Raw genomic sequence first — 144,179 nt, 5'->3', positions numbered from 1 at the left:
ATGTACGGCGCGAGGACGCGCCTTCCGGGAGGGGGGCATTCTGTCACGATCACCATCTGTTCCTGTTCACTCCGGACTCCATTTCCCATAATCCTCCCTGTCAATCACATGCACTCACTCCACCTATCACCTGTTGCCACATACAGCCATGCACACTCCACACTGATCATCGCACCCAGCTGATACTCATTACCAGGACTATAAAGGACTCACACACACACCACCTCGGGGCTAAGTCTTGATTACCCCGTGTGTCATTTCTAAGCGTTATTCCTTGTCTGCCTGTCCTGTGTTACCGTTCCTGCCTGTTGTCTGTTTCACGATCCTGTGCTGCCTACCTCTGACCCTTGCTTTGTTTACCGACCTGTGAATGTTATCTGCCCGTTCTGACTTCTGCCTGTACCTGGATTACGATTCTGTCTACCCTCTGCTGTTCCTGTTTGCCCCTGGTTTACCCTGCTTGTACGACGACGCTTATCTTTAATAAACGCTGCATTTGGATCCCCTGCCTGAGTCTCCCAGTCGTTACAATAATAGATGTATGAATTTCTGATGCTCAGGAGAACAGCAAATTCTAACCCAGGGGTTGTCAGCTATGGTCTTTAAGGTCCACTTTACTGCAGAGTTTAGCTCCAATTCTATTCAGCTGAGAACTCCTGGTTTAGAATTTGCTGTTCTCACCCTGAACTATTATAATTTTATTTTTGGTATTATAACCACTGCTCTAAATCATCAGCAATTTCATCTGCAACCTGAAGGCTTGGATATTAACCTTGTCCACTAGATGGAGCTATAAGATAAGGTATCATTTTAGACTTATATTATTAATTTGTTTTCTATCCCTTTGAATAGAAATAAATGCATTTATTTATCTAAATAATTTGTGTAACTTGTGTATTGACAGTATATTTCATTTACATGTAAGTTTGTGAAATGTGAAACAGTAATAGCCTATTTGATGATGGAAAAATATATATTTTAATATGATTAATTTTAAATCATATAAATGATGAGATGTGTTAACTTACCTGCATTTTTCCATATTTTTGTATTTTTTCATTATTTATAATTATTTATTATTAATTTAGTAAAGTTTTATTTAACAGGCGGTGATTTCAATAAATATTAGTAGTAGCAAGTAGGCTATTGCTTTGAAAATAACAAAATCAAGTCCATCACTTGGAGAAAATGCATTCCTCCCTTCACTCTAAAGAAAAATGGTTTTAAACGGTACCAAATTATGGTTCTTCAGCTTGTAGCAATAGCAGAACCCGTTTTTGTGCTAAATAGATCCAAGGATCCATAAAGAAATAAACTTCTAATTTTTTATCCTTTGGAAGTGCTATAAAGGACCCTGGTGTTGTATATAATTGTGTTTAATAATAGTTTTTTTTTCTTCAATACGATCAGTATAGTATTATCTTTAAATTATAAAACTGTTTTGATGGTTGAGCTCCAGAAAACCATTAATGAGGTGGCTATGACAGTTACAGCTTTGAAAAACAAAAAAGCAGGAATAAAGTAATGCATATTAAGGGGTTATTCATGAGAGCGATGCGGTTCTAAATAGAACTGTTACTATTATCATATTTTTGAGGGAAAGTGTTCCATAAGTCTACTTTTAATTTTTATTTTCCAGAGAAGAAAGAAAAAGAAATACGTGTTTGGGACAACATAAACATCTATATCCCTTTAACCCATGTTCAGTTCAACAGTTGAGTTTGTGGCAGAACCATTTGCGTTCTTGCATTATTTTATTAACCACTACATAGCTATTTTAGTTATGAAAAAATATTATATAAACGTTAAGCCAAAACGAATTCAGAAACCTGCGTTATAACCTACCTCTCTAATTTGGCACAAATCCAAATGTCGATTTGGAGGCTAAACTATATTTATTATTTAAACGCTTTTACACAGACTACTTAAAATTAGCAGTATAACCGTTTATATGTTTGGTTGAATGTATGTTATTTTGACAGTTAACAATTGCGATGTCAAGTTACTAAAACTGATATGTTTTGTGTCCGCGTGATGAGGCGCCGACGCGTTCACTTGAATTTTCTTATAAAAGCGGAAACATCTTAAAATAATCAGACATTTATGGTGTAATAACTTGAGAGAGACACATGCAACACCATTCGAATCTGTGAAGGTTTTAATAGGCGTATTAGTTTTGTACACTCACAAATAAAAAGAAAACTTTGCTCGTAAAATAAACAAAGAATTTTCTGCCGTCTCGGTTTCCCTTCTGTGAACTTCTCAAATGAACCTAAACTCATATAGTCTAGTCTATTGTCGCATTCTTCCCCCTTTCATTTTGTTAATAGGCTATGTTAAGTTATGCGCATAGACATTGGCTATTTATTCCTTTTATATAATTTAATCTTTTTTTCCGTTCACAGAAGCGCTGCAGATGCGTGATTAATGCATCCTCATGTTCTGTTGTTTATTTTGCTATTTGTTCAAGTAGGCTAAAACTAAACCCCTGGGACTTTTTATTCACAGACATTTATCAATTCTAATTTCGTTTAATTAATTTAATTTAATCTTGTCGGTTAATGAAAAGATGATCGCGTCAGTTGAAAGTCAGGGGGAAATAAACAGAAACGATATTGACAAGGCAACAATATTTTTCGTTCAGTTTAAGTTTTTCAACTAATATTTATATTTTCTTATATTTCATGTTTATTTCGATTAGCATAAATGTTTTAATAGTTTTTGTTATTAATTAACTATAATAACCCTGCAAAACCGAACTACATAACAGTAAATTTTCCCGCTGTATAAGCCACGAATATTTACAAAGATTCACGAATTATTTAATTCCGTCTGGGACACAATCTCAGGCCGGGAGTCTCATGCTCATCGAGGCCAATAAACCTAAAGCTATTGCTGAAAACAAAATTTACATTACTTTTAAGAATAATGTTGGAAAAGTGATAATGTGCCTCTTTTGCCCACTTTCATTTATCAGTCCCCCTTTGCAATATTAATAATTACAAAACATATATAAATATGTCAAAATAAATTATAAATTATGTAAAAATATAAATAAATAAATTATTTAGCAGATGATTAACAAAACAATCATTACTGACAGCCCTAGTTAAAACATTTAAAAATTAACCTGCATTGTTATGAAATTTGTGATTAGAATATTTTCCTATATTTTGCTATAGGCCTATTTGATTTCTTGAAAATAATAGGCTATTAAAATGACTTAATCTTCTGAAAACAATATCGCATATCAGGGGCGTAGGAGCGATTTTGAACCTGGGGGGGACAGTAAATGCCGGGGGGGGGGGGGGGGGGGGGGTGAATCCCCTGGATTTATATACATATATATATATATATATATATATAAGCACTTAAATGCTAATTTCTAATGACTTTTGGGAACGGATTGCAGTGTTTCCCACAGGATTTTGTGAGACCGTGGTGGGTGGACATCGGTTCCTCTAGGGGGGTCCAGCACAACTGTCCAGCACAATTGTGCTGCGGAGGAAAATTTTGTACATTTTAAATTTAAATGCATAAATCTGGTGTATTCTGAGAGCAAAATTACATTCTAGATCAATAAAGAAATTTGTTCTCTTGTAAACATTTTTGTGCTCTAAAAGTAATTTATTTATTGGTGATGGTAGGGCACATTAGTCACGTACACAACATATAGTAGGCTAAATGATAGTTCATAAGTGGTCAAACATGTAGAGTACACATTTAAACCATTAAAATATGTAGCAAAAGAGGTTACCTTTGTTGAATTAATTTATTAGTGGGAGCCTGTATCTTTGATTTATTAACCAATCCAGAATGCACTAAACACAATATCTCATTATAGAGAAAAATAACAAATGAATAAAAATATATTCATAAGCTGACCAATAAATAAATAAGTAAACTAGGCGAGTATATAATTCAGCAGCAAAAAAATATTCTAGCCTAAAAACTTTGCACAGTAGTTTTATAAATCCAAATGTTAATAAAAAGTTTAAAATTACTATTTGTATTATGAAATTAGATTTATATGTAAATAATTATATGTATTTATATTAATGTAACATTAAAAGACGCTTATTTTAAATGTATTGTGCAGCTTTTTAATGGGGCAACAAGCTATAGATAAGACAGAACAAAATAGGCTATTAATAATCTTTCAGTGTGCAAAACCATGATAATATGAAACGCTTCAAAACAACAGCAAAAAACCGCTAATGCACATCCCGGATGCAGAATGATGCGCTTGAAGCAATATCGAGTCAGAGCGCGCAGTTGTGCTGCGCATTGAAAAGTTCACGGTACAAAGAGAATCCCTCAGGGACGTGGGAACTATATTGTGAGGGGGGGCGGGATTCCTCTCTTGACGTCTGTGGGCGTTGCGCACAGCTCAGTGTGACCCAGGCGGCGCCAGGATTCCAGTTTTGGATGGGCCAGACCAATTTTGGGTGGGCCTTAAATTAAAAATTTTAAATTAAAAAAAAAAAAACGTTATCCAATCACTGCTTAACCTAATAAAAAAATACTGACTAATATAGCCTACTGTTATATTATCTGTGCATATATAATATAGATTTTAATAGCTTGATGCTCTTTAAATATTTTGTTGCATTGTTAAAAGTTTTCGGTGCATAGGACAGACCAATCCGCGATCGCTCTCCATGGTTCTTCTGACCAAAGAAGAGCGTTTTGGAATCTCCATTACGCATGAAATGCATCATACCTGGGCTGCGTTTCCCGATAACATTGTCTCTTAGCGCGCTACAAAGACTCTTAAGGTATAACTTAACTAAAGGTATACTACCACTAAAGGTATATCATTGCTAGGCGTCTTCAGGGCTATCATCCACTCGCGAGTGATAGGTGCTGAAAGGCAGAGGCGCTGGCGCCCTCCTAGCAACGGCGCTGTTTTTGGTAAAACATGATTTTGACGACTTCATTAAGTTTTGTTTTATAGAAAACTCTTTTTAAAAGATATTCGTTTTGTATAAATTGTATCTTAATTTTGATCAATGTTTTATCAATCAATTGCCCGTATTTAATAAATAAGAAGCAAATATATAGCAGACAATGTAATAACCTTAGTGTAATTGACAGAATTACTAAAAAATATTTTGCTACCTAAAAGTTAAAGATTTTTTTTTTGTCACGCATGCATGCATGTCTATTTCCCTCATATTAAATATAAATGCATGTGGACTGATATTTTTCCAGTGTCTGGACTCCTTAATGGAGCATATAAATAGACGTTTCAATATATTGGTATTAAATGCATTTTCTGAGAATTTATATTTCAAGTTTTTACTGCAAATGTCGAAATGCGCGCTCTTTGGTCCATCAGTGCTTGAGTCACTGATCACATTAGAATAAAATATCTCATAATAAAATACAAAATTGACTGATTTATGAATGTATGCATAGTTCTCATCAGTCGGAAATACAGATAAACGCTTTCATTTGTTGTATTTTTGATCCTGAAAGAAAACAGAACAACAAAAGAGCGAATCATAGGCCTACATGGAGTCTGTACGTGTTAAGCCTCGTTTACACTGCACGCGTGTGCGGCGCGTTACGGCTGCGCCGCGGTGCGTTTGAGAAGCGTCCCAGAAGGGGCTCGCCGCGCCACTTCGCTAAAGATAGGCGCCTCGCCAATTTTTGACGGACGCCGCGTCAAAGACGCGCAGCTCAAATACAAAATAAAGTCAAAATAATCACCCTGAGTAAACTCCTGGTCATATTTCGCATCACTACGATGCCAGAAACTGACAACAAGAGATTCGAAGTTGAAAACTTGAAATTTCTTTGTTTTTGCTGTACATAACTAGAATTTTAAGTGTGTTAACTTCATCTGTATGGCTACAGCAAAATAAAGTATGGCATAGCAATAAACACAATAAAACCGGACAAAATATAACAATTTAGCCATTAAAAACACGAAGAAATCAATGAAAAAACATCAGACATGCAAATCTCGTGGTCTCGGGAATCCAGCCGCTTCGCTTCTGAAATGCTTCTGGTGTGAGTTGACACCGCTCAGAAGACGGAACAAAACCTTGCCGAAGCCGTAATGCAACGCACACGCGTGCAGTGTAAAGCCTGTTTCACACATAATCCGTCTGCAGTGCGTGTGCGCTCCGTATGCAGTGCGTATGTGTTGCTGAAGCAGGAAGCGGCCATTGTGCTTTCACACAGCACACGTTTGCAGTGCGTATTATATTCATTACGCTTATATATTGACAGTTGCTGGAGTAGTTTAGTACACGTAAACATGACACAAAGATTTGAAAACTTACTGTCGACACAAACAGCCGACGAAACTGCTTCCCATGCCTTTTCCTTCGCATTCAAATCTTTGTACAATACATTCTGCGGGTCATACAGAATTTTATGTTTTTCCACCTCAACGATGAGACGAGTGTCATCCGTGTCACCTTGTTTTTGAATAGGTCCGCCTGTCACGTCATTGCCTGCTGGGATGCGAGTTTCCCTCCAACGGGGAAAAACATATCTGATCGCATTATGCAAGTAAACACTGTTCATTTTTTTAAAAAAAATAAAATAATTGTTTTGAAATGATACAACTGAACTGTGAAATTGAAATGTTTCCTTTTGGCATGAATATAACTTGTTGCTGGCATGGCGTTAAATCATAAAAAAAAAAAAAATTCTTTATGTAATGTACTAAATGTACAAAGTAGTTTAAATGTGCATAATTTCTTTTTTTCTCTCTTTTTTTTTTTACAGTTTCAGGTCAATCCATGTTCATTTTGCCCACACACATTTTGTGCACTTGCAGTACAGCAAAAATAGACTCGGTACGTAAACGATCGCTGCACTGCTGCAGACGCACCGCTCCTGGAACGCAATGACGGACCGCAACCGCGTGCAATGTGAACACGCTAATCCGTTAACATGGGTGCGTAAAAAAATACGCAACGCATACGCACTGCAGACGGATTATGTGTAAAACAGGCGTAAACGAGGCTTTATGCTTCTTACGCGGACTTTTGGGACTCAGTTTTGAACTGGTGTCAAGGCGCAATGAATGAAACGCACAAATAGTAATTAAATAGAACCCCTGAAATGAACGAGGGCGAGCTGTTTTATTTTCACAACATTTTGGAACATGAAAATTCATACCGGTAATATCAAGCCACTGAACGAAAAAAACAGCTGGCTGACCCATAGAGAGGTGGGGAAAAGGGGTGGGTGTGGGGGGGTGGGGGTCGGGCTGAGAGGGGGGGCGGCCGCCCCAACGTCTATGGAATCCCTGTGTACATCTGACTGTATCTAACAGTTTATTAATCATATGTTTCTTTCATTTTTAAATTCCAGTTATTGTGCGTGTGACACGAATTCATAGTCCTTGTGTTGTGCGATCTAACAGACATCCTGTAGCCAGTATGATGACATCGTTCAGAAACAGCAATAAACTCCAGCAAGATAAAGTCATTTTATGCAAATCCACAGCTCTTTATCTTCATATCAAGTATTATAATGGGAATATATCATATTGGAGAGTTTTACCGTGCTGACTGTCGTTACCGAACGCGACGCGCTGTTTAAATGCTGAATGATTGACAGCTGTAGCGGAGGGAAGACGAGTTTCTGACCGTGAACTTATCGATACATTTCTTCTGTCCCTCACATGAAGCTATGGAATGGCTTCAGACGACTTTGAATATAGTGCTAGTCTACTTATTTTGCTCTATGTCTCCCACTTTTGCCATATAAAAGAGCGCAATTTACGGTGCTTGTGTGTGTGTGTGTAACCATAGCGACAAAACGACCAACTTTCGGAACCTGCACTTAAGCCTATAATTTCGTTTTTAAAAATTTAATTATGCATTTAAAAGTTGCAGAATGGATTAATTTGGAGACTCTGAAATCGGCAGAGATAGGCAGGCAATGCAAAACAAAATCTGACATTGGGAAATAGTGAGGGGGACAAAACTTAGATTTTGAAATGTGGGGGGGACGTGCTCCTACGCCCCTGTCGCATATAGTCAGATATTGTGAGCTGATCTATTCACACATTGTATAGTCAGCTGTATTAATTAAAAATCTTACCACTATCAAAAGTAAAAGCTCAGAATGACATCCCAGAATATTATGTTGCATAGATTAAAATTTATAAATTTTACGTGCTTGAATTTGAAGTTGGTAGGCCTAATAATCGTGAACATAACATAAAATTGCGAGTTTGGTGGTGTATAATTTGGTACAGTCATTAATCTCAAAGAGAAAGTGAATGATTTTTTTTTAATTATTAGGTTTTTTAACAGCAGGCTACAGAGAACTTTGTATGCAATACACCATTTGTATCGAGGATATATCCAGTGTCATCAGAACAGGAAAGTAAAAGAAAAAAGTTATTGATAAAGAAAATACGAAAACATAGGAAAAACACGAGGGTAAGATATTAATTTATTGTGGTGGCGACGTGCTCCTTCTCCGGCGTTGGTCTCACGAGTCTGTGTTGCGACGTGCTCCTTCTCCGGCGTTGGTCTCACGCTTCTGTGTTGTATGGAACGCGAACGGGTATAAGGTGTCGTTTTGCTATTTACCTTGATAACTAAGCAATCAGTCGTGTCGATCGTCGCGTACCTTCCGTGAGCAGAAGCCGTGACCAATGACGCGTGATAAGGCCAAAAGGGCCAAATACACGTGAATTTTAACACGTCAACAACACGTTAAATACGTGTATTTCACGCGTATTTAACGCGTATTTTATGGAACGCGTTAAATACGCGTGAAAAATCAACGCGTTAAATACGTGTATTTGACGTGTACTTCACGCGTGAAGTACGCGTTAAATACGCGTGAAATACGCGTTAAAAATCAGTTTGAACGGGTCATTGTCATTGGCTGCTGAGAACTTGGGTCAAACCATTTCTGTGAGCTTAAGGGGGTGTACCATTCATTTACTAAGATGCCACCATTTAACATGCTAGATCAGCTTATTCTGCCTTTTTATTTGGTTATTTTTGTATAATCTTTAGAAATAATATATTTAAATTGCAGTTTAATGAAAAAATAATTTAATTTTCCCACTTATGCCTTTTTTTCTTTTTACAACGTCCTTACCTTTACTGACAATAAAATGCAGCATTGTAAGCTCACTAAATGTGAGTATGCTCTCATATGACCTGCAAAGTTTTTTTCTCAGGTGTGTGTTGGGGTGGGGACACATAGGCTAACTGAAGTGTGTGACTAGAGATGATAGACCTGCTGCACAGTTTTGTTCTAAAGAAATAGTGCAGGTTAGTAATATAATTTTAAACTGATAATAATGTAGATGCTCTCTCTGTGTTTGTGTCAGAACATGGGTGCGGAGCGCAAGCTCATACCCTTTGTGACATACTGGATCGAAAATATGTGAAATAAGTTATTTCTAGTCGACTAGTACTAGTTCATTTAAGCCATTAGTGACTAATCACATTTAAATTCATTTAATTTCTTAAATACTGGAGAGAATAAACCATAATAATGAGCGTTTACGCAATATCTATATAGCACTCAAGGGCACGCATAAACCTTGCATTAAGAACTGGCAAAAGTAATGATTATGACTGGCAAAAAACAGCAAGGAGACATTTTAATTGTTTAATAATAAAACAAAAATTGACATTGCTGACTCTCATCATCTCCGCAGAGATGCACATTTCATTCGGATAGGCCTACATAATCAGAGAGTAGCCTATTTCTTTTCGCTTTGAATTATTTCGTTTAAAAAAAGACATATATTAAAAGGCTATATTCTGTTCTAATTCAATTCGGTAAATTAATATTTGATTAAAAAATTATTGAATTTTAGTAAATAATTTTTTTTGGTGCATCGATGTTGCGCTGTAGATTAGTTAAAGCTTGCTCGCACAGGCAATTCAGCCGATTTAATTTGATTTTCCGACATATGAAATGCATATCTATCTGCAGTGCGGCCTTTCTGCAGTTATTTACATAAATATAGCCTATATATTAAGGTTAAGATCCAGAACAAAAATGAAACTGGCACGAATCTTTTGCTATGTGTTTGATAACGCACATGCAAGTACCCAGAATCTACAACGATCTATTATGCCACATTAAAGAGCGCCAAAACGGTATTTATTGCTTGAATTTCTTAATGAAATGGACAGAATTTTAAATCTGAGTCTTTGTTCTATATCAAAAGCAACACAAAGCTTTAAGCCTTTTGCAATTTATTGAGTGGGAGGTGTCAACTGAAAAAGGCATATAGCCTGGGAATCGATATTGGTCTTATGAATGTGACCAAAACAGCAAGGAGACATTTTAATTGTTTATTAATAAAGTAATGTTTTCTGAATCGGTGTCGGCTGCAAAGATGAAGTTGACATTGACTCTCCTCGTCTCCACATGGACACGCTTAGAGAGAGAATGAGCATTCCATTCGGTTTATTCTACATAAACAGAGAAGCCTATTTCTTTTCGTTTTCAATTATTTCGTTTTCGTTAAAGTAGATATTTCATGCTTTCTATAGAGAAATTCCCCATGTATGTGAGGCAAGCAGCCTATACGCTGAGTTTCGGTTCATTTATGTAAGTGTTCCAGTTCACGCGCCAGTGATCGCGCTGGCACGTCATGATTATATTTTCTACTATATTTGCTTCTTACTTATTACATCCAGGCAATTGGTTGATGAAACATTGATTAAAATTAAGATACAATTTTTACAAAACGAAATTCACTTTAAAGAAAGGCTTTCTACAAAACAAAACTTAAGTGAATTTCGTTTTGTAAAAATTGTATCTTAACTTTAATCAATGTTTCATCAACCAATTGCCTGGATGTAATAAGTAAGAAGCAAATATAGTAGAAAATATAATCATGACGTGCCAGCGCGATCACTGGCGCGTGAACTGGAACACTTACATAAATGAACCGAAACTCAGCGTATAGGCTGCTTGCCTCACAGACATGAGAAATATACAGAAAGCGTGAAATGTCTACTTTTAAACGAAATAATTCAATAGGCTACTCTCTGATTATGTAGGCCTAATCGAATGAAATGTGCATCTCTGCGGAGATGAGGAGAGTCAGCAATGTCAATATCTTTGCAGCCGACACTGATTCAGAAAACATTAGTTTATTAATAAACAATTAAAATGTCTCCTTGCTGTTTTTTTTTTTTTTTTTTTTGCCACTTTTATAATCATTACTTTTGCCGGTTCTTAATGCAAGGTTTATGCTTAATGCAAGGTTATATCTATATAGTAGGCTACCCAAGACTCCACAGATATGGTTTATTCTCTCCAGTATTTAAGAAATTATATGAATTTAAATGTGATTAGTCACTAATGGCTTAAATGAACTACTACTAGTCGACTAGAAATAATTTATTTCACATAGTTTTGATACAGTATGTCACAAAGGTTTGAGCTTGCGCTCCGCACCCATGTTCTGACACAAACACAAGAGAGCATCTACATTATTATCAGTTTAAAATTATATTTGTGTATGACTAAACTGTACTATTTCTTTAGAACAAAACTTTGCAGCAGGTCTATCGACTCAAGTCATATACCAATCTTCTTCAGTGTCCCACCCCAACACACACCAGAGAAAAAACTTTGCAGGTCATATGAGAGCATACTTGCATTCAGTAAGCTTATAATGCTGCATTTTATTGTCAGTAAAAGTAAGGGCGTTGTAAAATAAATAAAATAATAATAAAATAAAAAATGCATAAGTGGAAAAATTAAATCTATTTTTTCATTAAACAACAGTTTAAATATATTACATTATACAAAATGACCAAATAAAAGAGCAGAATAAGCTGATCTAGCATGTTAAATGGTGGCATCTTAGTAAATGAATGGTACACCCCCTTAAGCTCACAGAAATGGTTTGACCCAAGATCTCAGCAGCCAATGACAATGACCCGTTCAAACAGATTTTTAACGCGTATTTAACGGGTATTTAACGTGTATTTCACGCGTGAAGTACACGTCAAATACACGTATTTAAGGTGTTGATTTTTCACGCGTATTTCACGCGTTAAATACGTGTATTTAACGTGTATTTTACGTGTGAAATACACGTCAAATACACGTATTTAACGCGTTGATTTTTCACGCGTATTTAACGAGAGTGTAGCTCCACCCTTTTGGTACGGTACGGTACTTTTGGTACGGTACTGTTGTGCTTGGTACCCCAACGAAAGGGGCACTGGATTTAGAAGCTCCAGTGGCACCGTGAACCTAACTCTGTCTCTTCCACATCAGATAGGGGGACCCCCGAGCTTAGTGATTCAGACAGTTAGGGATTAAGTTATTAGTTAATTACAAAATAAAAAGAAATATTAAATAGATATAGGGTTTCTTGTTTGCCTGGGATGCATCTGGAACGATTCCGAGAAAAGTAAAAATTATTATGACCCTAATTGACTTGTACCAGTATATGTGACTTGGTGGTTTTGGAGAATACTTTGTGGTTTCATCACGTAGAAGTACAGCTTTTGTTTTGACCAATAACCGCCTCAAACCTATTGCTGCTAACTCTTTTTGTGTGGGTTTCAACTGTGACCAACAATGGCTGACAAAGTAAATAATTTGATCAGCCCTGATACAAATAATGAGATAAAAGAGAGCACTCGCTGTAAACAGCTTTGCTCTGAGGCTCTCACTTCAAAGAAATATGCAGAGCTAATCAAAATGGTTAGTCAGGGCTTTGATTCTGATTGGAATGTTGTTCAACAACTTGACTGGCTACAGACCAAGAAAGAGCCAGAAAGATTCAAATTTCTAGCTGTTTGTTCTTATTCTTGGATTTGCAAAATGGGAGGTGTACCTTTAACTTCTGAAAAGAAGATCCCAGTAACTGAGGGATGGTACAGTTTGGTTGCCCAATGTGATAAAATAACAGAAATCACAGGAATTGATGTAGGGTGTGATCTGAGTGGTTTGAGTAAAGGGCTTGAGATAGTGTGTGTAAAAGCAGATAAAAACATGAAGTGTGAATCACTGTCCACCTTATCTGCCCCCTCCGCTCCCTTTCTCTCTTCTCAGGCTGTTCAAGTCACGGCCGCCTTAGGCAGTGTCACACAGACTGAGAACCAGACTGAGAGCCCTTATGCAGAGGCGCGCAGATTGCTAGAGGTCATTGACCACAGTACCCCTCCCCCTTATGTTGCCCCTACAGAGCTTCCTACCATGCAAGCAAAGCCCACGTCAGCACCTGGGGTCAGAAATCTTGAACTGGCACCCATGGAAGAGAGCAGGGTCTCCCCAAAAGGGACGGCCTCGGCTGCCCCAGTCAGACACACCTCCGTCTATGAGAGGGACATGGAGATGGGGGCTGGGGCAGAGCTGGGAGAAAGGACTAGGCTCTCAGCGTCTGAGAAAAACAATTTGCTTGCAGGTTTGGAATCTTTTAAGTTGTTTAACCCAAACAAAAATGTGTGGGATAAAATTAAGGCCATGGCTAGACAGCAAAATTTGGGAATAGTTGATGTCCGGTCTCTGGTAGAAAGTTTAGTACCTACGAGCAAATTGCGTGATGTTCAGAAAATCCGCATTGATCCAGCAGTCCCATACGAATGGCGAGAATATTGCATAGCTTATGCAGACTATAAAGATGAAGTGAAAAACCTTTTGGGTCGGGGCTCATTTCCCTGGACCAGTGTGACTCAAGTAAAACAAAAACCTGGCGAAAACCCCTTAGAATATGTTGAGCGTTTCCGCACTGCATATGACAATTACTGTGCTGCAAATAACAATTGTGAAGATTATGACTCTGCCATTGTGATCGAATCAGCTACAAGCGGGCTGAGCAAACAATACAGAGACCTGCTTATGAGCAGCTCTGTGGATTTTCCCAATTGGGAGAGTTTGCTCCGCTGGTGCTCAGTAAGCTGGAGTCGATTGCAAATGTCAGAGGATTCCAATGCTGGTAAAGTATCTACTGCTGCAGTTGAAGTCGAAACAAAGCCACAAAACACTGTAACATGTTTTAATTGTGGGAATCCTGGTCATTTCTCCCGTGAGTGTAATGGCCCACTTGCTAAGTGTAAAAATTGTGACAGGAATGGCCACCTGACAAGATTCTGTCGTGGTAATAAACAAAAAGGTCAGGGAAGGAAGGGAAATAAGGGTGATAAAAAGGAACCTTCCAAGACTTCCACTCTGTCTGAGGCTGAAATTGAGAAACTGAGAAAGCTGTTAGGTGACGATTAGGGGTCAGCGGCCTCCAGTTCTTGTGATAACACTGATACTCGCCCTTTCGTTCACGCATTGTTAGGAGGCCGGCAATGCATAGCTTTGATCGATACAGGGGCAACTGTGTCAATCACAAATATTGATCTCGAAACAACTTCTGAATCTTTGTATATAGAGGGTTTAAATGGTAAAACTGTGTATCATAAATCTGTTCCTGTTCCTCTTACTATTGCTAATTCTGAGAATGTGTACTGGACTGAATTTTGGGCTGGGAAAAACACTGTGGGTACGATAATTGGTGTTGACATTTTGAGAGAGCTAGAAGCTGATGTTTTGCTTTCAAAAGATAAGCTCGTGCTTGGCTGCAATGAAACAATTCGCTTATCTCAATCTGGTCCCCACCATGAGAAAGGGTGTGCTGTGGCTGAGACAGTCAGTATAACTGAAACTCGTCCCGAGTGGAAGTTTGTGATTTCTAAATTTCCTGAAGTTTGGGAAAAAGACAAATTTGATTGTGGTCTTGCTCAGGTCCAGCCACTCAGCATACCGGGTCCCATGCATGAAGCCAAGCGTCAATATCCTCTGAAAAATGATGCTCGAATTGGAGCTGAAAATGTTGTAAAAGAATTGCATAAACGGGGGATTGTCATTCCTTGCTCCTCCCCCACCAACTCCCCCATGTGGCCTGTCAGTAAGCCAGATGGCAGTTGGCGCTTAACTATTGACTATACCGCTTTGAATGCTGTCTCTGTGAAAATGCACCCCCTGGTGGCTAACCCAGCAACTATCTTACATGAGATAGGATCTGAACATTGTTATTTCACTGCTTTGGACATTTCTAACGGTTTTTGGACTTGCCCCTTAGCAGAAGAAGACCAAGCTAAATTTGCTTTCAGCTGCGGTGGTCGTCAGTGGACCTGGAGTCGCTTGCCACAAGGATTCTGCAACTCACCGACACTGTTTCATCAGGTACTGGCATCATTCGTTGACCCTATACGAAAGACTGTTGAAACTGATGGCTCTGTTATCTTGCAATATGTGGATGACATTTTGATTGCTAGTCCCACAAAGTTCAAACATTTGACTGCTGTACAGACTGTTTTGAAGGCCCTCAAAAACGGGGGTTTCAAGGTGAACCTGAAGAAAGCTCAGCTAGCACGACCTGAAGTAACCTATTTGGGTCAGATTGTCGGGGTTCATGGTCGAAGCATTACCCCTGACCGAATTAAAGCCATCATTGAACTTCCAAAACCAAACACTGTCACTGGTTTGAGGCAAGTAATGGGGTTACTAAATTACTGCCGCCATTATGTTTCTGAATACACTGAACTGTCTAAACCACTTACAGAGGCTTTGAAGGGAGGAAAACCTGGGCCTGAGCTGATCGACTGGATGGAAGAGATGGAGGATGCATTTGTGAGTATCAAAGAGACTCTTGCTTCCTCTCCAGCACTGAGACATGCTGATCCAAGCAGACCGTTTCATCTATGGACCTGGGTGGGAAACAAGGCCTACTCAGCTGCCCTGGGTCAGAGGGTCCCAGGAAGAAACTCCTATGGGATGGTAGGATATTATTCTGCCCCGATTCCTGTTTCCATGGCAGGACAGCATCCCTGTTTGCTGACATGTGACTGTGCCGAGTGGGCAGTGAAAACCACAGAGGACGTTGTCGCTCATCCAAAGGTTGTATTACACACCAGACATCAAATTCTGAAACTGTTGACAAACACTCGCTTAGGCTCTATTTCTAATCAACGACGAGCTAAGTGGGAAACCACCCTCCTGAGTAAGAATGTGGAAATAAAAATTGACTGTGAAACTGCTATCAACCCTGCCTCTCTGTTACCAGATGAAGGGACTGCACACAACTGTGTCCAACTGCTTGAAGAGGACAGCCAGAGCCCCCTCCACTCTGAACCACTCCCTAATGCCATGAACTTGTTCGTAGATGGGTCCAACTTCCATGAACACGGAGAACGCTTCACAGGCTGGGCGGTCGTAAATGAACATGGTGAAACTGTTGATTGTGGTTCTCTTTCAGGAGGGGGGGCTCAGGTGGCAGAACTGGTTGCTTTGACACGTGCACTGCAGTATGGCAAGGGAAAAAGAGTCAATGTGTACACTGACAGCCGTTACGCTTATGGCACTGTCCATGACTTCGGACCTGTGTGTAAACGACGGGGATTTCTAACCACTGCCGGTCTTCCAATTTCTCATCAGCAGCAGGTAATAGATCTTATGGCAGCATGTGATCTTCCCACAGAAGGGGCTGTTATCAAAGTCACGGGACACGCCAAGGACAGCTCTCCAGAATTAAAGGGAAATCAAGCCGCTGATGCAGCTGCCCGAGAGGCTGCAAAACTAACTGAAAAATGTGTGAGTGTAATGGCTCTTTCTCCTCAGGAGGAGGAGCATTCCAGAGACATTTTCGAACTGTACGCTGAAGATGATGCGGAAGAGAAAGAACAATGGGTTAAGTTAGGTGCACAAAAGAGTTCAGATGGACTTTGGAAATTTAATGAGCGTTATGTTTGTCCTTCTTCTGCTCGTACTGAATTAATGTCTTTGTATCATGGCTTGGCACATGCGGGTCCTGAAAAATTACATGCAATGATTTCAAAAACATGGTGGTGGCCAAAGATGAGAGCTGCTTGCACTGATTTTTGCAAGAGATGTTTAGTATGTCTAAAAGTAAACTCATCCTCAAAGCTAAAAATTCCTTTAGGACATGCACCACGCCCACAGGGTCCGTGGACACACCTACAAATTGATTTCATAGGTCCACTGCCTCCTAGTGGAGGATACACTTACATTCTAATGATTGTTGATCTATTTTCTAGATGGGTGGAGGCTGCACAAAAACTGCACAGCAGATGCAACAGCCAAAGTTTTGTTGAATGAAGTTTTTCCAAGATGGGCTTTGCCAGTTCAAATCGATTCTGATCAGGGCACACACTTCACAGGAAAGGTCATGAAAAATGCTATGAAGTTAATGGGGATAAAACAACATTTTCATATAGCTTTTCAGCCTCAGTCGAGTGGTTCTGTAGAACGCTAAAAACTTCACTGAGAAAGAGATTGTTGGAGTGGGGGAAGGGATGGCATGCTGCCATCCCAGCAATTCTGTTAAGCATGAGAGCCAGCCCAAACAAAACCACACAGATCAGTCCCTTTGAGATAATGACAGGTCGCTATATGCGTTTGCCGTGGGATGCTCCCTTGCAACATGAGGGACCATCTGGGCCATTGAAAGATGCTCTGCAAAATTATCTGAAAGCTTTGGATGATAGTTTACGTGACACACGAGTCAGTGTCAGTATCAGGCAAGCAGATAAAGATAACACTGAGCAGAAAAACATGCCTGTCCTGCCTGAAATAGGGGACAGTGTTATGCTACAGAGAGAAATCGTCTCTCCTCTAGGTCCAAAATTTGATGGGCCTTATCAAGTACTGTTAACAACTAATACTTCTGTTCTTCTGGATAGAGGTGTCCTAGGTACCGTCTGGAGGCATTGGTCACAGGTGAAACCACTTGAAAAGGGTCAAAACCAAACTGATAGCTCGTAACAACCATAATACCTCATGAGCCTTGAATGAGAAGAGTATTTAGATTTTATACTCACTGAAACAGAGTAACTGATGTGTTTTTACTAATTTAATTCTGGAACCAGTGTTTTATTATTATTACAGATGTCTGGACCAGAAGACATATTGAAGCTGCTAATTCTTCAAGAAGAAGTGCGAAAAGAGAAACGACTGAAAATGAGACGGGCTTTTGTACGACTGATAATCCCGCTCTCTTTGGTAATGTTAATCTTGATCGCATTATCGTTCTTGTTGTGGATTCAAATTTCTCTCTGGACAGGTCGATTTCATGCTTTTTCGACCAATTGGGACTGCGAAATAATTGACAACCGTCCATCATGGGTTCAATATCCATGTCTAAATTCAACTGAGGGACTAAATTTAATTCCTAGTATGTATCAGAACATTAATGACCGATGTTATCGTTTGGACGGCAACGAAACAGTGACCTTTTGGCTCGGTCACTCCCCAAATTATCCAGAGAACACCCTCATCATGCAAAACGGCCGATGGATAAACGATAGCGGGCTAGATGTTTTTGACAGCAACTTTAGCTCACTGAGTTGGATTCCTATTACGATAGCCAATGAGAATCAAAGTGTTTGTCAGTCCAGACTAGACAGAGTTCACAGGTACGTGATACACCAGACATTTGCTAAGGGTAGATCTGAACGAGCAAAACAAGCCACTGATAAGTCTGAAGACTCCCACGTAATTATGGGAGGGAAAGCCGTTCGACTGCCATTATATCCCAGTGCACCTGACTCCCGCCATATTATGTCATATTACCTTCCTAAGGCTAGGGATCAGTTTAGCTTTAACAAGGTGGTTAGGACGATCGCCCAGAGTTATATGTACTCCAATGTTGTGTTTAGAGAAGATCCGAATTCTGACTGGTTAAATGATAAATTTCTGATGAGGTGGGGAGTTTTGACCCCAACTAAGGTTCATTTGGTCCGATGGGACGCCGATCGATCTTACGGAGCAGTTTGTGACAGGTTAGGTCGGATGGACAAGACAGATAAGAAGAACTTTGACCTAAATGGTAGTAATAATAATTTACCTCTTGTGAATGCTCTCTCCCTCGCATGGCCTAGATATACCAGTTTTGATGACCCGTGGAAAGAGACGGTACATGTGGAGCGCTGTCTGGGTAAGGAGATCCAGCAGTGGTTTATTCAAACCTTTCCACCAGAGCAGACTACTAAATGTAAGAATGTCGCTGCCAGCCTCACAGGTGTCAAGAATTTGCCTATTCCATGGGTAATTTGTAATGCTTCATTTGTTAAGCCAGATTACACTTGGGCCAGTATGATGGATGTTTTGTATCAGTATGATTTTGCTATTGCCATGGCTAATAAATCGATAATTAGGATAGAACAATTACATGATCACCTCGAACGTAAATGTAGTAGTCCCACCTCTATGGTCTACAATGTCACTGCCTGGATGCATATTAACATGCTCCATTTGTTCTTAGAAATAGCAACTAGTAGAGTGACTATCTCCCGGGTACCTGTGACTATTGATGATTTGATATGGAGACACTTTCAACCTTTTCAGGTGTTTATGTGGCCACAGGTGTCTGAAGTGGCATTAGGAGATGAATGGTTTGATCGAGAGAAACAATTTCGTCAATTCTTGAGGCCTATTCCGTCAGTTGAGGAGATAAGAGAGATCCATTCAAAACCCGATACAGGTAACTGTGCTAACCATAAGTTGGTGCATCCAATGGGACCTTCATGGTACCCCGCAAAGAAATGCAAACATGGTAATTGTGCCGAACTTGCTTTATGCTTTGCTGAAATGAAGCACAAGACTGAGTATTATCCGGAATTGAAAGCTAAACAAGTCAGGGAAAAATACATTGATTCGTTCTTTAAGCAAATGAAAATGACTGATGCATTTGCAGGTTATGAATATTTGAATTCGGTGTGGTTGAGATCCAATGGGTCTCCATTTGTCACAGAACCGGACGAGCCTTTCGAGTCTTGCCGTAGCTTTTATGGTAGCTTTCAGTATAGCTTCAGCATTTACTGATGTTACAGAAACGGTTGGAGAGTTTGTAGAAGAAGCCTGGGAGGAATTTGTGCCGGTGTCGGAAGATATGGCCCTGGGTATTGCGAAGTATATACTCTATGCCTTTGGGGCATGTATGGGATTGGTGGTGCTGTGTTTGTGTATATGGTTGTGTGTCCGTTTCTGTTTTCTCATACATTTTCAGGTCTGCCTGCCGAACAGTTAACCCTGCGGAGGAGGAGGCTAAATTGCTGAAGCTGACCAACCACTTGAACAACCAGCTGGCAAAAGAAATGATCAACGCCCTGTTGTGAGTGGAAGGTGGGAGAGCCCCTGCCATGGGGACCGGAATTTTTAGTTTCCGGCTTGTCCATGATGGGGTGAAGAGACAAGTGTGACCCGTCAGGGAAGCATGCGTCACCGACTCCGCCTTCCGTAGTAACCTCACTGAATAGACCGGACGTGGCGGTATTGGACCCCACACTTTGGTCTAAAACGGGGGAGTGAAGGGAGATAATCAAAATTCCCATGCCTCTTCACTATATATCCATATATCCTTTTTTGAATGATTGACATGAGTGATTATAATAAGAGTGATAATCAATAATCAATATGTTACCTCTTTTATTATTAAACTGATTTGAGTGATTTGTTTTATATACATCCATACACTGTAAAAAGTGCTACACCCACAAAGTAGGTTTTATATACTTTAAATAGTTGTAATCTAGTTTATTTTATTTGTTTTATACTAAAAAGTATCAATATACTTCCTCTTTACTTAAAATACATCAGTTTTTATATAACAATATATTTTAAATAAAATTATTGCAATTTATTTGAGTAGTTATTTTTATGTGGTTGTTGTGTACAAGAAATGTTATAAAAGTGAGTTGACATACACAATTTATTAGAGCAGCTGTCGATGTGGCAGGTGTGTGTTCATCAAACTTAAATGTTTTAAATTTTATAAGTTGGCATTATCCCTTTTTCACTGGCGGGACTCACAGGCAGATGCAGCATCTTCCTCGGCACTTCAACTGTTTGTTTGCTACAGCGGATCTGAATTTCAGGGACTGATAACACGGTAAGTTGAGCAAATTTAGCCGAATGATTGTTGATGTAAAGTCACGCGAAATTGCTTACTCCACTAGGAAGCTGAGGTTAGGCTTGCAAATTGTACTGTATAACTAGCTATCCTGCACACACGGCATGTTAAGATGGCTGCACAGTGCTAAACAATGCGGTCTTGTAGGCAACGATCGGCAGACAACGGCAGTTGAGACTGTTGTTAATATGAAATTAAATAAGTGCTGTAGTCATGCATACTATGTGTTTTAAGTCTACTTTGGCTAACGCTAACTAACGATTAAAAGTGATATTATTTGTAAAATCAATGCCAAAGTAGCCTTAAAACACATATTAGGCACGACTACAGCACTTATTTAATTTCATATTAACAACACGGTCTCCGGTGGGGGATGCCGCTGTCGTGGGGTGTCGTGGGGTTATCATCAGCAGCAGATAGTCGTATGATTTTAGAGATTTTTTTTAATGCTGCATAGTAAATTAATAACAGATTTTTGGTTGAAAAAAAAAAACCTAAAATATTTATATCCTATTACTTAAATAAGTTACATTTACCTTATTCTTATTCTTATTCTTAACCTTATTCTAACATGCATTTTCCTGGTCTTTAGATACCAAAGCACTTTTGTTACCTTGGGTCTTCAAGCTTCACATCCAGGTAAGAAAAACTTCAGAATAAATACAATTACAGCTATAACTATTCCCAGTTAAGTAAAACATAGAAAAAATTGCAAACGTGTGAGCTCCATACAATTACATCTATGATCATCTCCTTCTCCCCACAAAAAAACCAGTAAAAATCACCAAATAGAGCAGTTTCTTATTATCAGTCAGTCTTTCTCTGAGGCAGTTTGCTTGCTAAACAATGCCAGACTGAATGTAAAAATAATATGATGTTTTGTCATCTTTTTAAGGCAACATCATCAAAGTGGAGGCAGCTGTAAAATTTCGAGTCATCCTGGACCATGAAATAAAGAAACTTTGTCTTCTTGGAATGCCACATACAGTTAAAGAGTTTGAAGAAGTGATAAAAGAAACATTTGGGATCTCAGTGGACCAGGATTTTGATGACTTTGTTACTTTAAGTTCAACTGATGACCTGAAGGATAGGGACACACTTAAGGTAGTGTATTTTCCACCTGTCATATAGTTTACAAATGTTGACATTCCTGAGCTTATGGTTGTGAATTTTGATCAGATTTTACTTTTTGACAGGAACCATTTGCCTGTGGAGAAAAGGAGAAAGGTGGTCCTGAGATGCCTGATTGAGTACATGGGGGAGAGACAGGGAGACCTCATCCACCACGTATGTATTGGGCTTAAAGCTACTTGTCTATTTTTCTGTATGTATGTATTAATATTGAGATGATATGGGGTTATTACATTTGCTCTTGGAAGATATTTAAACTCTGTAGCTTAATAAACAGTAATGTGATGACCAATCAGGCAAGGACAATTGCATTGTTTTATTGATATGCATCCTTTGAACCAGAAAAAGACAACATTCATGCTACAGTAGATCATGATAGTTTAGTACCCACACTCTATGGCATTGTCATGGTAGACTTCACTCTGGTCACATGCTCTAGCCACAGTGTCCACCACCTTTAGCAACAAAAGTACAATTTTGACTTTGTGTCTTATCTGTCTTCTATCTGTCTGCTATATTCATCTCATTACCTGTTTGTCTGACCAAAGTCTTGACTCTTTTTTTGTCTCCACTAATAGAGTCATGATGAAACAGAGGTGCGCACGGAGCTCGGCAGTTGCCCACTGAAAATTTACATGTGCCATCAGCCCGATACGATTGGGATCATCATTGAAGGACAGCCCGTGGTCAGAGGTGTGCCAAACCTGTTGAAAGCATGCTGCCTCTTGTTTGGACTTAACTATGCCCTCGACCTCACGTTTCCCTCAAAACTGGTGAACACTTTTGAGATACTGTATATCAGAGGCTCTTTTTGGGATTGGACCCCTGCATCCTAAGCCATCATCCAAGTACGCAAATCTCCTCACCAAGTTGTTTTAGATGATTTATCAATGGCGTATGGCATTGTTTTCCATAATGTGATACAATATGATGTTATGGCTCACATTTACCTTTATCTAAACATTGCAGATTGAGCAGATTTTGATATTTCACCTTACTGTTCAGAACAGGTTGAAAATACACTTGTACAGTGTTTATTTATATATATATATATATATATATATATATATATATATATTATTGTGTACATGTACGGCCACATTTATTGGCTGTTTTGTAGTCACTGTTAAGAGTAACACTGGTTGACATTGAATAAATGTTATTGCCTTCAATCTATCTTCCCATCTTTTTCTTCTTCAGTTGAATTTGTAATTGTTATTGTTTTTTAAATTTTGTTGTTATTAAATTTAATCACTGAAGTGCTTAGAATATAGACATTTAGATTTCTTTTCTGAGGTTATAGCCAGGACTCAATTAAAATGTTTTTTTTTTTTTTTTCACATATAATTAGGTTAATTTTACTGAGAAAATAAAGTTCATAAAACCTAATTAAAATGAGTACAGGTAACTTGTAGCAACCCATAAATAAGTTACCTGTACCAATAAAAGTAGGTTTATCTAACGGAGTATTACTAGTATTATTAGTTAACTCAACTTGATTTTGTTGCGTTTGTATTAAGTAATGTTACAGTGTTTATTATACTTAAAAAAGGCTGCAAGTTGACTCAACTTAAAACATCCAATGCAGCCACTTGCCTCACTTTTTATAAGTTAGATCTAGGTATTACTTTTTACAGTGTAGAATGATTATGTGGCTGTTGAAATGTTCTTTTCAGAAGTTCTGCTGATGTCTGTGTCTTTGTCTGTCCATTTGGAGACACTCTCACCATATGTCCAGCCATAGATCCATGTTTCTCTAACACCCTGGACAGCTAGGTCACAGAGGTCAACTCAGTAGCTGGACTACGTGACTTTTTCTCATTTTACAGTGTTATCCTGTCTCTATGTCCTTCTCTAAAGAATAAAGATGAATATTATACGTAATTCTCTACAGAACTGGAACATGTTATCTTATGTTTTGAGAAACCTTCCTGTTTACAGTTGGAGCCTGGGCTGGTTTCAACCTTGGAGAAGATGTGAAGCTGTGTATCTGCGTATGTGTGCTAATAATCTGTGCAGGTCCGGACAATTGGCAGTTCAAGCTGGAGACAGAGAGACGCCATCTCACGACCCTAAAGGGACATCCAGTCCCTAAATCTAGGGGTCCCTCGTCAGATTCTTGACGCCTGGAGATACGCTTCTGACCATCTGTGGAAAACTTCTAATCTTGTCTATCTTCTCTTAACCAATCAGAATCCTTTTTACCTTAGTAATGACGTAGTTAGTAGTCTCTGTTAGAGTATAATTGGTGTGAAAATGTGAATGTATGCAGAGCGGCCTACGAACTCCTTGTGAGACCTGAAGCTGACTTCTGCTGATGAAACTACAAACTATTTTTCAGTAAAATTTCTTCGATTGATTGCATCTCTAACTCCTGGTCTTTCATTCAACATATCTGGTCAAGGGTCCTAAAACTGTTAGTTCCCCAACAATAGGTTCCATTTATAATTAAGAAAAGTGTCATGCATCCACACTCATTTTAAGTAGCATTTCATTTCTTTTCCTTAGTTATGGGGACTTTTATTTTGTACTTTGGGTGGTAGCAGGTTGCGATGAAATTTAGGCTAAATAAACACACGTATATTATAATTTTGAAAGATCAGACTGTTTGGAAATTCACACATAAACATAAAAACATGATAACTGATGCAAAAACTTGAGAAAATGAGATCCAGGCAGTCCAGCAATGATGTCAGAGATTAAATTTGAATAAGGAATAACAAATTTATTCATTAGAAATTATAAAGACAAACAAATTCATTAAGTAATTATAGTTAATAATAAAATTTAGAGTATTGTAAAATCCAGAATATTGTATCTAATAGACTAAAAATATACAGAAAGGAGGAATAAAATTTAAACATTTGCAGAATGAGAAGAGAAGAAGCAGAAGAGCAAAGGAGAAAGCTAAACTATCAACGACTCAGTCCATTTTATACCATAAGCATAGGGAAATTTACATCCCACTAAAACTATTATTATTATCCAATGAACAAAAACTCCAAATCTGGTGACTCTCCAGAGTATGTGTGTTTGTGTTCAGTTGTGTTTGTTGCTGATGCAGTGAAGTCAGAGTCGGTGACTGAGGGAGAATCAGTCTCTCTGAACTCTAGTTTCACTCAAATACACACACATGAAGAGATCGAGTGGAGGTTTGATGACATTCTCATAGCTAAAGTAAAGAGAAACAAAGAGAGCAAGTTTTATGATGAAAGTGCTGGAGGGAGATTCAGAGTCAGACTGAAACTGGATCATCAGACTGGATCTCTGACCATCATCAACAGCAGAACCACAGACTCTGGACTTTATACACTGTAAACCCAGATTTTGATTCAACTCAAAGAGATTGAGTACATATTACTTAAATGTGTCTAATTTATTGACATTACTTGTTAATTCTGATTAAAATCAAATTTTTCTTGTCCTTTCTTATTGTAATTGAGTCCAATCAGTAGTGTCTACTCAAACAAACTGAGTTTGTATTACTTAAAGAGTTACTTCAGGATTTAGCATTAAGCTTTGTATTAGTAGAATACCACTAGTATTTTCGAATTACCGTGCTTTCCCCCTTCATATCAGCCCGAGATGAGAGATTTATGCATTTTTATTCTGTAAAAAAGCCTCCGATGACGCAAAAATCGTCATTTTGCGTCATCGGAGGCTTTTTTGGCCAGAGGCTTAAAACTACAGCCAGTAATAGCAGGTAGTTCCGCATTTTTTCACCACGCCCATACATATGCGCTTTTGAGGTTACTCACGGACATATACTCAGCAAAAAAAGAAACGTCCCTTTTTCAGGACTGTGCATTTCAACAATAATGTTGTAAAAATCCAAATAACTTTACAGATCTTCATTGTAAAGGGTTTAAACAATGTTTTCCATGCATGTTCAATTAACCATAATCAATTAATTAACATGCACCTGTGGAATGGTCGTTAAGACCTTAACAGCTTACAAAAAGTAGGCATTTCAGGTCACAGTTCTAAAAACGCAGGACACTAAAGAGACTTGTCTACCGACTGTGAAAAACACCCAAAGAAAGATGCCCAGGGTCCCTGCTCATCTGCGTGAACGTGCATTAGGCATGCTGCAGGGAGGCATGAGGACTGCTGATGTGGCTAGGGCAATAAATTGCCATGTCCGCACTGTGAGACGCCTGAGACAGCGCTACAGGGAGACAGGAAGGACAGCTGATCATCCTCGCAGTGGAAGACCACGTGTTGAGCACGTCTGGGACCTGTTGGATCGCAGGGTGAGGGCTAGGGCCATTCCCCCCAGAAATGTCCAGGAACTTGCAGGTGCCTTGGTGGAAGAGTGGGGTAACATCTCACAGCAAGAACTGACAAATCTGGTCCAGTCCATGAGGAGGAGATGCACTGCAGTACTTCAAGCAGCTGGTGGCCACACCAGATACTGACTGGTACTTTTGATTTTGAGCCTCCCTTCATTCAGGGACACATTGTCAAACATTTTTAGTTTATGTCTTATGGTGTTGACTCTTTTAGTGTTCATACAAATATTTACACATTAAGTTTTACTGAAAGTAAAAACAGTTGAAAGTCAGAGGACGTTTCTTTTTTTGCTGAGTATAGATCAAAGATTTTATCAAAAGTGGGTGTCAATTATATTTTTAAGCTTACAGTAATTAACATTATTTTGTTATAGTCTGCACTACATCAGTGGTTCATCTCGCAAATTTATCGGTCTCTGCAGTCATCTCAACCAATACAGCAACAGGCTTTTGTGGTAACGTTAGCATAAGTAGACTAACTTAGTTTTACAGAACAGTGGCTTTACTTTGATAACAGTCAACTGGTATGCAACTTATATGTAATTGTCTATCTAACGTTACTTTGCGAAGTTTGCAGTTTCACTGCTACCTACAACACTACATATAGGCTACTGTGTTATCAGTCTAGTATCAGCGAGTCTTACCTCTAGGCGAATACGCTTAGTACCAGATGCCCAGGCTGTTCGTCCTCTGGGAAAGTGAATATCGATGGTATCGCGGTGTCCTTCAGAATGGTTCTCTTCATTGCAAGGATATTTGGTTCGTAGTCCTCGTGCTTGAAATCTAGACTACATATTCTGCTGTTTTTTAGGTTTTCTATAACGGTGTCATCTCCAAACTTCGGGTGTTTGATGGCCCGCAGCCACTGTTTACATTCTCCAAATCTTTAACTTAATCGGAAAATGATGGAAACTTACTTGTCCTTTCCTGGTTTTGGGTGTACATCCAGGTACAAAGCAATTTAGCACCATTTCGCTGTAAATGTATGAACTAACTCACGATTTATAGAATTAATATGTAACAAAGCAAGCCTAGTTGTTTGAATTTTCCTGGTAATGCCGCCTGTAACCGATAGGCGTGGTTTGGGCGTGGCCTCGCAAGGGCAGCAAAACAAGTGCATTCTGGGAGTTGTTGTCTTTCATCCACATTAGTCAAAAATACATTTTCTGCCTTTTCTCAGTCTAGAAAGCTCCAAATTCAAAAATAATTTCACATTTCTACTACATAAATGACCAATTTTAAATACACATTCATCTTTCCAGGGGTGAAGTACCCCTTTAACCCTTTCGCACGTAAGTTTCAAATATTTTGTCTGACCCCCAGCGTGAGTTTTTTAAGGCGACCGTTATTTAGAACGTATCACTTTATGGTTTCCATGGTGACGCGTCATTGGTTGTTATGTGACACACAGCAGCACTGTATGAATGATGATCTGCTTTCATTTAATTTTTCCTTTTTTATTCAAAATATTCACAAATTTGTTAACTATAGCATGAAATATCTAATATTCCGATTGCCAAATATGTGCAAGTGGATGTGTTTTGCTGTTTAAACACCTTTATAACGATCGCGTTAGTTGCCATATGAGCGATGGGCGCCGCCATGTTAGTTTGCACCGCGCAGAGAATCGGATCTGTTGGATTTACAAGCCGTGAATTTATCCACTTCTCCCGAAATACATGAAAGTAAGTGTGCCGGTGAACTGGGGAAGAATAGAGTAAGCTTTTAAGTTACTTTCACAATGTATATCTGATATGAATTAAACGTGTTGTCAAGTTATAATGGAAAGGGTTGTTATTTCCGCTTCTATAGACATCATTGTGTATTTTACAAACTCTAAATATATTGTTTTGTTAGTACTCATGTGCATTTAAATGTCTGAAACCTGAAATGAACATTATTTGGTTGAAAACACTGCATATATGTGATATGAAAAACGCTGCGCGCGTCCGTCTCTGGTTTAGCGCCAGTTAAAGCGCGCACGCACATTTGAATTTGGCAGTTGATCACGTAATGCGCTGAACGTTCTAATCACACCGGTGTGATCGTACACTCCTGGGGCCAGCCAAGACTGATCACACCGGTGTGATCGTACGTGTTAAAGGGTTAAACATGTTTCATTTCTTTACATTAATTATGAATTCTGAGTAAACTGTACCTTTTAATGGCCTATCTTATTGTAATTATGTGTTTGAGCTAAAACAACTTAATATCATCAAGTTTTGCCTGTCCAACGGTAAGTTTAGAGGGTCAAAAACAAAATACGAAATCGCGAATTTTTTTCCAGATGGAGTCACTAAGTTCGTGATTTCACTCTTAGCCCGGATTTTATATTTACTTGTTTTTAACCCAGCATTTTTTAGAGTGTACTTAAAAATTGTAAGGCAACGAGTTACTTCATTTTTTTAAAGTAGATTCTACTTATCCGGGTGTTAGGTTTTTGCTCCTAATTTGTGCCTCATCCCAGACCTCTTATTTGGCAATTGAATGAGCAATCACTCAGCGCTGAGGGAGAATATAGTCTCATTTTATTGATAAGAAAAGAGAGAATATATAGAAAGAGTACAAGGGGTGTAGTATAGTTTCAGCCAATGAGAAAGAGAATACATCATATAGATCATGATATAGGAATGTGATACATATAGAAAAACAAGTCTAAATATGGTCATCTACTGGTCAGGTACCCATAAGGTCCCTTAGCATCCCAAGGACCTTCTCCTATTCTTGGTAATACAGAAAAGCAGGGACCATTCCCTGTTTCACATTCACTCCTAGTAGAGCCTTATATGGAAATGGTTCTGGTACATAGAAAACCATATGTTAAGACATAGTATACAACTTTGACAGAGGAAAAAAAAAAGGAGCCTCAGTCCACATACTTTCAATGCTGAGACCAACATAAAATCTATCACCGGGTTTACAGTGTACAGTCTCCAGAGACACAACGATCAACACGATCAATCTCTCTGTCTATGGTGAATTACTATCCTGGGTAGCGTTTCCCAAAAGCATCGTAAGCTTAAGTTGATCGCAGCTCCATTGAAACCAATGGAGCTACGATCAACTTAGGCTTACGATGCTTTTGGGAAACGCTACCCTGTTTGATGATTTGGGTGTTTCTTTATGTTCAGTTTTGGTTATAGACTTTAAGAAAATAAGCATATTTATAATGTGTCACGGAATGCACAAAGACGAGATGGTAAGATCCATATGCTGTCATGACTTCGGTCTGATTTGCCCAGTTTTGTTGTCTTGTCCTGTGTCTGCGTGCCCTGTTGTCTTCATGCTGATCTGTTTTGACAGCTCTCCATGTGCTCTGCTGTCAGTGTGGCGTTTTTCCCCTCCCACTCGTTAGCCTTATCTTCAATTGTGTTCTCTGTCACACCTGTTGCCACTTATCCCTCATTAGCTTTCCCCTATATTAGATCCTCTTGTGCTCAGTCTTTTGTCAGACCGTTGTTGTATGTTTGAGCCTACGTTTCGCTCTTGACCTTCTCTTGTTTGTCTAGTCTTGCTGTATCGTGTATCTAGACTCCAAGTGCTGCTTTGTTTTATTTCTTTTGTTTTGATCAGTTGTTTCTCATTCTGCCAGACATTTTTGTTCTTCTCCCTGCCCTGACTATCTTTGTGTCAGTTGAGACTTGGATGTATCGCTCCAGCCCCTCTCTGCAATCTCAACACTCTCTCCTGGAGAATTGGTGAGATTTCGACGCTGCGTCACTGTCAACGCTCTGGGCAGAGTGACTTCCACGCTGCGTCACAAGCGACGCTAGGACCTTGTTTTGGACATTCCCTCTCTTTTGTTTGTTTCCTTTTTCCCCTCGCGCTCAGTGTGAGCAAAAATAAACTTTTCTGTTACCTGCAACTGAATCCGTGTTATTGCCTGACATATGCAGCTTTAATGGGGTAATCCAAAAACGTAATCCAAACAGGCAAGGGTCAAAATCCAAAGAAAAGTCCATACAAAACAAAGAAAAGCACAAACAGAAGCCCAATCAACAATCCCATCAGAAACCAGACCAGACATCTGAACATCACTCAACTCTGTCACACATGTACGACAGCGCTGATATATTTGCTGAACTGATCTCTGAAGTTATATAGTTCAGATATAGTGTTTGCTGAAGGTTAGATTGACAGATTCATTCACTTTAACCCTTTATTGTATGTACTCTGTACTAAGGCGAATCCTCGTTGATCATTGGACTGATCTCTGCTGCTGGATCTCTGTTGATCGTAGCTGTAGTCGGGATCTTCTGGATCTGCAGGAAAACACACCAAGAGGGCAAGTATTCCCTACTGCCCATATATCTGTACAAATACAAGTTTTTAAAGGAACAGTATGTAAATTTCACTGCTAGAAGTCATGACTGTATGAGATGATATGAATGTTTTCTGATGAACACAGAAGAAGATATTTTGAAAAATGTGGGAAACCAAACAGTTGGCGGTAGCTTCTGATTCCCATAGTATAGGAAAAATACTGTAGAAGTCAATGAATGTTTGGTTACTCACAATCTTTAAAATATCTTCTACTGTGTTCATCAGAAGAAGGAAATTCATACAAGTTTGGAGCAACTTGAGGGTGAATAAATGATGACAGAATTTTTTTAATAAACTATGCCTTTACTATGCTTTTAAAGCAACAATAATTTTCAAATTGTCATTTTTGTTGAAGCAGTTCAGAGCGGTGAAGAAATCACATACGCTGATCCGACGTTCTACAAACGAAAAGCACAGAAATGGGTATGAACTTTAATTCTGTGTATGTGTGTGTATTATTTGAGCTAAAGTCTGATCTGATCTGGATGTGTATTTGTGTGTATAAGTTAAATAAATGATACATGTTCAGTAATGTTCTTGATAACTACATCTGTGGTGTGTTTTCTTACAGAGAGCTCAAGAGGAGGAAGATGTGGTGTACGCAGGAGTCGTCATGTGACACTGATAAAAATGTGCTTCTGTTTAAGGGCTGCCAGCTTTCTAAATCACAATGATCCAACAATGGGAAAGGAGGTGGATTACTATAGAAGAGTGGTTATATTATTATGTGTGAATAATATGATATATGCATATTTTATGTCACAGGAATCACACACAATTGATGTGATCTAGTTTACAGAATTTAGAAGTTAACCTGAAAATCTAACCCTCACACAAGTGTGGTGAAATCATTCAAAAAATGGAAATTAATGGTTTTATTCCAGGGATTCTGAGCAGTGCTTTTGTTGTGTGTATGTTTGTAGATTGTTCTGTTATAGTAATGTGTACAGACAGTTTTGTATTTCTCTGCTGGAGCCTGATTGAACCTGATTGAGCTTTACCTGCTCAGTGAACATGTTCTTTCATATCTCTCTCTCTCTGATGTTTTAAAGTGTAAAATGTTTATATGCTGTCATTTATTTCACATTCATATTTTATTGCTTTGACACTTATACCTCTTTACTCCTGTTTTGTAGTGTATTGCTCCTTTTGCTCTATATTTTGTAGTAAATACAAAATAAATAAATAAATACATAAACAATAATATGAATAATTTCCACAGATATCCTTTCTATTTCATTATGTACTATATTTCAAAACGACATCATTTGTCTGGTCACATTCACACAACTGTTTTTAACACCTTTATAATGCCATTGCAAAAATGGCATTCAAAAATACAATTTTTCCTGATGCAAGCAGAATCAGCAGGAAAAAACATAACATTGAGATGTTGATAAAAAGAATGAGTTTAATCAATCATTAAATACAAAAATTGAGTAAAAATGAAAACGAATGACAGATCACATCATATCACATCATTTCCTACATGACTCAAGCTGATTGGCCTCTAAACTATGCAAATTTGTGTCCATTTGTCTACAGGCGGTTCTTTCACACCAAACATCAAACAAATGTGTTGGACTGAAGGACAAGCAAGTTCATCCCTGTGCAATAGAGGGCACTACATGCACATGCACTGCACTTTCAGTCATTGTGTAAGCTACTGCGGTAAAGTTGGTTTCATATTCACACATTCGGACTTTTGCCCTCAATAACTTCCTTACGGCGTGTGCAAAAAGGTTCGTATGAGATTATTATTATCACCTCTGTGTATAACTTTCATCTACTATGTTTTCTTTTAGAGTTGATGTCCTTCAAAAGCGGAAAAAACATTGCTCTCTATGGGTGGTGATGACGTCAGCGATCTCCAAGGGACAGTCTACAAATTACATGTTTTATCGAATTCATGATGATAAATTTGCATGGCATGATGATATTACAGGATTCGAAACTGAATATCGATGAAAAATAAAAAAGACAAAAACACATGTCCTTCTCCATCATTGCTGAGTCAAAGAAAAAATAGATAGATAGATCTCACACATATTTATGGCACATCCTGCCCTCTTTGTTGGATCATGCTATTTCAGGCTTTCTGAAAAAAAAATATTATCTCACATGCTGCGTCTGGACTACCTGGTGAATCCACATCTCTCTCTTCATTATGAGTCTGTGCTCAAGTGATAAAAACTCCCCTCTCATAATTATTTCTAAAAATAAAATGAAATAAAATACAAATACATACTATTGAACATCTTTTTTTAATATTTAAGCTAATTAACAGCATACACACTATAAGGATGCCATACCAGTTAAATCGTTAAGTCCGTGTACCCGACCTTTAAAAATAGCAAAATAATGTTATTATTGTTCTAAATATAACATAACAATAAATATAAATATAACAATAAATTATTTAAGTTCAATTAAATTGTACGATAATTTACATGAAATTACTTAATCCACCAGTAGGTGGCGGCAAATCTTAATATGTGAATTGAATTTATCATTTTTTCCTAAACGGTCGCTGTCCACACCCATGGTGCTCAAGGTTTCACTTAGCGCCAGTGTATTGAAATAACAGTTAAAGTGTTTTTTTCCCCTCAGAATCCATTTAGTGTTCAACAGTTTTCTATACATTTCTCAAAAACAAATTTAAACCCCTTTTCCCAATATTTCAAAACTGCAATACCTCACAATTTCAGTAGGTATCTTTTTGTCCATGCACATATGGGCCCAAAATGACTTAATCATTATTAAGTATCCTATTAAGTAGCTACATACTACACTTCAAGGTTTTACTATGCTTATATTTGTTCTACACAGTCAACATATCTATTTGTTGATTGTGTAATTCTGCAGCATACAACGCGCAAAAGATCGCCACGGTCGCTGTCCAAGTGTATGACTTCAGTAAAGTTGGCTGCATATTCACAGATTCGAATTTCCCAAGTCAATAACTCCTGAGCTAAACGCTGTTACCACACAAATAACACCTCTTTTCTATCGTAGTAATGTAGAGAGGCAGCTACAACCCATTTTTCCTCAAAATCAGCTTTCCTCCGCGGTGGACAAAATACATTGATCTCTATGTGCGGACGACTGAGAGACATATTCCAAGGGACCGTCTGCAAAGTGCAAAACCCGAAAAGCGAATACTACAAAAACAGTCAATAACTTCACTGTAATACACTGTACTGTCACCAAATTCAGCTCACACATCACTGATGTCCTGATAGTTATACTCAGGGCTGGAAATGGCTGAGATTCACTGGGGGGACTCTATATGGGAATGATTTTTTTTTTTTTTTTTTACTTTCAATGACTTTTCAGATATATTTAAATATAAAATATTATACAATTATATAATATGCTAACATTAAACAGGTCTATTTCATGTTTCCTCCAAACAATATTTTCTTAATTATCAAGCAAGCACATTGAAAGGTCAATGAACAATGTTTATGAATTGTGTGTGGCACAAACATGTTAATTCAACAGAATCTTTGCTTGGAGAAAATAACCTGTTTGATTTTGGCCAAATTAAAGATACATTGTCTAGGAATTTGCATATGTGGTGCAGACTGAATTGAACAGGTCACAAACATTTTAAATGCATTTGTCCTCAGGTTAAAAACTGAATGTTTTGGATGGCTACCGCTCAGTTTATTATACTCTGAAAATCAACAATTACACATTTAAAAGGGAATCCAGTTTTAATGCAAAAGGAAGCTGATGTGCATTCTAAAAAGCAAAATAATTTGGATAATAATGTAAATATAATAATATTCACTCATCCCTTTTCTTAAACAATGGTTAAAAAGGTTGAAATGTGATGTTTATCATTTTATAAAACTTTTTCAGGATGTTACCATAGTCATGGAGTTAAAAAAAAAAAAAAAAAAAAAAAAAACATTGCTACCTGAACATGCAGTTTTATTCTAATATTCGCTGAAGTAATTTCAACTGCTGATTTTTACTCAATAAGCTGCAAGATTCTGGAAATTCATTTTTAACAATCATTTGTCGCCACCTACTGGTGTAACGATGTAATTGATGCAATCTTTATTTGAAGTATCAAGTCACTTTCAAAGGGTAATTTACTCTATTTTGTTCACTTCCAATTGGGATGGGGACTGGTTGTCTTCCTTGGTTGCAAGGAGTTTGGGTTTGCTCCCTCGTGAGGTTTATTTATTTGTTTGTTGCTTTATTTTTGAAAAATGGTCCACACATGCAAAGTTGGTTGATAACACAACTGCAATAAAGTAACAGCCTATAGTTAACAATTACTTGTTTACAAAGTACCATGGGAAGTCAAACTATCTACTTAAAATGTTCTTATACCAAACTTGTTGATTCTTGGAATACAGCCAGGTTTTTCCTAATGGGCATATCTGTCATATTAGCAGAACACATTTTTACACATGAGGAAAACTAAAGTTTAGTCAATAATTCAAGAATATCCATGATTCTAACTTGTACTTGGCCTTATGAAAAAATAGTTCTTGTAATTGTTACAATAAGGATATAATTACAGCTAGACCATTGATGGCTCCTCATTGCATGCTTAGGGCAATGTTAACTTTTTTCTCTTTTTTTTTTAAATCTATTGCCTTAATAGATTATATATTTTAAATTCTTCAAGCAAGTTAGTTAAAATGTACCACAATAAATACAATAGAACGTGATAAATTCTAGTAAAGGTGGTCATGAGAAGTTTAAAAAGCTTGCAAGATCATCATCATGTTTTCCCCTCTTTTCATCAGTCTTTTTACTGGCTGTTTTTAGATCATGATGACTTTCTCCATAAAGTTTTACTACATTCTGAATAGAATTCAAATGAAACCCATTTGAATTCTATTGAGAACGTTCTATTTTATCATAGGAACGGCTCGCGCAAATCTTATCACACTTTTGGAGCGCGCCTGCGGTGATTCGCGTGCGGTGCACCACTCATGCTTATAAAAGCTCCGAACGCTTGATATATACAATTAATTAACAGCCTGATTCTATGTTTCTATGTGCGGGCCGTTGCTTCCAGAAAACTTTCATCAACATCTAAACAAAAGTTGCTGGAGGAAAGTTATGGTAAGTTTTGTCCACAACACTGATCACTCACTCAGGCAGCCATGCATGCATGCATAAATAAACAAACAAACAAACAAACAAACAAACAAACAAACACACAAAGGGTTCATCAATGCCGCATTCACTGGAAATTAATGAATGATAAGACTATCGAAACACTCTTTTAAATTCAGTCAATAAATCATTAACTAATTTGCCGATAAGTTTTCAAATGAATCTTACAATTCACCATGTCTGTTAAATCGCAATATATCATATCACATAAGCGTTTGAGCGAACTTGAGTTTTAACAGACTTGTGAATTGTACCACTCTTAAGGGGAAAATGATACAAGGAGAAACAGCAAATTTCGATCTAAAGTATCCAGATAGAAATCTGTTGTCCATTCTCAAAGGGAAAGTTCCCAAGCAACATTGCCTGACAACATTGCTCAAAAAGTTGTCCCGTGTATCATCACCCTTACAATTCATTCATGTTAATTTAATGACATAAACTGCAGATTATATACATAAATAATATACATAAAAAAAGTAAGATACACCTTGTGAAAAGCGCTATGCAAATACATTTTACTTGACTTACATACGCTATGATATCCACTTGTTACTCAATGCCCTGTGCATAGCACGCTGTTGCGAAACACGTGCTAGCTAACTAACCCATGTGTTCAGTGATAACACCAATCACACAAGTACTGTGCTTTGTGTGACAGGTTTTGCACTAAATACCTGAAAGATAAATTGGTAAATAGTCACACAAACGCAAAGCTTGGCAAAGGCAAACTCAAAAGAAGGCATTGGTTGATGCGTGCGAAAATTGATGTGTGCTTCACACTGGACGCGCAAGTAGAGCTGAGAGGAAATAAGCTACAGTATAGCTTTCCGACGGATTCTAAAATATGACTTTGCTACATGCACTTGTCTCAATGCACGTCTCACAACGTCTTATTTTTTAATTATTATTATTCTGCTATTAATTCCATTCGATTTAAGGCGCAGACAATGCGTAAACGTGACAGAGACGTTACGTAAATCACGTGTGGCAGTAAAGTGTCATTAAGCGTCATTCACATTTAACAGCATTTCAGATGTTGGATTTGAAGGCTGCATACGTCATCAACGATGTCTTATTTAAGAACATAAGCATAACAATTGACTGTTATTCCTCGTGGGGTGTAAAATACTGTAATTTCTTTCTTTCTTTTTTTTTTTGCAATCTAACGGTTAATTTTATTAAATGCGACTGCCTCGATGACGTATGCCTTCAAATGCAACCTCTGGAGGACTCAGCCTTTAAAATGAGACGCAGCTATTTTTTTTCGGCTGTCAGCAACTGCACGATTTACCTTCAAATTCCTCTCAATGAACGTGACATTATCTTATACCGTGATGTCTGCAGATTGTTGGGGTTGTTACTGTGTTTTATCTTATTAGCTAGGCTACTTAAATAGGCATATATGGCTAAAGCACTTTGGTAGGCCTACAGTAGTCGCCAACTCGATCGCGTCAACTGGTATAAGAATGTTTCTATGGATCTTGTACATAGATTGGAAAAAAATAGCAATCAATTGATTCATTAATAGTAATATTTATTTTTAAAATTAAAAATTATTACCGAGAAAGTGGTTTAATAAAGGGGCATTTGATCTTTTGAAAAACAAAATTTTAGTAGGCCTACATTTTATAGTTCCAGTATCTTTATATGGGACAATAGCCTGCCCTAACGAAAACCAAATCTTTATAATTTTTACTGTACCAGTGTTTTTTTAATGAACCATTAAATGTGGCATTATGACAATGCACACTGAGCCCATTTCCCAGCGCGATTTCTTAACCGTCACAACGTTAAATTCCTTAAAATGGACATTGGCCTAAATTCTTGAAATATGACGCATTGCCCTAACGAAAGCCACATTTTAAGCACTTTTTTTTTTTTTACTGTATCAGCCTTTTTTTTAACTTGGCAAAAAGAACAATGCACAGTCATTCATGTCGCGGTTTCCCGGCCGACTAAAGATTGCTTTAAAGCGGACATTATACTGTGATTTATACTGCCCTATACATTTCAGCAAATAGATTATTAATTCATGCACATCCAGACTCTCATTTTCTTTATAATTTTGAGCAAATAAATCTGTTTTAATTCATGCTCATTCATAATCAAGCTTTTTTCATAGGAAGTGAAGCTCAAATGAAATAGTTTATAGTATACACAAACCGGTTGTAACCCGTGCGCAAGCCATAAGTTTCTTTGTGTGCACGAGAAACTGTGTATATTTTTTTACGTTTGCAAATGGCACGTTAGGGGGCTCCGTACGAAATCTGTAAAAGCAATAAATAAATAAATACGTAAATGAATGTATTGATAAATACATTCACAAAATTATACTTAAAAATAAATAAATGTGTAATATATATATATATATATATATATATATATATATATATATTATTATTATAAAACATTGTACACTAATCTACACTATTTTAATGTATAGGCCAACTAGACGTGTTGGTATCCATTAAAGAAAACGTATTTAGTTCCATATTCATGTTTAAATAGGCTTATTATAATGTTGCTTTTTTTAAAATGTAATCTATTTGATTATGAAAAGTGAACTGCTTGAGTAAGATAGAATGCATTATATCAGGAGACATGGAGTGGGTCAGTCAGGTTGACCACCTGCTTGAAATTGGCCTCCCACCCAAAGCATGCTGCTTTGGTTTGTGCTTTTGGTTTTTAAAACATGAAAAGAACATTTATAGGTCATTCTTAGATCACCCAGCCATTCTTTTACTATCTAGAAAACCAAAGCAGAACAAACGATTTTTTTTACGGCACAAACCAGCACAAACGGAGCACAAACGATTGAGACTATTTTGCCGATATTTTGCGTTGGGTGGGTGGCCAATTTCACGAAGTTATTTTACCTACTTCATCAAGTTTTGTTGTATAAACCATTTCCTTACAGATAATTTTGTTTTGTAAAAATTGTATCTCAATTTTAATCAATGTTTCATCAACCAATTGTCTGGATTTAATAAATAAGAAGCAAATATAGCAGACAACTATGATGGAGGCGCCGGCGCGATCACTTGAAAGTGAATTTGCACGTTCTCTCTAGGCGCATCCACTGCAGAGATGAGAGTCAGAACCAGCAATTAATATTAGAAGATGGTTGTTATAACAAAAATCTGGGTAACACTTTACAATAAGGGTACATGATTAATGATGTACTAATATCTGAATTAATAGTTTATTAATCATGAACTAATTAATGGACCAATAAGGAATTAATGATGGACTAACCTTAGCTACGCCTGGAATCATGAGGATTCATGTGTTAACTACAGCCACCTTAACTACACGTTAACACACGTTTGTTAGTTAACATGTTAATTAACAACGAATGATCAGCTTCATCAAGTTGACTCTTTAAGAAGAAAGAAGAACAGCAGACATCGCTCAGAACTGTATCAACTTGATCAGCACTAATCTTGCACTGTTTTATTGCATTTCACACATACACCACGCTTCAGTATTACTCCTGACTTGTACACGTGACTGGTGCAGACAATTTTTAAGCATTTCAAAATGTACTTTTCACTATCCCTGGTTAACAACTTACCAGAAATGTTGTTCTTGACGACAGCTCTGATTATATTTATTTCCAGGAAGAATGTTGTTTCGTAAATGTGGAGTGTATTAAGGTGATGTGCTTCAGTTGGATTATTGCATTTCATTATCATTTACTGTACATCGTTCCCACATCATGGATAACTTCGTGAAAATTAATTCGGTTACAAATAAACCAAAATTCATTTTGTTTCAAGTGATTTTCCTTTATGTTACTCTGTTTCATCCAACCTCAAAGAATACATACCTCCATTCACTTATTTAAATAGCCTGGAAACTATACTGCATGTGCAACTGATCACTTAATTTATGACTTATGTTGAGATGCCTCGACAAATCATGAACTCATGCTAGTTAATGACTAGTTAATAATGAGTTAACCATCATGTGCCCCTTCAAGTAAAGTCACGACATAAAGATGCCTCAACAAATCATGAACTCATGCTAGTTAATGACTAGTTAATAATGAGTTAACCATCATGTGCCCCTTCAAGTAAAGTCATGACATAAAGATGTCTCAACAAATCATGAACTCATGCTAGTTAATGACTAGTTAATAATGAGTTAACCATCATGTGCACTTCAAGTAAAGTCATGACATAAAGATGCCTCAACAAATCATGAACTCATGCTAGTTAATGACTAGTTAATAATGAGTTAACCATCATGTGCACTTCAAGTAAAGTCGTGACATAAAGATGCCTCAACAAATCATGAACTCATGCTAGTTAATGACTAGTTAATAATGAGTTAACCATCATGTGCACTTCAAGTAAAGTCATGACATAAAGATGCCTCAACAAATCATGAACTCATGCTAGTTAATGACTAGTTAATAATGAGTTAACCATCATGTGCCCCTTCAAGTAAAGTCATGACATAAAGATGCCTCAACAAATCATGAACTCATGCTAGTTAATGACTAGTTAATAATGAGTTAACCATCATGTGCCCCTTCAAGTAAAGTCATGACATAAAGATGCCTCAACAAATCATGAACTCATGCTAGTTAATGACTAGTTAATAATGAGTTAACCATCATGTGCACTTCAAGTAAAGTCATGACATAAAGATGCCTCAACAAATCATGAACTCATGCTAGTTAATGACTAGTTAATAATGAGTTAACCATCATGTGCCCCTTCAAGTAAAGTCATGACATAAAGATGCCTCAACAAATCATGAACTCATGCTAGTTAATGACCAGTTAATAATGAGTTAACCATCATGTGCCCCTTCAAGTAAAGTCATGACATAAAGATGCCTCAACAAATCATGAACTCATGCTAGTTAATGACCAGTTAATAATGAGTTAACCATCATGTGCCCCTTCAAGTAAAGTCGTGACATAAAGATGCCTCAACAAATCATGAACTCATGCTAGTTAATGACCAGTTAATAATGAGTTAACCATCATGTGCCCCTTCAAGTAAAGTCATGACATAAAGATGCCTCAACAAATCATGAACTCATGCTAGTTAATGACCAGTTAATAATGAGTTAACCATCATGTGCCCCTTCAAGTAAAGTCGTGACATAAAGATGCCTCAACAAATCATGAACTCATGCTAGTTAATGACCAGTTAATAATGAGTTAACCATCATGTGCCCCTTCAAGTAAAGTCATGACATAAAGATGCCTCAACAAATCATGAACTCACGTTAGTTAATGACTAGTTAATGAGTTTGATGTTACAGATTATAAAGAAGTTTCCCCTTAAGTATTAAAGACTAAAGTTTGGAATCTTATTTAGCCTAGTACAACTACTAAAGATGAGTTAAAATGTTAAACAGAAGTACAAATCAACCATTATATAAGTACTAGATTTATTAAAGAAAAAACAAGCACTGTAAAAGTAGCACAAGAGTAAAGCACAACAAATAAAAATCAAATAAATTAAAATAAAACCTGAAAATAAACATTTCCAAATATCAATGCCCTTATAAAATTTACTATTAACCTAAAACAAATGCCTACATAAACACTGTTGTTCAATTTGCAGTGAACCCATGTAACATATGCATAAAAATGTGCAAACACACGTTTTATAATAAAAATTTATATATGAACATTATAACATTGTCAGGATTAAATGATTTAAACAAATTCCTAACACAAGAACAACCCCCTAACAACTATAATGTGTGCTTATCGTTCATTTTTTATTTATGTCAAGCAGGTCATTTGCCTCTTTCATTTGTTTAATCACATCCTCATTGGCCTTTTCTTTACAAAGACAAAGACAGCTTTCGGCAAATTTCAGGATGCTATCTCCCTTTTTAAACATCTGCCTTAGCTTGCGGAATGATTCTGGATTAGCTGCTGCTAACTCTGCAATTGGAGCCTGGATGACTATTGTGTTCCTGTCAACGTTTAGTCTGTTGTAGGCCTCTGCCTTACTCAGGCCCTGTTTTACAAGGTTTAATACCTTGTAGTACCTCTTCAGCGATTCTTCTGGGGTATGCACTGAAAAAATAAAATAAACAAACTTTTATAAGATGGGTGACTATGAAATTACTTATCCTAAGCAAAGGAAAAATTGTATAAAGTATCATTATTAAAATGACATACCTCTTTTGGAATAGTCAGAAGTCAATTTCTTTGATTTCTTATGTCTTTTCGCTCTGTGTTTCTCCTTAACCTTTCTTTTTTTGTGTTTTGGGGGCTCAGAATCAGAGGACTCGGAAGTTGAAAAATTTGAAGATTCAGAAGTACTGCTCTTTCTTGTAGTTGCAGTCTGTGTAGGTACCCCTTCTGAGGGACCCTTCTGAATTAAAGCTGTGACAGACAATAATAAATTAACTGAGAACAAAGTAAACTTAAACAAAATATGGATAAAACTGCAAATGTTCCAAACTGTACAAGCACAAAATTATGGACAAATATAATTCAACAGCACTGAAAGTGATTGCATACATTGGGCTCTCCCAGACTAATTTTTTTTTTAGTTGACAATAAACTGATTAAACTGATGATTATACAGTCTATAGAGGACCAGGAAGTTCTCGGATTACATCCAAAATATCTTAATTTGTGTCTAAAGATGAACAGAGGTCTTACGGGTTTAGAACGACATAAGGGTCATTAATGACAGAATTTTCATTTTTGGGTGAACTAACCCTTTAAGTTGCTTCATGTAGGGTACAATGTGACTGGCTGGAGGGTAACTTACCATCTTCAAGTCTTGCACGAAGATAATTTCTCTCCTCTGTCAGAGAGTTAACCTTATCCTCCAGGTGAAGGATTTTCTGTTTTTGAACTTCTATTGTTTGCTTTGCATTTTGGAATTGTATTTGTATGGTGGGTGCAACTTCTAAAAGTAAAGAAAATGACAAGAATTTTTAAACATTCATAAAAATGTTGGCATAAAAGAATAAATAAATACTTTTATGAAAGAGTTATTGTACATTGTAAAATTGCACAATAAAAATAAAAACTATTAAAAGTGCTCTGAGCACTTCTGCAAGCAGCGTTTTTTTTTTCTGTTAAGACACTATGAGTAAAGTGAGTAAAGACACAATGTGTAACATTTTTGCAATAAAATATCCAAAAACCACTTGCATAGTATTATATATTTTGTACAGCTGTGTACTTGTGTTATTTCAAACATTCTCAAAGATTTGTAAATATTCTGGGTTTAAGAAATGACTCATCCCTGGCCATAGTTGCCCAGCAATGATGCCATTTCTGCATGAATATGCTACACATACTTAACTAGACTGAGTGAAGGACTGAGCACGTGCATAGTTTCATGCTCAGTTATTGCATCATCAAACTTTGCCTCTGTTATTGTTTTGAAAATGTGATCTCTAGCGAAAAAAAATTCATATTGTGCCTTTAAAATGTACATAACAATGTTCTGTGAAAATATAAATAATCATTTAATCATATAATATAACAAAGTATTAATAGAATTGTTATTACTAAAACACCTTTCAAATTTTTGGAAAGATTAGTTATTTATGATTTTGAAAAATGTCTTCTGTTCACCAGGGCTGCATTTATCTGATCAAAAAAATTAAAACAATAATTTTGTGAAAAATTACAATAAAAAAAGTTCTCTATTTTAATGTATTATTCAAAGTACATGTAACGCAAGGTCATTTGCAATTTTAACTGACAAAAAGCTGTATAAAGTATCACTTTTTTATGCGGCTCATCCAAATCTAAAATTATTATAGTATTTTGAAACATGATGTGCATTGACCAGAGTAGCCTACTTGCACACTTGCTGTGCAGTGTGCATACCTGTTCTTGCATTTTCCTGAACAGCAGACACAGGGACTGTAAATGTAAAGAAAGGGCTGGTAAGTTCACATTCTAATGTGATAACAGTAATACTATAAAGTACTATTAGAATTTTATACAATTTTGTTTTTTTAATTGTACATAATACAATTTATTGGTGTAATTAAAAAGCAGAATTTTACTTCACTTGGAAAAAAAAATACTCCAGTGCCACATGATCTTTAAGGAATCATTACAATTTGATTTGATACGCAAGAGACATTTAAGATTATTATCAATGTTAAAAGTAATCGTGCTGCTTTACATTTTCTGTGGACAAACTGGAATTTATGTTTTACTTTTCAGGATTCTTTAATAAATAGAAAGTTCAGTGAGCATTTATTTGTATTTATTAAATATTTTCACTACATTAATTAAAGCATTTATCAAATTACCATTTTGAAATAATCTAAATGTCTTCACTCTGTACTTTTTTTTTTTTTACAATTAAAATCATTTCAAACATTTGTGGCAAGATTTGAAAAAGAGAGATCTATTATTGTGTTCACTAAAATGTTAAGGAGCAAAAACTGTTTTTAACAATGATAATAGTAAAAAGTAAACACTAAACAGTATATTTCTTGAGCAGTGTGAAAATGAAACTCTTTTTAAACAACAACAGATTTATGAACTATTTTAATGACTAATGTTGCATTCTTAAATGCAAAAGAACTCAAATGCAGTTAGAATTTACAGTTAATCAAAATGCATAACTGTTACAGCTGACATGTAATGTGTCAGACTATGACCTACTGTACGTTTATGTAATTATATCAGAAATGTTGCAGATTCTATGTTAGAACTATCTCAAATTCATTCAAAATCGTTAATCCGATATCCAGATGAATCCAAAAGAATGGCATCTCTGCACTTACAAAAAACTGTATATAGTATAACTTGTGTGTGCCTCATCTAAAATAAAAGCCTATGAAAGGTTAATAAAAACTATTAAAGATTTGATACATTATAAACATAAAAAGATGTGCATTTATAAGCCTACTTTGTCTGCACACTTGCTGTGCAGTCTGCATACTGGATCCTGCATTTTCCTGAACAGCAGACACAGGGACTGTAAATGTAAAGAAAAGGCTGGTTAGTTCACATTCTAATGAGTCCAGTACTCAAGTTCAAGTCTTAACTCAATGAAGCGGTCATGGTGGTTAAAACTACACCGTTGATTAACAATTTTATTTATATTAGGCGTTACATATTTAATATAAGACCTCAGTGGGTATTTCCCAAAATATATCAATGGCTTCAACTAACGTTACTTGAATATTTTGCTTACATTTGAACGTAATTGGTATGTTACCAATTCAAAGACAGATTTTTCTAGTTTACTCTAACGTAATGTAACACTTTAGTCACTCGTTATCATTATCATTTTAAACACTTACCATCTGTAGCTGCACCATACTTTGGATTTATCTTAATTGGCCTCCCACGTCTAGTCGCCATTGTGCTCTCCTTGTCACGTTTGCGTTCGATTTTGGGCGCAACAACCACTTCTTCTTCTTCGTCATCTGCCATTGGAGCGATTTTCAAAATACAAGTATGTCCACCTTTAATACTAACATGCAATTCTGATGGGTCTTGCACTTCTTTGGAGTTGTCCCAGCATGTAAAGACTTCAAACGAAGGTACCACTCCAAAAGTTTTAATTTTATTCAAAATGTTTATTATGTTATGGCTATGCTTCATGTTAACACCGAGCACTGAAATATTGGTCAATTTACTGGGACGGTCAGGTGATGAACGAAGAGACTCGAAAAACCAAAGACTCGAACGGTCCAAACTAATCAATTCTTTTTCTTGCTCGGAATGTTCAAACTGCATTGGTTAAGCTTATTGGTCCATCATGTCATCAACGAACGACTCGAAAATGATTGGAAACAGGCGAATTAATTACAGACAGTGCAGAATCTATTGAATGTTATGCATATGCGCGACTCAACGAGTCACTCCCAGAGACGACGCGTTCTTGCCGATTCACATCAAAGATTTGTTCAAAAATAACGAATTGTTAAGGAAGGAACGACCCTTCACTATGGCGGGATTAATGACTAAATTGTTGCTAATGGCGGTTCAAAAGCCCTCAAAAAAGGGAAAGCTCAAAGTAATAAAATGGCTTCAAAAGAAAAAGCTACTCACAAGCAGAGTACTTTGTTCAAGATGTGGCCAAAAGATGAAACTGACCAGGAACAGTAAAATTTCTGATGGATATAACTGGTGAGTCGCGGTAGGAAACCGCATATCTTCTTCTTCTATTGGAATTAGCCTACACTTACTTTGCCTTGTTACAGAACAAGTTAGGAGTAGGTTTCATGACTGTTCAAAATGTTGCAAAGATATGACCATGAACAGTGGCCTATTTAGCCAAATTGTGTGAATCATACGTACAGTTGAAGTCAAAAGTTTACATACACCTTGGAGAAACTGCAAAATGTTAATTATTTTACCAAAATGAGTGGGATATTTTTTGTTTAGTAAAAGACATATGCATATAGTCCATAAGAGAAAACAATACGTTAGTTCAATTTACAAAAAAAATAGACCCTGTTCAAAAGTTTGCATACTCTGCTGTTACCTGAATGATCCACAGCTGTTTTTTGTTTGTTTGTTTAGTGATAATTGTTCATGAGTCAGTTCACTTGCTAAAATCAGTGATAGAACCTTCAAAATATGTTTAAAAAAGGTGAATGAAGAACACCTTATATTACAAATTTGACAAGCAGAGCATATACCTCTCCATAACATTAATTAGTATTTTCTTTTGAATCACAGGGTGTGCAGATCTAAAAATCATCGTGGAGTTAAAAGCAGCCGATCTGTAAGGACAGGATCTTTATTTGAAAAATCAAAAATAAGCTTGCCATCATGGTTAACATTTATTTACAGGTAAGCCATTCCCTTGTCTACCTTTACCTTAAATGTCTCTGAAATTTAGCATGAGAGTGTAGAATGTATAGAGTATATTAATTGTATACAGTACGAGGTGAGAAGTAAATAGACATTAAAAACACCTATCAGGACCAATGTATAAAAATCATGGCATTTACTTGTTGCAGAACAAGATCTCAAAACTTGCACATTTATAACCCTACATGCACATCATGCTAGAACTCATTTTCTGTCAAACAGGTTTTATTGTAGTAGTACTATCCCTGCAAGGAAAAAGTTTGACTAACTTGATGTTTTTGCTACAGTATAACCATTCATTACTAATAGCACAAGCACTGTGCCAATTATAATAATAATATATCTACTACTGTATACCAGCCAGTCATCACAATTTGAAGTCTATTTGGTGTCATTTTATATCTTAGTTTAGAACACATGGGCTGTTTTGTGCTGTAATGGTTTGATATTTTTTTGTAAATTATTGATGTTTCATTGCACAGGTTCTCTCAAGGATTGCACCTGAGACAGATAGACATGATGCAGGACAGGATTGCTAGAAGTTCTAAAACTCTCTCCAGAATGGCTAAGGTCCTGAGAAAGATCTGTACCAAGGCTATGAAAGAGTACCAAAAAAGAAGAAGGCAGCAGATGGGAGGTCAACAAGAATTTGTTGTTATTGATGAAAGCAATTTCCGTCATAAACGAAAGGTAAGTTTTATTGAGTTTAGTGCTGTGGTTTGCAACAGAGATGAAGCAGCTGTGATGCACTCAATGTGAATTAAGGTCTAGTCAGCTTTATACAGTTAAGCTTTAGAATGATAGAAGGTAAATAATGCTATCATGACTTTTCTTCGTCCTAGTAAGCAATAATGAATAAAATTGTACAAAAGTACAATTTTAAATTATTATTTATGATTATTACTAAAGTCATTTATATAAGGAAAAGAACCGAAGAAAAGCAACATTGCTATGTGATTGCTGTGTAACCTTATTACAATAATTATTGTATAATTATTAGCTATTTGTATACAGAACATAATTGTAATTTTGCCTGACATTATCACCTTTTTTTCTTCTCAGTATATATTTCTTTCTTTTTTTTTTTTTCTTTCTTTTTTTTGCAGTATGGACGGGGTAGGGCATCTACCACATGGAGGCGAAGGAAGTGGGTTTTTGGAATGCTGGGTGTGAAACATAATCTGCGAAGGCCAATATTGCGTCTTGTCACTCGAAGATCAAGAAATCATCTAATTCCAATTATTGTCAAACATGTGCGTCCAGGTACAATCCTGATCTCAGATGAGTGGAGAGCTTACAGAGGTGTGCTGGCAAATATGGGCTACAGACATTTTACAGTCAATCACAGTCACTGGTTTGTAGACCCAAACACTGGAGCCCATTCACAGCATCTAGAACGAGCATGGCTGTCTTATAAAACAAGGGTGTGGAGACTAAGAGGAAACAGGACAGAGAAAATGTTAAAAGAACATCTCGCTCTCATTGAATGGACCAACTGGCTTGGTGAAAGGCACAGAAGAGGTGTCCTTGGACGGTTATTCAGAGACATTTACCATCAATTTCCAGTCTAACAAATCCTATCTTCTTGTTACATGTGTGTTTAATGCTCAATGGCTGACTTCTTCTAAAACATTTGTATACATTACAAAATATATTCTAATAAAGATTATTTAGTTATTTTTATTATTATTAAGATTATTATTATTATTAGTAGTAGTGTATCAGTTAAATAAGGAAGTGAGTATTTGGACACAGGGAATTTTGAATGACAATGAAATGTGGCGAATTGATAATTGTTCTTACTTACAAATCAGAAAACCAATGTGACAAGTTGTGACAAGATCATTATTAACTAGTCATTAACTAATGTAAGTTCATGATTTGTTGAGGCATCTTTATGTCATGACTTTACTTGAAGGGGCACATGATGGTTAACTCATTGTTAACTAGTCATTAACTAGCATGAGTTCATGATTTGTTGAGGCATCTTTATGTCATGACTTTACTTGAAGGGGCACATGATGGTTAACTCATTGTTAACTAGTCATTAACTAGCATGAGTTCATGATTTGTTGAGACATCTTTATGTCATGACTTTACTTGAAGGGGCACATGATGGTTAACTCATTGTTAACTAGTCATTAACTAGCATGAGTTCATGATTTGTTGAGGCATCTTTATGTCATGACTTTACTTGAAGGGGCACATGATGGTTAACTCATTATTAACTAGTCATTAACTAGCATGAGTTCATGATTTGTTGAGGCATCTTTATGTCATGACTTTACTTGAAGGGGCACATGATGGTTAACTCATTATTAACTAGTCATTAACTAGCATGAGTTCATGATTTGTTGAGACATCTTTATGTCATGACTTTACTTGAAGGGGCACATGATGGTTAACTCATTATTAACTAGTCATTAACTAGCATGAGTTCATGATTTGTTGAGGCATCTTTATGTCATGACTTTACTTGAAGTGCACATGATGGTTAACTCATTATTAACTAGTCATTAACTAGCATGAGTTCATGATTTGTTGAGACATCTTTATGTCATGACTTTACTTGAAGGGGCACATGATGGTTAACTCATTATTAACTAGTCATTAACTAGCATGAGTTCATGATTTGTCGAGGCATCTCAACATAAGTCATAAATTAAGTGATCAGTTGCACATGCAGTATAGTTTCCAGGCTATTTAAATAAGTGAATGGAGGTATGTATTCTTTGAGGTTGGATGAAACAGAGTAACATAAAGGAAAATCACTTGAAACAAAATGAATTTAGGTAAAGTATTTGTAACCGAATTAATTTTCACGAAGTTATCCATGATGTGGGAACGATGTACAGTAAATGATAATGAAATGCAATAATCCAACTGAAGCACATCACCTTAATACACTCCACATTTACGAAACAACATTCTTCCTGGAAATAAATATAATCAGAGCTGTCGTCAAGAACAACATTTCTGGTAAGTTGTTAACCAGGGATAGTGAAAAGTACATTTTGAAATGCTTAAAAATTGTCTGCACCAGTCACGTGTACAAGTCAGGAGTAATACTGAAGCGTGGTGTATGTGTGAAATGCAATAAAACAGTGCAAGATTAGTGCTGATCAAGTTGATACAGTTCTGAGCGATGTCTGCTGTTCTTCTTTCTTCTTAAAGAGTCAACTTGATGAAGCTGATCATTCGTTGTTAATTAACATGTTAACTAACAAACGTGTGTTAACGTGTAGTTAAGGTGGCTGTAGTTAACACATGAATCCTCATGATTCCAGGCGTAGCTAAGGTTAGTCCATCATTAATTCCTTATTGGTCCATTAATTAGTTCATGATTAATAAACTATTAATTCAGATATTAGTACATCATTAATCATGTACCCTTATTGTAAAGTGTTACCAAAATCTGTTAGCTGGGGACAAGTATCTTCCATTGTGTCACGTGTTTTTATTTATTCTGGGCAGCATACTGCTGCTATATCACCATTCACTCATGTCCCGCACATTTGCATATAGCTTGGTTTAAGCATTTTTGAGGAAAATGGTGACTGCAGAATTCTCTGCTGAAAAAAAAAAAACATCAATTAACAATGAATTTATTTTTTTAATTTAATTAAAAAATGTAATAAAAATATTTTGTAATAGCCTATTATAAATGTCTTCACGGTCACTTCTTTCAATTTTCATATAATCCTTGCTGGAAAAAGTCCAGACCTTAACCTCAGTCAAAGTGTTAGGGATGTTCTGGACAAAATTTTACACCTCTTAATAGAAATAACATCACAACATTTATTTCCATCAAGAGGTGCATACATTTTTGGTCAAGATCTTGAATTGCAAGAGTCATATACAAACACTCACCCTCACTACCAGTCAAAAGTTTAGAAACATGACTATTTTTAATGTTTGAACGAAGTCTCTTATGCCCATTAAGGCTGCATTTATTTCATAATAAATAGAGAAAAACAATAATAATGTGAGAAATTTACAATTTAAAATGGTTTTCAATTTTAATATACTTAAAAATATTATTTATTTCTGTGATGCAAAGTTGAATTTTCAGCATCATTACAGTCTTCAGTGTCACATGATCCTTCAGAAATCATTCTAATATCATGATTTATTATCAATGTTGGAAACGGTTTTGTTGCTTAATATTTAATATAATAATATAAATATAATATTATATAATATTTTTAACACATCCGTGCTGAAAAAAATTAATTTCTTTTCAAAAAAAAGAGAAAATTAAATAAAATAAGAGGGATCATACAAAATGCATGCTATTTTTTGTTTAGTACTGTCCTGAGTAAGATATTTTACATAAGATGTTTGCATTTAGTTCACAAGACAAAACAATAGCTGAATTTATTAAAATAACCCTGTTCAAAAGTTTGGGAACCATTGATTCTCAATACTGTGTGTGGTTACCTGATAATCTATGGCTGTTTTTGTTTTGTGATGGTTGTTCATGAGTCTCTTGTTTGTTCTGAGCAGTTAAACTGAGCTCTGATCTTCAGAAAAATCCTCCAGCTCCTGCAGATTCTTCAGTTTTCCAGCAACTTCTGCATATTTGAACTGTATTTTCTGTATATTTGTATTGTGTATCACAAAACATAAAAAACAATCATAGATCATCCAGGTAACCACACACAGTATTGAGAATCAGTGGTTCACATACTTTTTAATGGGGTTATTTTTAATAAATTCAGCTATTGTTTTGTCTTGTGAACTAAATGCTAACATCTTTTATGTAAAATAACTTACTCAGTACTAAACAAAAAATAACATGCATTTTGTATGATCCCTCTTATTTTGTTAAAATTATTCACATTTTCACACATTCTGCAATTGGTTCACACACTTTTTCTTGCCACTGTATATACAAGTAATTAAGAGTCATAAAAATTGTAAAAAAAGCCATATAATTAAATATTATGGGATATTTTTGACACATAATCCATATTCTGCATGCAAGATTGCACAGCCTTGCTTATTTACACTAAACAGATAGACAGGAGGCACTTTTATTAATAAAAATGCGAATAAAAATAAGTTAATAAATAAAGGGACCATCTCTAGTTAATGAAAATGTTCAGTAATGATTACACTTTTCAGAAATATAGCTGAAAATAAGACAATTATTTACTTACAGCAATATTATGCTTAATCTGTTTACATTTAATGGATGACAACTGTAAGTCATACACAAAGCATGCACTTATTATTGAATTTTCTTTTATACAGGGAGTTCTTTGCATGAGGACAACATGGAGAAAAAGGTGGATTCACAAGACCTGGGACCACTCAGTGGAACAGAAACTGAGGAACCAGAGTATGGCTTGGAGGGCATGGAACCACTCAGTGGAAAAGAAACTGAAGAACCAGAGCATGGCTTGGAGGGCATGGAACCACTCAGTGGAAAAGAAACTGAAGAACCAGAGCATGGCTTGGAGGGCATGGAACCACTCAGTGAAAAAGAAACTGAAGAACCAGAGCATGGCTTGGAGGGCATGGAACCACTCAGTGGAAAAGAAACTGAAGAACCAGAGCATGGCTTGGAGGGCATGGAACCACTCAGTGGAAAAGAAACTGAAGAACCAGAGCATGGCTTGGAGGGCATGGAACCACTCAGTGAAAAAGAAACTGAAGAACCAGAGCATGGCTTGGAGGGCATGGAACCACTCAGTGGAAAAGAAACTGAAGAACCAGAGCATGGCTTGGAGGGCATGGAACCACTCAGTGGAAAAGAAACTGAAGAACCAGAGCATGGCTTGGAGGGCATGGAACCACTCAGTGGAACAGAAATTGAAGAACCAGAGCATGGCTTGGAGGGCATGGAACCACTCAGTGGAACAGAAACTGAGGAACCAGAGCATGGCTTGGAGGGCATGGAACGAATCAGTGGAACAGAGGATAACTCCCAGGAGACAAGTAAATGGAGAAAAACACAAAATGTTTGTCAAGCATTTATAATCACTTTGGACCGGAAACAATGGAATAAAATATGTCCATTGCCTGGTTCCACAAAACTGAGAAAGCCATGGAGTGATTATTTATATGAAGGCTTCAAGAAAAAAAATCCTTGCTGTACGCTTTCATTTAAATATCAGCATGTTAAGCCTTTGCTTAGCAGAAAAAAGAATGCCCCATTCTTACACATTGTGGCTGTCTGCACGTTTAATACGTGCTCTGCTAAATACACCTTTTAGCTAAAAAACGAACCAGCCAAATCTCTGAATAAGGTTAAAATCTGGGTCACCCAGAAAGGTAAAATCCTACACAAAATGGGTGAAAAAAGGTTTAGGCCAGCAACTCACTTGAAACGAGGAAAAATTGCACAGTCACTGACCCATGGCCCCAGTGAGTTTTTTTTATGAAAATCTTGTATCAACACCCACAGAAGAGATACTGGCTGGAAATATGAGCAGCTGCCTTAACAGAAATGTGCTGAAGGTAATAAGCTCAGAGGTTAGAAAAAAACAGAAGTTCCACAGTGACATGCTTACTGATGTACACCTTACTCAGACAATATTAAGAGAGTGTGACACATCCTACTTTAAAATGCCAGGATACATTCAGCATTTCAGCATGGATCCTTTTGGGGTCCATTTGTATACAGAAATGGGCATCAGTATTCTTGTGGAACATCTGAGACAAAAGTGTCCTGTGACCCTCTACCTTGATGCCACTGGGGGATTGGTTTCAAAAATTCCAAATCAAGACAAAAAAGTGCTGTACTACTCCCTTACACTTCCAGGAGGGGGTCGGGATGCACCACCCCTCCCAGTATCTGAAATGCTTTCGAATGAACATTCAGTTCCCCCCATTACGTTTTGGTTAATGCAGTTTGCACTTCATGTTTCAAGATACACACAAGTGCACATCTCGCAGGTGGAAACGGACTATAGCTGGGCACTGATCCACAGTGTCTTCCTTGCATTTAACAAGGAAAATGTCAACTTATATCTTGACAGAGCGTACAATATTTGTCAGGGGAAAACTTTTCCAGAGGATTTGAAACCATTCACCATTTTGCATATGTGCTCTGCCCATGTTTTGAAAGCAGTCCGTCAGGCAATACGCAAGCACACAGAAGACAAGGGCCTCGTAGAATTTACAACATTCTGCTTTGCCAGACTCCAAAATGCAAGCACCATGCCTGAAGCTACCCATATCTTCAGACCCCTTTGTACCATCCTGACAACTCCAAAATACACAAGAAGTGTTGAGGAAAGTGTTGTTCTTTTGGAGTCAATTATCAAAAAATCCAACAAACCCTCTGATGAAAATGAACTGGAGGAAAGCAAGTGGGACGTAGAAGAAAAAAACAAGTAAAAACAATCATGGGCAGTTCACGTTTCACTTCTTATTTTCAGAAGGTGTTGGAAGAGGCTAGGGAGCAGGACACTCATGACATTTCGGAAGATAATCCCTACTTCTGTCCAGGGATCCTCAACTTCCTTTTTGACAATTATATTGGAATTTTTCCAATGTGGAGTGGCTTGCTTCTGGGTGATCTGAAAAGACATGCCTCCAGCGTGACAAGCCAAGTGACCGACAAGACAAGGGACACCAATTGCCATGTAGAGAAATGGTTTGGCATCGTCAAGCACTCCATTATGGCTAAAAGGAAAAAAATGACACCGGGTACATTCATCAGGATAATGCACACATCCTTGCAGGCCAGGTACAAAGAGCATGTAATCCAGCACACACTTTCCCAAGGTTTACTGCTCAAGCCTGCACCACCAATGAATGTTAGTGACCCCACTGAGACATGGAAGAGGAAAGAGGCAAGGTTCCTGGCTAGGAAATCCAAGTTCTACTCTGATCCACACACAGTGCCAGTCCCCCACAAAAAAAAGACCAAAAAAAAGCACACAACTCCTCTACCTCCAGCAACTCAGAAGAGAGAGGAACAAGGGTCAACACATGATCACTGTAATGTTCCTTCAGAAGAACTTCTTCCAGAGAAATAAGTAAGAATAATATTACATTCAATAAAAATTTACCCCAAAAAGAACTGTGCAGTTACACAAGCAGAAAGAAATGTTAATTGTAATATTTAATTTAAGAAAAATTATTCAAGTTGTCATTGTAGGTTAACATGCTGTGGACAAAGAAGCCGACAGAGCTACTTGTAGCTATTGTGCAGGACTCAAATGAAAATTGCGAGTTCTTACTCCATCATCGAACATTTCAAACATTGAAGCCCCATAAATGGATATTTGGAGAGGTATGCTAATTATGACAATAGTTACTTTATGTACTAGCAAGACAGTATAGCATTTTGGACAGAATCTGGGTAATTTTACTGTCAATACTGCCATCTTTTTGTACTTGATGGATTCAGACTATAGAGAGTTACATCCGAGCCATTCTTAATGCAAAGGGATCAACTACTCCACTATATCAGCTAAGCCACTTCACAACAGATGTAATTCTGCATGGTACGGAGGAGCAGATGATAAGACAAGGTTTACGAACAGTAAGCAATTCCAGAACTTTTTTTTTAGCCTTTACATCTATGCAAAAATAACTGTTTGAATTTGTATCCTTTTATGATACAGGTCAACTTTGAGAAATACGATGCGGCGATTACTTTTGTAAACATAAAGAATGTGCACTGGAAGTTTATTGTAAGTAAAAAAAAACAAACAAGACATATTGTTACATTATACTCCATAGCGTATTGATCAATCTAAATACTTATGTTAGAAGGACATTGTTTTATTATTATTATATTATTGTTTTATTATTATTATTATTATTATTATTATTATTACTAGCATGAATAATAATAATAATAATAATAATAATGTATTGTTTCTTTATCCTAGTATCTGCATGCTAAATCTGAAACAATCTTTGTGCTTGACCCTCAATGTGTTGCCATGGAAATTGAGGAAGCTTCACATGCATGTCACAGATTTGGGTACATTTCCTTGTTTTTGTTTTTGTTTGTTTGTTTGTTTTTTCCAACAACCTGTGACTATTCAGATTCATCATAAAAATTTGAAAGAATGTCACAAAACTGATTCCATGTATTGTCCAACTTTAGTGAATATTTCAAAATGAGAAAGGAACAAAATGCAAGAGAGGATTGGATCAACATAAAATGGAAGCCTGGTACAATACCTCACACACTTCAGAAAGATAGTGTGAGCTGTGGTGTCTTTGTGATGCAGGTAATGAGAGAAAAAATGTGTACATGAATGTGTTGCAACTTTGTGTTTTTCATTGTACTGTTTACTGCTGTCTCTCTAGATGGCAAAACAGGTGGTGGAGAACTTCCCTAACATCCCTGAGAGCATCACTATCGATCCCTCAGAGGAGTTGATGTACAACTGTAGATGGCAGGTGGCAAAAGATATTTTGCTGGCATCAGGTATTATTTTCAAAACTATTATAAAAGTACTGTTGTAGTTTCTTGTATTGTACTCAGAATTACAGTATACTTTAACTTTAAAATAATTGCAGTGTCAAGGGAAGAGTACTGTTCGGTTTGTGGACAAAAAGAAGGAGTCCAAACAGAGGAGACCTGCATTTGGGTAATCATTATATTAAATCCTATGGTAATAACTACAGAATCTCACAGAAGTGAGTACATCCCTCACATTTTTGTAAATATTTTATTATATCTTTTCATGTGACAACACTGAAGAAATGGCACTTCACTACAATGTAAAGTAGTGAGTGTACAGCTTGTATAACAGTGTAAATTTGCTGTCACCTCAAAATAACTCAACACACAGCCATTAATGTCTAGACTGCTGGCCACAAAAGACCAAGATAAACTTATTTGGTTCAGATGGTGTCAAGGGTATCTGGTGGCAACCAGGTGAGGAGTACAAAGACAAGTATGTCTTGCTTAGAGTGGGAGTGTCAAGCATGTCTCCAAACCTAAACCCTATTGAGCATCTGTGGGGCATCCTCAAACGAAAGGTGGAAGAGCTCAAGGACTCTAACATCCACCAGCTCTGTGATGTCGTCATGGAGGAGTGGAAGAGGACTCCAGTGGCAACCTGTGAAGCTCTGGTGAACTCCATGCCCAAGAGGGTTAAGGCAGTGCTGGAAATAGGCCACACAAAATATTGATACTTTGTGGCCAGTGGTTTAGACATTAATGGCTGTGTTGAATTATTTTGAGGGGACAGCAAATTTACACTGTTATACAAGCTGTACACTCACTGCTTTACATTGTAGCAAAGTGTCATTTCTTCAGTGTTGTCACATGAAAAGATATAATAAAATATTTACAAAAATGTGTGGGGTGTACTCACTTCTGTGAGATACTGTATATGAAACACTGCAAATGTGAAAAAAACCAAAAACAAACTATACTAACATAGTCAAATTCAAATGTCATATTTTCCATTTTCTAATTAGATACAGTGTGAATTATGCAGAAGGTGGTTTCACACTAAATGCCTAAAAATAGTGCTCCCACCTGAAGATGTGGTCCTGTGCAATGTGCTCGTGAACATTTTTTTATGTTTTGTGGCAGATGTAATGTTTTGTTTTTTGTTTTTTTACCATGTTTACTTTGTTACCATGTACATGTTTATGTATAAAAAAAAACATGTAAACTGAAGTGTTTTGTAAGTGTGTTTTGTATTTCACTGAATACAACACTACTTTTTCCATTTTACTTGTTTTATTTTATTTATTTATTTTTATCTGAAAACATCATCAAATTATAAACACCAGCAAAGGAAACTATAAGTCCTCTAAAATCCAAATTCAACATGCTCCAGAGAGCATGTTCAAAATTTAACACCACCAAAATCCAGAAGAATAATGAAAATGTCAAATCTAGTCTATTTAGTTGAGTTCACATAAATATGCCCAGCTTGAGGAACAAAATCAAATGAACTATGTGACTTTACCACTATACCCAACTTTTGATTAAATTTGTACAACAATTAAATGGTAATATTTGGAGTTATACAGCTGGTACATGTGTTAGGTATTTAAGGTTTTCAACTATTTTTGTCATTATATAAGTCACCCATCAAAACTACCAAACCCAAAGCGTTATAAAACTCTAAATACTTTTATTATCAGAATGATAAACACAACCACAAGCATTCAACACCACATGGTTGGACAGAAAATCGTAGAGAAGTCTTAACATGTTATTTTTTTATTTCTTTTTTTATTTGTTTGTCAGCAGCTTCAGATTGAAACAACTGAAGTCAGTTATAAAAATGTATCAGATTATCTTCATTTTTAAAATATTTTAATGACTGAATATTGTGTTGTTGTTGTTTTTTTTTTTTGTTTTTTTTTTAACTTTATTACAAGTTTGAAAACGCTATAAGCATAGTACAGTTTCTAACTTTATAACTCCAAATATAACTTCAACATTATCAAGCACACTTCAGTGAACCTCTAAGTCTGGGTATGGTCATATCTACAGAGTCCACTTGACTTTGTAATGCTACAGCATACTTTTTAACTAGTGTTATAGGTTGATTTAAAATGGACTGTAATGTCTTTCTTTAACCTTAGTGAATATATTGCAGTTAAACATGTAACCACAAATAAATTATAAATTGCAATTTTGGGAATTGTCTGTGTTTGTAAGACTTGTTGCTGTCTAGTCATGGCTGAAGGCACACAGTTCTGCTGCCAGTGTATTGAGAGAACTGTTCCAATTTCCTTTTAAAGAATATATATTTTTTTTTTATTTCAATAGTTTGTGTCTAGACTTGTGACTTAGATCACATACAACATCTCCTAGATGCGCCCACATGTACTTTAATCTTTCCATATATTTTTAGTGGTTACACAAATGAACCCCAAACCACTTGAACATCATCAAGCACTCTCCAAAAAACACCCTACAGCTCATAGTTTGGGTATGGTCATATCTACTGAGTTTCATTGACTTTGATATATGATAACATATAGAGCTCAATAGTTTTCAATCCAACAGAAAGCTTCAGAACATGCTGGAATTTCTTTCTTACAGCCTAGTGAACAATCTACAACTCGGCTAACTTATGGGATGATGAACCTGTTTTAATTCATTCATGATCCAGTCCATGTTACATGGGAGCTGTCCACAAGTGTGGTGTGAATGTGCACAGTTCTGCTCTGCTCCAATGTATTGAAATAACTTTTTCGTTGTTTTAAAAAACAATTCTGGCCTTATGTGTATTTTGTAACATGAATCATCCTTAAGTTGCACCATTAAGTTGTCTATCTACAAGTTTCAACATTTTTTCAGTCATTGCATTGGTTGTCCCCAAAAACTTTATCATTGTCAAACCCTCTAAAGAAAACAATACAGCTGGTAGTTTGGGGATTGTTATATCTGCAGAATTATTCTGACTTATTCTGTATATAGCATGAATATAGCATTCAATAGATTTTACAAGATGAAACAGAAATATTAAGAAAATGCATGAATTTCTTCCTTGTACCCTATTGAACATACTACAGGTCAATGTTTTACCTCAGATTATATATGGAGGTGCTCATTGTTATAAAGCCATGACAGTATCTGTGTTACGGTACACAGGAGGCAGACACAGATGTAAACAGGTAACTTGTTGTTTATTGACACCAGTAGAGCAAGGAGCATGAAACAGGTAAGTAGAGATGAATCAATGGATGTTTAGATGATAGATATGGACATAGTTACTGTCCTTTTACTTTCAGATGCGGAGATCTGTGAACACGCTGGAGTTAGGAGATCGCTGGAGATAGTTGGAGCTGACTGGAGCACTCACACACAGTAGACAAGGTACACAAGGGAAGGAGGCACGCTGGAGACAGGTGAGTATGTAGCGGGGAGTCCTTGAGGTAAGCATAAACATGAGTAGATGCGAACGAGACCGGACATGGAGTGCTGTGTGTGTGTGCTCTTTATGGTGCTGCTGATGAGTGCGGTGATGAGGTGCAGGTGGCGGTGATCAGTACTCAGGAGATGGTGTGCGCTGTGATTGGTGAATGTTGGAACCTGACGTGTCTGTGACAATCTGACATTTTCATCTTAAAACTTCAATATATTTTTAATGATTACACAGATTGGCCTTAAATAAGTTTGACATTATGAAGCATACTTTAAAGAGCACATTACATGAGCATGCCTAATAGGGTTACTTGACTTAATAATAATAAAATAATAATAATAATAATAATATTATAATAATAAGGTAATATATAAAGCTCAATACCTTTCACAAGGTGGAACAGGTTGTTTCAAAATTGTTTGTAATGTCTTTTTATAAACTTACTGGATATACTCCAGCAAAAGTGTTGCACATTAACAGATTCCACATTCACATTAAATGCCTCACATATTAACAGTTATTTTCAATGCATGGGCTGGGTTGGGTCTTTATTAACAGGTTTATCATCTTCAGGCTTCAGCTGATGTGAAACTGTGACTTATAGTAGATATGACCATACCCAAACTATTTTTTATTTTTTAATTTTATTTTACCTTTGCATTTTGCATTTGTAATAAAACATAGTGAAGCATGGTATACCGAATCAAGGCATGTTAAAATAGAAAAGGCCGCATGTATGTATAATATATCACCATAATCAAGCACAGTTAGAAAAGTAGCTTCTACAAGTTTCTTTTTGGTCTTAAAAGTAAAATTCGATTTATTTCTAAAATAAAAGCCAAGCTTCAGTTTGAGTTTCCTGATTAAATTAGCAATATGTATAATAAATAAAGCTTATCATCAATCCAAATGCCCAAGTACTTATAAAAAGGTACTCTTTCAATAACTTTACCATCAGATGCAAAAATACTAAAATTATCAAGTACTTGTGCCTGAGCTTTTGAAAAAACCATAAACTTTGTTTTCTTTGAATTTAAAACTAATTTTAAACTAACCAGAGCATCTTCCAGTGTCTGAAATGCAATCTGAAGCTCTTTCACTGCCTGTGTTATAGATGGAGCAAGTGTATAAATAATAGTATCATCAGCATAAAAGCGTTTTTTGCTTGAATGTCCTTACCCAAATCATTTATATAAATAGAAAACAAAAATAGGTCCTAAAATGGAGGTCCTAAAATAGATCCCCCCCTCCCCCTGGGGGACCCCTTTAGATATATCAAGAAAATCAGATTTGAGATCCTCCACATGAACACACTGAGTCCGATCTACCAAATAATTTCTAAACCATTTTAATGTTCCTGGTCTGAAACCAGATTTTAAACATTCTCCAAGCCATGCTTAGGATTTTTAAGATGTTTTTGTGTTATCTAGTCAACAACCTGAAAAAGCTGAAGACTTAAAAGAAATCGAAACAACAATTATTTCAATACATTGGAGCAGAGCAGAACTGTGCACATTCAGCACCACACTTGTGGACAGCTCCCATGTAACATGGACTGGATCATGAATGAATTAAAACAGGTTCATCATCCCATAAGTTAGCCGAGTTGTAGATTGTTCACTAGGCTGTAAGAAAGAAATTCCAGCATGTTCTGAAGCTTTCTGTTGGATCATGTGAAAACGTCTCGGTTACGTATGTAACCCTCGTTCCCTGAAGGAGGGAACGGAGACGTACGTCAGTAGTGACCGACGAATTGGGATATCGCTTAGAGAGCCCTATCAGCTTCGTGTGAACTAAAACAAGCCAATGGAATTGGCGTGCGATATTTGCATAAATAGGTGTATATAAATAGGAAGCGGATGCAAACGCACTCTGTTTTTCGCTGAGGAGACAACTGGAGTCCGCACTACAGCGAGGGTACAGAAACTGTGGCGACGGGACGTACGTCTCCGTTCCCTCCTTCAGGGAACGAGGGTTACATACGTAACCGAGACGTTCCCTTTCAGTCGGTCACGTTCGACGTACGTCAGTAGTGACCGACGAATTGGGATCCCAACTAAAGCGCCACAGTTACGAAACCCCTTCCAGTGCCCAGCGCAAGCTCGGCTGCCCATAGCACCAGCTGGAACGGTGAAGGGGCGAGCTTACGCCGAGAGAGTTTACTGCTGTCTTACCGAATACCCACTAAGTAAACTAGACTACACTGGGGAAGGGAACCCGTAGGGGACGCTGCGGAGGCCACTACCTACCCAATGGGGGAGGAGTTTACGTGGAGAATACACATATGGACTGGCCCGGGGGGCAGTACGCATATGGGGTCCCTGGGATGGCTCCACCTGGGTAGGGGGAGACTCATCTGACAGGTGACAGCAGAGCTGGCTCTGCTAAGGGAAAGACACGGGCTCGCCGTAGGGAGTTTAGACCCGTGGACAATTATACATATGGGACCGCTCACGTAGAGGAGTCATGACATATGGGCCCCAGCCAACAGACAGCGTCAGCGACGGATGTAGGCCTGGCATCAGACACTCCGCAATGTCCGAGCCGAAGGGGGAGGCGGAGGAACTCGACAGGGTTCACCAAGCGGGGAACACGACTGGAGTAGTAAATATGCACGTATCCGGCCAGAGGGCGGGAATGGCATTGCAAGCCGACACTTAGAGTGGGTACAACACATCTACCGACTAGTGGAAGCGAGTACACGTGAAGATACCGGCTCTACACGTAGGCTATAAAACCTAGCGAACGTGTTAGGTGTCGCCCAGCCCGCAGCTCTACAGATATCTGTCAGCGAGGCGCCATGAGCCAGCGCCCAGGAAGAGGCCACCCCTCTGGTGGAGTGGGCTCTCAACCCGAGCGGGCAAGGCACGCCCTGGGATTCGTACGCCAAGGCGATGGCATCCACTATCCAGTGGGCCATCCTCTGCTTGGAGACAGCCTTTCCCTTCTGCTGGCCTCCGTAACAGACAAAGAGCTGATCTGAGGTCCTGAAGCTTCGCGTTCTGTCCACGTACACACGCAGAACGCGGACGGGACAGAGCAAAGCTAGGGCTGGGTCTGCCTCCTCCGAGGGCAGCGCTTGCAGGTTCACTACCTGATCTCTGAAGGGAGTGGTAGGAACCTTGGGCACGTATCCAGGCCGGGGTCTCAGGATGACGTGAGAATCACCGGGCCCGAATTCTAGGCACGTTTCGTCGACCGAAAACGCATGCAGGTCCCCTACCCTCTTCAGGGAAGCCAATGCGACCAGAAGGACCGTTTTTAGAGACATTACTTTCAGGTCGACTGATCGCAAGGGCTCAAAGGGATGACCCCGGAGAGCTGAGAGAACCAGGGTCAGATCCCAAGAGGGTACGGAGGAAGGGCGAGGAGGATTCAGTCTCCTCGCCCCCCTCAGGAACCTGACGATCAGATCGTGTTTCCCCAGGGACTTACCCTCAACTGCGTGGTGATGTGCAGCGATAGCGGCAACATACACCTTCAGGGTGGAGGGAGACAGCCTTCGCTCCAACCCTTCTTGCAGGAAGGAAAGCACAGATCTGACCGAGCATGATCGGGGGTCCTCTCTGCGAGAGGCGCACCATTCGACGAACAGGTTCCACTTCAGCGCGTAGAGGCTCCTAGTGGAAGGAGCTCTAGCAGAAGTGATGGTGTCTACGACCGCTTGCGGGAGATCACTCAGAACCTCCGCATCCCGTCCAGGGACCACACGTGGAGGTTCCACAGATCGTGACGCGGGTGCCACAGGGTGCCCCGTCTCTGAGTCAGGAGGTCCTTCCTCAGAGGGATCGGCCAGGGAGGGGCTGTCGCGAGGAGGATGAGGTCCGAGAACCAGGTCCGAGTGGGCCAGTACGGAGCCACTAACAGAACCTGCTCCCCGTCCTCCCTGACCTTGCACAGGAGTTGTGCGAGAAGGCTCACTGGGGGAAACGCATATTTGCGCAGACCCTGGGGCCAGCTGTGTGCCAGGGCATCCGAGCCGAGCGTGCCGCCGGTCAAGGAATAGAACCACTGGCAGTGGGCAGTTTCCGGGGAGGCAAACAGGTCTACCTGGGCCTCGCCGAAATGCTGCCAAATCAGCTGAACCGCCTGGGGGTGGAGCCGCCACTCGCCCGCAAGTGGAGGCTGCCGTGACAGCTCGTCGGCTGCACGGTTGAGCACACCTGGGACATGAGTGGCCCGAAGGGACCTCCGATGCTTCTGACTCCACAACAAGAGATGGCGGGCGAGTTGCGACATGCGACGGGAGCGTAGACCACCTTGATGGTTGATGTACGCAACGGCCGCAGTGCTGTCCGAGCGGACCAGTACATGCTTGTCTGACAGCAGCTCCTTGAAGCGGGCCAGAGCAAGACGTACTGCTAGCAACTCGAGGCAATTGATATGCCAATGCAGCTGAGGCCCCGTCCAAAGGCCTGCCACTGCATGCCCGTTGTACGTGGCCCCCCATCCCGTGGCAGAGGCATCTGTGGAGACCACAGCATGCCTGGACACTTGTTCGAGGGGTACTCCGGCCCGCAGGAACGAAGGGTCCGACCACCGGACAAGGGTGCGACGGCAGGTCGGTGTCACGGGGACACGGAGCGTGCCACGCTGCCACGCCCATCTCGGGACCCGGCCGCGGAGCCAGTGACAGGGCCAGCCCGAAGGGTAGGACTTTGTACTGATATGCCCGACCCTCGAACGCAAACCGCAGGAAGGGTCTGTGTCGAGGCAGAATCGAGACATGAAAGTACGCGTCCTTCAGGTCGATTGCTGCAAACCAATCCCGGGGACGGACGCATTCGAAAATGCGCTTCTGCGTGAGCATCTTGAACGGCATCCTGTGAAGATACCGGTTCAGGACGCGCAGATCCAGGATTGGCCGTAGCCCACCGCCCTTTTTTGGTACAATGAAGTAGGGGCTGTAGAACCCCGACTTCATATCGGCTGGAGGGACCGGCTCGATTGCATCCTTCGCCAGTAGGACAGCAATCTCCGCCCGGAGAACAGGTGCACTGTCCAACGACACTTGAGTGAAGTGGACACCCCTGAAAACCGGGGGACGCCGGGCGAACTGAATCGCATAGCCGAGTCTGATAGTGCGAATGAGCCAGCGGGACGGGCTGGGAAGCGTGATCCATTTAATGGCCTCGGCCTGCTTTTGTGCAGCGGAGAACTGTTGGGCGAAGCTCTCCACCGCGTCGCCGAAAAGGCCGACCGGGGACACGGGGGAATTCAGGAACCGCTGTTTGTCGGCTTCCCGCATGTCCGCCAGGGTCAGCCAGAGATGGCGTTGCTGGACTACCAGGGTAGACATCGCATGACCAAGAGCTCGTGCTGTCACCTTCGTCGCCCGGAGGGCAAGGTCAGTGGCAGCGCGCAACTCCCCAAGTAGTTCTTGGTCAGGCCCTTCCTGGGGCATCTCCGACAGCGCTTTTGCCTGATAGACCTGCAAAAGGGCCATCGCGTGCAGGGCGGAGGCAGCCTGCCCACAGGAACTGTAAGCCTTCTCAGTCAGACCGGCTGAGAACTTACAGGCCCGGGACGGGAGGCGCGGCTCACCACGCCAGCCAGTGGCCGTTGGACACAGCTGCATCGCAACGGACCGCTCGACTGGCGGGATCCTCGCGTACCCCCCTGGCTTCCCCGCCGTCCAGGGAGGTGAAGGCGGACGAGGGACCGGGCCTCGCACGAACACTATACGGTGTTTGCCAAGACCTGGTCACCTCATCGTGCACTTCCGGGAAGAATGGCATTGGGGCGGGACGCTGGACCTGACCAGCGCGACCCCCCCCAAGTACCAATCATCCAACCAAGATGGGCCGGGACAGGGTGGAGGGTTCCACTCGAGCCCGACACACAAGGCGGCCCGGGAAAGCACAGCCGTCAACTCGGGATCCGACTCGGGCAACGCTACCGCCCCGGAGGGCGGGAGTGCGTCCGGATCTTCCTCCCCCGAGGACTCTGGCTCACCTTCCGATGCAGAGATCGACATCTGATCTGCCGCCGGCGCACCAAAGGTAACGGCTGGACAGTCCGTAGAGGGCCCAGTGGAAACCAACGGTGGCACGATGGGTTGCGGTGCTGATGAGGCGGCAGGGGCCCGCGGAGCGTTTCCGCTCGGCGGGGAAGCCCTGACCGTAATCCTCAGGTCGCCCTTCCTATACACCGCCAAACTGTCATTCCGGCCCGGGCCGGAAAAAGCGGTCGAACGGGGCATAGGGGAGGGGACCCCCGCTTCCTGAGATTTCAGGAAGGAGAGTCTAGACCTCAGCACCGCGATAGTCATATTCCCGCAATGGGAACATGAACCATCCACAAAAGCTGCTTCAGCGTGCTGAACGCCCAAACACGAGATGCAGCGATTGTGCCCATCAGCAGGGACCAGGGAACGACCGCACCCAGTAACGCACAGACGAAATGACATACTGTCAGGGTTCGTCTGTAAAGCTCTTTTAGAAGGGGAATAGTCAGCTCACTCGTGCTGAAGCACACAGGGAGTGACGCGATGTGCTCAGGTACACCACTCCCTAAACACACCGAGGAACCGGCCCAAATCGCAACACACACAGACTTTAGGGTGTTGCTGTTAAAACAGCAGTTGAGAGCTTTATAGCTCGGCTCCTCGGAAGCTCGCGACCTCGCTGAAGTGCCTTAACTGCCAACACCAAACAGCTCGCTGTCAATCCTCTTCTGAGGCAGTTTTAGTTTTTTTCTTTTGAAGAAAAGAGTCTTCTGAAGCAGGACACCAGTGTATGGCTCCGAAGCGAAAGACAGAGTGCGTTTGCATCCACTTCCTATTTATATACACCTGTCGGGGGCGGTGCGCATTATGCAAATATCGCACGCCAATTCCATTGGCTTGTTTTAGTTCACACGAAGCTGATAGGTCTCTCTAAGCGATATCCCAATTCGTTGGTCACTACTGACGTATGTCGAACGTGACCGACTGAAAGGGAACTATTGAGCTCTATATGTTATCATATATCAAAGTCAATGAAACTCAGTAGATATGACCATGCCCAAACTATGAGCTGTAGGGTGTTTTTTGGAGAGTGCTTGATGATGTTCAAGTGGTTTGGGGTTCATTTGTGTAACCACTGGAAAGATACCGAGTCGCCAAAGTGCAGAGGGCTGTTTCATAAAAGATGCTAAGAAAAGCGAGGATTAAACTCCAAAACCTGACTTGAATTAACCTAACAAATGAGTTTGGGCTAAAACGGTTTCATAAAAGGTAATTGAAGTTCACGCAGTCCCGCTAATTCGATCCAGGTTCACCTAGTCAAGATAATTTCGCGTGCACGCTTTTCTTAAAGGAGCTGTAAGAAATCTATTTCAATTAATCATAAAATGGCCCTGATGTGTCACTAGACATTAAGAAATCATGTTCATTTCAAATACTTATATCACTGACAAAAGTAGTCCGGCCAGGATATAGTCATTTAAAAAGTGGACTTGCAGCCCTCAACTGATGTTGATGTTGTCATTTTGTGTTTTGGCCTGACGCGCCTCCCTCCACCTATCTACCAATCACGAAGTCAGTAGTGTTTCGGGATCCGTGTTGCCAGCTTTGCTGTAACCTACCCTAACTCCAGTCGGATAAAAATGTCTAATGTTACTAAATCAAAAAGACCTCGTTATAATTCAGAAATTCGTCGTGACAAAGTCCGAAATAAAACCAGAATTTGTATTGGAGATGCTTTTGAAAGATGGAGACGGCTGAAAACGGAGAAGAATTTGAACACAGACGCCAACGTTGCTAATTTTCTCCTGGACAGGTAAGATTCATCTATGCTTGGCTAACTTGTACTTGATGTCAATGGACATTTCATATATTCATGACAGTCGAACAAAGTTATGCATGTTTGTGCAAAGTAACATAACGTTAGCTCACATGGACGTATGCTCTGTCATTATGCTGAGACGCTGAGGAAAACAACATTAGCACGCCCATTATGGCAATTTGAAACGTAATTGAGACAGTAGCCTAATGTTACCTCAGTAAAAATGATTCGTCATTTTTTCTTCACGTATATCGTGGACTAAGTTACACATGCTGCAAGTTGACCTGTTTGACCATTGCTAATGTAATTTAGTTACTCTAACAATATTTCTGATGGAACTGAAAACAACCCTGTGATAGCCATTGGTGGTATTGAATTTGTCCCGCGTTATAATTGCTGTGAAGCAGTACAGTAGGTGCAATTCCAAGGAAAAATATTTTTTTCTAATGTCCATAACACTAATGAAAAGCACAGTGTAGCCTATGATGTGAAAAATTTGGGCCATTTGGAACGTTTTGTAGCCTACTTGTTTTTCATGCAAGTTCTACAGACAAAAATAATAGAATGTCATGTAATCTTTCACATCACATATTTTAGCGTTATGGACGTGTGCTGCAGGGTAAGTAAAAAAAATACAGCTGGCTACTTTCACTTATAGCATCAGCTAAATGAATAGCTGTATCTTTGATATTGGTTACACATAGTGACATAGGCTTGTGCTTGTACTTACATTTATGACAGATAAATAACGTTACAAGTTAGACTAACAGTTACCGTTCTGTCTGTCACGTACGAGCATAAATCTTTACGATTATATTTAACTAATGACAATTAGTAAATTTTTTAAATACATAATTACTTATCAAAATATCTCTCATGAAGCATAAACAGAATTAACAGAAAAAAAAACTTAGCCTACTGTGTATGTCTGTTCGTCACTTGCCATTGGAAGCTCATTGAAGCAGCCTACATTTATGCTGAATCCTGCAGCTCATCTGGCAACCTCGAGTCAGGGGGTAGGGGGAGGGGATACACCGCTCTACAGTATTTTTATAGTGATTGCAGTACCAGTTTAGGCCACAATCCTACATACAGCTCCTTTAAGCAGCCCTAGAGGTCGATCATGGATCAAATCGATCCACCATAGGAAACGGCATACATTTTGTGCTATTTTATGCGTTTGAGACATGGTGTTTTCCTCAGTGCATAACTTACTTTTCACAGATTTATTCTCCATCTGTAAATGTTAGAAAGTCATGCAAATATTTCCATTTTGAGGCTAAACTTCACAGTGAACGACCGCTGCTGCGCGCATGCGCGCTAAACAGACGGAATGCAATAGAAGCGCAATAATTCTAAAATATACATTTCGCTAAAATATTTGATGTTGGACATTAAATGTGCCTTATGTACACTTTCAAACCTACAAGTAAGTGTATTTTTATGATAGTAACTGTAAATGGACTATTGTAATGGGGTAAATCAATATACTTTGGGACAATTACTGAGTTTAGATTCATCTTACCAATTAAAATTTAGTCTGTGCATATTAATTTTAATTTTTAATTTTGTGATTTTAATTTCTGCTCTTCTAATAACCATAAAGAGTACTACTGCCAAACAAAACCAGAGAGAAATGTATTCATATATTTTAAAACAATCTAATTAAATATTGGGCACAAAACATTTAGCCAGTAAGAAAGGAAAACCTATATATATATATATATATATATATATATATATATATATATATATATATATATATATATATATATATATATATAATTCAGGTTGAAAAGTGTCCTACACTTTTTCCCAGTCATTTCAATAGCAAAAAGTGTCCTAATCAACCTGAATTTCATATATGAGTCATTCTATAATTAGGGGTACATGTCACGTCCATGGACTCTATTACCAATTTTACTAATTTTCATTAACTTTTCATTTCAAGCAATGATCACTTTTATATCAGGGGACATTTCTAATTAATTTAATACAAAAATCCAAAAGATCCAATCTTTCATCTTGCAAAAATGGCATATTCTATACTGGAATTTGCTATTTTTGTGCTGTCCGATTTGTTAAATGTGAAGTTTTGGTCTTCAGATTAGCTCTAAAATACATGTTTATATATATTTTTCTTATAAATATTTGTCCAAAATAATTATTACATTATGAGAAAGGTGTTTTAGAAAATATTTTGCTCATGCATCTACATTAAATCATCCATTTTGTGTATGTCCGAGAAATCAGTGTCAACTGTGTTACTCCCTATAAAACCCCCTATAAATCAGCAATGGTTTGTTCCAAAGTCACATGTCCAACATCACCTGATGTATTTTCCTCTTTTGGAGGGAAATTTGAAGACAGTGTGGTAAGTCATAACTTCTCCTCTTCAATATTTTATCTATATTATTGTCTGCACATAGAGTGGATTAATTGATGGTCAACTGTGTTATAAACATGTTCTGGGGAACTTGCATCACATGTTGTATTTATGAATATGTAGAGAAAGAATATGAAAACATAAGTTATTCAACGTGATGTACTAACTAGTCCAAGGTCAGCAATTTGCACAATGCCCTAAAATGGCCGAAATGTCAGCTGTGTTACCTGTCAACTGTGTTATCCATCAGCTGTAACACAGTTGACAAGGATTGACACAGTTCACAATTTTGGCAATTCAGTGTCAATTTATGCTCACACTGAGTGTTGTTAATAAAAATAAATATTCACAAACTATTATCATTACACAGAAATTACATAGAAATTGTTTAAAACCATGATTTGGATTAAAATGGATAAACTTAACTAATCACGGCCACACTTTCTGTGAACTCAGTATCCATATATTATATACACTTTATATTCACATTTGCAAAAGATTATAAAGCGTTCAGAATTCCTTTAAGTGTCATGATGCATTATAAAACTGTTATTTTTAACTTTATAGTTAAATAATAGGAATAACTAATAGTAATTAAAAAAAAAAAAACAATTCATATTACAATGATTTTCATTCATTAATTCGATACGACTCCATAATTTGAAATAAGCCTACCATAGTATTAAACAGAGTTATTTGTGTTTTAGGGAGATGGGTTTATCTGCTGCTGAGAAACAGCGCCGGTACAGGGCTCAGCGTGATTCTGATCCTGAGAGAAGGGCTGCATATTTAAAGAAACACAGAGAAAAGTGGCATGATGACAGGAAGCTAGGAAAGGTGAAGACAATGAAAGATTTAAGTGAGAGAGAGAAGAGAAGGAAAAGAGCATACTGGAGAAGAGCCCAGCGTCAGAGCAGAGAGAGAAAGAAGGTGACAGAGAACCAGGTTACTCCACCTCAGAGTCCTGAAGATGATCCTCAGCCTCAAATGTCGAGGTACAGGTTATTGATCAGATAATAGGTTCAGCAACATGTTTTATTATGGAAGCATTCTTTGGTAGACATAGAGCTAATTATCATGATGATCATGAATACACCACATGACCAATAAAAAGTTATTTGTGTATTATTTCAGACAGGGAACAGCTGGAAGGAAAAAAATCAAGAGAAGGGAGTCTAAGTTGTACAGGGAGATTCAGGTTCTGAAGGAAGCACTAAAGCAACAGAAAAGAAAAACTGACAAATTCAGAAAAAGATGTGAGAGACAACAGCAAAATACAGAGTCACCCAGATCAAAAACTCAACACCTGTTAGGAAGCATACCTGTGTCTAGAGAAGTCCGCAAAACTTTAGTTTTCCATCATGCCCTAATACACAACATCAGCAAAACATATGCTTCTGCCAAACACAAAAATACTAGGAAGATCATTGCATCTCTGGTGAAAGGAAAGATCTTGAGAAAATACAAGTTAACATACAAACTTCAGGAGTCCCTAGCAATTTCTAGGAAACAGCTGACCAACAGTGAGCAATCTAACCTCTCCAACAAGTTAAAGTATAGATCCTTGTGTCACAGACTACACAATAAAGTGCTATCTTTCATGACAAGGGATGAAAATAGTCGTCTCACAGCTGGAAAATCACAAACAATAACACGGGGGAAGATAAAGATGCAGAAAAGGTTCTTAAATGACACCATGAAAAACTTGCATAGGCGATTCCTCCTTGAGAATCCTGACTGCAAAATCTCATATTCATTGTTCTGCCGCATACGCCCATTCTGGGTAGTCCAGCCATCCATTGCAGACAGGGAATCATGCCTTTGCAAGGTACATGAAAATCTTGGATTTCTTGTAGAGAAGCTGCATTCTCTTGGATTCATTGGTGGTACAGACTTGGAGGAAATGGCAGAGTCAGTATGCTGTGACTCAAACTCAAAGGATTGTATGTACAATGAATGCCCTGCCTGCAAAGATAAAGACTTCTCAGTAGCAACTGAGGGGGACATCCAAGCAAGTGTTTTCTTCACACAGTGGACAACTGAGACTGTTGTCAGAGAGAAGAGCAAGGAAGGTAAAAAAGAGAAAGTGCCTGTTAAGATCACAGTGAAAAAGAAGACAGAGACGACTTTGGAGAATCTTCTCAAGCTCTTCCAAAACCAGCTTACAAATTTCAAAAGACATCTCTTTAACATAAAACAGCAATTCACGTACTTCCGGGAACTAAAGAAAAACATGACAGATCGTGAATGCTTAATTCATGTAGATTTTTCGGAAAACTATGCCTGCAAGTACTCCTCTGAAATCCAAGCTGTACATTTTGCATCCAACCAGCAGCAGGCAACACTCCACACTGGAGTTCTACATGTTGGTGGAGTGGATGAACCTATGTGCTTTAGCACAATCAGCCCATCAAAAGAGAAGGGCCCTGCTGCCATATGGACCCATCTATCCCCAGTACTTGAACTGGTTAAGTCGTCCTATCCAAATGTTACTATGGTGCATTTTTTCAGTGATGGGCCATGCACACAGTACAGGCAGAAAGGCAATTTCTATCTGTTCTGTACTAAGCTGCAGGAGTGTGGGTTTCAGTCAGGCACCTGGAACTTTCTGGAGGCTAGCCACGGCAAGGGTGCTCCAGATGGCATTGGAGGCTTTTTAAAAAGGACCGCAGACAGGCTGGTCAGCCACGGAAAAGACATCCCTAATGCTGAGCTCTTATTCAGTGCACTGCTGGATATTCAGATGTCAGTAAAGTTGTTCTACATCAGTGAAGAGAACATAGATGAGGCCATTAAGAGCATGCCCAATAACCTCCCAGTGGTGCCATCAACCATGCGCATTCACCAAGTTGTAACACTTACCCCAGGACAAATCATTTACCGTGATGTGAGCTGTCTTTGCTCAACAAGACAGACCATGGAGTGTCAGTGTTACAACTCCAAAACCTTTACCTTTGAGGTTCAGGTAACAGCATCTACACCTGAGGGCAAGAGTCAGAATTCATCTGAAATTCCTTGGCAAAACTCTGACATCATCGGCCAGTGGTGCTGCGTTAAATACGATGATGCAATTTATCCTGGATTGATTCAAGATTTGAATGAAACTCATGTCAGTGTGAAATGCATGCACCGGATTGGAGTCAACCGCTTTTTCTGGCCAAGACAAGACGATGTCCTATGGTATTTGCATGAAGATGTTATCAGAATGATTCCTCCTCCTACTTCTGTGACCTCACGTCATATGGAAATTGATAGGGACATATGGTCTAAAATCTCAGATTTGTGAACTGACAATTGAAAGCAACACATTAAAGAAAACACAACTAAAAGAAAAGAACTGACTGAAAGAAAAAAATGACTGAAAGCACACAAACGAAAACAAAAGATTGACTCTAAAAGCAGTTAAGAAATACTTAATGAATGAGAAGAAGAAACACAAAAAACAAGAAGATTAAATACAATCAGTTAGAAATATAAATGAGTTATGAATGAGTTAAAGTACTGTTATACTGTAGAAACCACAGAGACACGATACATCGTAAACATATGGATTATACAGACACCAATGAGACATGTTCCAGAAACACATCTGGACTAGACAGACTGTTCTTGTTTGTTCTTGTTTGCAGTAGACACTATCAATTAAAAACTGTTGTTTGTTGTTAAGGTTTTAATAATTTCTGTAATGTTACATTTACATTTCATTGTAATATTAACTTAATCTTTTTTGTTTAACTGAACTCTGATTAACTGATTTTACTTAAATTTGTTGAATAAAAATTGAGATTTTATCTTAAAGAATGTTTTCTATTTTTCTTATAATGTGTCCTTTCAACTGTGTTACTCATGTCAACTGTGTTATTTTGTCTGTCAACTGTGTTATGTGTGGTTTTTATGTCATAAATCTTTTAAATGTGAACTAAACCATCAGAAAAAAAGATGGGGATATTTCTGGAGATGGATGTATTTGGTAAGTATGGTGAATAACACCAAATTCAGCATACTGTGGACTTATGTTGAATAAAAGTTTCATCCTTCATGATAATATCCCACAGAACACCCATTATGATGCACCAAATTCATATTTTCAAATCAGTTAGACAGATAAACTCAAAAACTCTGGTGAATGGACACAAAACCCTTCAAACAAATGTGTTATCAAAAATGTTGTAGTTCGTTCATGTTTCATTTGACACAGCATTTGTCTGTAACACAGTTGACAGGATAATGAATTGAATGTTAATTTTTGTTAAGATATTTAAAAAGTCATTAGAGCTTAAGCTTGCCAAATAATGAATTAAGCATATTAAGGGGATATATTATTCAACCACCAAGTTTATTTGTCAAAAAATAATACTGATTTTCTGACTTTTTGGCTGACCTGAAATGTACCCCTAAATATAGAATGACCCATATATATATATATATATATATATATATATATATATATATATATATATATATGAGACCAGAGTATAGATTAAATATGGGCCTTGGAAAAGGCTAGCTGACGTTATTGTGCTTTGACTACAGTGGGTAGTTTCAGTGTGGACAACAACCATACATGTCACTTCAGCAGGCTGCATCTTACTCTGTCACTCTTTTCATAGCTTTTGCTGGCTCTGAAACACTCACTTGGTATTTCTCCTGCTCTTTGTCTAGCAAAAAATTACTCATCACTTAATGAAAGCTTACAAATGAAGGCCTGATTGTTTCAGGGGCCTTGTCACAGGTCTATTGACTTTTAATTTCTGTTATTTTTGCTATATTTTCACACTTACAACAATGATTTGGTAATCCTCTTGTACCACTGTCCTCTTTTGAGCTAAGAAATAAGTCTCTGACAGTTCTCTCCCAAGTGCTTCCATTGTTGTCAGCATTAAGTCTGAGAATGATTCAGTGGGCTATATAACACTTAATTTTTAAGAAATTACTTCTCTTTAAATTTTTTGCTTCTCATCATACTTACCTTTTAATAAAATATTAAAATAATAAAAATGTCTTAAACTTACACCAATATATATTTTTATTTAGCACAATTTAGTAAATGTGTGTATATATATATATATATATATATATATATATATATATATATATTTATATATGTTAATAAAGTCAAATAATTGTATGTGAGAGAGTCAGTTGTAATATCATTGCGTTCCTATTGGTCAGTGTTAGAGGAGCTCAGCTTAGCCTGACAGTTAGCCTGCTCCGGAGCAGGCTAGCTGCAAAGTGTAAATCTCCATAGTAAGTTAATGTAGATTAATTTAGCCTCCTTTCATGCAACCGAGTCAGGGCTAAATTCAGCCAGGATAACTGGAAAATCCCAGCTTAATCCCTTATCTTGCTTTTGTGCAATACCCCCCAGGTAAGAACATCTAGGAGATTTCATACATTCTTCAAGCCATGCTTAGGATTTTTTAAACCAGTGCTATCTTTTTGTATAAACCATAGAAAAACTATCAAAACCTAAATATTGGTTAATTAAAAACAAGTCAAAAAAAGTTATTTCAGTACATTCAGTACCATTTGCCTGGACATCAACATGTCATAAAAACATAGACAAGTCTCTTTTTTCAAACAATGGCCATACCCAAGCTATAAGGTGTAATGTGTACTTTAGAGTATGCTACATTATTTCAAAGTCAATTAAAAGGAAACTATTTATTGAAAATATTTTGAAGTTGTAAGGTAAAACTGTATCATGTCAGATGCTGACTTGTCTTTATAAAAATGTGGATCTCCAGACCAGCTGAGTTGATACATTGGCCTGTAGGATGTGCAGTAGGCTACAAGGAAGACATTCTAGTATGTTCTGAACATTTCTGTTCCATATTGTACAAATTATTGGTTGCTTTATGTTACTGTTTATCAAAGTCAGCAGACTTCAGCAGATGGGACAATCCCCAAACTTGGAGATGTAGTATGTCCTTTAGAGGGTGTTGATAATGATTTAGTGAATTTGGGTCAATCTATGTATAAAAGATTAAAAGATAAAAAAATATGTAAACTTCAAGATGTAAGTTTTATTCTTTTTTTGCACACAAGGGCTGTAATGTTGTTTCTGATAAATCTTTTGGGAAAAAAATATAGAAACAAATTCAGGCTTATAAAAAAAGTCAAAGCACTTTAACTGTTATTTTAATACACTGGCACGCAGCTTAAATATTAGCTTTCAGCACAATGGACTGCAGTCATGTCATGCAAAATTAACTTTAAATAAGTCTAGTTAAAAATGAACACAGCCAAGTTCATCTGAAGTGCAACTTTTACCTGTAGCATATTCAATCAAGTGAAAGAATTACATTACCTATAACTGTAAAACAATCTGTTACACCATGACAAAATATTTTGAGCTCTATATGCCCAATAATCACATAGTCAAATGAACTGTTTATATATGTCCACAGTCAAACTGTGAGGTGTAGTGTGTACTTTAAAGTCTTTATTCATTCCAGTGAATAAACATACAAATGCAATCTTTTTAACCATTAAAAAGCTATTGAAGGTCTTAGGTGAAACTCTACTGTGTCAGCCACAGGCATATTTACATGAAAATGACCATCTCTAAACTTTAGCTGAGTTGAAACATTGGCCTGTAGTATGTTCAGTAAGCTACAAGGAAGAACTTACAGCATGTTCTGAAACCTTGTGTTTTCCCTTGTAAAATGTATTGAACACAATATGTCACCATACAAAAAATCAGCAGAACCAAGCAGATATGACCATAGTCAAGCTATGAGGTGTGGTATGTCCTTTAAAGAGAGCTTGATAATGACATCATCATTTTAGGTCAATCTGTGCTGCAACTGAAAATATATTGAAACTTCAAGGAGGAAGAACTGCTAACAGAAGTTCTCTAAATGATGCATAAACATCTTCAAATTGTTTTTGTAAACTCTGGAGTTTTCAGAAAATTCTTAAACTTGAATGTTGATTCATTAAAAATAAATCAAAACACTTAGAAGCTAGAATGGCACACAGTGGAACCGTGCATGTTCAGCACCACATGTTTGGACAACACCCGAATCATATGTCGTTGTGTAAAAAGGATTCTTATCTCCAAACTTCATTTGAAGTGAAACACTGACTTGTAGTTTGTTCAGTAGGCTGTTCCATCATGTGGAACCTATTGAGCTCTTCCTGTTACAATATATCAAAGTTAGCAGAGATCAGTATATTTGAGATTCCTCAAACTATGAGCTGTAGTGTGTCCTTTGGAGAGTGCTTAATAACATTCAAGTAATTTGGGGTTCATTTGTGTAACAACTGGAAATATGCTGAAAGTTTAAAGTGCATGTGGGAGCATCTAGGAGATTTTACATGTCCTCTAAATCACAATCCATTCAATATAAACTTTTATTCATTAGAATGAAATTAAAACACATAACAGTTATTGCAGTACACTGTCACAAAACAGAACAGTGTGCCTTCAGCCATGACTGGACATGGTGTTTATACAAATACAGACAAATCATAATTTTTTTTTATTTTTTATTATTATTTATTTGTGGTCACCCAATGTTGTATTATATCAAGAAAATGCAATTACCCTGCCTCCTTGTTTTTGGATGTCTCTTGATACACATTTGACCAATGTATTAAACATTAGGCATTGCTTACAATATTATTATTATTATTATTATTATTTATTTTATTTTTGTTTGTTTCTAAGAAAAGCATTATATTGTATGGCCAGATATTACAGTTATTGTTATTGTTAGATATGTGTGTGTGCCTGTCCATGAGGAGGAGGAGCAGAACTGGACTGCAGCACACAGAAGTGTGTGTGTACTCAAGGACTGATGAGTTGATTGCCTCTTCGGATACTGATACGTCAGTATCCCCGATGCCAAGAGGGAAGCCCAGATCTGACTACACCTTTGACTCAAAAGAGTAATTACCGTATTTTTTTTTTTACCTTAATGCTGAAGTTTTATTGGCATTTACATTTTTGTTTAATATAGAAGAAAAGTAACCAATTATAAGAAATGTAATTGATTACAAAAGCTGCCTACCTTGGCTTGATTTATAGCATTTTGAGACTTTGAACAAGAACATAACACAGAGGAGTCTTCTGACCAAATTGTAATTAATTTGAAATGCTTATAATTTAGGTCAGACTCGACTTACTTTACCTAACCTGAGAATAATAAATAATAAGGTTAAAGGTGTTAAGATGAAACTACACACCGCAAAACACAATATATTCAGTAAAGAAAGACATTAGATACCATCTTTAAAACAACCTGTGACATCATATAAAAAGTAGTGAGATCTAGATGCTGTATTACAAAGTCAAGTGGACTCTGTAGATTTGACCATACCCAGACTATGAGGTGTAGTGAGTTTATTGAAGTGTGCTAGATAATGTAAAAGTTATTTAAGGGCAGTATGCATAATCATTAAAAAGATATTGAAGTTATAAGGTGAAACTCTACTATGTCCATAAGGTTGTCAAACTTGTTTTAAATCAATTTGTTCATCTATAAATAAAGCAATAAAGTATACAATGTACTATTTTCAGGCATTACAATATGAAATATATCAAGGTAATCTAATACATTTTTATATCTGACTCAAGTTGTTTCCATCTTCTGCTGCTGACAAACAAATGAAAAAAAACACACTTTTGAGACGGTCCCTTACTTCGCCAGCACACAGAGAAAGATATTCGGAGGAGATTCAGCGAAAATATGATATCAGACGATTAATAGTACATTTTTCTTGATGAAATTAGTTGTAGCTGATGGTCAACAATGTCAAAAATATTAATTAACTTATACTAACACGTTTGGATCCACTGTTGTTAAGCTATTGAAAAACAAAGTCCGGACGTGTGTATATGAAACCAACTTTACCGCAGTGTAAAGGTTTTGGTGAAAGGCATAAATGTGAAATGTCTCACATGGAAAAAGTAGAAATATTCTCTGAAGAAAAAAGCATTGTTTAATTACCATGTGAATATTTCAGCTTAGTGTGAATGTCTCCGTTTCTCTTCAAAATCAGCTTGAGCCAAACATTTGTGTTTAGTGTGAAAAGGCCTTCAGACTTCCCAGTTCACCAGTACTTTAGGCTTTTCCTGGGTCAAATTCATATAAAATGACAGAAGAAAGTTCAACGTAAAAATAATTATTTAATTCATTTGATGTGTCTTTTTTATTCTAGAGCTGAAACTGTAGTGAGCATCAGCATGTTGTAACACTTGGTCTAGTATTTTAAAGCTAGACCAACTGTTACATAGATTTATATGAGGGAGGGAACCACCGGCAAAAGATCCATGAAATTCAAAAATACTAAAAATATATATAATTTGTGAAAGAGAAAAACAACGAACACATTCAATCATCAATATCAGGTTATGAAATCACACGTAAGCAGGTAACCACTGGAGTCAGATCATTTACCCAATGGGAAGGAAGGATCATATGTAAATAAACACCCTTCCCAAGTGAAATGGTAGCTTATCTGGACTTGGGTAAATTTGGTTTTATATTCGCACATTCGGACATCCGTATTCAATAGCCTTGTTAATCACACTACATTGGACATTCAGTGGACATTCACAAGTAAATATGCCATTAAAACAATACTTGCCTATTTTGATCGACTGTGAAAAATGTTGTAAGTTGACAATCGTTGGTTGTCAATATCATGTCGCTGCTTAAAATTCGCAAACATTAATTTATTGCACATTTATTGGAAAGTCTGAATTTATCATTAGTACTAATGTGCGAATATAAAACCAACTTTACCCAAGTCTTATCTGGATAGTTCCAGTGATGAAGTCCTTGCGACTGTAGTCCAGGGATTTAAAGTCTTGAAGTGATGTGATTTGAACCAGTCAGATGTAATCCATCAAGTGTCCTAGCATACCAGCATACATTTCCCTTAGTGCCTCATGAGATACTTGGGTAAAGTTGGTTTTATATTCGCACATTCGGACTAATGATAAATTCAGACTTTCCAATAAATGTGCAATAAATTAATGTTTGAGAATTTTAAGCAGCGACATGATATTGACAACCAACGATTGTCAACTTACAACATTTTTCACAGTCGATCAAAATAGGCAAGTATTGTTTTATTGGCATATTTACTTGTGAATGTCCACTGAATGTCCAATGTAGTGTGATTAACAAGGCCATTGAATACGGATGTCCGAATGTGCGAATATAAAACCAACTTTACCCAAGTTCATGAGATCACAAGGAAGTTGAAAGAAACAATTCCTGAGGTAAAGGGGCCTTTTTGATGAATAATCCACCTTTGTATTATTCATAAGGACTAAAGAGTCCTTCTACAAATAAGCAAACAAAATCAACATCAGATCATATATAAATGAACACAAAACAAACAACTATACATAAAAACACAAAAGCAAAAACAACACCTTACACTGACTGAGCAGAAAATCCCCAAAGATTCCCAGTCAGGACTCTTAAGTGTGGGTTGCAGACACCATCCACCATGCTGTAGCACCAAACCAATCTCACTTCTTCTTCTTCTTCTTCTTCTTCTTCTTCTTCTTCTTCTTTTGATTTTTATTGGCGGATGGCAAACCAACTTAAGGTGCATTTAAATCTCACTTCTTCTACCTCTACCTTGCTGATATACTACAGCAATCAGGGCCACACTGCCCCTAGTGTCAGGTAGTGGATTTACATTTACCAGAGCACCTAATGTGACAGTTCAAGACTGTTACAATGTTCTCCAGAAACAAGAATAAACACCATCCTCTTTTTTGTGTTTATTATCCTTAGGTTTCTTTTTTTTTTTTAAATTGTTTCTGATAATCAAAACTTAAATTAACTAGGTCTGCAAAACTGATGAAAATGACAATTAAAATAATCAACCGAACTGATGATAGTTTAATCATGTATGCTCACTGTGCGAAAACCATTCACTTTTCTAAAAGTAATAACTTTTGAACCCTTTGTTCTAGAAAACTTAAGTTCACCAGATTCCTCTCTTTATGCTGGTCATGACTCTGCCCATTACAGTAGTGGCCATTTTGAAAACAGTATACAGTTTTGTGCTTCTACTCCTTCAAATTTTGTCCAATTCTTATAAAAATTAGCTCAGATGATCTTTGGACTGAGCCGTACAAAAATGACTGGACTATTTTTTTGGTAACACTTTATAATAACGTTCAGTTATAAGTCACCTATATAAATTATTAGTTAATGATGAACTAATCATTACAAATCATTACAAAACATGGACATACCTTCATAAATGATTAATAAGTAATATACTAACTGTGGCGAGGGGGGCGTGGTTCAGCGAGGTCTGCAACCGGGGAGAATAGCGGGAGACGCGTGGTAAGTGAGCGGGTTGAATACAAATCACGAACACCTGTTTCTCATTCCAGTGATTGGCGCGGAGACAGGATAAAACGCCGTGAGAAGCAGGAGTGTGTGAGAGAGGGGGGAACTGTTGACTGAGTCGAGTCGAGGTTCGGGAAGTGAAACCCTTGGATGGTGTAAACCCAACGTGGAGTGAAGCCCTTGTGGATAACGTATGCCGAACCTGGAGTGAAGCCCTTTGTGGATTGTTTATTTTCATTGTTGTGCGTTGCACGGACTTTCTGTTGAGCCGTTTGATACCCAATAAAGACTCAGTCAGCAGTTGTTCGTCGTCCCTGACCCCTTCCTTCCCTCACTACGAACTTAAGTTTACTACACTAACATTTTATGAATGTTTTATTAATTCAGTTTGTAGCGGCAAAACTCCTATTACCACATGGGAAACGCCATTGACCAGTGTTTGACTTGTGCTTCCTCTTGAATAAAATCCTCAAAGTTGTTGAAAGTGCATTTCTTCTTTATTTTAACTTTTTAAAACAAAACATTAAACAAACAAACTTCAAGGCCTCCGCTCTTTGTTGTGTGCACGCCAACTCCTGTGAGCGCGGTCAAAGATAATATCCGCTCACAGCGTTTCCACCTGGCACTCCGACATAACGCCAATATATGCCCATGGCTCCACCTAGTCCCCACCTCCTATAGAGGACTCGTACACACAAACACACAAAACAATACGAGGCAATACTTAAATAAAAATATTATGAATAAATTCAAATAAACAATAACATGGCTCCTATACACCGGCCCCTAATTGTTTTATATAACTCAAAAAGCAATTACTTTAAATGTATAAAAGAAAAGGAGCCAATAAATAAAATGTATATCTATGAAAACTTAAATTACCTTAAATGTAGTTTCAATTTTCTTCTTCCAAGATTAAGCATAGCTTAGTAACAGGTCTCTTAATAATAGAAGTTTTGGTCTTGAGAGTTACAGAACGTACTAGTCCTTTTTTATCGGGTTCAACTGTTAGTATTTTTCCCAGGATCCATGAACCTCGAGGAGCGTTTGGGTCAACCACCATAACAATGTCTCCAATGTTAATGTTTCTTCTTACTTTCACCCATTTTTGTCTTTCTTGTAGTACCATGAGATATTCTTTTGTCCATCTATGCCAGAATAAGTCGTCTAAATACTGAACTTGTTTCCAACGTCGTCTTGCATAGGAGTCTGACTGTGAGAATATTCCTGGAGGTAAAATATGTTGCGATTTCAAGAGAAGATATGATTTGGAGTCAGCGGTTCTATGTCATGGGGATCAGAGGACACAGTAGAAAGTGGTCTGTTGTTCAAAATTGCCTCCACTTCACAAAAGATGGTTTGAAGACCTTCTTCATCAACATTTTGCTGATAGAGGATAGAGTTAAGTACCTGCCGTGCAGATCTGATGAGTCTTTCCCAGACACCACCCTGATGTGATGCGGCAGGAGGGTTAAAACTCCATTGAACTCCATATTTGAGTAGGCTATCCTGGATCTGATTTTTATCTAAATCATTAAGAGCCTTTTTAAGTTCCTTTTGAGCACCCACTAGATTTGTTCCATTGTCCGATCTGATATGTTTAACCTGTCCTCTTCTGCAAATAAACCTTCTCAGGACGTGTATGCAAGAGTCGGTTTCCAATGAGTTTGCTACTTCTAAATGAACGGCTCTGCTGGACATGCAAGTAAATATTACTCCATATCTTTTCACATATATTCTTCCTCTTTTCACTTCAATTGCAACTTATCAATTTTTACCAAGAGTACTGCTGCTGCCAGTTCCAGTCTGGGTACTGTTATCTGTTTTAGAGGAAGGACTCTAGATTTTCCAATCAAGAAAGCAACATGTACCGTATCCTCTTCATTCATCTGTCTGAGATAACTGACTGAGCCATAGCCACTTTCACTGGCATCGGCAAAGTGGTGCAATTGTGCCTTAACAGTCATTCTGAAATCATTTGGTTTGATACAACGTGCAACACTGAAACACTTGATCTTTTCCAAACCATTAATCCATTCAGTCCATTGCTGTGTTACAGCATGTGGCAATGGTTCATCCCATCCATAACCTTTCTTACATAGTTCTTGAAGAATTTGCTTAGCTGGCAGGATAAAAGGGGCAAGAAATCCAAATGGATCAAAGATGGAACTTGACACAGATAGAATGCCTCTTCGTGTGTATGGTTTTGGTTTGATTGCAATGTTGAACTGAAATCGGTCAGAATTTACACACCATTCCAGACCAAGAGCTCTTTCTGTAGGAAGATGATCTTTGTCTAAGTCCAATGTTCTGATTTCTTTTGCTCTTTGATTTTCAGGTATGGAAGCAATAACAGTGCGACTGTTGCTGATCCATTTAGTAAGCTCGAATCCTCCCTTGTTGCACAAAGCTGTGAGATCTTTCACTAGCTGCACTGCTTCAGCTTCTGTAGCCACATATTTAACACAATCATCCACATAAAAATTCTCTCTGATGGTATTAACTACTTGAGGATGGTAGAACAGTTCATTGTCATCTGCTGTCTTTTGCAGTGCAAAGTTTGCGCAACTCGGTGAGGATACAGCTCCAAAGATGTGCACCAGCATGCGATATTCTTTTGGGTTTTGAGTGAAGTCACCTTGTGGCCACCATAAAAAGCGTAAGTAGTTTACATCAGAATTTGCTACTCTGACCTGATGAAACATAGACTTTATATCTGCCATAACTCCAATGGGCTTTTGTCGAAACCTCAATAAAACTCCAATAAGTGAACTGGTCAAGTCTGGACCTTGCAGGAGTTTGGAATTCAGAGAGATACCCTTGTATGTTGCTCCACAATTGAATACTACCCTTAGGGTTTTCTTTTTAGGGTGGTATACGCCATGGTGAGGAATATACGAAGTGGATCCCTCGGACGGTTCTAATTCTTCTAGTGGGACTTCCTCAGCATAGTTTCTCTCTAGAATTTCATTCATGAATTTGACATATTCTTGCCTGTACTGTTCACTAGTTTTAAATCTTCTTTTGAGACTGAGGAGACGCTGCTCTGCAATGCGGCGATTGTTAGGCATCATAGAATGGTCTTCTTTAAATGGTAACTTGAGACTATAATGATTGTCTTGCAGAATTGCAGATTAATTTACTATCTTTAGGAATTTCTTGTCTTCCATTGAAAGTTCCTTCTTTTCTTCCGAAGTTACTTCACTGAACTCTTGGTTATATTGTGAAATGAGTAGCTTCTCTAAACTTGCCACTGAAATTCTGTTCACATAAACAGGGTTTTCAACATTCTCTGTCGTTTGACCACCTCTTAAGGGTCCATTTACTACCCATCCTAGTAGGGTTTTTACTGCATATGGACCATCATCCTGAGAGTTAACAATCTCCCATGGCTCCATTAATTTTGGGGCATTTGTGCCAATCAACAGCTCCACCTTCGCACTTATAGAAGGAAGTTGAACGTTCTTTATATATGGCCACTGAAACAGCTCTTCAGGTCTGGGAATGTTGTCTGTAGTGACAGGCATTTATTTCTGTGAGAAGACATCAGGTAATGGCAAGAAATTGTCATCATTCAATGCAGAGACCTCCAAACCAGAAATAATATTGGTGGAAACAGACCTCTCTTCTGTCATGGTGCGCAATAGGATACTAGTTTTGTGTCCTTTGATGTTGAGCTGAGACATGAGTCTTTCGGTGCAGAAGGTAGCAGAAGACCCTGGATCCAGAAGAGCATAGACCTCCAGCACTTTACTGCCCTTTGCAGCTTTAACTTTGACAGGAACAATGGAAAGAATACATTTTTGGTCACCGGCCCCAATATGCCCACAAGATTTTGGGGACACTAATGCATTACCTATTGCATCAATTTGTCTGCCTGCTTTTGGCTTTTAACTTGCTGTTCAATGTGCAGAACACTAGGGTGTGATTGATTGCACCTCTTGCAAACAAGACGATTTGAGCATTCTTTACTCACATGACCAATGCTGAGGCACCCGAAGCATACACCCTTTTCCTTTAAGTTTCCTTTAGGTTTTCTTCATAAACTGTTTACACCTCTCCAAAGAATGACTACAGTTGCAAAATAAACAGGTAACCTCTGGCATGGATGTTTTAGGGATGCTAGCAATGCCAGTGACAAAACTGCTTCCAAAGGCTTTGGTCGTTTCTGGCTTAACAAGAACCTTTGTCTTTCCTTTCACAATAGGAGTACATTGTATGTCTCCAAATGCTGGTGTAGCAAATTAGCTCAAAATAAATATGTATAATTAATCATAACTAGTTATAATTAATTATTAATATTTGAATCAGTTAATAAAATTAACTTAATGTAATTAAATTAATATTACAATCAATTAACCTGTTGTCCAATGAACGCACAGTGTTAATTGTTTATTAATTCTAAGAAATGTTCATTTCCAGGTTAGGGGAAATAACAATTTTATTGTACTAAAAGCCTGTAGTCAGGATCGACATGAATAGGGACTCCAGTATATGAGCGAAAAACACGGACAACTTTACGTGTGACATGAACAAGACTTTATTAACTAGACTAAACACTTAAACTACTCTAACATTCACACGCATACATGCATACAGTTTACCAAGAGAGAGAGATAAAAGCAGAGTACAGTAAAGCAAGAAGTTACAGCGTTGTTGGACATTCAGCAGATCAACAGCCTTGAGCAAACCATCAGTTTAGTTTTAACAGGTCCTTCTTTAAAAGGGGTAAGGATACTCAGTGTATCAAATAATGAGACTAAGTTTGATACTTGCATGTCTCTCCAAGTTGAATTAAAACTGTCCTGATGCAATTTGTGGAGGCTTCCATTGAATCTTTGCTGATATTGTCTTGATGAAGAGAACCGGCTGGATTCAGAGGATCTTTGGTGAATGGAAGGTCTAGGCCGAGGCCTGGCACAAGTTTGGGGTTCCTTAGAAGCTTCTAGCTTCTTAAAGCGTCATCTTGACGTCAGCATTTGTCAGTAAAAAAAGGAAGAAGAGGAGGAAGAGCAGGAAGAGAAAAAAAGGTTTGATCTGAGAATATAAGGGGTGAAGATGTCACACCCTCTTGAGGTGTCTGAGCCAATAAGGAGTTTCCCTTTCAGGGGGAAGTTTTACGAGTCTTTGTTCTGTAGCAAGATATTAGCATAAGACACTGGATTGGATGAATGAGAGAATAACCTTCTAGATTCTTATAATACTAACATGTCACAGAGTTAGTAACATGTAACATAAATTACCAAATAGGAAACGAAAGTTGGAGTCCATAGATACCAAACATGCTACCAATGTGATCTCAGTTAACTATACATTTGCAACTATGGAACATTAATACCAAAATAGTTCAAAAGAGAGAATTAATACATAGAATAAAGCCTATAAAAGGAAAGTCATGAGATGGGAAAATTGGATACATGTTTATATATTTCCCAAGTGGTTATATAGAGAATACATATGATTAAGAGAGTTTATTTGTCCTTCTCAGGAAGAATGAGTCACTGGTCTCTACAGCATTCTTCCGGATCATAAAAGTACCATATATCTGTAACAGGACACCTAGGTTGGCCTGTGTGCTGGTTGCAGTTTTAAGGGGGTTGGGTTCACAAAACTTTGATAAAGTGAGTTCATAGGTAATTCATTAAATATATTGAATAATTTTGTGTGCCCGATTGGTCCAGACGCTACACTGGATCAGCTGAAATGCGTGCTTGTTTCTCAATAAATGCAATTAAATCCAACATCTTTACTCTGCAGTCGCGTTGCTCTTGCAGCTCATATGCAACAGTGCGCCACTTCTCCCTAAGCTTGAATGGGAGTTTAAGTATGATGCTTCTCATGTTAGATATTGTATTGAACTCCTCCATATAATCCATATCTGACATAGCAGTACCACAAGCTCTAAGGAACATTGCAAAATCCTGCAGTGTCTTTGAATCTTCAGGTTTAATAACCAACCAGGACTTTGCTTTTTCCATGTAAGCACACGATATCTTGTACTCATTTCCAAAATTTTCTTTAAGCAGCCTCTTAGCGGTTTCATAGCCTTTAGATGGGGACATATATTCACAGCTTTTGACAGGTTTTTGAGCTTGGCCTCTGGTGTACTGAATAAGAAATTGCAACCGGTCTTGATCATTTTCAGTTTTTCTCTCTATCATATTTTCAAAAGAGTGAATAAATGACGTATATTCCAAGATTTCTCCATTGAATAACCCGGTCGCTCCTGAGATCCTTTGACATCAGCGCATCTGTGGCATAACCTGATATTGCTGAGTTCAGCATGTTCCTGGGTCAACATTTTTGTTGATCCTGGAACAACATTCAAATCAACCAATCAGATTTGAGGGTCAAGTTTACAGATTATGTCAAGTTTAGGCTTAAAATCATGAATTGTTGCTTCTACATCAGTGTTATTCATTTATCATTTCCCTAGGTAGGGTTAGGTTTAGGGGTAGGAATACAGGATCACCAGTGTTCATAAATCTGTGTTCACACGACTTCTGGGTATTGGAGGTTGTAGACTAGAGTTTTTGCTTCAAAATGATGTAAAAAATTATCCTGCCTACTAAAAATTATCCTGCCTATTTAGATTTTGTAACACACTTTTTGTCAAGAAACACTGTATGCATGGAGGCATGAATCTTCATGAATGATGCTGTGATTTACACCTGAGAAGACAAAAGATCTGCATAATGTGCCGCATAATGAGGCCTTTCAGTCAAGTAGGCTGTGAAAAAACCCTCTGTGATCATGCTGATAACAGGATTAATGTCTACTCTTGATTGAAAAAACATGATTTTTGTGACAAGTGTTTCTTTGTCCGTATTTCTTGCCCTGCCTGTAGTTTTGGATTATGATCGTTTGCTGCCTGCCCTGATATTTGCCTGTTTTTATGACTCTTTGCCTTGTCTCTCCTGATCCTGTTTGCTGGTGTTTGACCTTCTGTTTGTTTGACTACGCTCTTTTAATAAAGCTTGCATTTGGATCTACCACCCTGTCGTCTCGATCCCAAACATTACAATGTTGGTCAAACTTTGAACAAAACTGGTATGCTTATCCGAAACCATGATCTGAGGTTCCATGCCAAACTTGGGAACAGCGCAACCTACAGGTCATGAGATCTGAAAAATGCTAATAACTTTGAACAGTCTGTCAGAAAATCAGGAACTTAATGTATATGGATTCCTTGTGTCATGGTGAATTTGAGGATTGAAATCTGACTGAAGAGATATAGATTTATATTTGTTACCGTTCCCAAAAATACCTCTTCGAATATGACCTTGCCTTATGCTAGATAGCCCTTGGGAGATATCATTAGGAAGCATGGCGTTAGTTTTCATTGTTACGCTGATGATACTCAGCTCTATATTTCTTTGCACCCTGTTGAAACTTACCAATTCGCTAAATTAACAGAATGTATAGCTGATATAAAAAAATGGATGACCAGTAATTTCCTACTACTAAATTCAGAAAAAACTGAGATTCTAATTTTTGGACCAAAAACTTCTTCACATAATAACCTAGAATATTGTCTAACACTTGATGGCTGCTCTGTTAAGTCTTCGTCGTCAGCTAGGAACCTGGGTGTGCTCTTTGATACCAATCTTTCATTTGAAGGGCATGTTACTAGCATCTGCAAAACCGCATTCTTCCATCTTAAAAATATATCTAAACTACGACATATGCTCTCAATGAAAAATGCAGAACAGTTAGTTCATGCGTTCATGACCTCAAGGTTAGATTATTGTAATGCTCTACTGGGTGGTTGTTCCTCCCGCTTGATAAATAAACTACAGCTCGTCCAAAATGCAGCAGCTAGAGTTCTTACTAGAACTAGGAAGTATGACCATATTAGCCCAGTTCTGTCGTCACTGCATTGGCTTCCTGTTAAACATCGTATAGATTTTAAAATCTTGCTAATTACTTACAAAGCACTAAATGGTTTAGCTCCCCAGTACCTAAGCGAGCTCTTAATGCATTATAGTCCTTCACGTTTATTGCGATCTTACAATTCAGGCCAGCTGATAATACCTAGAATATCGAAATCAACCGCAGGCAGGTAGATCCTTCTCCTATTTAGCACCTAAACTTCCTAGCATTGTTCGGGAAGCAGACACACTCTGTCAGTTTACATCTAGACTAAAAACACATCTCTTTAAACTTGCATACATATAACACATTATCTGATTCTATAATTCAAATCATGTAAATTGTTAAGCTGCATAGATTAGGTCAGCCAGAACCGGAAACACTTCCCGTAACACCTGATGTACTCGTTACATCAGAAGAAGAATGGCGTCTATACTAATATTACTCTCTCTGTTTATCCCAAGGTTTGCCGTAGTCTGCCAGATCCAGGCCGTATCCAGATGGGATGAAGGACCTGCGCCTTGACATGATGATAACGCAGTCCTGACGTTTCAACTAATCTATCCCCTGCGAAGGCCCATTCCCCTTTTCCTTTCCCTAGATAAAAAGTTATCAAAATTATTCCTGTTCGCACAGATCTACGGACATAACAATTTTTTTCTGTATTATAATTTGGCAATATCACTTTTTTAAAAAGACTAAAGCTTCTGCGCACATACATACTCAAACACACAAACCTATAGACCAAACATGTAAATAAACGGCAAGAATGCATTAAAGGTATTCAGGTTTTCAGTAGGAAAGGTGTCATTTAAGCAGCCCCTAAAGTAATAATTAACAATTTTTACAATGGAAGTGATTTAATCAAAAACCAACTTTAGCTGGATAAGAATTTTCCTATTGTCACTGTGAAGCTGCTTTGAAACAATATGTATTGTGAAAAGTGCTATATAAATGAAGATAAAAAATAAATAAATAAATAAATAAATAAAAAAGTATGAATCCGTCTTGAGCCAAGGATTTCTTCCTGCAACTTTAGGAGTTATGAGCAATTTTGATCACTGCCTGATCACTTTTAGTGGAGAATGCTGATTATTGGAAATTTTAACGATTAAAATATAACATACAAATGTGTTAATGTTCTAAAAAAATACTGACCACAGTCACTCTCAAAGTTGAAAAGATAGCTCAAGTAAACATTAGTCTGTTGACTCTCTTCTTCAGCTTATATGCCACTCATTGTCCTTCAGCTGTTAAAATCATTGTTTGGTTCAGTCAGTGTTACTCTTAATCCCTCAAACAATGAAACTGCAGTTTAGTTCCACTCAAACACTTGCCTAGAAGTTTCCAGTGTGTCTGAAATACTTGATTAGTTTTGTTTTAATTTGAACTGGATTTGAGCAGTGGCCCTCCAGCAACAAGTTTGGAGACCCCTTGTTTAGAGACACTTTAATGATTAACACTGTAGTTTATTGCTCTTCTGATAAAATAAACATTGATAAGTATTCTTTCACCACACCGAAACTCTCAGAAGCTAAAAGTGTCAAAAGCTGCAGTTACTTCTGCTTTTATGCATGTGAATGTGTGAGAGAGATGAAGTGTGAAGCAGAAACTGACCACTGCATGGGAAATTCTGTTTTTAATAATGAACAATTACATTTAAATTTGTTTATTTTAAACATTTTTGAAGATTATAGAACTATGAAATATAATGAGTGCAACAGGTCTAAACCATCATCTGTGCTCATGTTGTTCTGCCAAAAAATGTGAGAGGACTGAAGTGAGGATTGAATTCTGATGAAGAAAATGTAGTCTCTCATACAGACCCTGTTGTAGCGCCTACTAGTGACTGAACTTTTTAAAATGTAGAGAATTTTCACCTATAGGCCTAAACTGTATGTATTTTCAGTAGATCCTATTGCTGGTAGATGTTGTAACTACAGGTCTGGAAACACAAGACATCCTCCTTTTCTTTATCTATCTATGAATGCTATTTACTCAAAAGAGTTCTTTTAATTTTAAGAATTCTTCCTGAGAGATTAATCAGAGTTTGATGGATATTTCTGGACGCTCTTCTTCTGTTGAAGACTTCTGGATCTGATGTCATAAACCAGAACAACCACAGTAGCCACGCCCACCAGAGCAGAGAGAGCCAATCGGATCACAGTTTCAGTAAAGCCACAACAGTGGATACTGTCTAATGAGACATAAGCAATGTTAAAATAGAAATATTGTTTAGCGTGTGGAAAAATATATAGTGCTGCTGATATACCTGCACATGTGTGACAGAGTTGAGTGATGTTGAGATGTTGAGTCTGATGGCTGATGGGATTGTTGATCACACAGCTGTAGGTGTTTTTATCCTGATATTCCACCTCCAGATGTAAAGAGATGCTGCTACTGAGATCAGACACACTGACGCTGGAGAATGAACTGTTTCCTTTGAACCAGGAGAGAGTCACATGACTCACATTCACAGCTGAACACACCAATGAACATGATGACGATGAACATTGTGAAGAGTCTCTGCTGATGACAGGAACAGGCAGACGAGCTGGAAAATATTGGAGAATAAATTTAATTCAGTATATAAAATTGCTGTGATATTTGACACTGCATTGATATTTATAAAATGAAGACTTCAGATGAAAAAGCTTCTAAGTGTCATCCTTTAAATTGCCGTTAAAGTGAAATAACTAAACCTAAACACAGGAGCCTGATGAAAATGATAATTTTATGAGAAAATTTTAGATGGCACGTAGAGGCTTTTGCATCTTAAGTCTTCAAATGTTGTTTATTGTCATGCTCAAAATAATGTTTTTTTTTTTAATAACCAAAATAAAAGGGATCATAGAAATTATATGCTATTTTTTATTTAGTACTGTTTTGAATACAATAGTTTACAAGATAGTGTAGGAACGTTTTCGTGAGTTGCCAAAATATGCACCAATACGTACATATCACTGCAGTTTCCAACAGAAATGAAGGCTAGAGGCAGTTGTCACAGTTCCAGTCATTCCCGGACTCCATTTCCCATAATCCCTCCTGCCAATCACCTGCACTCACTCCACCAATCAGAAATCACCCACACTTGACCCAGTCTGTTTTCCGTTTACGATTCTCTGCTGCCTGCCCTTTGGACTATTTGCTCTCTCCTGGACTTGTGACTGACATCTGCCTGCTCTAACTTACTGCCTGTTCTTCGACCATGTATGGGTCTATCCTTTGCCGTACCTTTGCCACTGTTTGACCATTGCTTGTTTGACCATGAGATCTGTTCAGTAAAGCCTGCACATGGATCCCATGTCATGTCCTGTCTCGTTACAGCAGTAAAACAGCAAGCAGTTTTTCATACACAGTTACGATTACAGGGTCAGATTATCGTTTTCACATCTCCTTGCACAATGTTGTTATGACTTCAAAACGCTTTTTTACCAAAGTGTACGATTTGTAAACAAATATATTTTGAACTTTGCATCACATAACCAGCTTCATACGTTTCGCTTTCCTGACATAACAAGCTTGCTCGGTAACTCAACTGATATGGATATGAGAAAGCCTTGGGTACGAATCCTGTGAAAGGCGAGTCACAGTAAAAGAGCTGACATACGACTGACATAAACCATAAGAGAAAATAATAGCTAATTTTCTTTTAAAAAAAAATTACATTGTTCAAAAATTTACATATAAGTGGTTATTAATATTGTGTCATTACTGCAAAAAAATTGTGTTGGATTTACTTAAAATATGTATGCACTATTTTTGCACCACACTTTTTAAGTAAATCCAACTTGAAGCAGTGTTATGTAAAACAAAACAAAAAAAAAAATGTTATAGGTACTTAAATATATTTGTTTACTCAACATTTTGCAGAACATTAAATGTCTTATAATAAACACAAAACATACAATTAGCAAAAAACAAAGCAATTTACTTAATTTTTGGACAGCATTTCAACAATTAGTACAGAAATTAAGCATTTTAGGTTTTTTTGACAGAGATTGCAATGCTACTCTGGAAACAACAGCAACTTATATAGTCTGAAACAAAAAATCATGACAATTTGACAAAAAGAAAGTTCTCATCATCCATGAATCCACCTTCGTGATCAGTGTGTGTGTGCTGTTCCAGTTCCTCAAAGTCACCATGACCATCCTAAAAACAGCAAATGCATATTTACTTACAACAAGTTTGTAGTTCCAGGTTGTATTATATTTTTCCCACTGTAAAACATTTATATAAAACAAAATAAGTTATAATGTTTTTAAATAACAAGAAAACACCTTTATATTTAATAAATAAATGTTACAGTTTGTTTCATTTCTGTTTTATTTGGGGTGAAATTTATTTACTGCCATTATTAAGTTGATTTAAATTTAATTTGGTTTAAAGTAGGGATGTTAATTTACACAAATTCCCATGATCCACCATCATTTAAATTAATAATCAATTAATCGTTAACCTGGAAACCACTCACCCTAATGATCAATCACTGACAAGTTTTATCGATTAAATTACTAATGATCAATAGATCAATCATTGATTAATCGTTAGCATCCCTAGTTTGAAGCTCAACTTTCAAGGTGGTGGAAATCAAACTAATTTCATAGAAACAGCTATCTCTCTGAACTGCTCTTTCTCATGTGGACGTCTGTAAAGATTTATTCACAGCGGAGGATCGAGTTTTGTGGAACATGCACGCTGCTCACGCGGTCAGTGAAATGTCATATGCTTGGAATAATGAGAATAGTATATGTAGTGTAATAAAATCCTATTTATTATTTGATTATTTAAATCTGCTTGAAAATAATAAAATAGATGTGCTATATTTGAAATGGTTTTCTGTATTGCATTTTATCACAAAATGATGCATGTCATTATAAAAATAGGGAAATTAGCAGGAATAAGTTAATGTAGCCTCTTATTTACATGATCTAAGCATAAAGCTGTTTATATTTTTAATGCATGCGATTCTACATAATACATATTTTAAATTATGTTTTATTAACAAAGTTCGGGAGGAGCAAGTTCAGATAATTAAACTAATTAGCACAGGTGGAGAGCATTCAGTTAATCAACTCAACCAATGTCAAGAGGTATAAATTCAGCAGATTGACTTCTGTTCATCTGAGAGTTTATCAGTATCCCTCACTTCTAGTTCATTATAGCACGCCAAATACGCAAAACTTTATTTAATTATATATAAATATGAACATGTGAAATGGTATTGCACACCTGTTGCTGCCAGAATAATGGCCCATTTTAAATGTTATGTGCTTTATTTCTCTTTCTTCTTTTGTTTTTAACATCTTCCCTCCGCTGTGTGGAGCGGTAATGAAATATTGTTTTTTTTAAATACTTTCCAACATTTCTGTAGTAAATGTATCTTCTAAATGGATGCAAATTACAGCGAAGCTCAACACTTATACAATGCAAAAAGGATTTAAACTGTGAATTTTGTATCAATTTGTTTTTGTAAACTCAGAGATGTGGATTCGGACAGCATTAAATTACCACATGACCTTGGTAATTGTCAAAAAACAGTAGGTAGTTTGGTCAGGCATTTTTAAAGTGGGTAGTGGGAGAAAAACATTGACATTCTGGATTCGGTCAGCAATAAAATCACCAATCATCCCCTGTAAATGCTGAAAATACCTTACGTCCCCATTACTGTTGAATGGGACTTATGTCTCTCTTATCTGACACACTCAACTGAGTTCATGGAGCTCTCTCCTGACGAACTGATATCTGAATCAGGGGTGTTAAATAAAGTAGAGATGCAAAAATGTGCAGAACAGGGGTCACCAAGACCAGGATTAAAAACCACTTCCATATATAGTGTTCAATGTATTCCAGACACTCACCTGCTGATGCTTGATGAGATCATCATTGTCATAGAGGTACACCATTAAACACTGAATCAACTTCTCTGTGTATTTCCACAGCTTTAGGCTGAGAAGTACATAAAACAAAAGTTGATTTTCATGGTGGATACACACAAGATTTTATATCTAAACTGACCAAGAAAAATATATCTTTAAATCTCTCTCTCTCTTTTTTTTGGCAAAGACAATTTGTCAAGTGTGAAATTAACAAAAGATGTTACCTTCGGAAATTGTTCTAACAGGATCCATATCCTGCTATTGTTGCACAACTGTCCACACTAAGATGAATGGAGAGAAAAACAACAGTATTGAACAAACCTTAAAATATGATTAGACTAGCTTTTTCAATTCTTATTATATATTCTTATATTATTATTCTGCTTATTATATAATAATAAGCTTAAGCATATTAACTAGTAAGGACTGTGCACTAAAATAAAGTGCACTTTTTTAAAAATAAAGTGCTCTGTTGTGGAGAGCAATTTAACATTACCAGTTCATAAAACACTACATAAAGTACATACATAGTGCAGAAAAACAATTACTTTATTTCTTGAGAATTTTGTTTTTTAAATGGCATCAGTGAGAAAACACTATTTGGTAAACCTCTGTTTTGTACTGTTGTTAACATGCACACACTGTAAGTAAGTGTCTGTTATTTGTGTCCACACTTGTCTGTGAGTACTACAAAGTTATCATGTATATACCACTAGTAAGTACATCAATATGTCTTACTAGTTACCATAAATAAGTGCCTGTTATTACCCACAATTGTCCGTAAATACTACATTGTTACCATGTACATACAGTTAGTAAGTACAGTAATGTGTCTGTTAGTTATCATATACAGACACTATAAGTAAGCGCCTGTTATTACCCAACACTTGTCTATAGGTACAATGTAGTTACCATGTATGTACCGTTGGAAAGTACAGCAGTGTTTCTTATTAGTTCCCATGTACATACATGTCAGGTAAGTACCTTGTGTTACCACTCTTTTACCTGTATGTACAACATAATTACTATATATGTACTAGGAAAGTACACGTACTGTAAAATAAAGTGCTACCCACTTTTCTGATTATTGAAGAATTTGCAGCAGTTCAAACTATTTGTTTTATTTTGTAAATATAAAGCTAAACTTTAGCTTACCTCCTTTCATCATCTTCACCACATCGTGCTTCAGAAAACATTGTGTTGTGCTTTTAGTTTAGGAATACCCCCATCTAAAAAATAATGAATGTTTATGAATGTTTAAAAAGTCAAGATCTAATATTTTATTTCATTTTTTAAAAGACAGTTTACCTGACACAGTTCTCGCTGTCTTCACCACATCACTTCAAAATGGCTCCAGCTTCTCTAATTGGCTGGATATAATATTTGCATATAATGCAGTTTACACATACCTCAAATTTTAAGTCAGGTTTACTTCATTCTATCTGAGTTGTAATGCTAGTTGATGTTACTTATGTTTTTTTTTTTCATTTACTTTACGCATACTGTTATGTTTACCTTTTAGTTTACATTTTTTGTTTTAGAATTTGTAGCTTGAAATGTTCTGAATATATATATATATATATATATATATATATATATATATATATATATATATATATATATATATATACAGTAGTTTAATATGTGTATCTTTATAAGTAATGGATGTTAAGCCAACAAATATTTTTTTTCAGTGGATGATCCATGGTTGTTTTTTGTTGTTGTTTGTTTTGTTTTGTTTTTTGAGTATACATAAATAACAAAAATAACAAACATTTTGTTTCTGCAAGATGTATGTAACCTTGGTCAGGACTGTATATAAAGTAAGTAATTCTCTCCTCACCATAGACAGTGAGATTGATCGTGTTGATCGTTGTGTCTCTGGAGACTGTATAAAGTCCAGAGTCTGTGGTTCTGCTGTTGATGATGGTCAGAGATCCAGTCTGATGATCCAGTTTCAGTCTGTCTCTGAATCTCCCTTCAGCACTTTCCTTAAAAAACTTGCTCTCTTTGTTTTTCTTCACTATAGCTATGAGAATGTTTCTAAACTTCCACTCGATCTCTTCATCTCTGTGTATTTGAGTGAAACTAGAGTTCAGAGAGACTGATTCTCCCTCAGTCACTGACTCTGACTTCACTGCATCAGCAACAAACACACCTGAACACAAACACACACACCACATTTGGAGTTTTTCATTTTCCACAGAAGTATTTATGAAGGTTTAGTCTGATAAAACTTGACAATATTATTAATAAAGATCAGATTGTATGTGGACAAATGATAATATAAAGAGAACTGTAGCCATAAAAATACTCACCAGTCAGACTCCAGGAGAACAACCAGAAGAAAATTAATGTATCAATCATTTTTTTAACAGTTTCAGAAATGTTATAATAATCAAGTCCTGCACTCTTGCGAATGTCGATTGTTCTGTCAGTGTGTAATGAAGATTTTCAGAGAAATCCAGCAGTTAAACTCGTCCAGTAGCTCCTCCCACACAGACTGACCTTTACAGTAATTCTTTTAAGTTTCACAACTTTTTCTTTCTCAAAACAGAATTAGTCTGTCATTTCAACAGACCCGCAGATTCATTCGCTTTAAGAAACATTCAACGTTTTCACGAGTGTCAGGATACGACTATTATCACAGCTCTGTTTCAAATTATTTCATAAAATGATTGTTTTCATCTGTTTGTGCTTGTGTCAGGCTGGTGAGTATTTTTATAGCCTCACTTCACTTTATTTCATCATTTAAACACATTATTCCATCATTCATTAATATTTTCCAGTTGTATAAGATTAATATAGTCAGATATTTGTGTTGATGCTGCTGCTCCTTTCATTGACTGTATATTGAAATGAGTGAAGAATTAATTTGAATGATTATGTGTGTTTGTGTTCAGGTGTGTTTGTTGCTGATGCAGTGAAGTCAGAGTCAGTGACTGAGGGAGAATCAGTTTCTCTGAACTCTAGTTTCACTCAAATACACAGAGATGAAGAGATCGAGTGGAAGTTTAGAAACATTCTCATAGCTATAGTGAAGAAAAACAAAGAGAGCAAGTTTTTTAAGGAAAGTGCTGAAGGGAGATTCAGAGACAGACTGAAACTGGATCATCAGACTGGATCTCTGACCATCATCAACAGCAGAACCACAGACTCTGGACTTTATACAGTCTCCAGAGACACAACGATCAACACCATCAATCTCACTGTCTATGGTGAGGAGAGAATTACTATCCTGTTACATCTGTGGACTAAATTCAGCAGATAATGTTACTGAGAATATGATAAAATGATGGAGAATTCTGTGATGATGCTGATCATTTTATCCAGAAGATCACAGTGATTTCTACTGAATCTGATTCATTCTGTCATGTTTTCAGCTCATCTGCCTGTTCCTGTCATCAGCAGAAACTCTTCACTAAACTCTTCATCATCATCTTCATCATGTTCATTGGTGTGTTCAGCTGTGAATGTGAGTCATGTGACTCTCTCCTGGTTCAAAGGAAACAGTGTATTCTCCAGCATCAGAGTGTCTGATCTCAGCAGCCGGTCTGATCTTCTTCTCCATCTGGAGTGTGTGGATGATTCCTACAGCTGTGTGCTGAACAATCCCATCAGAAACCAGACTCAACAGCTCAACAACACTCAGCTCTGTCACACATGTGCTGCAGGTACTTCACTGATGATATCTGGTGTTTCTGCACACATTGATCTGGACTAATGACCGTCTCTTTCAGTCTCTCGGACAGTGCTGATCTCTGCTGCTGCTGCTGGATCTCTGTTGATTGTTGCTGCTGTCGGGATCTTCTGGATCTGCAGGAAATGCAGAAACACACACAGAGAAGGCAAGTGTTTCCTGTATGTATATAATTCTCAAACATCATTTCACTGAGTGATTGTTTCTGTCATTATTGTTGAAACAGAGACTCGAGCAGAAGAAATCATTTATGCTGATCCCACATTCAACAGAAGAAACAGAAATAAATCGGTAAGATCTTTGATTTCAGTGTATGGTGTGTGTCTGTGTTGTTTCAGTCTGATTTTAGTGTGTGTGTGTGTGTGTGTGTGTGTGTGTGTGTTTAATGATTCACACAGCAGCAGCACAACATATATTGATAAAGCAGTAGATGTGTTTGTGGATTTACACTGTAGACCTTCATTTAGAGACACACAAACATTAGTCCGCTGACACACAACTTTAAAATACAGCAGTGAATCCTCTAAATCAGGCTTTCCACACTTTTAGAAGTGGATCCTGAAATATGAGGAAATTAGGACTAACATCCTGAAATTTAAAATGCATCTGCCCATTTAATATACTGGAAAATGTAATATTTTAAATCTTAAAATATCTCTGAAGTTACATTATTTTCTACTCACTATAATAATACTGATAAATGTATTTATTTATTTAAATATAAATGTTATTTATTATAAACATTATAATATAATCATATTATTATAATATATTTAATAGACTAATAACTTATAATTTTATTGTAATACCATTTATTTATTTATTTATTTTAATCTAATTTATTCACTTTTTTAGTTTCCTCTAGATTTTATTCTTTTTTGTTGTTTTAATTCTTTTACAGATTTTGAGTAAACTTTATTTACTCATTTTAATCTAATTTATTTAGATCTGTAAGCAAGCATCAACGTCTTGATATAAGCATTCAAAACGTATAGTCTGGCTTACGGTAAATGGATCACAAATTTGTGTCTTGTCCCGCCGCTGGCTCTTTGGAGTCCAGCGGTACCCACTTTTTCACAAAAAGAGCAGTTTTACAATCCTCCAGGTCCTAAGAGGGCGCAGCTGTCAGTGCGCAAGGCCCTGCCTCGCCACTCTCAGCCCCCTCTCACGCCAGCAGGTCCCAGTGTGTTGGTCGAAGCCACCTCCCATGTGCCATCTCCCATACACACTGCTACCTCACAGAGTCTGACCCCACTTCGGGCCGCTATACCGTCCGAGTCGGGTCCCAGCACTCTGCTTCACTGCCATGTGCCACACAGGTGCCTTTATGGTGCCTTTGGTCCTCTATGGTGCCTTTGGTCCCACTGGTTCGGTGTCTGGAAACCAGGCTAGCGCTTCCCAGCCCATCCCGCTGGCTCATTCGTACCATCAGACTCTGCTATGCGATTCAGTTCGCCTGGCCTCCCCCGTTGTTCAGTGGTGTCCATTATACTCACGTGTCCCTAGACAATACACCATTTCTACAGGCGGAGATTGCTGTCCTCCTGGCGAAGGATGCAATCGAGCTGGTCCCTCCAGCCGATATGAAGTCAGGGTTCTACAGCCCCTACTTCATTGTACTCAAGAAGGGTGGTGGGCTACGGCCAATCCTGGATCTGCGTGTCCTGAATCAGTCCCTTCACAGGCTGCTGTTCAAGATGCTCACGCAGAAGCACATTTTCGAATGCATCTGTCCCCAGGATTGGTTTGCAGCGATCGACCTGAAGGACGCATACTTTCATGTCTCCATTCTGCCTTAACACAGACCATTTCTACGGTTTGTATTTGAGGGTCGGACATATCAGTACAAAGTCCTGCCCTTTGGGCTGGCCCTGTCGCCCCGTGTCTTTACGAAGGTTGCGGAGGCAGCCATTGTTCCCCTCAAGGAACAGGGCGTTCGCATTCTCAACTACCTTGACGACTGGCTCATTCTGGCCAGCTCGTGGGAGCAGTTATGCGAACACAGGGTCATGGTGTTAGTTCACCTCAGCCGGTTGGGTCTTCGGGTCAACTGGACAAGACCAAACTCGCCCCCGGGCAGAGGATCTCCTATCTCAGGTGGGGAGCCACGTACAATGGGCATGCAGTATCAGGTCTGTGGGCAGGGTCTCAACTAAATTGGCATATCAATTGCCTCGAGTTGCCAGCTCGGACAGCACTGCGGCTATTGCGTACATCAACCATCAGGTTTCTTACAAACGTTATTAACGTGGCTATAATTCTGGATGCTTGAACATGTTGAAATTGCAGCTTTTCTTTTCGAAAACGACTTAATCGTGCAGCATAGTTGTGTATCACGGCTACTTGCACAAGTTATCAAGGCTGAGACCCCAAATCGAGCTGTTCAATTATATAGGTTTTACTGACACCAATAACAATTTTATGACAACTAATCTTTTGTCTAAATTACAATCTTTGTGGATGTGGTTGTAGTTATTAGCTGGCTAATAACAAGAAGCTGTGAGTGAGACCTAGTAGTTACAGTTTAGCTGCTACCCAGCAATTTTACATCAGTGGGAGAGGCAGAATTGCTCTTTCTTTTCAATATAACCTAAGTTGCACATGATTTTCAATCAGGTTGGTTTGTTAAAAACATATTACATTATGATACAGAAAATTGTTCGTGCCATTGTTTCACAAACTCCGGTAGGAAATTACTTCTTTTTTGTCTGCAAACGTTCAGGAGAATGTGTTCATCTGTGTCCCCTGGGTCTGACACTTGATGTACACGTTTCTGGCGTTTTTCTGTCTGGAGAGGAGCGAACGCATTGACGATGCTTGAGGGCGGCGTCTATGTGTGTTTGTCTATTATTCAATGCGAGCGTCTCTTCTGACGCTCTGTTCTCGTTTGACACTCTTTCTGAGGGAGGAGGTATCTGCATCTGTGTTTGTAGCCCCGTGTGTGCTATGACCGCTCCTCTGGCTGCTGGGTATGTGAGCCGCTGTGTTTTTGTGAGTGCGCGTTAAGAAAGGACCCGTGCGCGGATGGTTCGCCGAACGGTTCCTTTCTGTCCATGAATATTGCGGCTCCCATAGACTTTCCATTCTCTCCTGATCTCCGTGTTTGAGATCGGGAGGGCATGGAAAAACCCCTGGCCGTTCAGATTTGGATCTGAGCCAGACAGACGGGAGGAGGAAGAGATGAGAGTAATGGGTGATCGATTGTAAACACCGTTGCATTTGTAATCGATTCCCCAGCTATTTTAAGGGTGATTTATATCTACCCTCTCTTCTTCTTCTTTCACCTCCCATAAATATATATATTTCTACTTGCTTAGGTGTTTTTACAGTTAAGCTGTCGGCTGGCCTTTTTCTAAGGCCGCCTTCTGGCTTGATAGTGAAAGTGCTTTTAGGCTTTAAAGAACTTTTGATTTCTTCCTTCTTCATGCTTTAATTAAGGAGGGAATATCTTTGTTCTACGAGCTGCAGGAAGGTAAGCTGGGTCCATATTTTTATGTTTATAAAAAAGTGTGGACTTTGTTTCTCCTGTATAGCTTTCCTGAGCGTGTAGTCAGTAAAGTTAGAAGGGGCTTTTTTGGGCAAAATAACTGTAGCATTAGGTTGGCTAGTTTTCAAAACAACCCAACTGCAGTCTGATTGATATTACTTGGAATGCACAATAAAAAAACATGATTTGTGAGAATTAATAAAAATGGAGTTAACTGTTTTTGCAAATAAATTCTTCATTTATCCTTGTACGGATGGCATGTGTGTTCAAAGCATTTTGCTTTGGGGTTCTTAGTTTTAGCCCTACATATTTATGTGAGCTTACTCTAGTGCTGCCAGAGGTTAACACCTGTTTCTGTGATAGCAGGCTGTGTTTAGCCTCTGTCTATGAACGTGGTGTTTTGTTGTACTCCCCAGTTAGGGTTTGTGTTTCACTGAGTGCATCACCTGTTGGATTGCACACTCGGGGTGAGTGTAGAGAGTCCTATTCTGGTTAGAATAGTATATTCTCGACTTCCCCCAGTCGATCATGACCACAGCAGCTGTTTTACACTTGCTGTTAGATTGTTGGCTCTTTATTATAGCCTCTCTTTAATACAGCCTTTTTTGGGCGCTGTTGGTTTACGACCACTAGTTTGTTCACGCTTTTAGCACTGCCTCAGACCGTGATAGCATATTTATATGTACATTGCCTGTTGGAATGTGTAGGCTTAAGCTCAGGTTGCGTAGCTAGTTCCCCACAGTTATCATGTAGGGTTTAGAACTGGTCCCCTTTGAGCATTGGCCCTGTTATGACCACGGGCTGGCGCCACATGGTGCTTAAAAGTAGTAGGCCTTACCAGGCCTCCTTTGTAGCCTCTGTGTTGGCCCAGCTGGGTTGGTTATATCTATATTCTTTCCATGGTTGAGTCATGTCTTATGACACATGCCGCCATTGGCCACGCCCCCTCTGTACAAATAAGCCTTAGCTCAGGCTTTTCGTTGAGTTCTGTGGCGTAGTGTGTACTTCTCCTACCTATGGGTTTTTCGAGTACTGGCCCGTTGGCTGGCATTTGTCATAAGTTACCACTGGTTGTTGCCATGTGTTCATGGAGGTTGTAGGCCCTCATCAGGGCCTCCTTTCGGTCTGCATGTTGGCACAGCTTTGTGTGGGTTTTTTGTATGTCTCTTCACCATGGGTGAGTCGTGATTGCACTAGCTGACGCCGCGTGTTTCACGAGTCGTAGGCTTTCACAGGCCTCCTTTGCTATCACGCTGGAGTTTGGCTTTGTACTCCTCCTGCTTAGAGAGTAAAAGGTGCTGTTACTGAGTACATTTCTGAGTGCATTTGCTTCCTTAAGCTTGGTTTCCTTTAGCTCTAGTCGAGCTAAATAGTTACCCTGTCTGTTACTCGGTTCTATTTTGCTCCTAGAACTAGTGGCCGCTAGCTGACGCCGCGTGCGATGGGTAGGCCTTAAGGGCCTCCTGTGAAGCATGCTGGCATTTACCTTTTTCAAGGTTTTCTTCCTTATTATTTTTTTTTACGGAAGCAGTAAAAGGATTTGTGTTGCTGGCTGGCCTGGGCTCGGGCTGACTGATGGCCTCCTTTTGTAGTCGGTCTGTTTAACCTGAACCTTGATAACACTGCCACGAGCTGATGCCACGTGTCTGGTGAGGTTATAGGCCCATGGGGCCTTCTTTAGCACGTGATGGTGTACGCTGTACTCCTCTTGCTTAAAGAGTAGAAAGGTGCTTTTACCGAGTACACTGCTCGTTGGATTGTGTTGGACGGGCTGTTTTCGTGGGCACTCACAGCTACTTAATTACTTGGTGGTCATGCTTCCAGCATGCTATGTTTCAGGTGCTTGGCCTTACGGGCCATCCCGTAAAATCTCCTCATGTGTTGAGTTGCTGTGGAATGCTTAGCTCATTATTAAGAAGTAGTTATGTTGTAGGCCCTTTTCCGGCCTCCATGACTATGTGCCCACAGTACGGTCTGTCTGTTAGGTTGAGCTTCGTACTTCCCTTTGGGTTGACTGTGTAATTGTGCTTAGCTCCCTAAGCTGGTCATTGGTTGTAGACTTCTGTGAAGTCTCCCATTCAGACTGGCCCCAGGCTGGTTTGTGCTCCCCTGTACCAGGGTTTTTCTAGCGCACAGCCTCCTCAGTGCTTTATCAGCCACTGAGTAGATCCTAGGAAGAGCGGATTTTACTCCCCTCAATACGAGGGTTTATAGCGCTTAGCTGAGTTCTGCTCTCCGGGATGCCCATCTCTTAATGGCCGCTAGCTGACGCTGCGTGTAATGGGTAGGCCCTCGGGGCCTCCTTTGGAAACATGCTGGCATGTACCTTTTGTGTTTCTCTTGACAAGAAACAAGTGAAAGGAATTTTGTCGCTGGCTGGCCAGGGCTCCGGCTGACTCATTAACTCCCTCGGGTCGGCGGTCACACCGGCGTGATCACCGCGTTTTTTTTTCTAACCAGTGTGAAAGAGACTCAAAATACTCTGTCAATGTTGCACATACAATTAAGAGTTATACACAATTTTAATCTGTGGAATATCTTCTTTTATTTGTGTACACTCAGAGTAACAACAAAATGCTGTGCTTTTTGTAAAATAAAGAAAACTAATATGATGTGTGATCTCTCGTCTCCCTCTGAACGAAGTCCAATCTAATAGTTCTCAGAAAATGAACTGTAACTTAGTGAATACTAATGACAAAAAAATTAGACTTATGTCTAAAAAAACGGTGAAATGTCAGGTTTTAAATCGTGTAAGTCAAATCGAAAACAAATATTCTGTGTTTATGTAATCTGTATGAAAAGAGAGCCTTGTCAGAAGTCTGTGATTCAGCTCATTATCCGCTAATGCGGCCACGCCCACGGAGGGAGCGCAATTTAGATGCAAAGTCAAATATTCAGTCAAATATATTCAGTCAATACATGCATACATCGTCTCAATCGTGCATTTATTGTCTTGAAAAGTGTTTTGAATAGCCATAGTTAGCGATCTCTGGCCTCTGTTAGTTCGGTTAGTTCCTGGATTGCCTATTCTTCTTTAGCAGGCATTTGTGGACAAAAGGGGCAGAGCGCCCTCCGGCTGCAAGTATGAATTGAAAACACAGTATCCAGCACTCATAGTAATGACAATAAATCCTGAATAAATATTACTCCTCTGTATAGAAAATTGACAAACATATGAGAATCCATCAATATTTGTCCAAATGTGCATGCTTTTAAGCTAAAAGCCTATATGAAATGCCATAGAGGTAACATAATTGTTCAGACACTTCGCATCACAGAAATGCATTATATTTTAAAGAATATAATAGAATACCATTATTTTAAATTGTAATAATATTTCACAGTATTGCTGTTTTTTCTGTATGTTTGATTTACACCAGGATGAGCTTGAGACATGATCAACAGAGGGTTTTTTTCACAGCCTACCTGTCTGAAAGAGCTCATTATTATGCAAGTCATTTCAGGTCATTATTATGTGATTCTTTTGTCTTCTCAGGTGAGAATCACCCATTATTCATGATGATTCACGCCTCCACGCATACTGTGTTTCTTGACCAAAGATGTTTTAGAAAATTTAAATCTCTCTATTGTTTTATATGAACAAGCAGGCAGCATAATTTTTACCTCATTTTGAAGCAAAACCTCTAGTCTACAACCTCAAATACCCAGAAGTCTTGTAAACAAAGATTTAATATATATTTTTTGGCTTTATTTCAGTTACTTACGTTTTTTTGTTTTTTCAATAACCACGCATAAACGTTATTCCTTCAAAAACACAAACATGTACATACATGTTCCTCACATATTATTGTAGCCTAGTTTGTGCTGAATACAGTGTAATGACACTTTTTCCATTAATATGTTTATGAACAACTGAAAAAAGCACAAATGTCAGGGCATGTCAAAACTTCTCCAGGCCCCAAATCAGCCTCAGACTCCAGAGGGTTAACCTCATCTGTAGTCAGTTTGTTTTGCCTGGAGCTTGATAACACTGCCATGAGCTGAGGCCACGTGTCTGCTGAGGTTATAGGCCCATGGGGCCTTCTTCAGCGCGTGATGACGTACGCTGTACTCCTCTTGCTTAAAGAGTAGAAAGGTGCTTTTACAGAGTACACTGCTCGTTGGATTGTGTTGGACAGACTGTTTTCGTGGGCACTCACAGCTACTTAATTACTTGGTCATTTGGTTGGTCATGCGCTTAGCATGCTATGTTTTCAGTCGAATGGCCTTATGGGCCATCCTGAATACCACCTTATGGATTGGGTTCTTGTTGTGATATTAGTTCATTTATAAGAACTCTTAGTTATGTTGTAGGTCCCTTCTGGTCGGCCTCCATGGCTATGTGCCTACAGTATGGTCTGTCTGTTAGGTTGAGCTTCGTACTTCCCTTTGGGTTGACTGTGTAATTGTGCTTAGCTCTCTATGCTGGTCATTTGTTGTAGACTTCTGTGAAGTCTCCCATTCAGACTGGCCCCAGGCTGGTTTGTGCTCCCTTGTACCAGGGTTTTTCTAGCACACAGCCTCCTCAGCGCTTTTATCAGAAGCTGAGTAGATCCTAGGATGAGTGGTTGTACTCCCCTCATACAAGGGTTTTTAGCGCTCAGCTGAGTTCCGCTCTCCGGGATGCCCATCTCTGCGTGTGGGTTTGTGTTGCTTACTGCCTTTTCGCAGTCGCTCTTTCCTGCTCTCCTCTTTGGAGTTTGCGCTTGGAGATTCTGTGTATCAGACAAGGTTGGCCAGGCTAGGATTGGCTTTCGCTAGATTAGTAAGGCCTCCTTGGTGGCGTTGGGGGTGATTTTGTTCCCCCCCTAGTGACTGGCCAGGATTTCTTTTGGACTCTTGGCCACATTCCCTTAGAGGGACCACTTTCTTTGGTTCGTTGGTCCCAGATGCTCGAGCAGGCTTGGTAGGCCTTTTTCGGAGGGTCTCTTTTTAGGCTCAACTTGGGCTGTTGGCCATAGGGAATGCTGTCACTGACCGCCTTGGAGAATTGCTCCCAGTTTTTCCCTGGAACTGCCGGACATTTGTCCAGACATTTTGGGCATGCATTCTCCTCTAGCATGGTGGCGTGGGTTTATCATTCCCCATAGCACAATTCAGCGCAGAGTTGAAGTTCCCTTTCGAAAGGGAACGTCTGAGGTTACACATGTAACCATGGTTCCCTGAGAACAGGGAACGAGACTCTGCGCTTTCCTGCCATGCTTCGGGATGCCTGCTGAACAGTCCCTCAAAGACGAAAAGATGTTGGCTGCTTCCCCAGGCGCTCCCTTTATACGTCACGGTTCGCGCCGTTTGATGTGATAGGCTGTCGCCGGCCAATAGGATTGGAGTGTTGTGATTTTGGCATTTCGAACACGAGTCACGAGTGACGTTCCCCATAGCGCAATTCAGTGCAGAGTCTCATTCCCTGTTCTCAGGGAATCATGGTTACATGCGTAACCTGAGACGTTTATATATATATATATATATATATATATATATATATATATATATATATATAATCATGTTGCCATTCTGTACACTGAGGTTTAGTAGCCTATATATTGATTTAACATAAATACCTTGTGCGTGTGTATATTCATTGCACCTATATGTTCTGCTCAATGTTATTTTCATATGGAAGTCCATGGTTATAATTATTCATAAGTATGCAGTGTCATAAGCACATCTCTGATGTTTATAACAAACCAAAAATCGGTAGAAAATTGAGCTAGTTATGGTTATTCAAAAAGTACATGCACCATTAAAACACAATGTTACGAGTGAGCGAGTTAACTGTGACAAGATGGCCGCCAGGTGTGGACGTGACATCTAGCCTTTATTATGTATATCTATGGGAATATAGGCCAAATATAGGTCAGTATAAGTCAAGTGTACTTTAAGGTGATTTTAAGAATATTTCTGAGAAGTAAATAGTTTAAAATAAGTATACTAATAGCACACATGAATAAACTTCTTTTTCATAAGGATATCCTGCATTCTCCAAAACACTTGGACCCGTTGTGAGGAAATTGCTGACAAAAGTATTTCTGCCATATTAACTGTGCTTGTGAAAAGAGGATGGATAGTTGTGCCAATAATGTGATGAATACGTTGATGAACTTTTGTGTTTTCTTTCAGAGAGCTACAGAGGAGGATAATGTGGTGTATGCAGCAGTCTCGAGACGTTGATCAGATCTTGATCATTTGAAAGATTTCCCAATAAGTTTGAAGTTATACATAATACCGGCCTGCATCATATTTGCTGAATGACATCCAGCACTTGTTTTTTATTGAGGCAGATGTTTTCTGTTACAGATATTAAATTACATTAAATAATTAAATTACATTAAATTACAAATATTATGGAAAAACTATATATAATTATATAATATTTTATATATTTTAATATTTATTTTTTCTCATTTTTTAATTGACCAAATTATGTAATATTAAGCCTTTTTTTTTTAAGTTATAATTTTTTAAGACGCAGGGTTAAGTAATAAATTAAATCACTTTGGCCAAAAGAAGAAAAAAAAACACACACACTGTTGTTCCAAATGTTTTATTTGTGTTTTGTTTAATTTAAAATTTCTGTGAAGGATTTTTATCAGTTAATGTCTGTGGTGTTCACAGTCCATGTCAAAAGGTCAAATATTAATAATGTCATATTAATGATTTTAACAGTGTTTTTGTTTTATTTTATTTATGCTTGTTGTGTTCATGCTACATTATAATTACTGTAATTACCATAAATTATAATTTGTAATTTTCTGAGAGCTCCAACTTCTACCTGACTGCTGGAAACTCATTTTGGGATTAATAGTGTTGCGATAGAAGCACATAATTCTGAATCTGATGACATGAACAAATAAAATCATGTGTTTTCTCATCTCGTAATGTAATCATGAACAAAGCATGTTTTCAATAGATTTGTCAGTCTTGTTTGTCTCTGTTAATGTGTTATTTCACTAACAGCTCTCTCTCTCTCTCTCTCTCTCTCTCTCTCTCTCTCTGTGTGTGTGTGGATTGCATGCTGGGAGCGGAAGTGTGGTGTAGGGTGTGAGATCGGCACGCTTGAGTTGGATTTCAAGTGTAATCTTTCTTTTTTTCTTTTTCTAATTTTTTTTGGGGGGGTTTAATTATCACATTTTGGTTTATTTATTTATTTTTTACTTTAAGAAAAACACCAGAGTGATTCATTCCGTGATAAGGGGAAAGCCATGGCGTCTTTCTCAGGTGAGGGAACGCTAGGGTTCTCTATTAAGAATGGATGCAAAGTGAAGAGGAAAAATTTGTTTTAGCCATGGCACAAATGTCAGCGCAGGTGTAGCGATTTTATTTCCAGCTCACCTTGATGTTAATATTTTATCAGAAATGGAAATAGAGAAAGGACGTATTATGATGGTGAACGCTATGATTAAAAATCAGTTATTTGTTTTTATAAATAATTTTTAATAATTAAGGGTCAGATAGAATCATAATATTTAGAAAATTAGGAGACTTTTTAAAAAGTTATACTTTGGATGGTGTATTAATCATTGGAGGGGATTGGAATTGTACTTTCAATTTTCTTTTAGATATGAATAATGAGGAACCACATCCTGTATCAGCTTCTTTCATAAAAAGCATTACAATTCAGAATGATTGGTAGATGTATGGAGAGATAGGAATAAAGAGATTAAACAATATACATGGACAAAAGTTTCACAAGGAATGATAACTGTAGCAAGACTTGACAGGTTTTATGTCAAACGTACTGAAAATAATAGAATAATGGGGTGTAATATATGTTGTTTATCAGATCACCATTTTATTACAGTAAATATTGTTTTGACACAATCTAAATTTAAAAGTCCTTATTGGAAATGTAATATTCGATTGTTGAAAGAAAAAGATTTTTATAAGAAATTTGAATTGTTTTGGAATGAATAGGGTTCTAAGAAAAAATTAATTTGATAATTTGATACAGTGGTGGGAAATAGGAAAGACAAAAAAAAAAAAAAATTCTGAAATAGATCAAGAGATTTTACACATTACATCTGGTATGATTCAGAATTCTAATTCATTTTCAGCTGGCATTTTATGTGAAAAGAAGCAAGATCTAGAATATGTGTTGCAAGTGTGGGCTAAAGGTGCCCTGATAAGATCTCGCTTTATGTCTGTACATGAGATGGATGCTCCCACTGCTTATTTTTTTAATTTAGAAAAAGTGCCAAAACAACAAAATGAAATGTAGCCTATTGCTTGACAACACCTGATGGACACAAGACTTCTGATGTAAGACAAACGAGAAAGATTGCAGTGGACTTTTATTCAGACTTGTATAGAAAAGACTTGTATAGAACTGATACTGAATGTGCTTCACAGCTGTTGCAACAGCTGCCTACTCTTACTAAAACACAGAGTAAGAATTTGGACAGTTCTTTTTCATTTAAGGAGTTGACTGATGCTGTTAAACAGATGAAACCGGGTAAAGCCCCTGGAATTGATGGACTATCAGTGGACTTTTCTAAATCTGTGTGGAAATACATTGGAAAAGACTTTTATGAGGTGGTCCAAGAGTGTTTTAAAGAAAAACACCTTCCCACAGTATTAAAGCTTAAAAACTGGAGGCCTGTGTCAATTTTAACAACTTATTATAAGCTAATAGCTAAAGTTTTGGCAAATAGGCTGAAAACCATACTGGGAGTTTTAATAAATCATGATCAATCCTACTCCATTCCAGAAAGAACATTGAGACATTGTGGATTACTCTAAACCAGTGGTCACCAACCTTTTTAAGCCCAAGATCCCTGACCTCGACCTTTTTGAAAGACAAGATCTACTTGATAGAAAAAGACAGCCCAGATTGTATTTAGTATTTTTTTCGTGGCCAATGTAGATTCTGATTTATTTATTTATTTATTTTTACAAGCAAATTGGCCGATTCTGATACTGGTTGCAGATATTCATTATTAATATTATTATAATAAACAAAAATACATAGCCATTTCAAATTGGGAACCACTGCTTTTTGATCACAATCCAAACAAAGATACTACGCACGTTGCATGAGCAGTTATTTTTTTGTTTTAATTAGATTTAATTTCTGGATTTAAAGCAGAAACAGAACAGTCTGACTTTATCTTTGTGAAATTGTAATTTACAATTATGCTACACACACAAAAAAGCATGAAACAAAAACGTAAATTCAACAGCAGGTGGCGCTTATGGAAAAAGTCCCTTTAAGACAAGTCATTTCACACGGCGGCCATCTTTGAAACGCCTCTCGGGCATCCTGGGCATCACAGACATCCCAAGTCTCCCGGAAGTTCCGGGAGTCTCCCGCATATTGATAGCGACTCCCTGATACCCGCAAATTAGTTAAAATCTCCCGGAATCTAGAGCGAGCGAGCAAGAGCGCGCATGCGAGACAGAACCTGCGTCTCAATCAGCTCCCTAGCTCCCTAGGTCGTGAATTAGTATTAATGTAAATGAATGTAGCTGATTCCCTGATCAGTGCCCTGACTACTGAACTAGGGAGCTGATTGATACACACCCAGAGACTGTGTTTCAAACCATGTAGCGCGCGCACGGCAGAGAGGAAGAGGGAGCGAGAGACCTTGCGTTTGTGTGCTAGTGGGCTTGTGTGCGAAGGGCATGTAAGACAGAGAGAATCCCGATTGGCCTGTTTCGGCAAATCAACCAATCAATTGTCAGTGTGGGCGGGCTTTTATCTCTTCTCCCGTATCAAATTAATCAGTTATGGTACCTCCCTGAAATGACTTTTTGCAGGTTGGGATGTCTGGCATCATGCAATCTTGAATAGGGAAACATCAAATTCTCCAAAACTGTTCCCCAACCTTACGATTAAATTTCATATCTGAAATCACCAATGAAATCAAACAACAACCGGCTCATAAATTTAGTTTCTAAACGCTCGAATCATGACAAAAAAAAACTATTTTTCAGGCTGGATCAAGCTAATGCGCATGCGCAGACCTAAATGCGCGTCTCTTCGGAGGTGCGCGTCTGACTGTTTCTATAGAAACCGGTGATTCTAACGGCCGCTGAAGTGACGCGATGACTTTACCAGTCGGCGATTGGCTCTTATTTAGAAGGCGGGACTTATTCCGCCATATTGCGCGTTACACTTTCTCCCATTCAAAACAATACGAGTGACGCGTCTTGTTAAGTCTGACGTCACGCGGCAGCGCTTCCGGGTCCTAACGCTCTATCTCATACCACAAGAAAACAACAAATGATGCTAATATACATACACGATGTGGTGTAATACTACAAAAAAATATATAATTATAACCTTTATCTCCATACAAAAATTCCAGATGGCCAGACAATGATTCATCTTTTATAAATCGTTAAAATATTAATATCTGTGACACTGTGAGCACGGAGACTGTTGTGTACACTGTAAGTATTTAAAATGTTTAACTTTTTTCAAATGATTGATGTTTAATATGAATAAATGGCACTCATAAACGGCCGTCGATGGCATTCTCAAGTGAAACGAGTCGAGGGTTGGACCCGGAAACGGCGTTCCTTACGTCACGACTTAACAAGCGGATAGTCTTTGTTATGGAGCAGCAGTAATACAGTGTTTCCTTGGTTACCGCTGTAAACAATACTGAAATGCGCTAATAATTAGCTACTATATTCTAAGGTAAGAGGAAAATAAAATGCCATTGCCATCGAAATCTTTCTGAAGACTGATCTCCTTTTAAAGGTGCATTCATATAGCCCTCACCCAAATTCAATATTTATATTTTCTTCCTATATTTCGAGCATCGTGAACAGTGAGCTGATCTGCCTGCTACAGACTTTTCTCCTCTTCGCGTCCGTCTTAAGCGTCTCTGGCCTCTTGTTAACGGCCGTTTACAGACTCAGACATGATGTGGGCTATTTACCTTTATCTGTCTGTCCCAGTAGCTCCCAAAAATAAAATAAATACAAAAATACAGTACAAAAACTGGAGATATTTCTGTTATTTTCGCGAGCTACTGGAACAGTGATAAAGATCGACCGGTCGATCGCGATCGACGGGTTGGCGACCACTGCTCTAAACTATATGAAGTGAATTTTGGCTTTCTGTTCCTGGATCAGGAAAAAGCATCAAACTTTTATACATGAATGCCTCTTGTATTCTAAAAATAGGTTAAGCAAACCATTAAGACTACTTAAAGGTATACGACAAGGATGCCCACTGTCTGGTCAGTTATATGCTTCATATGCATCATCTGCAAAACTGAACTGGAGTAAAACAGAAGCATTTTGGTGCAATGATAAAAGAAAAATGCCTTTATCTGTTATACCTGGAAATGTAAAGTGGGAAAAAGCTGGTTTTAAGTTTTTAGGCATTTTTTTTTTGGTTCAGAAGTGTATCAAATGAAAAACTGGGACAGTGTTAAAGATAAAGTTTGCAATAGATTATCAAAATGAAATTTTACCTCAGCTATCTTATAGAGGAAGAGTGCTGGTCATAAATAATCTTGCCGCTTCTGTCCTATGGCATAAACTAATTGTGTTAAACCCGCCAGATGATTTTATTAGGGAAATTCAAAAAGTGTTAATTTTTTTCTGGGATGGACAACATTGGCTAAGAGAGTCAGTGTTGTATCTGCAGTTAAGTGAAGGAGGCCGAGGCATTAAGGCAGGAACACACCAAGCCGACGGTTGGCCGTCGGGCAGTTTTTCTTCGTCGGCCGACTAAGTTTTCTCAGTGTGTTCCGCACCGTCAGCTGAAGTTGGTCCTCGACGGCTTTTTTTCGGACGATTCGACATGTTGAATCGGTGTTGGAGCTTGTCGGCCCGTCGGGCCATCTGATCATTCTGATTGGCTGTTCAGCTACTGCCGCCTGCTGGTTTGGAAAGGCATTTCATCTCACGCAGGCGCAGAACTGACGTGCTACTTGGACGTCGGCTGTCGAGCTTCGGTTTGGTGTGTCAGGGCAACTTTGGACACAGACGCTGCCGACGTGAGCCAACCCCACAGTCTGCTTTCGTCGCCACTAGTTAGTCGGCATCGGCTTGGTGTGTTCTGGCCTTTATGGACATTAAGTCCAAGTAGCTGCTTTTAGACTGCAGACCGCACAAAGACTCATGTATCATCAGTGTCAGAATTGGATAAAAATAGCTAGTGCTTTATTGAATAAAGTGGGGCGGATGAACTTGGATAGACACCTTTTTTTTGATGAATTTGAAGGAAGTGGATTTTAATGGACTCTCTTCTTTTTATGCATCAGTATTAAATGCATGGAAATATTTATTGTTAAACGAGAACGGTCTAAGATAACTCATGAGTGGGTTCTTGAAGAACCTTTACATTTTAATCCTCTTCTATCTAGTGTAATTTTAAAATCTAGAGGTGTCTTCACAAGCATGGTGAGAGCAGGAGTATGTAAAATCTGTCATCTTAGGTCAATGGACCGATGGATTTCTGCAGAAAATCTGGCCATGAAGATTGGACTGTTGAAAAATTATTATCTGAGATTCAGGAGTCTTTTCCTGCAATACCATTGCAAACAGAGATAGTTAAGAATGTATTCCCCGCAGCATCAGTGTGGATGTAAATGTAGGAGATTGGCAGGAGGTTGATGGAAGATTACTTTGGTTTAGGACACCTGAACTTGGTCTCTTTGACACTATATCTAAGAAGTCACTTTATCTGGTTTGTGTCAAATATCTAAAGTTAAGAGCATTGAAAGACCTTCCAGAGACCAAATGGAGTAATTTTGTTGAATCAGGTGCCTCTCCAAAAGGATGTTGGAGGTCACTGTATAAGAAACTAATTGAAAAAAGAAGTGGGGATTTGCAATGGCGGATTTCTCATTGGATTTTAGCAACAACCATTATAAAGTTCATCTAAATCCTTTGCAAGGAGAAGAGTGTTTGTTTTGTGGTCTTCCAGAAACAGTTTTTCATATGTTTATTGAATATTGACGGCTATTTGGAATTCTTGCTCTGTTAAAAGACTTGAGTCATAATTTTGGATTTATTTTTACAAATAGTTTTATTATTTTTGGACCAAAATATAGTGCCTTAAACAAAAGCAAAATTGTATTGATTAATGTTTTATTCGGTATGGCAAAAATGGCAATTTGGTTGACAAGAAAAAGAAAATTACTGTTTAACAGTGATACTGATTCTTTGAGCATGTTTAGAGCTCTGGTAAAAAGTAGGCTGGTAATGGAGTATAAGTATTATGAATTGGTGAATGATACTGAAGCTTTCTTCTTGTTATGGGGTGTTGGAAATATTTTATGTCAACCCAATGAAGTGGGAGGTTGTGATATATTGTTGTAAAAGAAGCTTATTTTATTTTTTTTATTTTTAAATATGTGTATTTGTAAGAATATATATTTTATGAAGTAATGTGGTGCTTTCATGGTGTATGTATTTTGTGCTAATGGATTGTAATTGAAGAGATGTTAAAAGTCAAAGACTCTCTCTCTCTCTCTCTCTCTCTCTCTCTCTTACTGTGACATTTTATGAAGTTCTTAAAAGGTTATATGAAAGATATATCTATATAGATATATCTATATTTCATATTTCGACATGCCTCATTTGTACAATTTTAAATAAATATGCTTTAATATAATTTAAAATTCTTTAGCCTCCTTCTTGTCCTTTTCATATGCAGTTCTACTCACTAATTTTATTTTTATTTTTACACAATTCAATTCGATTTAAAGTGCTTTATTGGCATGACAATTTTTACAAAGTGTTGCCAAAGCATTTTTATTATAAACATACAGTGAATCGCATGTACATATAAAAACATAAAAAGCAGAACGATTAATCAATCAACATTTAGAATTCTATGAAAATTTAGAATTATCTCTGTGTGTGTGTGTGTGTGTATGCGTGTGTGTGTGTGTGTGTGTGTGTGTGTGTGTGTGTGTGTGTGTGTGTGTGTGTGTGTGTGTGTGTTATTATTCTCTTTGTTATTATTATTCAATTATTCTGTTAGTCTTGAAAAATGAATACATGTAAAAACAGTTAAAAACTATTTCAGGTGTCTTGATTTAGCTTCACATGTGCACCAAGACTGATATAACCTCTGAGAATAACAGATCCATACACAATATCCCACTGACAATAACATGCTCTGCTTTTAACATATTAAACCACTTCGTTTTGTTTCTGGATTTACTTACATTTAATCATTTAGCAGACACTTTTATCCATATAATAAATACTAGAGAAACTACCAGAGCATTCAAAAGAAAAACTATTGGTGTAATATTCGGTGAATTCACATTTAAACTTTAAAAATATCTTTTAAAAGCTGACAAACACTGATCTCATCACAGCTGTGGGTGAAAACACTGTTAAACATTTCGAAGAAGACTGAAAAAGTGAGTGTGAAATGAGAAGAAAAATAAACTGACCACACGGTCGCAAAAATAAACGTGTGAACTTGAGTCATTTCTTCAGGTTATATTCCTCTCTGCTCTTAGTGTGATCTTTATCTCTCATCACATATATTTGAGCACATTTGTTCACACATGTCGGTTGAATCCACAGATGTTTGGTCTGATCATGTGTCTCTACATTCATCTTTCAGCTGTTAAACTCAGATTCAGTTGATCTGTCCACACAAACTACACTAAACCAAACCACAGATGTCGGGTGTGTCTTTCAACAACTCACAGCAAAACAACCACAGATGAGTTCAGTGCAGCGATCTGAGTGATTTACATCAAATAAACTTGCATTTTTGAGCAAATATAACAGCAAGTGATCAATTGAGAGTCGAGGAGAGAGAAGAACTGTAAGTGTAGAGACACTTTAACCTTTAAACACACTGTGGTTTAATACGCTTCTGCTAAAATAGATATTCATAAACAGTTTCAGACGTCACTGATGCCTTCAGGAGCCACAAGTGTCAAAAAGGAGGTGATGTTTCTGCGTATTTGCATGTGAATGTGTGTGAGAGAGATGAAGTGTGAAAACCAGCAGAAATACAGTGCACGAGAAAATTATTTTTAATATTGAGCAATGAAACTCAATTAGACCCCAACAATTTAAACCTCCAGAATATTTATTTATTTATTTATCTGTGTGTGTGTGTGTGTGTGTGTGTGTGTGTGTATATATTGTGACGAGATATCACTTGCTCCCCACTCGTCACCCCTAGCAACGCTAATTATGGGAAACACCTGGCAGTCCCAGGTGACGGGGATGAGACAATCACCCAGAGGGAGATAAAAACGCCACCAAGGAAGATGAGGGGAGAGCCGTATGGACTCTCACTGGGTGCGCTACTAACCTCTGTGTCTTTTCTTTACTTAGAGAGCGATTGACTCCCCCAAGTGAGTGTGGATAACCCAGCTAGGTGGCTAAACTACCCTCTCTTCGCTGGGCAAGCAGGAACTGCACTTCTCCCCACGGAACACTTCAGCTGCAAGTAACACAGAGACTGAGTTTGATTGCACCTAAACTTGCACTACGTGACAAAATAAAGACACCTTCCGGGGTGACACTTCACTGCATTCCGTGTCTGTTCTCCTCTTTTCCCGTAGTGGAGCGCTACAATATATATATATATATATATATATATATATATATATATTAGGTGAAGTGAATAACACTGATCATCTCTTCATCACGGCAGCTGTTAGTGGGTGGATATATCAGGCAGCAAGTGAACATTTTGTGAACATTTGCATGATGTTAGAAGCAGGAAAAATGGACAAGCGTAAGGATTTGAGTGAGTTTGACAAGGACCAAATTGTGATGTCTAGACAACTGGGTCAGAGCATCTCCAAAACTGCAGCTCTTGTGGGGTGTTCCCGGTCTGCAGTGGTCAGTATCTATCAAAAGTGCTCATAAAACATCAACATCTAAAAGTTTAGTATGAAAGAAATAGTCAAACTGGATTGTAGTAAGTGAAGATGCTGAGATCTAGACAGATCTGTTAGTGTTTAATGTTCTGCTGATGGTCATGTGACAGTGTTTTCAGCTTATTTAAATAAGGAGATTTTACTTTACTGACAGTCATTTGACCGTTTTATCATCTAACTGTTTTGTTATTGTATTAATCACAGATTATTTTTGTAATGTTTAAAGTAGCTCTGGGCCCGATTGGGCTGATCCAAACTGGGCCATCATGGGTTAATGTGGGCAGTTCTCTGGTGTGGGCTGATCACAGAGAGGCCGCAGTGAGCCCAAAGCTGTAGGCCTCGCCTGGGAAAGCCCGCACTGGACCTGTTTAGGTTTGATGTGGGCTGGACCTAGAGCACTGTGCCTGCAACAAGTCAGTATGGGCGCTACAAACATAATGATCTTATAATACATGATGCATTGCTGTGTCCATTATCGCATAATTCACACTTTTGGACACTTTTGCTTTAACGGACATTAGTCAACACTGCAAAATCAAGCTGTTATTCATATATTTATTGTCCAACATTCCCAATTTTTCTGATGCATGTCCTTAATTTAATTTCATATCTTGGTATTAATTCAGTGTTTATAAGCCTTTTAAAGAATTTTAACCCAGACTGACTGTGTTACAATAGGACCAGCCAGGAGACAGAAGATAGGTTAACAGGTAGTTTATTGAACACAAGTAGAGTATCAGGATGACAACAGGTGAGTAAACAGATGCAAGTTCATGACTGAGGAATGATATGAAGAGTAACACAGTCCTTTTGTGTTGGCAGAGTGACAATGGAGAATGATACTTGCTGTATGGACCTGGAGACTTCAGACAACACTTCACACCAGATAGAGAACGAGGAATAGAGCTTGGGTACACGGAGTACAGGTAAGTAGCAAGATGAGTCCTTGAGGTAAGCATTCAGGTAAGTCCTTAGATGCAAACGAGACCGGACAATGTGACTGTGTGTGAGTGTGTCTTATATAGTGCTGGTGATAAGTGAGCTGATGAGGTGCAGGTGACGATGATCAGTATTCAGGGGATGGTGTGCGCTGTGATTGGATGGTGCTGGAGCCTGGCTTGTCTGTGGCTTTCCAGACCCGTGAGATAAACTGGGGACCTCTGTCGGATACTACGTCTTCAGGGATCCCGTAATAGCGAAAGATGTTGTTGAACATAACCTCAGCCGTCTCCATGGCTGTGGGCAGGCCTCTTAGAGGGATGAGTCGGCAGGATTTGGAGAACATGTCTACCACGACGAAGATGCAGGTGTATCCGTTGGAGGCTGGGAGATCCGTCATGAAGTCCACTCCTAGGTGTGACCAGGGTCGGTTGGGAACGGGCAGAGGAAGAAGTTTGCCGGATGGTAAGTGGCGTGGGCTCTTGGACATGGCGCATTCCTTGCATCCCTGCACGTACCTCCTGACGTCGTTGGCCATGTTGGGCCACCAGAAGCGCTCTTTAAGCAGCGAGAGGGTTTCATTGACCCCCGGGTGGCCAGTGCCTAGTGAGGAGTGTGCAGAGTGGATCAGTGGGGTGCGCCGTGCTGGGGTGATGAATTGCAAGCCCTGTGGACAACCCGGCGGAGTGTCGGTGGAGGCATTGGAAGGAGGGAGAGTTTCTGGAGACCAGGTGATAGGACTGACGATCATTTGTTCAGGTAGAATGGACTCAGGTTCTTCAGTGATTTCCTCAGGAGCGTGGATACGTGACAGGGCGTCAGCCTTGATATTTCTTGACCCAGGACGGTAAGAGATGGTGAAATTAAATCGTGTGAAGAAGAGGGCCCACCGGGCTTGTCTGGGGTTAAGCCTCTTGGCGGCTCGAAGATACTCCAGGTTTTTATGATCCGTTAATACCAGGAATGGATGTCGTGCTCCCTCTAACCAATGCCTCCACTCCTCGAGGGCCAGCTTGACGGCTAGGAGTTCCCGATTGCCTATGTCATAGTTCACCTCCACCGAGTTGAGCTTGCGGGAGAAGAAGGCACATGGATGGAGTCGGCTCGGGTTCCCCTGCTGCTGCGACAACACCGCTCCAACTCCGGTGGTGGAGGCGTCGACTTCCACGATGAAGGTTTGTCAGGGTCAGGATGCACCAGGAGTGGAGGCGTGCTTTAGGGTGTTGAAAGCTTCAGTGGCTGATGGAGTCCAGGACAGAGACTTGGGCTTATTTCGGAGGAGGCTTGTGAGTGGACTGGTGATGGAACTGTAATTATGAATGAATCTTCTGTAAAAGTTGGCAAATCCAAGGAAACGTTGGAGTTCTTTCACTGTGGTGGGTGTTGGCCAGTCTTTGATTGCTGCCACCTTCCCCTCGTCCATCCGGATGCCACTGTGATCGATGTTGTAACCAAGGAACTGCACTGAGGGCTGGTGGAAAGAGCATTTCTCGGCCTTGAGGAATAGCTGGAAGTCCCTCAGGCGTTGCAGGACCTCCGCAACGTGGCGTTGGTGGTCGGCCATACTCCGGGAGTATATCAGTATATCGTCGATGTATACCAGTACGAATTTATGGAGGTACTCCCGGAGCACCTCATGAATAAAGTCCTGGAATACGGAGGGGGCATTTACCAGTCCATACGGCATGACCAAGTATTCGTAGTGGCCAGTGGGCGTGACGAAGGCGGTCTTCCATTCGTCCCCCTCACGTATCCGGATCAAGTTGTAGGCGCTGCGGAGGTCCAACTTGGTGAACACAGTGGCTCCACGGAGGTGTTCTAGGGCTGCTGGAACGAGAGGAAGGGGATACCGGAATTTAACTGTGATGGCATTGAGTGCTCTGTAGTCAATACATGGCCGCAAGCCTCTGTCTTTTTTAGCCACGAAGAAGAAGCTGGATGCAGCAGGGGAAGTAGATGGTCGGATGTATCTTTGAGCCAATGCCTCCTCGATGTAATCCACCATGGCCTTCTCCTCCGGGATGGATAAGGGGTAAATCTTACCCCTTGGCACTGACTCACCCGGAAGCAGGTCGATGGCACAGTCCCATGGCCGGTGTGGAGGCAGCTTAGAGGCTCTCTTGGGGCAGAGTACGTCGCTGAAGGGGGCGTAACAGGACGGGATGTCCACAGACCGTTTCTCGAGGGGACTCTCAACAGATGTGGCACAGACTGGAAGAGTGTTGGAGCGCGGAGACTTGGGAACAGGCAGGTCAGAAAAACACTCAGGAAAGCAGGTGTCGCCCCACTTCAGGACTTCTCCGGTGTTCCAAGAGAGGATGGGATTGTGTTGCTGCAACCACGGACACCCTAGTATCACGTCAGCGGTGGAACCCTCCAGAACCAGCAGTTGGATGAATTCGTGGTGCAGCACTCCGATATGAAGATGTACAGGTTTCGTGATGCGGCTGACTCGTCTATTACTCACAGGTTTTCCAGTTATTGATTCGATCTGGTAAGTCTTAGGCGTGCTCTGGGTCTTGATGTTAAGCTGACGACAGAGGGCGCCAGAGATGAAATTTCCCGCTGACCCAGAATCGATGAGGGCGGATACTGGAAGAGAAACATCAGCAGCAGTAAGAGTGATAATCGTGGTGAGTGGCTTTTGCGTCTGAAGAGTAGAGATAATAGCACTCACCATGGGGCGTGGAGGACGTGTAGGGCATGAGGAGAGTACATGCCCTGGTAATCCGCAATAGAGACATAGATTCTGGGTCAGTCTTCTCTGTCTTTCCGTTGGAGTCAGCCGTGATGATTCTACTTGCATGGGTTCTTGAGCTGGTTCTGGGGTACTGACGGACTCTGGTCGGCAGAGGGAGATGTTGTGAAGACTCTGACCCTGGTGCTCTTCGAGACACGACTGCATACGAGTGGCGAAGCGTATTGACAGCTGGATGAAGCGTTCAAGCCCGATGGTATCCTCGTATGCAGCAAGATGCAACGGCACGCGAGGATCCAATCCTTGACGGTATGACGTCAGCAGTGCTTGTTTGTTCCATCCACTCCGGGCTGCGAGAGTTCTGAACTGCAGAGCATACTCATTAACAGACAACTTTCCTTGTTTTAAATTATACAATTTCTCACCGATAGAAGAATCCCAAGATGGTTTTCCAAACACTTCACGGAAGTGTTCAACGAAGCCTGAGTATGTCTGCATCACTGGATTGTTCTGCGACCAGATAGAATCGGCCCACTGCAAAGCTTTACCGGAAAGTTGTGAAATGATGAAAGCTACCTTTGAATATTCAGTGGGGAACAGGTGCGGTTGCATCTCCAGGGTCAGGGAAACTTGCAGGAGGAAACCATTGCAGTCTTCCGCCGAACCAGAGTAGGGAGCCGGTTTGGCCATGGGACTGGTGAACGTGAGCGATGAGGAAGAGTTGCTGGCGTGTGCGGAAGTGATGGCGGGAGATGGAGCTGGATCTGGCTGTGGCGTTTGTGATGGAGATTGCGAAACGCGTCCACCAAGGTCCTTGAGGTAAGCATTCAGGTAAGTCCTTAGATGCAAATGAGACCGGACAATGTGACTGTGTGTGAGTGTGTCTTATATAGTGCTGGTGATAAGTGAGCTGATGAGGTGCAGGCAGGGATGGACTGGGACTAAAAAACGGCCCTGGACTTTGACTAGGCCTGGCCCAAAGCAATCGGCGTGCGGAAACTCAACAACAACAACAACAATAACGCCTGGCATGAGTGTCACAAGACTTTAATTGTGGCCAGGGACGGACTGGGACTAAAAAACGGCCCTGGACTTTGACTAGGCCCGGCCCAAAGCAATCGCCGTGCGGAAACTCGACAACAACAACAATAACGCCTGGCATGAGTGTCACAAGACTTTAATTGTGGCTCATGATACTATACCATCCAAATTATAGCAATAGCACTTATGCTGACTAGATGTTGTGTTAAAAGCATATTATTCTAGATTAACTTGAATACTCATATAGCAGGGGTCTCAAAATCAAATTGGCAGGGGGCCGTTTCTGTGATTGACACCTCATAGGAGGGCCATATTATCCTTCAAGCGCAAGAAAGCGCAACATTTCAGAAAATTTACTTTCCTTTGCATTATTTCTCATTTACTTCAAATTTCATTAGGCCTACTAAAATATTTTTATACCTATACTATAAATATCTTATTTACCATACTAAATGTAAACAGCAGTGTCTCTCTCATTGTTACAGAGTGTAATATAATTATATAATACTATTACTAATATAATACTACTAATAAACTAATATAATATTACTAATATAATACTATTAATTGAAATAGTCTGGTGCAACTTCTCACATCCAACAAGATGCATGGAATAAAAAATCAGTAATTTAGAAACAAAACCAGCAACACTTGTGGCGTGGAGGGGTCAGAAATAAACAAAAAAAACTGGAGCTATATATCAACTTTATTTTGCCAAAAAATAAAAATCTTTCATTGTTACATACATTATTAGTTTTTAACATCTAGTGGAAGTATTTTCCCTTACTTTATGTTAGCTTAAATAACATTAAAATCTTGCACTGAACAACACTGTACTGAACAAATACAATCCCTGAATGCATTTGTACACTCTTCTGTTTCTTGATAGACACCTGCAGCGCTTCTGCTCACACAGCTGGGCCACGTTTGTCCAAGATGCCGTTTGAGCATCGGTAACGTTTAATGGCTGCATCGGACGTATTTCGGTGGTTTAAATCGGCGCTTGTGACTTAAAGTCGAGTGCTTTTACTGTAATTTAGGCAAGCGCGCTCATAATAGAAGCGATTGAGAGAGCGGCTTATGGTTGCATAGCAACGACAGACGCCACTGGAGCGAAAGCGCATTGGAAAGAAGGAGAAAGTGGCGCGGCCGCTTATGTGACGCGATATGTGAATGCCCCTTAGAACGGTGACTTTTTCTTTGCATATCAGACAAGTAGCAACTAGAGAATAATAATAATAATAATAATAATAATAATTTAGCGGGCCGGATTATGTTTTATTTTTGAGATCAGTTGTGGGCCCGGTAGAGGGGGTGGGCGGGCCGGCAGTTTGAGACCACTGATCTAACGTCTTTGCTGCTTACTTGGCGGCCACGGCCAGTGCAGCTGGCATCCAACTTAAAGGTGCATTGCTGCCACCTACAGTACTGGAGTGTGAAACAGATTAGTGGGGGGAAAAAACAGGTGATGACTGCGTGCGTGGCGGGTGGTGGGCCGGCCCGCCGGCCGTCCTGGAGTACCGGCCGTTCTGTGATTGTCCAGATCACACAGATGGCCAGTCCGCCCCTGATTGTGGCTCATGATACTATACCATCCAAATTATAGCAATAGGACTGATGTTGACTAGATGTTGTGTTAAAAACATATTAGATTAACTTGAATAGGCTACTCATATAACGTCTTTGCTGCTTACTTGGCGGCCACGGCCAGTGCAGCTGGCATCCAACTTAAAGGTCCATTGCTGCCACCTACAGTACTGGAGTGTGAAACAGATTAGTGGGGGAAAAAAACAGATGATGACTGCGTGCGTGGCGGGTGGTGGGCCGGCCCGCCGGCCGTCCTGGAGTACCGGCCGTTCTGTGATTCTCCAGATCATACAGATGGCCAGTCCGCCCCTGGGTGCAGGTGACGATGATCAGTATTCAGGGGATGGTGTGCGCTGTGATTGGATGGTGCTGGAGCCTGGCGTGTCTGTGACAGACTGGGTTTCTGGAGAGCAAAGGTTTTGTGAACAAAAGTGGAAGATTGAAACACAAAGTGTGTAAAATAAACCGTAAAAAGGATTTGATGATCACTAGTGATAGTATTTTATTCTGTGTTTTCATCATTCAGGTTGGATTTCAGCTTTAATGTACTTTTTTTTAACAAAGCAGCTGATGTTGCCATAGAAACTAGTGGACTGCGACTCACTTTCACCCCAAAATGGTGGAAACGCAGGGCTGCTGCTGGGTGCCGGTGTTTCAATGGAATGTCCTATTGACTGTCTCTTCTTGTTGGTGTATATTCTTTGTAGCTACGGACAGACACGTGGCACACCTGAATCCAGCGGTTGGTGGGCAGTGTAGGTTTTGTGGTGAGGGAGAAGATTTAGAGCATCTGTTCTTAAAATGTATTAGATTAGATAATCTGTTTGACTTACTTATAACTTTGTTTCAGGGGTTTACTGAAGATTTTTCAGACAAAATATTTATAGGAGGACTGAAATATAGATTTTTATTAAGAAGAGGAAGATGTTTATTAAATTATCTTATAGGGACAGCAGAATTGGCCATATGGAAAAAAAGAAAGAATAAAGGCTTAGAGTTGGCAGCAATTGACCCTAAAGTGATGTTTATGTGTCTGGTGTCAGCAAGATTGAGAACAGAATTTATGGTTTTACAAATAATGTAGCTGCTTTTTGTGAAATTTGGTGTATTAATGAGGTTCTATGTGTTGTACATGATGATCAATTGTTCTTAGGTTTTTAAATGTGTATTTTATTTATTTATTTTATATTTGGTTGTTTTTTAATGCTTTTTGGGATATGAAGCTTGAAGTAGGAATGTAAAAAAAAATGTGAAAAATAAAGTGTTTCTAAACCTCTCTCTCTTTCTCTCTCTGCCTCCATTTGTACAATTTTAAATAAAAATGCTTTAATATAATTTTAAATTCTTCATCCTCCTTCTTGTCTTTTTCATATGCAGCTCTACTCACTGTTTATCTGATTTTACACAATTATTCTGTTAGTCTTGAAACTGATACATCACATTACATTTAATCATTTAGCAGAAACTTTTATCAATATAATAAATACTAGAGAAACTACCAGGCCATTCAAAAGAAAAACTATTAGATAAAAGAATAAATTTGGTGTAATATTCAGAGAATTCACATTTAAACTTTAAAATATCTTTTAAAAGCTGACAAACATTGATCTCATCACAGCTGTGGGTGAAAACACTCTTAAAGAGTTCGAAGAAGACGCTGACCACTGGAGTGGAAACAATTAAGTGTGAAAAACATGAGTGTGAAATGAGAAGAAAAATAAACTGACCACACGGTCTCAAAAATAAATGTGTGAACTTGAGTCATTTCTTCAGTTTATATTCCTCTCTGCTCTTACTGTGATCTTTATCTCTCATCACATATATTTGAGCACATTTGTTCACACATGTCGTTTGAATCCACAGATGTTTGGTCTGATCAAGTGTTTCTACATTCATCTTTCTGCTGTTAAACTCAGATTCAGTTGATCGTTTGGTTGAAATCTGTCCACACAAACCACACTCAACCAAACCACAGATGAGTTCAGTGCAGCGATCTGAGTGATTTACATCAAATAAACCTGCATTTTTGAGCAAATATAGTAGCAAGTGATCAATTGAGAGTCGATGAGAGAGAAGAACTGTGAGTGTAGAGACACTTTAACCTTTAAACACACTGTGGTTTAATACGCTTCTGCTAAAACAAACGTTCATAAACAGTTTCAGACGTCACTGATGCCTTCAGGAGCCACAAGTGTCAAAAAGGAGGTGATGTTTGTGTGTATTTGCATGTGAATGTGTGTGAGAGAGATGAAGTGTGAAAACCAGCAGAAATGCAGTGCACTGGAAAATAATTTTTAATATTGAGCAATGAAACTCAATTAGACCCCTGCAGCTTAAACCTCCAGAATCAATCAATAAATATATCTATACCGGTCTGCAGTGGTCAGGATCTATCAAAAGTGCTCCAATAAGGAACAGTGGTGAATCGGCGACAGGGTCATGGGCGGCCGAGGCTCATTGAAGGCTGGTCTGTGTGGTCCGATCCAACAGACGAGCTCCTGTAGCTCAAACTGCTCAAGAAGTTAATGCTGGTTCTGATAGAAAGGTGTCAGAATACACAGAGCATCACAGTTTGTTGCGTATGGAGCTGCATAGCTGCAGATCAGTCAGGGTGACCATGCTGACCCCTGTCCACCGCCGAAAGAGCCAACAGTGGACATGTGAGGTATTCCCTGGTGTCTGTGGCCTCTTTCAGCAGGATAATGCTCCTGCCACAAAGCAGAAATGATTCAGGAATGGTTTGAGGAGCACAAAAACGAGTTTGAGGTGTTGACTTGGCCTTCAAATTCCCCAGATCTCAATCCAGTCGAGCATCTGTAGGATGTGCTGAACAAACTAGTCCATAATGATGTCCGGTTCACGAACAAATCGTTCTTTTTAACCGTTTTTTTTCAGTGAACCAGTTGAACCAGTTCACCAAATCGGACTGAATCTTTCCAAACAGTTCGCATCACCAGTAAACAAACACTAATCCACAAATTACTGAAGTTACTCACTTTTGACATGCCGAAATAAACCAACGTCCCGGAGTTATTCAGTTACTCCAACAGTACACTGACTGAACCTGCTGTGAAGAGAGAAATGATGATGATGAGCAGCAGAGCAGCTGATATGAGTGAGCATGTGCGGCGCACAAGAACGAACTTACACGGCCTGTCACCGTTCTCAATCTCGAGTCAAGAATCGGTGCAACGGTTTTTGGATCACCAGTACACAACCGAGAACTGCTTCTCTTGGACATGTCCGATGAGCTGATGAGAACCGATGAGCTGATGATACTGAGCATGCGTGTACTTTTTCAAGAGAACGAAAAGCACGTTAGTCAAGTTTTGTTGAACATCGGACAGTGTGATAATATAAAACATACTGGAAATATGTTTATGACTTAATTCAAAATACAAAAAGTTTATTGTGCTTTTCCAAATACACCAGAGCAGATTAATAGCATACAAAATACTGTACATAATAAACTACATGCCAGCATGAAATAGTTCTACAATTTTTTTTATATTAAAAGGCAATATAGTAAAAGTTGTGCAGTTGTGCTTTCAAGTTAATTTTTTAAAAAGGTTGGAAACAATTAATTGTTTGTAAAACTATCAAACTAAACTAATTTATTTGTTTCATAAATAATCCATGGACAGCTTATTTAATTTCAAAACAAGGTGATATAAATATTAAAAAAAATGATGTAATCAAACTACAGCGAGAGCAAACAAACGACTCCTTTTGAATCGCTCTCGCAGTTCTTAAATCTCAATCTCAAAAACGGTTTTTGGATCACCAGTACAAAACCACTTCTTTCCGACGGGTCCGATTTGAGAACCGATGAACTGATGATACTGGGCATACATGATTCAGCGTGTGATCTGAAGCTACCGAACAGTAATGACTGTCACAACACCAGTTAACTAGGACAACTGATGCTATGAGAGGACTCGAATGTAAGTTTATTTAATTACAAATAAATCGTAATGTAAGCGGATCAGGGTTTCTGCTCTGATGAAGACTAATTTATTCACTTTATAACTGTAAAACTTAGTTTGCACATCACTGCCTGTATATGTGTTTGGATGCTTTAGATGCACAACTAAGTTGTAAGAAATGTTTCAGATTAAAATGATGTTTTAGCTGACTGATGTTATGATTACTGACTTTATATATTCGAATGTGTTAAGTGTTTTTTCATCCTGGCCTACGATGATGATGTCATTACGTCAGAGCGTAAAAGAACCGGTGAACCATTTTTTTCAACTGGTTTATTGAATCGAACTGTCCGAAAGAACCAGTTCATGGAAAAGAACCAAACTGGTTTGTCCATGGAGGCTCCACCTCGCAACTTACAGGACTTAAAGGATCTGCTGCTAACATCTTGGTGCAGATCCCACAGCCAACTTCAGGGGTCTAGAGGAGTCCATGCCTCGACGTGTCAGGGCTGTTTTGGCAGCAAAATATTAGGAAAATGCTCATAATATTAAGCGTAAGGGTCTCCAGCAGGCTGCCAGCGCAGGGAACCTGAGAATTTGCTCATTGGTAAAACGTTGGCCTCTTAGCGTTGGCCCTGCACGGGCAGCCCTCACTGAACCCCAGGAATCCCTCACTGGACCCTCAATATTAATCTACAACAATAAATCTGCAGCACAGGGTGCCAAACATTTACCATTAATGAAAATAATGATTAATGATCATTAAAAAAGAAATGGTCAATGACTGCAGGAACGTCTGTCACTCAAACATTCCCTAAATCACACTCTGTAAAATATAAATCTCTCTGATTCTGATCATTGAATCATCAATAAAGTGATCAACTTCATCTAACCAGAGTTTCTCTTGCAGTTTTTGTTTAATCAAAAGTGTTTCAGAAACACACAGTTACAGCAGCCAGAGAAACATTAAAGTTAGGAGGTCAAGGGTCAAGAGCCCAACTAAAGCAAACACTGACCTCCATAACGGTGACTTCAACTGTGATTTTCAATAAAACATCAACATCTAAAAGTTTAGTATGAAAGAAATAGTCAAACTGGATTGTAGTAAGTGAAGATGTTGAGATCTAGACAGATCTGTTAGTGTTTAATGTTCTGCTGCTGATCATGTGACAGTGTTTTCAGCTTATTTAAATAAGGAGATTTTACTTTATTCCAGTCATTTGACCGTTTTATCATCTAACTGTTTTGTTATTGTATTAATTACAGATTATTTTTGTAATTTTTAAAGTTGTTCTGGGCCCGATTGGGCTGATCCACACTGGGCCATCATGGGTTAATGTGGGCAGTTCACTGGTGTGGGCTGATCACAGAGAGGCGCAGTGAGCCCAAAGCTGTAGGCCTCGCCTGAGAAAGCCGCACTGGGCCTGTTTAGGTTTGATGTGGGCTGGAGCTAGAGCACTGTGCCTGCAACGAGTCAGTATGGGCCCTGCAGGGACATGTTTGCAGGGATGTGAATAGCCCCCCATGTTGCTAACATAATTTAACACATTGCTATCTTGATTAGCAGCTGCTAACATAATTGAACATGTAGGTAACATGAATAACACGTTAATTTAAAATGGCGTTAGCATGATTAACAGGTTAGGATGATTAACATGTTGGTAGCATGTTAGACTGTTGTTATGTGGTTGCTAAGGTACTCAGAGTGGTTTAATCTAATCATGGTTTCTAGGGTACTGGGGTGGTTGCTATGGTGTTGCCCTGCAATTTCTAGTGTATGCTATGTATATGGTATGCGGGTGCTAGGGTATTCTGGGTGGTTTCTAGGGTGTCGCTATGCAGTTGCTAAGGTACTAAGGGTGGTTGCTAGGCTGTTTATATGCAGTTGCCAGGGTACTCAGATTGGTTGCTAGGGTGTTCCTATGCAGTTGCCAGGGTGTTCTGAGTGGATGCTAGGGTGTTGCTTTACAGTTGCTGAGATATTTGGGGTGGTTGCTAAGGTGTTGCTGTGTGGTTGTTAAGGTACTCACGGTGGTTGCTAGGGTGTTGCTATATGATTGCTAGGGTGTTATACAGATTCTAAGGTACTTGGGGTGATTGCTAGGGTGTTGCTATGCACTTGCTAGGGTACCTGGGTTGGTTGCTAGGGTGTTATGTAGATGCTATGGTATTCAGGGTGGTTTTTAAGGTGTTGCTATGCTGTTGCTAGAGTACTCAAGTTGTTTGTTTGGGTGATGCTATGTGGTTGCTAGGGTATCTAAGGTACTCAGAGTGGTTGTTAAGGTGTTGCTATGCAGTCACTAAGGTACTCAGCGCAGTTACTAGGGTTTTGCTTGCATGATTAGCAAGTTATATTATTATTATTACTACTACTATATATTATTTAAAACATCCACAATCTCATCCAACCCCCCCTAGGAAAAGCCATTAAATATGAATAATAAAAACTGATGTCAGTCCTTTAACATTGAATGGGGTCAAATAGACTCTGATAGGAACATTAATAACAATGTTTATCTCATGAGTTATTGATCCAGGAAATCAATAATCTGTGAATATGTTGCTAACTTTACCGATCTGATCCAGTTCAGGTGTCTTTCACTTACGTCAAAACCGTGTGCTTGAACTATAAACACTGAACATATTTCTTTACACTTAAAGGATTAGTTCACTTTCAAATGAAAATTAGCCCAAGCTTTACTCACCCTCAAGCCATCCTAGGTGTTTATGACTTTCTTCTTTCTGATGAACACAGTCGGAGAAATATTAATAAATATCCTGATGCATCCGAGCTTTATAACGGGAGTGAATGGGATCAAGTTTGAGCTGAAGAAAGTGTCTCCATCCACATCCATCCATCATAAACATACTCCACACGGCTCCAGGGGTTAATAAAGGCCTTCTGAAGTGAAGCGATGCATTTGTGTAGAAAATATATCCATATTGAACAAGTTATGAAGTAAAATATGTAGCTTCTGCCTGATCGCCTTCCGTATTCAACTTACTTTTTCAGCTATGAGCAGCCTGAAGACAGCAGCTTCATCTGGTCCTCCACAATCCTGTTCAGCTCCAGCAGAGTTACATTGGGGTCAGTGCGTGTGTTCAGAGAGGTTTAGCAGCCACTAGATGGCGCCCTGGCAGTGTCAGACCTCTGAAATTATGTGTATCATTTCTAAAGCACTGAGAACTACAGTGAACAGAAGTTAGTGTGTGTGTTTGGAGATGGTCTGTGTTCCAGTCAGTGAATCTCAAGAAATGAATATGGAAAGTACGTATATAAAGGGGTCTGCAGATGATTAACTGTTCTGATAGACCAATATTATTATTATGATGTTCTTTATTTTTGATATATCTTACCTTCATATTTAACACATCATGCATTAACATTCATGGCCTCAAAAATTAAGATCTGAGTAAAGTGACGCCCCCTGATACACACGTTCATCTCAGAGACGTCCATCTGTGTTTGTTCATCTGCGTCTCTCTAAGCTGAAGACTGCTCTGAGACTAACTGATTTTCTAACACGTTTATCAGTTGTTTTTCCAGATTTATAGATCTTTAGTAAACATCTTAGAGAAGTATTTGTGGATCAAAACACAAATGATGAAATGATTGTGTGTCATCAGCCAGTTTTTCTCTCCAGGAGACCCAGATTCAGCGCTTTATCTCCCCCTTGTGTCTGAACACGAAAGGACATTATTTCCTATTCTGACCAGCTAAACCCTAATCTCATGATGAAAATCATGTGACCCTTGACCCCTCACTGCTAAACCTGTGACCTTTGACCCCTCACTGCTAAACCTGTGACCCTTGACCCCTCACTGCTAAACATGTGACCCTTGACCCCTCACTGCTAAACATGTGACCCTTGACCCCTCACTGTAACATCATATTACACTGACTGGTGCTTTTAATGTATGCAGATTGAGTCAAAATATTTTAGTCTATTTTACAAGAGCAAGCTCTATTTTACTCATATATTTTCTTAAAAATGGATCTCTCTCTCTCTCTCCCTCTTTCGGCATGTTGCATGTTGGGAGTTTGGGTGAGGACTGTGTTTCTGAGAGTGATTGTGAAAAAGCTGTTTATTTCTTCTCATATGTTTAATTTTTTTGCTTTTCTGCTTAAAATTCGCAAACATTAATTTATTGCACATTTATTGGAAAGTCTGAATTTATCAGAAGTCCGAATGTGCGAATATAAAACCAACTTTACCGAAGTGCTTCAGAGGAGGTGAGTGATATTAATGTGAATGCTGGGAGTGTTGAGCAGCCGGTTTGTGTTTCTGAGACTGTAACTGATGTGACTGATATAAGTGAAGCTCAGGGAGGTGACGAAGGAATGTGTGAATATAAAGAAACTAAAGCAGGAGTTTCTGAAGGAAATATAACTGATGAATTAGATGAAATGTCCCAATGTACTGATGTTGTTTTGGGAAATGAAGAGCAGTGGTCAGATACATCTGATATGGCAAGAGTGGCTGAGAAGGATAATGTGTACTATTGAACAGATCAACTCCTTTTTAGAAGAAACAAAAGGAAAAGCAGCTGTAGAAGTCACAGATTTTTTCCCAGATCTTGAAAAGTTTGGGCAAGGAAAACAAGCGGTTTTGAAGAACTTTCACAGCAGAAGAGGTTTCGGTTAAAAAAGCACATGACTGCTGTTAGAAAAGGAAAACAAACAGGGAAAGAACGGATGACGAGGGGAAAGGCAAAGGAAAAGTGCAACAATCTTGATGACTGCTAATTTTTTATTTGTATTTTTTATCAAACTGAGATGCGTAGAATTGCTGTGGACTTTTACGCCAGTCTATATGCTCCTGAAAAATCAGATGAGCAATGTAGGAATGAACTTCTTAATGACCTTCCGGTTTTAACCTCAAAGGACAAAACATTTTTAGAGACTGAACTTACCTATGAAGAAGTCACGGCTGCTGTTATGGGACTCTCTGTAGGTCGTGCAGCTGGAATAGATGGACTGATTTCTATAAAGCTTTCTGGCCTCTTCTCGGACATGATTACTTTGAAGTTCTTCAAAAAAGTATTACTGGAAAAATCCTTCCTAAGAGTTTTCAGCGTGCAGTTTTAACGCTGCCTCCGAAGAAGGGGGCTTAAGTATTCCTGTGAATGTTCAGAGGGGAATTAGACAGGGTTGTCCTCTTTCGACTTTATAGTATAATTATTGAACCTTTGCTATGTAAATTAAGAAAAGAACTTACAGGTTTAATTTTTTAAACTCTCATCAAATGATCTGCATATGCAGATGACGTTACAGTTCTAGTCAGAGGAGACGATGATGTTGATGTAGTAAAGTTTGCTCTAGAGTGTTCTGGAAAGGCTTCGTCAGCCAAAGTTAACTGGTCCAAAAGTGATGCCGTGTGGTCAAGTTGTTAAAAGACCGACACTTCCTAGTGGATTACAATGGGGAAGGGCAGGTTTTAAATACCTGGGAGTTTTTTTGGGGACAAATGAATACAGAAGGCAAAATTGGGAGGGCCTGTTGGAGAAAGTACGTGCGCGGTTGTCTCATTGGAAATGGTTGCTGCCCCAGCTGTCCTACAGGGGAAGGGTGCTGATATGTGATAACCTTGAGGCTTCTTCCCTTTGGCACAGAATGATGATCCTTGAACCTCCAGAACACCTTGTGAGACACATTCAGAGATGTCTGGTGGATTTTTTCTGGTCGGGCCAGCATTGGTTAAAGGCACCAGTGCTGGATCTGCACAGACAGGAAGGAGGACAAGGCCTAGTGGATATCATCTCTAGAGTAAAGACCTTCAGACTTAAAGTGGCTCAGAGACTCCTCTATGGGAAGGATGTGAGCTGGGCTGGGATAGCGTGTACCTTATTGAGGAAAGCAGGCAACATGGGACTAGATCGCCACCTGTTCCTGATGGAGATAAACAAGGTGGATCTTGCAGGACTAACATCATTTTATAGATCACTTTTAAAAACATGGACACTTTTCTACTTTTCCAGAGAGCCAAATAACGTACAAAATTTGTGGCAGAGGGAAGAGCCATTGCTTTTTAACTCTGCACTGAATCTGGACATTTTTAAAGTCTGTGAGTGGCAAAAATCACAAAAATAGGACACTTGGTACCTGAAGGTGAATGGTTATCAGCCGAAATTTTGCTGAAAAACTGGGCATAAGATCAATCTGTGTGGAAAAGAAGATTTTGACTCAGTTTTTGCCACAGAGTTATAGACTTTCCTTAGAATCCTATAATGGAGAGATGGACACTTTTGATTTTCCAGAATTGGAATTTACAGCCGAGACTGAAAACTGGGAAGAAACTGAAGGTGACTATTATCTTTTAAGACACCTCAGTTAGAAGTCTTCAGCAATACAGGGAAAAATCACTGTACATGTTGTGTGTCAAGATACTGCATCCTCATGCTCTCACAAATGTACAAGAATCTAAATGGCAAGAGGTGTTTGGATTAGGTGCGTCTCCTAACGGCAGCTGGAGGACCTTGTACAAACCTCCTATTGAAAAAAGAGCTGGAGATCTTCAGTGGTATAACAGCTAACAGACACGGAGCACGTCTTGATCCGCAGGTGAGGGAGGGATGCCCTTTCTGTGGTGTACAGGAAACTGTTTTTCATTTATTTTTACATTGTGCTAGATTACAACTGTTGTTTCCGACAATGGATGAGTGGTGCCAGTTTTTCACCTATGCGGTTTATATATGGGCCTGAATATAAAATAAGTAAAAAAGAGTCTCAAGTCTTATTGAATTTCTTATTTGGACAAGTAAAAATGGCCATTTGGTTAAAGAAAAACTGTCTGGTAATGAGTCTTGTGAAGTTGATTCAATCCTCAGGGGTTTAGTAAGATCACGTTTAAAAATTGAACACACTTATTACAAACTAGTTAATGATGCTGAAACTTTTAAATATAAATGGGGTGTAAATCAATGTATTTGTGATGATGATTGTAATGGAAATTTGAAATATTTATTTTAATCTATTTTTTTTCCCCTCATATGTGATAATGTGAAGGTCTGAAATGTGATACTTGGTTATCTTTATGTTGTTTCTATGGAAAAAAAAACAACTTTTTAATTGTTGGTATTAAAGAGCTTTTTAAAGTCTCTCTCTCTCTCTCTCTCTCTCTCTCTCTCTCTGGCCAGATTCAGTCTGGTATCTTAAGATTTGATTTTGTACATTAATTACTGAATATACAGTATGAACCAACAGATTTCTAGGACATGACATTAAAAATAAATAGATAAAAACTGTTGATCTACAAATGTATATTTATTTATATTGTGTGAAAGGAAACAGCTGTATCAGTAACTGAGTCAGTATTTCACACTAAAGGACAGACATGATTCATGACGGACGACAAAGATCATACGGACCAGCAGTTTATCAATATATCTGACATCAACATTTATTAATTCAGTAAAAGCTTTAATACGAATAACTTACAGATGAGAATAATGCAAACAGAAGTCAATCTGTACAGTAGGACATACGGTATACGGCAGCGAGTGGAAAGAAACAAATCATTTTTCCTTTAGAAAACCTGAGAAGTGTAAAATATAAAGTGCATTTCTGCTTATAATCAGCTCTAGTGTTTGATCGTCTGAATTTAAGCTGGACTCAGACTTTTGTATTACTGATAAATACATTTTAATATGGTACTTTATTTTTATGTTGGGAATGTTTTATTTGTCAAGTAAATGTCTGATTAAAACATTTAATGATTAATGGCATGAGTTATGGTTATTATAGGTAAGGTAACATAAGTATTATTGCATAATCAGAAAATAATCAATAGATCTATCAGTAGAAAAATAACAGATTATTTCTCACTTTCAATGGATGATTCTAGAGACATTTCCATCTGATCCTGTTTTAACAACAATCCCAGACTTCTTATATAAAGCTCTTTAAATTCATCAGACATGATGGTCACATGACACTAGAAAATGCATGTTTAGTGTGTGTGGAGAGGGGAATGAGACAGAGACGAGCGTTAGAAAGCAGGTCAAGCTCAGGATGAATAATTCCAGGAAAGAGAGACTGAGGGAAGGAGGAAATGGGCGGATCCTCCAGTGTCACATGATTCATGTGTTTATCAGCAAAACCACATTGCAAAGATTGTCCTACTAGAAACTGTTAGTGTCACATAATGAAACAAAACAATATGTTTGAACATAAATACAGTATTATAATATCTATGCTTGTACATTATTCATGATTCTGTGCAGTAATAATATTGGATAAATATTGGGTAAATTGAGGACAAATTACAATATTTATCTGATTTTATTTCAGCTTTATTTTCAATGAGCAAAAATGGTTTAATAGTTTTGTTGTAGGGTGTATTTAAACACAAAACCATTTTCAACTAAAAACTGAAAACGTTTTATGTGTTTTGTCTGTTCACAACAGCGTTTGAGAGCCTGAAATCCCAAGCTTCTGAAAACAGGTTTTGGATAAGGATGACGCCTCCACGTAAACAACAAAAACATGATTTTGTGGAAACGGTGATGTCATGGTTGTAACCATGCAAGGCTTGATCACTCTGTTGTTCTTCCAGTTAAACTCTGTGTTTTATAATACTGCCCAGAGTGGTCATGTGACATCCTCTTTTGGTCGAGCTGTCTGGAGGAAGAGCTTTTCTGAAACTCCAGTATGGACGAGGATCATTTTCATTTTAAAATCCCGGGTTAAGATTAAAACGCTCTAGTGTAAATGTAGTCTGAAAGTTTTAATCTGATTCAGGTCAAGTCTATCCAGTAGAAACACACACTGGGAGTGTCATTGGACAGCAGAGTGCCCAGTGCATTATGGGCGTCTCTCTGTCTGTTTGGCAAAAGGGAAGACAATAGTCTCTTTTCTGAGGTTTCTCTAGTCAGACAGCACAGTTTTTATTTCCCTGTATACCACATAGTTTTTTTGAAAGACCATTTTCTATTAGTTCTTTGTCTCTTTAAATACCAAGAATAAACAATAAATACCCAATAACAAATAAACGAGTGTTTATGAGTGTTTGAAAGTCAAGATCTAATATTTTATTTAGTTTTTCAAAGACAGTTTACTGACACAGTTCTCGCTGTCTTCACCACATCACTTCAAAATGGCTCCAGCTTCTCTCATTGGCTGGATATAATATTTGCATATCATGCAGTTTACAAATAAGTTATTTTAAGTTAGGTTTACTTCATTTTAACTGAATTGTAAAGCTAGTTGATGTTATTTGTTCACGTACTTTACACATACCCTTATGTTCACCTTTTAGTTTACATTTTTGTGTTGCACACACTGTATGTGAAAGGGTTAGTTCACCCAAAAAATGTAAATTGTCATTAATTACTCACCCTCATGTCGTTCTACACCCGTAAGACCTTCGTTCATCTTCAGAACACAAATTAAGATATTTTTGATGAAATACAATAGTTCAATGAGGCCTCCATCGCCAGTAATAGCACTCCCTTTTTCAATGCCAAGAAAGCTGCTCAAAACATATAAATGTTGATTGTTCTGTCAGTGTGTAATGAAGATTTTTAGAGAAATCCAGCAGTTAAACTCGTCCAGTAGCTCCTCCCACACAGACAGACCTTTTCAGTAGCCTAATTCTTTTGTTAAGAAGTATTCATCCAATCAGAGCGCAGTTTACTGAATGACGTCAGTCAGTGCCTCGCAGTCAGTAAGAGATGAGCTGTGAATGCTCTGCTGCATCCTTTCCTTGAGCAGTTAACTTATGTGAGCGAGTTAATGACCAGAAAGTAAGTTGTTTGTTTCCTATTATCCTGTAAACTTATTGATGTGTATGTAGGCAGATTTCTTAAGGTGACCAGATTTCTGAAATGGAAACCGGGGACATTTCCTATGTAAGTGGTCAAAATACCACCAAAATCTCATTTGTTATTATCTATTAATTAAAAAACGGGGACATTTCTGATTTTTATTTTTTTTTTTATTGTTGTGGGTTTCACATTTTACATTAATAAATATTATGATTTGTTAGTATTTTTGGTCTGGTTTTAATACAATTCACCAAAATAACTAGCCAGTAGGCCTAACTACAAAAAAACTATTAAACTATTACACTATTTTGAAAAATCACATTACAAAATATAATGTGAGATAAATAACACAAATAATATTTGCAACATTTATTATTGAATTGAATATTTTAATTTTCACAAGCTGTTTATACTGTACGAAATTACAACTTTTGTCCAATGACATTTTAATTTTCTGTTAACAGCTTTACTGACATGAAAGGAGCTTTGTTGTTTGTAGTATTCTTGAGAAAAGTTCCTAAAATGTAGACTACATTATTTCCCACTGGAATTTGTAAAATGTTCGGTATACCTCCTCTAGGGGGGTCCGGGGGGCATGCACCCCCGTAAGAAAATTTTGTACATTTTAAGGTTAAATGCACCAATCTGGTGCACTTTGGAAGCTCAAAATTAAGAGCTTCATGTACAGTGTGCAAATTGAACAAAGAAACAGCATTGACTTGTACCTGGACATTAAAGAGGGTTCAAACATCTTTTTAGCTGTGATATAAGTCTACATCGTTTTAGGTGTTTTAGGATGCCAAACAATTATTACAATAAAATAATACTATAATAATGTTTTAGGCCTAGCTTTATAATTACTCATATGACAATAATATCCATATCGGCTATTGTAACAAATGCACTTCAGTGCAAGGCTACTTTACATAACGTATAGGGAAATTAAAATACTATTTTTAGCCAATTTCTAAGATAAATCCTTGAGCTTTAATTTTGATCACCATGTCACCAGCTGATCGCGTGAGCAAAGTGCACACTTCTCTTTAAAACACGCAGCACAGACAGACTGTATACTTAATCACTGTATTTTGCTGTTTTATAAAGGCACAAAGCCATATCACAGTTTCAATTTTAGTTCGTTGGCAAAATACAACATAGAGACCATTTATGTTTTATATTTTCGGTTCATTATGAAATGGTGGCACAGGGTCATTAAGGGGAAACATTGAATGAATGTTTAGCTGACACATGTGCTAAAGTTGTCATATCAGTTGATATTGAAAACCCTTCAACCCGACCGAGAGAGAGTCTCGAGGCCTGCCGCTGCTCTGAGTGAGTGACAGGAGGCGTGGCTCTACTGAGTGAGTGACAGGAGGCGTGTCTCTACTGAGTGAGTGACAGGAGTTGTGTCTCTACTGGGTGAGTGACAGGAGGCGTGTCTCTACTGAGTGAGTGACAGGAGTTGTGTCTCTACTGAGTGAGTGACAGGAGGCGTGTCTCTACTGAGTGAGTGACAGGAGTTGTGTCTCTACTGAGTGAGTGACAGGAGGCGTGTCTTTACTGAGTGAGTGACAGGAGGCGTGGCAGTGAGTGACAGGAGGCGTGTCTCTACTGAGTGAGTGACAGGAGGCGTGTCTCTACTGAGTGAGTGACAGGAGGCGTGTCTCTACTGAGAGAGTGACAGGAGGCGTGTCTCTACTGAGTGAGTGACAGGAGGCGTGGCTCTACTGAGAGAGTGACAGGAGGCGTGTCTCTACTGAGTGAGTGACAGGAGGCGTGGCTCTACTGAGTGAGTGACAGGAGGCGTGGCTCTACTGAGTGAGTGACAGGAGGCGTGTCTCTACTGAGTGAGTGACAGGAGGCGTGTCTCTACTGAGTGAGTGACAGGAGGCGTGTCTCTACTGAGTGAGTGACAGGAGTTGTGGCTCTACTGAGTGAGTGACAGGATGCGTGTCTCTACTGAGTGAGTGACAGGAGGCGTGTCTCTACTGAGTGAGTGACAGGAGGTGTGGCTCTACTGAGTGAGTGACAGGAGGCGTGTCTCTACTGAGTGAGTGACAGGAGGTGTGGCTCTACTGAGTGAGTGACAGGAGGCGTGTCTCTACTGAGTGAGTGACAGGAGGCGTGGCTCTGTTCAACTGTAAACTCGCTGCCAGTGTATATGGATACTGTAGAAAAGCGGGATTGAACATATTTTAATAGAGAGATATGTTTAGAAAAAATATATATTTTGACAGCACTATTAAGAAACCTCTATGCTGTATGCTGGCCAGACTTTTATTGCAATGTATTTGCGGATTATTTTGAACGAGATATAAAACAGGGACATTTCCGGGGACAGCTCCAGTCGGGGACGGAGCACCAAAAACCGGGGACGTCTGGTCACCCTAAGATTTGTGTACTTTATTGATTAACCACGGGCTCATTTGTCCGCCATCATGGCAGTCCACGTTAGGGCCTAAGCTTGTTATGTTATATCTGAGTCATTCTACGAAACGGGTGCCATTTCCACTTTGCATTTTTCAAAATTTTCATTATGAACAAACTTTTTTTTAAACAAACCTACAAATTGAAAGATATGTTAATCCTCCAAAAAACATATTTTCCCACCTCAGGCACAACATATTTATAAATATTATCCTTTTATTCAGGCAAGGAAGCCATTCTTGTACCACCCCGTCACGGACAATATGTATGTATGCCACTGGAGTAGTAAAACAAGAAATAGATTTTTAAAATCCAATGTTTTCCTAATAGAAAAATGTCCCTTATTTGGAAACAATCAATAGAAAGTCTGTTTTTTTTTATTTTTAGATTTTTAATCATGAAACATGAATTTGACCTTTCATGGCCTCATTGTTTGTACTGAAAAAATTAATTTACTTAAAAAATACAAATAAAGTTACATTTATCTGATCAGTCCACACAACAAGAACATCATTCAACATTCATTTATGTAATATTTCATTTTCTTTCCATAAACCTTTAACAAAATGACCCTGTGACGGGGTGGTATGAATGAAGTGTTTCTCTATATGATCTGCTGGTGTTAAACTTTAAAAACTGGGGGAGGGGAGACATTCAAATTGAGTAAAAAGTGTGTGAGTGATATGAATGAGTGAATTAATGAACCAAACAGTGTTGCCAAGTTTGCGGTTTTCCTGTGAAATTGGGCTAGGCTACTTTTACACTGTTGCAGCAGGTTGTTTTTCATGTCCACGGGTTGAAGCGAACCGAAATAACATGATATTTAGCCCTTGGAATGTACATATTACCAAGGGAACCCTGCCAAAAAAAAAGTTTTACTCCCCAGAATGTGATTTTTATCAGGAGACATTTTGGGATGAAATTTACCACCCCGTCACGTTTTTGTGGTAAATTTCATCCCATAATGTCCGCAAATCTCCCATGTGGTCAAGTTTCTCAACTAGCATACATGCATTCATTCTGAAATATAATTATCTTTGTATTAATAATGTAAAAAAAAATAAAAAATAAAAAACAGTTTTCCCTATCTATTTTGCTTTTGCTCTTGGTGGCTATAAGACTCAAATGATGTCACTTAGGCTTTGTGATGTCATTTAAAGAAACAGTGCATTATTTATAGATAAAACAAGTTAGTGTGACGGGGTGGTAAGTCAAACTGAGGGACGTGCACAAATCATAAAATATTTACCAAAAAAATAAGGTTTATTGTGAATAAATATATTTTGTGTAAACAGGGACACACGCATAATCCTGAAAATAGTATATGTTTGAAAAAATATATAACTATTTGGTGATATTTTAGATGCAAGTGTCATGTTGGTTAACACGGACATGTGAAATTGGCTAGCTATGTAATAATGAAAAATGATTAAAAATAGTATGCTAATCTTCAAAAAAAAAAAAAAAAGTCATCATATATCATGTTAAAAAGAACACTTGAATTAATAACTTTAAGCTTTGGAAACAGACTTTGGGACATTTTTTGTGCCTTATGCATCTGATCAAATGTTGCGGACCCAAATGGCACCCGTTTCGTAGAATGACTCATATAACTAATGTCTGAGTGCCATTATAGTGTGAGTAATATCTCTGGATTGTGATTTATATTGTTATTTGCTCATATTTGTATATATTACGTTATTTTTAGTTTCTTTATCTGCCGTTACTGCCTGTAATGACACGTTAAAATGGCGTCTTTCATATTTCCATGTGTGAGCTCGCGATGCCATCTTGTGGACAGATTAAGTACTGCAACAACTTTAATAATGTAACCTGGATTGTGAATGTTATTGATTTAGCTGTATATTCTTTGATATTTTCAGACCACTCACTGTTACCACTTCCTGTTACTGCTTGAAATGAATCATCAGTAAACCTCAAACTCTGGTTCAACTGTGTCTTATGTGTTCTTGCACCTCCTCCAGCACAAATACAGTCCTTACCCAATTCTTCATAATATTTTAAGTTTCACAACTTTTTCTTTCTCAAAACAGAATTAGTCTTTCATTTCATTTCTTTTGGATCTTGACGGACACATCCCAGCATCTGAAATAAAAATGTCTGTAAATGTGATGTGATGTTGTTCCTGGAGAGCCTCTGCATGTCTGAACGTCTCGAGTCTGACACACTCAGTTCAGTTCATCAATCTTTTTAAGAATCTCTGACCACTCGTTTTAATAAAGCATAATATTTCAGTCATATTATTAGAAATAGTCCCAATTCTCTCCTTTCTGTAACTCATTTTGAGAAGGCATGGCAGTATCTGAAGGAGGAGTTTAGTTTCACTGAACCTCTTTACAACAGACCCGCAGATTCATTCGCTTTAAGAAACATTCAACGTTTTCACGAGTGTCAGGATACGACTATTATCACAGCTCTGTTTCAAACTGTTTCATAAAATGTTTGTTTTCATCTGTTTGTGCTTGTGTCAGACTGGTGAGTATTTTTATAGTCTCACTTCACTTTATTTGTGTCATGATAGAATACTGGAAACAATAGCGAGTTAACACGTTTATTGAGACGTATAAAAATGGACAGTCACTGAACGTAGAGTTCACTGGTGGCACAGGGACTGAGATGGTCAGCGTGAAGACAAGGTGCGTTGATGAGATGAAGTGTGCTGGTGAAGATGACAGAAGAATCCAGACAAAGAACGTAATCCACATAGACACCGAACAGGAACAGGAATCACGAGACTGGCACGCCGAACAGGAACAGGATGGTAGACACAGCACGGAGACATCAAACAACGATCTGACAAATGAGATGAGATATGAGTGAGTATATATAGGGTGAGCAAATGAGCTGCAGCTGGTGCTGTGATAGGTGTCAGCTGGAAGCGCTGATCATCCAAGTGGCTCGGGCACGCCCACAAACACACACACACACACACACAACAGTGACACGAGACAAGCAGGAAACAATGCATTCAAATACCGTGACAGTACCCCTCCTCCTAGGAACGCCTCCTGGCGTTCCCCGACTCCCTTACCTGTCGATTGTAATCATCGATAAGGGAGTGATCCAGAATGTCTCTGGCAGGTACCCAACTTCTCTCCTCCGGACCGTAACCTTCCCAGTCCACCAAGTACTGAAATCCGCGTCCCCTCCGTCTAGCATCCAGAATGCGATTAACCGAATAGGTGGGTTCCCCATCTACGAGTCGCGGCGGTGGGGGAACCGGGGCTGGCGGATTAATTCTAGAATGAAACACGGGTTTTACTTTGGATACATGAAAGACGGGATGAATCCTCCTGTACGCTGGAGGGAGTTTGAGGCGGACTGCCACCGGACTAATGATCTTGGTGACAGTAAACGGACCAATAAATTTGGGAGCAAGTTTATTAGACACGGAGCGGAGAGGAATGTTCTTGGTAGAAAGCCACACCTTTTGACCAACGACGTATACGGGAGGCTTAGATCGGTGGCGATCGGCTTTGGCCTTGGTGCGCTCCCTCACCTGGAGAAGAGTCTCTCGGGCTCTAGTCCAGGTGCGGTGACACCTCTGGACGAAGGCGTGAGCGGAGGGGACCGCGACCTCGGATTCCAGACTAGGAAAAATGGATGGCTGGTAACCTACACTACACTCAAACGGAGATAGGCCCGTGGACGACACTGGCAACGTATTGTGGGCGTACTCCACCATAGAGAGTTGCTGGCTCCACGAGGAAGGATTCTTAGAGACCAAACATCGCAACGTTCTTTCCAAATCTTGGTTGGCTCTCTCAGTTTGGCCATTGCTCTGGGGATGAAACCCTGAGGACAGACTGACAGTCGCTCCTAACAACTTACAAAATTCTTGCCAAAATTTAGATACAAACTGGGGTCCTCTGTCGGAAACCACGTCTGTCGGGAGGCCATGTAAGCTAAAGACGTGATTCACGACTATCAACGCTGTCTCCTTGGCTGATGGCAATTTGGGCAAGGGAATGAAATGGGCCGCCTTCGAGAATCGGTCCACCACGGTTAAAACTACCGTGTAACCCTGAGAGAGCCGAAGGGCGGTGATAAAATCTAGTGCGATATGGGACCAGGGTCTCGAAGGGACAGGCAGCGGTTGGAGTAGCCCATCAGGAGGACGATTGGAAGTCTTACCAGTGGCAC

General features: G+C 38.6%; 2 protein-coding genes and 1 long non-coding RNA gene across 3 annotated transcripts; all 3 read right to left on the bottom strand.

The window, feature by feature from the left end:
• Positions 1 to 41,519: 41,519 nt before the first annotated feature.
• On the bottom strand, positions 41,520 to 45,181 carry LOC137003046 (coiled-coil domain-containing protein 106-like). Its single transcript, XM_067363067.1, has 4 exons — positions 45,049 to 45,181; positions 42,537 to 42,677; positions 41,936 to 42,142; positions 41,520 to 41,830 (listed from the first exon to the last, which is right to left on the bottom strand). The coding sequence occupies exons 1-4, from the start codon at positions 45,179 to 45,181 to the stop codon at positions 41,520 to 41,522; spliced, it is 792 nt and encodes a 263-aa protein (XP_067219168.1).
• Positions 45,182 to 90,370: 45,189 nt separating this feature from the next.
• On the bottom strand, positions 90,371 to 97,548 carry LOC137017035 (SLAM family member 5-like). Its single transcript, XM_067380931.1, has 4 exons — positions 96,940 to 97,548; positions 96,465 to 96,779; positions 91,012 to 91,293; positions 90,371 to 90,936 (listed from the first exon to the last, which is right to left on the bottom strand). Exons 1-4 carry the CDS (start codon positions 96,986 to 96,988, stop codon positions 90,779 to 90,781), a joined length of 804 nt encoding a protein of 267 aa, XP_067237032.1. The 5' UTR covers positions 96,989 to 97,548; the 3' UTR covers positions 90,371 to 90,778.
• Positions 97,549 to 97,937: 389 nt separating this feature from the next.
• On the bottom strand, positions 97,938 to 131,063 carry LOC137017036 (uncharacterized). Its single transcript, XR_010894544.1, has 3 exons — positions 130,829 to 131,063; positions 130,529 to 130,725; positions 97,938 to 98,437 (listed from the first exon to the last, which is right to left on the bottom strand). It is a non-coding gene; the product is annotated as an uncharacterized lncRNA (long non-coding RNA).
• Between the last annotated feature and the right edge of the window lie 13,116 nt (positions 131,064 to 144,179).

Source organism: Chanodichthys erythropterus, chromosome 3 (genome assembly GCF_024489055.1).
Source record: "Chanodichthys erythropterus isolate Z2021 chromosome 3, ASM2448905v1, whole genome shotgun sequence".
Classification (NCBI taxonomy): domain Eukaryota; kingdom Metazoa; phylum Chordata; class Actinopteri; order Cypriniformes; family Xenocyprididae; genus Chanodichthys; species Chanodichthys erythropterus.
Note: the sequence above shows the minus strand (reverse complement) of the source record. Positions and strands in the feature narration are given on the sequence as shown.

What these genes read in the sequence shown, in the direction of transcription:
- LOC137003046 (XM_067363067.1), bottom strand. Translation starts at nt 45,181, where the DNA reads ATGGCAGATGACGAAGAAGAAGAAGTGGTTGTTGCGCCCAAAATCGAA. An exon ending in TCGTGCAAGACTTGAAGATG is followed by an intron (nt 42,143 to 42,536) that starts GTAAGTTACCCT and finishes TGTCTGTCACAG; the next exon opens with CTTTAATTCAGAAGGGTCCC. An exon ending in TTCTGACTATTCCAAAAGAG is followed by an intron (nt 41,831 to 41,935) that starts GTATGTCATTTT and finishes TTATTTTTTCAG; the next exon opens with TGCATACCCCAGAAGAATCG.
- LOC137017035 (XM_067380931.1), bottom strand. Translation starts at nt 96,988, where the DNA reads ATGATTGATACATTAATTTTCTTCTGGTTGTTCTCCTGGAGTCTGACT. An exon ending in GATCAATCTCACTGTCTATG is followed by an intron (nt 91,294 to 96,464) that starts GTGAGGAGAGAA and finishes AATATTTTCCAG; the next exon opens with CTCGTCTGCCTGTTCCTGTC. An exon ending in ACTCTGTCACACATGTGCAG is followed by an intron (nt 90,937 to 91,011) that starts GTATATCAGCAG and finishes ATGTCTCATTAG; the next exon opens with ACAGTATCCACTGTTGTGGC.